Raw genomic sequence first — 143,230 nt, 5'->3', positions numbered from 1 at the left:
TTTTATCATCTTGTTCCAGGTAATCATCTTGTTCCATATAATTATTTAGCTTTTGCTTCTTGGATGAAGCAATCTTTGAAAATCTGCTCGTATTTAATTAGGCACATTCCCTACTGACTGCCACAGGCATCTCCTGTGCAGGTGTAGTCTTGAAGCTGTAAATTCATTTTCAGGAGTGATTCCAGGAAGGAGCTGCTCGAGGTGGAGTCTGCAGAAAAAACCTTCTTCGGCATCAGTCTTACCATGTAAGAGAAGAAGACAACCTGTTCTGAGGCTCACTTCTGAGCAAGGAACAAACTGAGCACTGAGACCTGGTCAGGGGTAGGTTTTCTTGTTATTCTTTTGTGCTCAGTGCTTAGAAACCTTTTTCTTAGCTTCCTTCAAGTTACCTGGAGTTTAGATGTACTCAGAATCATCCAAAAGTCAGTCCTAATTAACTGATCCAAAGGCAGGACATCGAACGACTGGGATGGGCTTTGTGTTCCCACTGACTGAGGGATAAGTACTGTGATTGCACATGCACATTCCTACCCTGCCCTCAGCCTATGATGATCAGCTCCACGTGATCCCAAGATTTAATGCAAATGAAAAGGATGTGCACTAAAGCTGACAGCAGCGTATGGCCACTCCCAGCATTTCAGTCTGCTTCATGACTGGCTGGGGATTTCTCTTTAGGCAAAAAATAATGGCAGCTCTGATTGTTGTGGAAAGAAGAGGCTGGGAAATGGAAAAAAGGGGGAGGAAAAAATGGGGCTTCAGTATATTCCACAGTAAACCAGCAATCAGTGTCTGAGCACCTCTGTCACACTACGGGGCACAATCAAAAGAGGTTGACTGTGCCATAGCCTCGTGGCTTGCGACAGCAAAGAATGAAAGTTTCTATCCTTCTTGCATTTGCAAACCATAACTGTGTCAGCCTGTCTGGGACACAAAGATTGTACAAGCTTAGAACATCTCCACTAGAAAGCAAAAAAAGGTATGTGCTGAGATCTACCAGCTTTGGGGATCCAGTAGCCTCCTGCATTCAGTGAAATGAAGGACGGAGAGAAAAAAGGAATAGAGATACTCTATTGAGGCTGGACCCCTTGAAGAAGTCCTGATGGCAATGGTAGTGTACCCACTTGGAACACCATCTTGAGGAATTTCCCATTTGTTGCCCCAATACAACTGCACATATTCTGGAGCACCCATACCTACATTTAAGGAAGAGGAAAGTTCAGTGTTTAACTCCCCTGCCTGATCTTGAGACGATGTCTGGCTCAGAGAAAGCAATAACCATCTGCTGAGAAATATAAATAATTTTTAAAAAGAAAGGCTGGGACTTTCAAAAGAGCGGATGGGGTGTTTGCCTCAGACCAGAGACTTCAGAGAAACAACAGAAAAAAATTCCCTTTTTAACTGTTCAGTTTATCTGTTAAGTAGTTTAAAATAGATGTCTCTAGTCTCAGAGTTTCATGTGATGTTTGGGAAATCAGTTCCTGTCTTCTCTCTCCTGGTGCAGCTTCTATAGGAGCACGAATTTCCCTTGACATTAGCCTATCCTTTTCCCTTTACAGTGTTACACAATGTGCTTTGGGTAGTGGCAAATTCAGCTCTAATCTTTTCGTCTCCAGAAGCAGCTGATTTTCTTTGGGTGCTGTAAGAAGAGACTTTGGGGATCCTCTGGCAGGGACAGACTGGTAAGTCCAATTCTCCACTGTGTTCACAGTTAAAACAAATACCCTGAGGTAAAGGGAATCCTCCTCTGCTTCAGAAGGTTTATTCCCCTGGCCCCAGGCCATAGCAATGAAGAAGTCCTTTGAAATTATTCCCCAGTCCATGATAACCTTTGTAAATCCCACATCAGAAGGGGATTTGGCAGAATTATAGCTGCTGATGTTGCCATTATTCTTTTCTTTGTCCATCACCCAAAACATGAATATGTTGCAGAAGACAGTGAGATTTTTCTTGAGTGCCTGTGCCTGGAGAGGGAAAAGCTAAGGGTCTCTGTCTCCTCTATCCTCTTTTTTCTCCATGCTGCTGTGCTGGGCTCTGGTATGGGTAAAAGCCAGCCTTCATGTGATAGTATCATAATTATTATTAGTCTTGGATCATATCCCGATGTGACATCAAACTCACTAGAACATATAATATGTGATTATGAGGATTAAAATGAACTTAAGCTTTTTCTTGCTGTCAATATGTATTGCCTACCTAATAGCACCTGAAACTGAGGATTGTCTGTCAGTCAGAACCCATTTTTAATTTTCACTGAAGGAATTTCACAGAGGCAAATCCATCAGTTTTGGAATACATGCTCTTGGTTTCAATGAATATAAAAAAAGAATGATAATCAAGCTCCTAATATTTATATTTTAACCTTCTGCTTGGCTACCCACCATTATTCCTTATCCCTGCTGTAAAGACATGGATGCTGGTGTGATTTCTGGATATATTTAAACAGGACCCTACTGAAGAGAGTTTTTTTGGGAGGGAATCGATAGCTTTGTGCCTGCAGTCAGCACTACTGAGGGCTCATCAGTGCCCTACTCTGCTTTTTCCATATGTTGTCTTTGACGGGCACCTGAGAGTCTCCGAGCACTTCCAAAGCCTCACAGTGGCCTGGTGTGATGGGGCAGCATCCCAATTCACAGGGGATTACATATTCACTCTGCCAACCCTTAAGCTTCTAGCTCTGCACATAGGAGCCTTAGGCTCCTTATGGAGTCAGTTAAGTCCCCTGCCACCTAAATTAGGTATTCTGAATTATCACAAGAGATTAAAAACCTGACTTTCAAGTATGGCTGCTTATTTGGGAATATGCCACTCCTGGTTGTTCTGGGAGCACCTTGACCTTGATTAACACATGGCAAAAACTGCAGGTCCCACTGACTTCTCATTGAGCTGGAGGCATTAAAGGCCAGGCCTCCAACTGGACTAGCAAAACCAAAACAACAAAAATCAGAAGCCAGTTTTGAAAACAAGCCTTATAGCTCTCTGCCAGAGGACTAGAATAACTTTTAGGGGATTGCTTCCCTACATTTTGAGTCCCAATGCAATACCTTAACAACAGTACTATCTTTTACTCTTAATTATAGAAGTTACAGAAAAATCTAGAAGCTACAGGTCAAGCCAAAGGGTTTCTTTGGGGTTTTTAAAGCAGTAAAGCAAACCTCAGGAAAATAATTTATGGCAAGGTACTGGCTCTTCAAAGAGGGGAAAAATAATTTATTGGGAGGAGGGGACTACGTTTTACTCATGACCTGCCTTGTTTACTCAGAACACAGGAAAACAGGGCTCAGACAATAAAATGCCACATAAGTGCAACCATCAATAGTGCTGGACCCATAGGCAGAAATGAGCCCTAACTAAAAATGCAGATGAAGCACCATAAAAAGTGAGAAACAAAAGGCTATGTAATATGTTCAGACAAAGTTAAGAGAAGTTTTTTGTTGTTGTTCTACTCTCTCTGTGTTATTTTATTCTCAGACCATGCTACATAAAACAAAAACAAAACTAGTGGGGAAATCTGAAGTTGCAGCCAGAATTACTTGATAGTGTAGAAACAAAAGTCTTTTGAAAAGACTTCTACAAATCCTCAGTAAGTCCCTATATCTTAGGCAATCCACAGTTGACTGACTAAATGATAAAAATGCAAACATTCAAATTTGGGGTCAAAGATAGAGAAGTCGCCAAATGAGCCTCAAGTTTTCTTGTGAATTAGGTCAAATTTTCTTAATCTGTGCTTGATCAAGCAGAAAACTACAGAGGTTTCATAAAAATCTATGAACAGAAGATTTCACAAGCCCCAAACCAGCAGGGTTTTTCTCTATTTTTAAGGTTATCTGTCTTGAAAGAAATACTTTTAAATGGAGGTGTTCTTTCTCTCTCTCTCTTGCCCTCTCTGTGATGTTGAAAGTCATCCAGAGTAGACTAAACCTCTAAAAAATATTGCCTTGCTTTCCTTTCACCTCATATCATCTGGATTTACAGTTCGAGGTCTTCACTATTTTTGCATGAGCATCTGCTGGCATCCTCTAAGGATGTGTCAATAAGTCTCAGGTGCTGGTTGAAATCACCAGGAGGTGGTGAAGTGAAGGGAAAGACACTTAGTGCTGGATAGCTTTGAAACAGAGATTTCTTTCTTCCAGCACATTAATTAATTTAAAATCCAAGCATCCAAGTGCTTTTTAGGGGAATATATGGATGGAAACACAGAGCTATCATTTCCTGACTCCTTGTAAGCTACCACTGGTGAGTGAATGATGTTGTGTCATCAAAGGATGCAGGGTAAACCCAGACACCTCCTTTATTCTCGGGCTACATCCAGGCCTGGATTAGGGCAAAACTTTAGAAAGTACATTTTGGGCATACACAAATCAGAAATCTATCCTTTAAAGTTTGGTTTTTGTCTCTGTGTGGCAGGTCATTTTCAGCTGTTATTCCATGAGCAGCACAGTAACCTGTCCTGCATGCTTACCTTTAGGCATATTTGGACTTTCTGAAGAAGGCTGTGCTGCTGGTGTCTGTCATCACTTGTTGGCGCAACTTTTTAATTAAAAACTGACAAGACCAAGAAGACTGACTGTGCAGATTTCAGTGATTGATTTACAAGAAGTTTCTTGAAAGATCCCTTTATGAGTAGAGGTTCTTTGTTATTCAACCCAAAGAGGAGCACACAGACCATGGACATGTTCTTGGAATCTGAAAAGGCATTTGTCATGACTGAGTGAGAGCATTCATTTGAAGTTCTTAGGAAATTTGGCATGAGAGGTCCCATTTAAAATCAATCCATTTTCTCAGCCTTGGGGGCACAAAGTGAGACATAGAGGAGAAATCTAACATCATCCAGTTGTCTGACAAATCAGATGACTGGTAAAGTTGTTCTAACAAAACATTGGGATGGGCAAATGATTCGCCACACTATCCAGGGAATGATCTGTGTGGACTCTGGAATGTGAAGTCAGCCAGTGGCATATTTAAAAGACTGATATGTTGCTCACCTCTATCAGTAACTGCTTATATTTGTCTTAATTTCTTAGGTTGCAGTCCTTGATGGTGATAACAAGCAAGGCTGAATCATGTCACAATGTCTTTGAAATAAATTTTTAGACATAAAATGAAAACCAGTGGAATAGCAAGCAGATGTAGCATGCAAGGTTTCTAAGGTTATTGTCAGGAGCAACTTAGCAAAAGAAAGGAAATCTTAATGGTCTTGCAGAATTTTGGTTCTTAGAACCACATTCTCCATATCTCTTCTTCTTACAACTGTTGCTGCAGCTTGAGGGCTCAAATACAGGCCATGGTCACTGCCACCTCATGCCATGCAGCTCTGTGCTGTGTGTTGGCAAGCTGAGCTTAATGCTGGGACTTGCTCAGGTTCCCAGGCTAGGCTTAGATTAGGAGCCAGAAGGTTTGGGGTCAGCACGTCATATGAGGCTAGTTTTGGGGTCTATGAAGATCCCAGGCTGGAACGTTATGCATGAACTTTCTACTACTCAAAATTTTAAAGAGAAGTAGCTACCTGCGCTGTGTGCTTTTTCTGAGAGATAAAGTTTCACTGGCACTCGTACACCTTTGCAATCTCACCCAGAAAAAGCCCCAGAATGCAGACACCTTTAGAGAACACTTTCAAGACAAATAGAGAGTAACAAACACACCACACTGGCTTCCCTACCAAGGCAAAGCTGGAGAGCTCCAGGTGAATTAATTAGCAAAGGACCAGCTGGACCACCTTATTGCAGGAATTGCAAGCAGAGGCTCTGAATGTTCCCTGGTGGTTTTGTACTTGTAAAGTGCCCAAGACTGCAGCACAGGCACTGAAGACAACCAAACAAACAGCATAAACCCCTCTGCGAGCTCCTTTGATCTTGTGTATGAATTAGGATTCAGTCAGGAGATTCATGAGAGCAGCCAGTGCTGTGCAAACCAGCAGGGCTGAAAATTGCACAAGAACCCAGCACAGAGAGGAATACTGAAGAACCCACTGGGCCACTGTTGTGACAGTCCTTTCTCTTGCACAGGACTCTTACAAAGCTCTTTCTGATCCCTGAGGCTGTAATACCCTCCTCTGAAAGCAGAACTGGGGGTACAGTGGATTGACAACCTCCCAGCTGATATGCTCTATTTATATGTGACACCACAGTCCCCCCCCAATTCCCCCAGCTAATTTCCGCTTGTCTTGCCATGCTCCAGAGCATCTCATGATTGCTACATGAAGACTGACAAGCAAAAGCAATTTGGATTACACTCTGCTGCCTTGCTTAGACTTCAGAGCATGAACTGAAATGGAGCAGTGTTGAGGGAGCAGGTTTTTTTTCATTTAGCATGAGGACTGATTTTAAGAAAGTATAACTTTAAACACTTTTTCTTTTCTAAAATCTGTTTTAGGCTTTCTGATTCCACAACTTCCCTGAAGCAGTAAGTAGTGCCCAAAGACAGAATGACCAACATGTACTTCAAAAAGAAAAAGGAGCAAGAGAGGGATCTGTTACAGCAACTACTGGACCTAATCCAAGAGAAGGCCCTAAAGCAATTCCTGGAGAATCCTCAGAGGACTGAAATGGAACTCATTGCCCTGGAAAGAGCCTTGACACAGGCATTGCAGGGAGGAATACCATGGATTAACTTCCTTTGTGATTGGCTCTACACCCCAGAGCGCTGGAGAAGATACACATTCAAGGGTGATTGGAGGGCCTCCCCACAGCACGCAGTGTGCAATCCCACCAGAAGATGGATGAGAACAAAGGCATTACTTACACTGGTCATTCTTAAACTGTGGTGTGTGCTTTGCAGATCCCTAGCACTTGTGCAGTGGAGGTCCTGATTTGTATCCAATTACCTTTCAGTCTCCTTGCTTTGTTGCTTACCTGCCTTATTACGGAAAGGTCAGTTCACCAGGGTCTTGCTATTCAGGAAACAATGTGATACCTCTGGTTTTGCATTTATTTTCTGTTATTGCTTATCACAAAATAAACTTATTCTGATGCCACCCAGTTGCCAATTTCATTGGAGTACCACCTACTGAAAGCATAATATCCTTCCATGCTGTTAACTGCAAGTGTGATTAAATGCAAACATATATTCTTGGTTACACAACATTCCTTCCCCCCAGCTATTTTCTGGTCTCTAAATGGGAGCATAATGCCTCCCAGATCCTGTGTCCCTGACCACACAAGGCAGCCTGCCAGAGGATCTCTTGACCTCCTGATCCCCACAGTCCTTCAGCATCTTTCTTGTTCACTCACAAATGTGCAAAAGCCATCAGACACTTAGCATGAAAAACTGACAAAGCTAGGAACAATCACGTTTTAAACAGGCATTGCTACTGAGTTCAGCTGTTCTGGAGAATATTCACGGCACTCTGCATACCCATAGTTCAGAATTAGACCACTGTTTCCTTCTGTACAATTAACATAATGAACATGATGGTTTTAGAAAGCAGAGAAGCATCAGGCAAGGTGTTTTTTCCTACTATGGTATGGAGCTCTGAACTGACATATGTCAAAATCCACTCAAAGTAACCATTCTCACTGGTGATGTCCTTGCATGAAGGGCATGAAAGGAATTTCGGTTTGCATAAATTACCTCTGCAGCAAAGCAGGAACCTGTGACTTGGGGCATGTGATTTAATTTTGTGTGGTCATCTTATTTTTTATGCTATTGTAAGTAATCAAAGGATTAACATATCAGCTGGTGCAGATACCTGAGAAAGCCTATTTGTCAGAAGGAACCTCTTCTGAACTGTTTAAAATGCAGTGCAACTAATAAACCCCTTTGCATTGCTGTGTCCTATTAAGTGATACAGCAGCATGACAAAAATCACAAATGCCTGTGGCACAGCAACCTCCACAGCTGAATAGTCATTGCAAAACTGGATCTGGAGAGAAGCTCTGTGTGTGAACCTGATGCTGATGCAGACAGGAGTGGAACCTCTGGCAACAGAGGTTGGTGGCCCCAGGATGGCATCTGCTCCCTGCTGCACCCACCACTGCACCCAAAGTGTTGCTGCACTGATCAGAGCTGTGACAGATTAATGTTCTGCTGAAATACCCACTCAGTTTCCGCCTCATCATCAATACTCAAGAAGAAGCAGGGACATTGATTTCCAAGCGCCCTGTACTTTGTGGTGGCCATCCCAAGGTGTACTGCCAGAGAAACCACCAAGAGCAGAATGAAGGGGCACAGAAGTGGCAGAGCATCACAAGAGGGGCTGTCTTCCCAAAACACCACACCATCCCATCAGACAAGGTGATAGCTACATCAACACAGCGGTCAACAAAACCAGCTTGGCTTGATGTATTTAAATGCCATGCAGTTTGATGACGTTTTGGCAAACAAAGTAACAAAGGACAATATCTATGTGTGAACTCACAGATGTCATAGAAAATAATACAATGTTAGTTCTGCAAAGGGGATCTCTCTGCTTTATATGCTTCCAGAGGGGATTCTGAGCCAGCCCAGCAGCTCTCCTGCAAATCCTCCTCCCACTAGAAAGAGCTGTGTGAATGCACAGGCAACATGCATTAGAACACAGCCGTTTGGCTGAGGCCCAGCCTCGAGTCAGCTGAGCATCTGCATGAATGCTGGGCTCCTCACTGCAGGCTGACAGCAGCACAGCTGTGAGAAAGCACACCAAGAAGCCTTGGCAGAACCCTCCACTCAGTGCAAAATATTGGTGTAACATGCTATGTTTGGAATAACTATAGGAGCTATCATTAAAACTCTATAATATAAAGTGATTATGATCTCCCAGTGCCTGAGGCTCACAGAGCCATCAGCTTATCAGATATGAATGCAGGAGACTGGATCACACTCAAGAAATTTTTCATGTTTTCCCAGTACAGGGGTTATAAAAAAAAAAAAAAAAAAAAAAAAAAAAAAAAAAAAAAAAAAGAAAGAGAAAGAAACTGAAAAGGAAATTCCTGAATAAAGGAAAGAAATTCACACCATATACGGCTATGAATATTTGAGGAAAATGTCCTGATTATAGAAAAAAAAATATTACAGCTAAACAGAAGATTACTGCCAATTTGTTCTGACAAACACTTTTGGCATGTCTTCTCTTATGGTGTCCAGTGCTTCTCAGGCACTAAAAAGAACTGATGTAGAGACAATTAAAATAAATGGAATCTGTTTTGTGATCCCATTGGGAACTGGAATTTAAGTGCCAGAAAGCTATCAGCATTTTATGCTTATGCACTTCCTAGGGGTCTTTCTGTCTCTTAGATTTGAAGACCACACACCTTGGCTGGATCACAGAACTCCAGAAAGACAGGCAGGGAAACATTTATAAATATGTAGCAAGGGAAATTGATAGATCCAGTAAACTAAAAGCATGACAAGCGTGCTCATGGATAAAGATGATAAAATTACTGTATGGTCAGAATCAGAGCTGTTGTGGGGTATTTTTTCTGTAGTTTACCTCTAAAATACAAGGGGTGACAATCTTGCCCCACTGAAACCAGTGGGATTTGTGCCGTTGACTTCAAGACAGCTAGGATTTTACCCCATTTAATGAGCTATGGAAACCAAGACAAAAGAATCCCAAGTGTTCCTTGAACTCTGTGAACTGGAAATCCAGTTTCAAACTGCAGAGCCCATGTTCAGCTCTGTATGTAGCAGATGCAAAGCAGAGGCTGTCATCTTCAGAAATACATCTGCAGCGGAGCTAGTCCCACAGACAATTTTGTGAAAAAAGAACACCAAACCCCCAAAAAATCTGTTTTTCATGTTGGTCTAGCTACTGCAGCTGTGTGCCTCTCCAGTCCAGGATTTTTTCCCCCTTTCTCCTGAAGGAAAGCATTTGGTGCATGAAAAGCTATTGCTAAAATCTTGCCTGTTAATGTCCCACACTAAACAGGTGGATTATTACTAACAAAATGGAAAATATTATTTATGACTCTATTTAGAATATAACCAAGTTCATTATCACTTTATGGCATATGGTTGTCATTTATGGCATATGGGAGTTCCCCACAGAAAATTTTCCCATATCCAAGTCCCTGTTCAACAGAAGAAAGATTCCTCTGTTGGTGATTCGGTAACACAGAAGAACTTGGGGTTTAAAGATCACATTTACAATATGCCATGTATGGCTTTATCTGCCAGGGTAGTAGCTCATCTTACATAAAGAAAAGGCTGCATTGCCTCATTGGCAATATACAATAAATTATTGACAGAAAGAGTATGTGCCCAGTGGCTGCAAATTCCTTTCTAGAGGGAACCTGGAAGGACCTTAGTTTCTGGAGGCAAATAGCCAAGTGCAATAGTGAATAGGCTGTTTTCACTGTCCTCTCCCTGTCCTATCATGAATGTGTCCTCTCACGGCCACATTTGCTGGATATTGATCTCAGTGGACTTAGAACTCAAAGAGCTGAGAGTGGCACGATGACACTTTGCCATGGGGAAAGGAGAAAATATGCTGCAATCAGAAACTAATATTGGATTTGGGGGCTTGCCTTGCTCTATTTCCTCCCCCTGCCTCCTGTACAAGGGAGTTTTTATGTCTCCTCTGAGCAGACATTAGCAGCATGGAGAATATCTGCCTTGGAGCATCTGATGTGTAGAAAAATAAGCCAGAGCTGGCCCTGAGGGTGGTTGAGGTGACGTGAGGTGGCTGCCCACTGCACAGACTTGTCCATCTTTCAAAGTGATTAACTGCAGAACTGGCAGCACAAGGAACAGTCTGAAATTGCGGATGCATCCTGGATGCATTTTCTGACTGAGAATGTTGATAAATGCAAGCAGCCAGGGAGGAGAGGACTTGCAGAAGGCTCCTCACCTGGTTTGCTGACTGAAGTTAGGAAACCTTGTTATAGTCAGGCCTCAACAGCAACATCCTGAAAACACTGAACAATAACATCTCCATTATATTGACAATATATTCTAAGACAGCTATCCATACACTTTTGGCCATTAGGAGCATGAGATTATGAATATCTTTTCCTACAAGATCAGAGACAGCAACTTCCACCTAAATGCCAGGATTTTAGCAGCTGGATGTTTCTGTTTAACCATTGTCTGTATTTTATTAAAATCATAGTGGTAAAAGAGCTCAGTGAAATTTATATTCTGTACTATACAGCTTGACAAAGTATTTTGCAAGCAGGAAAATACAAGTGAGATTTTAATGGAAGCAAAAAGTTGTATCCTGGATACAGTATGGTCCATTTACCTGTATCAAGGAGAAATGTCACACTGCAATGTGTGTGTGTGTGTGTGTGTGTGTGTGTTTGTGTTACCATGAGATAACACATGCCTTCTGGGAATTAGGAAACATTTCGCCTTGCTTGAGCCTTCAGCAGAACGACAGGAATTATCTCATGATAATAAGAAACCCAAAATGTCTAATTCTTGCAAGAAAATGGCAAGGAGAAAACAAACAATTACTTCATTGTTTTGAAAGATCATGTTCTTTTCCACTGACAAAGTCAGTGATTGAAGATGCCTTGGGAATGTATCTGAACTATCTATATGCCTCTACCTAATGAATCTATGGGTCTGCAGTTTATTATGCATACAGGTATAATATACATAGGGATAGACACCATTTTCAGATGTACATAGATATTTAAAAAAGACCTTTATGCCTACACTTAATAAATTGTGCACATATGTTTAACTTTATACCTGTTGAACATGATGATACTCTTTAATTCGAATTTGGACTTGCTTTGAACATGTGGCACTATTACACCTTTCTAAATGTTCTAAATGCTAATGTTACAGGATGAAAATGGAGCTTTTAATACAAGGATTTATGTACAGGTTCATAAGTCAGTTTTAGAAACATCTAACTATATTCAATTTTGAAAATAACTAAGTGTGCATACGTAAAAGTATTATTTTTATAGCAATTAGTTTTCAATAAGCTTTTAGAAAGAAGCAGCTGCAATCCAGAGAATACCTTTTGTCCCCAAAATTTATTGTTTTATAAGTATTGAAGATTCACTGAATTAGAGTTAACTGCAAGATTATGACACATTATAAAGCACTTCTCTGCATACTTAACTTTTGAGATTACTGCAGACTTACATGCCTGAAATCTGCCACCGACAGGCAGGCACATGGCTGTTTCTTTATTTTCATCATCTCTGGGCAAAATTCTACCATGGTCAGCCTTGGGTTCTTTAGGAATTTGCCAGAAGCCAAAAAAAAGAGAAAAGAAAAAAAAAAAGAAAAAGAAGAAAAGAAAAAGGTAAGGGAGGATGTTAATATTTGACTTTAGGATTAGAAGGGGTTTATGTTAATTATTGATATATCTCCTTTAATGTATATGACATGTCCCTTGAGATAGCTACAGAATATTAGCGACCTTTCCCTAGACTAACGTTAAGCAAAATATTAACAACAAAAATTGCATTCCTTTAGCCTTATTATTGGGAAGAGATCAAAGAACAAAATTTGTAGCTCCATAAACACAGGCCTCAAGACACACTCCTCATACCAAGGTGAGGGAGTCAGCCCGGTTCATGCATTTGCAGAATCTACTCTTCAGTGCTCATTATTATTTGATACATGAACAACACCAACATATTGCAGCCAATGGCTTGTTCATGAACTATGCATTAGGACAACTGCTTAGACCAGCTGCCTAAAGCTTGGCCAGGTTTGCTAGATGGCACTGTTTCTGACCCCTGTCTGTGTAGCTCTCCAGCCCATAGGAGGATTTCAGCACAGTTAATTCATGCAGTTTATGAACTAGGTGAACACTTCCACAAATATTTGCAAAACCTTCTTGCTACCTAGATATGATTTCAAGGGAAATTCTATTTATCAGCATTGTCAGAAGAAGCAAAACTGCATTTTTATTGAATTTGGAGAAACCAAAAATGTGAGAAAATGGAGAGAAGCATGAGTTAACTCATAAAAAATATGGCTATAAAGAAATTAGCCAGGGTAACAGACTACATGTGAGATTAATTTTGGGGGATCTCTCCCTACTGCAGACTTTCTGGATAGACTTATTTAGTCTTTCCATGCTTCTGCTGCCACTAGTATGAAGAGCATAAGACTACCCAAGAATCCCAAGATAGACAGGTAAAAGTGAATTTTGTAGTTACACCGAACAAGTCTGAAGGGAGGAAGACTGGTAAGATCCATGAAATATAAATGAAGATAGGAAGAGTAATAATTTACTTTTTTTTCCCTTTCCCAAAAGCAGCTCTCTCCTTTCCTCTGAGAAGCAGAAGTCCCAGCCTTCTCTCCCGTGTCTCACAGGCTGCTGGGAATAGAGGGGAAGAAGATTGACATAGTGATACAGTCATGCTGCAGGAAAACCAACAGCAAGGGTGCAAAGAAGGATGGGATGGGATGGGATGGGATGGGATGGGATGGGATGGGATGGGATGGGATGGGATAGGGAAGGCTTTGAGAGCTACTGCTAGGTGGTGGCGCCAGCAGCTGTGCCACTAGGAGGTAGGGCTCAGGTACTCAGGCTAGGGCAGCCTATGCTGGCTGTGCCATCCCCAAAGACTGCCACCCTCCCAAGGATGCCAGCTGCTGAGCGCCTGCTCCAAAGCTTCCCAATTGCAGGGGATATGAGGACTATAATGAGAAAGATGCTTAGGTGCATGATAAAACAAGTTTTATAAGTAACAGAGATAGAAATATCACAGAATCATAGAATGGTTTAGATTGGAAGGGACCTCAAAGTTCATGTCACCAGCCCCCCTACAGTGGGCAGGGACACTTTCCACTAGACCAGGTTGCTCAGAGCCCCATCCAACCTGACCTTGCCAGTACCCCATGACCCTCACAGTCAAGGATTTCTTCCTAATATCTCATCTAAACTTACTCTCTGTCAGTTTGAAGCCATTTCCCCTTGTCCTATCACTACACACCCTTATGAAAAGTCTCTCTTCAACTTTCTTGCAGGCCCCCTTTAGGTACTGGAACATGCTCTAACGTGTCCTTCTCTTCTCCAGGCTGAACAGCCTCAATTCCCAGCCTGTCTTTTTGTCTTGTCAAGGAATTCCCGTTTCTATTGGTGGCATTGATTTAGATCTGTCTTGAGTGTCCCACTCTGTACATTTTTGTAGCCATTCATTAGTGGTTTTCTTATTGTTGTCACAATAAATTACTCTACAGTGAGTATGTGATTGTTAAATATTAGTTAATTTTGTAGGATCATCTTTCCTAAACAGAAAAATATTTTATTGGCTCTGTCCCTTGATATTCCGTTCTCACCCTGCTATTTACTATGCTCATTTATTGCTTAATTTGAATTTTAGTCTGCTCTGTCATTTGTCCTCCACATCTCAGCATGCTATGTACTGGTAATAATAATAACCAAGATCCATATTCTGAGCTTATTAACAGAAGAATAAATTTGAAACTTCTGTGTAGGCTTCACCAGAGGTCTAGAGAGCTTACAAGCACCATGATCTTTACACTGAAATTGCACATGTATGCATTGTTTTTGGTGCAGATCATGTTGTAACATCAAGGCTTTTGTATGAAGCCTTAAATTCATTAACCTCATGATTTCTCTCAGAGTACTAAAACAAATGAGTCTTACAAAGAGTGAGTAGCACTTATAATTAGTAAATTATATTACATATATTAAATTACAACGAGAGTAGAATCTATCACCATGCACTATTTTAATATAATTACTAAGCATTAGCATTTGCTTCGGCCCACATGATGAGTCACTCTCTGCATGAATGATGAGGGGGACCAGCTTGTCTGCTGGTATATACTGGGATAGCCCTAGCAGGGTCACCAGAGAGGAGCTTCTTACAGCCCCGGGGATTATGGCCCTGGCAGCTCCACCATGAGCCTCACTGGAAGTCAGATCCAGTCTCTAGTTTAATTTCTCTAGGAGGTAACTAAAATTAATAACTAACTAGGAATGAAAATGAGGGAAAGAAAAAATACTTGCGCAAATATGTGGTTCCTTTTCAGTGATTCAAGTTTACTGCACATGATGCATCAAAACAAATCTTCATAATTACATTTTTCTTGGGGGAAGGGAGGTGTTGGTTTTTGTTTTTGTTTTTGTTTTTGGGTTGGTTTTTTTTGTTTGTTTGTTTGTTTGGTGTTTTTTTTTTTTTCCTGAACTCCTACACTCTGGTTAAAAGCTTAAAGCAGGCTGAGTTGTGCAAGGCTGTGTTGAGACTGATTAGACAGGAAAGCGCGCTGTGACACTCCCATCCGTGTGAAATAAGAACAAAGCAGCCCCTGAAGTCCATCCTTGCCGGAGCTTGATCTTCCTCCCACTTGTTCATGTCAGCAGTCTTGGTGCAGGAGCAGGAGATGCATTCAGTTCTTACTCAGCAACAACTGCAATGGAAATCAGAGGGAAGGGTGTGGTCCCAGCTGTCTTTTATCCATCAGGATTTGAACTACTGCAAGTCCTTTTCTAGTAAAAGTTCAATAAAAAGCTGACCAGAAGACCTTAAGATTTGTTCCAGTGGATTTTTATATATTTCTTCAGGGTAAATAGTGGGAATACAGGAGCAGTGCCAAAAGTAAGGCTTGAGACATAAATCTAAACTAAAGATTTTTTTTAAAATTTCTTTTTAGGGTTTTTTTTGGGGTTTTTTTTTTTTTTTTGAGTTTTGCAATGGAAATAAACTTTGTTGTTGTCAAAGACGGACTTGCAAACCATACTGGAAAGTGTTCTTTGATCCCAGTGAGATCTTCTGTCTAATACATCATTGCAAACACATCAGACCTGTGTAAAAAATGAAACTGTTCTAAGCAAACCATTAGCTTACTAAGCTTGTTGTCAGATATTTTACTTAGATTTTTAGTACTCCTAAAAGACGCTGGACTTCAGTGTTTCAGCTAAATTTCCTTAATTCATTTTACATCACTGTCAACAATACTAAGTTATAAATATCCCAGAATACAGTCTGGCATTTTCTTCCATCCCTGTAAGCACTGACACCATCACAGAGCATTTTTGCTAACTTTAAACTAAGCTGATGAGTTACAGAGGGGAACAACTTTCCCTGTAGCAGCAGAGGGCCAGATAGGAATGACTAGCCATGATTAACCCGACAGATTTGAACAGTGACCTAGATACCAGAAGCAGTACAGCACCTAACAATATGAAATAGAAACAAAATCCATAACCTTTATTAAATATAGTGTTGCATTTCATCCCACTGCAGAGATGTCATTATCATGCTGTGGGCAAAGATGAAAATAACACGCCTGATACTATGCATTTATATAATGCATAATAATGCTTAGCAGACATAGAGCACTGCTCATTCTCAAAACACAATCATTCAAACCTCATTAAAACTGAGGTAGAGCAGTGTGTTGCTTCTTTTTATTTTTTTAATCATTATTTTTCCCCTAAAACTTATTAAGTGCATCATATCAAGGAACATCATATCTATGGCTAAATTCTGATCAAATTACTTTGGTGAAACTACTAATTATCTTTGAAACCAATGAAAAACTTCCAGCAATATGACCAAAATCATAATCTGGATCCTATTTGTACATGCCATAAAGCTGAATTGTTATTGGATAGCTTGGTACGTCTAAAAATAACCGCTTCTCATTTTGGAAATCAGGTTCACATTGTTTCTTACTTCTCTGGTTAAACTAAAAAGTAGAATCTGACAATGTGCTTATTTTCTTTTTTACTGCGTTCTCCTGTTTCCAGACATCCTCCTTTCCCAGCTGGGAAAGCAAGATGGTGTGGTTTTGCAAGGGGATGGTTCTGGTGGCAGACTAAGGCCCCATATAGGCCGTTATCCCACCTCAGGAGTGGCCAGGTAATTCAGAGTAAAGTTCCCTTCCCTCTCCCCACACCTGACTTTGGGGTGCTACTTTTGTGCAGAGATAGAGTCAATTCAAAGTGAACCCTGCTGCCGATCATTCTAACCTGGTTGTTTTACACCCTCTTGGGATCTTTAAAGAAGACTTCTAGAATCCATCCTCTTTTAAATCCATGGCTGAAGCTATTGCAGTCAAGGTTACTGCCAGCTCTGTCTCAGCAGCTGTTACAGGAGGCCCAGATGGCCTTCCTTTGCTCCTGATAACCTTGGAGAAGGTGGGATAGATCTCAGCTTAGCCTTCAGTCCACTGTAAGATGTGGTCAGGATGACAGTCAGCAGCTGTTGGCCATTTTGTTCCATATGCAAATGCTGGGAGGGATAAAATTTACTTTCTCTTGTGGAAGTAATGAATTCATTTGAACAGGCCATTGTGGTTGAACCGGTAAAAAGTTCAGGAATGCCTCTGTCAGTTCTTTCCTTCCAACGTTTTATTCTATCCTGTTATTTTGTCAGTCAAGGCTATTCTGCCAGTTCAGTGCAGTCAGCAGAAAACAAAACAAGGCAACTGCTTTTTTTTTTGGGGGGGTGGAGGAAGGGCTAGGGGAAAGATGGAAAAAAAGTACCACAGAACCCAAGTCATTTTAAGCCTCTAAAGTGGTAGAGTGACTCAATAAAAAATGAAACCTAGTACACTCAATAAGGTATTTTAACCAAATAAGGTATTACAAAAATAAGTCCTAAATAAGTAAAAAAATACTCACACAGAGAGACATACACAGATATGCTAAACACTGCAGTCAGCAGTTTAGCTCAAATATTTCTCTCCTTGGTCACCTTAAAATGGCCAGAGGAAAGACTTCTGACTGACCCTGTGCTCCCTGAGGATTACATAGAGTCTTTGCCACAGTCAGAGACCTTCCTTTTACAGAATCATTTATTGGATCAACTCATAACAAATCCTGCAGTTGTCCCTGGATCAAAAGCTGCTCTTCCTTGGATCAGAATATGCAATACTGCTGCAGGATAGCTCTGCACCTTTCTGCATCAAGGAGTTCTTGCTGTGCTACTGTAAAATACATATTTGGAAAAATTAGATCCTGCCAGGGATAGCAGCTCCATTGAGCACGGAGTTTCTGTTTCCACAGAAACCACACCACTGAAGTCTGCAGAGGGCAGATGTGGAGTGAGAACATCTGTGACCACTTAGGTTAATTGCCTTTCCCAACTCTTCCCCCACTTCTGGTCTCTGGTGGCCCTCTGAAGATCAATGGCAGACCACCAGCCATCTTATTGTAGGCTTTCTGCCATCCTGCCCCATCTCCTGGGATTATCTAAAGCTGGGTTTAAAACTGTATCCAGAGGGTCCCCAAGGACTACTTCTAGCGAGTCTGCTATCTCCTTTGTCCCTGGCTTTCTCTCTGCTCCTGGACAGACCATTTAGACCCTCTGCACCTCAGATCTACAGCTTACCAACAGCTCAGAAAGATTCCCAGCTCAAATGTAGAGATGCATTATGTTTTATTTGATAGCTCAGATACAACTGTGATAGGAATCACAAAGATTTAAATGTTTATTTTACTCTTTAACATGTTTTCATAACAAATAAATATTTTCAGGTTAAAGGAATGCCAAGATATTGCATATTCATTACAGATACTTCCAACATACTACATGGTTTTCATTATTACTCTCTGATAGTCTTTTCTAAGAATGTTAATGTTTCCCAAAAAATGAATAGCAAAAAAATGTTGTCAGTGCTGATGTATGAAAATTATTCAAGCCTTACCTCCTCTGCCAAGATACTAATCTAAATTCAAGCTACCAAAAAAAAAAAAAAAAAAAAAAAAAAAAAAAAAAAAAAAAAAAAAAATTTTTTTAAAAAAAAAAATAAAAACACAAAAAAAAAAAAAAAAAAAAAAAAAAAAAAAAAAAAAGAAAAAAAAAGAAACTTTTTTAAAAAGTAAGTTTGAAACCACTACTAAAAGCCACAACAGTCAAGAAGTGCTGCAGCAAAAGAAAACAAGGGGTGAAATGCACAGAGTTGCCATTGCCCCAGGTTTCATTGTGGTTCTACCTCAGTGCTATGGTGGCTTGCTAGTTTCCTTTTGAAACTCTTCAGATGTGGGAAGAAGTTTGCTGTATGGCTGAAGAGACTGGGGGCATCAAAAGAAAGATGAGATATCAAAGCTGAAGGAAACAATCAGAACTAGCTACTTTTAACTATGATTATTAAGAGACAGTACATTCCAGATCTTTAACATAGTAGGACCACTTTACAAGACCCTTCTGGCTTTTTAGGCCATCGGAGACGTGCCCAGGGACAGAGCAACTGCCCTTAAAAGGTTCTTCAGACCACCAGCAACCCACATATTTAAGAGGTAATTCTCTCTTCTCTGGAGCAGATTTTCTGATACCATTTTAGAGGCCTTGGGGATGTGCAAGAAATTTCTGCAACAACAAAGCTGTACTGTGATTTTATTATCCTTCTCCCAGACATCCAAGCTAATCAATGACAAATGCTGCTTTTATTTGCTGTTTTCATATAAAGTTCTTACATGGATATTCTTAGGGCAGTTCTTCGTAATGGCATTGAAACAATAAAAAACTACAGTTGTCCAGAAAAAGTGAAGACACAAACTTAACTACTAAATTTCAGTACAACTGACCTTGAGACAAATTCTGGGCTGTTAAATGTATTTAAACATTTTGGGGAGATTTTTTGCACACACTTGATAAGAGTACTCCCAAAAGGTATGGCTTGCTATTAAAAAACAAAATCCCTCATTTGTTTGCAGGTTTAAAGTATTAGGACAAATTATAATTTACTTAACTTTCCACTAAGATTGTACGTCCTAATGATTCTTTCAGCAAAATCAGAATCTTGATTGTAACTATTAACATATTTACAACGTTTATATATATTCAGAACACATGTAGTTTTTTTTCCAATGTCCCTCATGAAAGTAAAGTATCCATGGAGCCCTGTATCTGTAGTTTGTAATGACCTCAGGATTCCTTAATGCTATTGAATCCTTACTGCATGCAGCTGGAGGTACTTTACTCTTCCATATTTGCCAGGTCTTTCGTTTAGTTTTCCACACTATAGTAGACATCCTGGTGTAAGGAAGGTAATAAAGAGCATGATTTTGCTCTGTTTTATTTACATCTCAGTGGTCTCCTCTTCCTGTGTTATTTCTGAACCTCTCAGCCTTTTGCTGTTGAGAACTGAATTTGAAAATTGTGGGAAAAGGTTTCATTCAAGCCAGTGTCTGAAATCACTACTACAGTAGTGGATGGGATTTGGGTCCTGCTAAGGTGGTGGAATATCCACGTTTTTAGTGCTGAAGTTTGAAGCCACTCACTAAATATACATCAATCCTGCTGGGCACTAAGCAGGACTTAATGCTACTTGAAGCAGCAATAATTTTTGGCATGTTTTAGTTGCAGGTCTCAGACAGTATGAAGCTTTCTCCTTCCAGGCTATTTTTGTGCTCAGCCCAGTGCCTTTCTTCTGCTTTGTCTCTTTAGAGAGTGACTGAGTTATGACAGGACCATCTCTGAGGTCACCTCCTCTTCCATGCAGCTCTTCAGTCATTGTCCCTGCATTTTCCCATCTGGGGGAAACATGAAGCCTGTAGTAACAACACAACAAAATTAAACAGTGTTGTTAAATGAATGACTGACCTTGGTAACATGAAAGAAGATGACAACAGTAACAACCATGGCCAAAACAACTGCAAAGCAGATCTTCAGATAACAAGAATTACTACATTATTACACTTTCAATTTCCAATGAAATTTTCCTATGAAATACTGACCAAAGCTTATTCAAATTGTAAAGCAGGAAGTCTCTCTAACCTTTGCATTAGTTAGTCGCGCCATTAAACACATTTAGAAGACATTGAAGCTTACACTTCTTTCTTCCCTGACCACAGGTGTATATACAAATCCATACCAGGATGGGTTTGCATCAGTGAGAGTTCTGACCAAGTAAGGATTGCAGAGTCTGGCCCCACACAGAGCCCTAGACATAGTCTTGTTCTTACTTGGGATAAAAGTGAGTGCATTTTGATGAGCTAAGCAACTAAACTGGGTTAATATCCAGTTTGTCAACAAACTTGTTTTGGCATGCCACCTAGACCATGGCTGCTTACCTCAAATAAACCCAATCTTGGATTATTTCGTTCCCACTAAACTAAAGGACCCTAAAATTTCCTTCACAGTTGGTAGCTCCAGCTATGTGAGGAGGCAGCTAGGAATTCACAGAAGCCCTTGCCAGGGTTTGGGAGGCTTTGGTCCGAGGATGAGCTGGGAACCTCTATTGTTTCCAGACTGACAAATCAGACATGCTCAGAGCAACATGATGCTGAATGTGCAAAGAGCAAGTCCAGTTGCACTGCTCTTACAACATGGGCACATTCTCTGCCTGTGCCTGCATCAGCTGTTTTCCCAAATATGTGGAAAACTCCACTGTGGACTGACCAGTGCTGAGGAGCTGGGGGTACCACTTGAATGACACCATAATTAATATAGCCAGAATTACACACACTACTAATGTATTGACCTATACATACAGATGCATATATAAGTGTTATTTATAAGTAATGTATAACAGTCAGTGCTCTTTCATGAGCACATAAGAGCTTCCTGAAGATAGATACACAACTCATGAAGTGCCTTCCCAAGTGTTTTCCTAAGGAAGATTTTTCAGAACAAGGATTGTGTTTACAGAATTTATGAAGATGTTTACAGCCTCAGCTACACAAATCTGTCAAAATATCGCAATGGAACTTCAGACCCACTATTTTGCTTCTGGTGCAGGGGAAGCTGGGGGGTTTCTTGCATTTTTTTTTCAATTGTTTTTAGAATTTGGTGAAGGGTTTGGCTGGTTTTCCAGCAAAAGCTGCTGTTGTGCAAACATTAGTAACTTCTCAAAGAGAAAAATCGTGTATGGTTCTAGTTTTAAGCACATGAGGTCATTGGTTAAGCGTTCAAGGACTGTGAGCTGGTTGGACATGAGCAGAGGGATGCGCTGCACGGTCTTGTTGATCCCATTTCAACTTCAAGTGGGTAAAGGAGGCTGGCAGGTTGGCTGAGGTGCACAAATAAATGGTTTGATTTACACAGACGCTCTGACGCTGACACAGGGTTTTACAAACCTCCAGAGAATGCATGAATTGCAGACTTGAAGGTGTGCAAGAGGCAGAAGGGCTGCCCCACTGCCCTTCTTCAGGCTCCTGGTTACCAGAGACAATGGAGAGCTAAGGAGGGACAGCTGCTGGAAACCCACCAGCCAACATCAGCGGCCCCAGCACCCCAAGGTCTCTGTCCCACAGTCCACACGCAGGGTGTTTGGGGCTCCCCAGGCCACCGACTCGCCGAGCCGCGCTGGCTCTCTCGGAGGCCTCTCCATCCCGCCAGGCTGAGGGACACGCCCGGTCCCCCGGCGGGCCCTGGCTCCGGAGCACTGGCGACACGCCCTCCCCTCGGCGGAGCATCACACCAGTCCCACAGAAGCACAGGCCTTAACGCGCTGGAAGGGACCCACAAGGACGATCGAGTCCCACTCCTGGCTCTGCACACACAGTCCTAAGAATCACACCATGTGCCTGAATGCGCTGTCGTAAAGCTTTTTAAGTCTCTCAGGCTTGTGCTGTGACTACTTCCCTGGGGAGCCCATTCCACTGCCCAACCACCTCTAAGCGATGAACCCTTTCCTGATATCCAACATAAACCTCCCCTGACTGAGCTCCAGGACATTCTCTAGGGTCTCTTCACTGGTCACCACAGAGGAGAGATCAGACCTGCCTCTTGTTGACTATGAGGTCCCACTTCACTTCAGCCCGGGCCCAGACCGCGCTCCCGCCCGGCCCCCACCCAGGCTGGGCCCATGACGGAGCCACAACCACCTCGACGCTGGCGCCACCGCACCGCCCGCCTCCGCTTGCCGCGCCCGCCCGTACCACCCAGCGCTTCCTGCGGCGCGGCCGGCGGGGCGGGGGCTGGCAGGGGGAGGAGGAGGAGAGCGAGGCGGAGTTAGTACCGTCGCCGGATGCTGTGAGGAGGCGCTGCGGCCCCCCTGCGCTGCCGGTCGCTCACCTGAGCGGGCAGGAGGGCGGGGGAGGAGGAGGAGTCTGTGGCCGAGCTGCGCGGAGCCCGGCGGCGGCGAGGCGGCCGGAGGGGCAGCCAGGCGGTTGGGCGAGGCGATGGCGCCGGGAGCGTAGCGGACAGGAGGCCCCGCGTCCCGCCGTGTGCGCCCGGCTGCCGGCGGGGGCGGCCGGCGGGCTCCGCCGAGGCCTAGCAGAGGCCTCTCCCCTCGGAGTGCCGGGCACGGCGCCGCCGCGGCCCGCACGATGTCCACCCGCACGCCGCTGCCCACCGTCAATGAGCGGGACACGGAGAACGTGAGTGTAGCGCCGGGACCCCCCTCCCTGCCTCGCTCCGCCTCTCCCCGGTACCCGGTGGCGGACCGGCCCTTCGTGCCGCCCAGGCCGAGTGCCTCAGGGGCGGGCGGGCCGCGGCCGTGCCGAGCGCCGGGCCGGCACCGCCGCCTGCCTGCGCCCAGGTTCCTCCACGCGGCGCTGCCGGGGCGGGTCCGGCCCTCCGCGCTCCACGTCGCCCCAGCCCGCCCGCGGCCCCGGGCCTCTGGCGGGGAGCCTTCCAGCAGCCCCTTCCAGCGCTGTTGGGCCGGGCCGGGCTGTCCTGCCCTGCCCTTCTGTGTCCTCGGCTGTCGGCGCATACGGGCTGCTGGCTGTGGGCCCCCGCCGGCGAGAGGCCTGTAACCCCTGCGGGCGCGTTAGGGCGGCCCCCGCCCACGGCACCTCCGCGCCTGCCTTGGGATATCCACTTGTGGGCTGTCTGACAGCCTGGCACTTGGCCTTGCCTCACCTTTTGGGGTTCAGCCGTACTTGCTCTTTGTTCGGTTTGCACTTCCAAGACCTGGTGTTGTTGTATCCCTTCCTCTGCTTAGCTTTGTGTTGCCTCTGAGGGAGGCTGTGGTCGTGTCTTTGCTTCTTCCCGAGTTCATTGTACCTTCCTTTGTGCTCAGTTTAAATATTTTTGTGGTCCTCTCTGCTCTGCCCGGACTCGATTAGTGGTGTTCTCTGCTTTAGTGGTCTTTCATAGAAAATAATCAGTCTTGGCTATGATGGACGGTGTACCTGAGGAATGCTGGACCACATCTGGACCTGTCCATCAGTGGTGATTATTTACATAGGTGGTGGTGCGGGAGTTGTGAAATTTTCCTCTTGGGTGAGGGGACCAGTGTTAAAAGCACTATTGTTTGCAATATGTGTACTTAATTGCCTTTGGGGGGTTGGCAGAAGGAGGGGGAAAAGGAGCCATAGGAAACGTAACACATGCAGTCATACCCACTTTCTGTTTGTGTGGAAAATGATTGGTAAGAAACGAAGGAAGATGGCCTAGTGGGCTGAAATGGGTTGAAGAAGATGTTTGTTTGTAGTGCATCAATCTATTCTATAGACATTCTGGTTAGTAGCAGGGGCTCCTGAGGTTTGTAACTATACAAGCCCAAGCAGTAGTGCCTCCTGAATAGGTTACTGACTGATATGAAATGAAAGGTTTAAGTAAGAAGCTGATTTGGAAGACAAAGGTAACAGAGATAATATAGCTGGAGAAGTGAAACCCCAGTGTGGTGAATTACTATAATGAGCTTTTAGTATCAGTCACTCAGTGGACGTTTAATTGATACAGCAATATCAGACTTATTACTAGTTAAAGCAAATAGATGTGTTTGGTCTGTCCTTACTTTTTATGGACTGATGAGTTCTGTGTTACTGTAAGAACAAAAGCAAGTCCTTGGGATGAAAATTTCAATTTAATTAAAGTCCAGGTTTGCGTGATGCATGTTACTCATGAGTCTCTATTTCAAACGTATATAGGAAGGTAGATGAGAGATAGATGGCGGGAAAGGATAAGAAGTATTTATGTATATATCTGGTTATACAGTCCATAAGACTTGCAAAATTTACACAAGGAAAATGGACATATTCTCAAATATCATCATCTTTTATGGAATGAGAACTTCATAGTGTCAGTTGTTAATTTAGAAAATATTATGGTACTCATGAGTGCTCAGTTTTGACACCTAAGGAATACTAAGTGTTAAGTTTTTATTATTGTAATTTCAGAGAGTGCATTGGGCATTTGAAACACCTAGGTTTGTACAGGGTATCAGAATACTTAAAATTGCACATTTGCTTCTGGAAACCTTGGTGTAGGTCTGAAACCTTATACTAATGAGTATAATCTTCTAGCCAGATAATCGCCAAAGATCTGTGCAGTTGTAAGTTCTCCAATCTGCGCAGTTACTCCAGTGCTGTCAATTAGTAGGCATCCGCAGGATTTTGGAGCAGAGACCTCGAGCTCTGCCTGTTGGGCAGCCTTGGGAGCTGTCCTGGCCACCTGTGGTGTCTCTTACATCAGACCTTTGGCTAAAGTGGCAAATGGATGGAGGAGGAGTAGGTGGTCCATTGCTGACTTCCTGATCAGCAGCATTCCTTGATTTAAAATGGATTCTGCGAGGGTGAGGTGAGACTCTTAAATTACTTCTAATGCGCTTCCTTCTGCTAATAAACTCTAATGGACTGGGGAACTGTTTAAGCTGGTGGCTCATGATGGACAAAGTCAAGCTAGTAAGCTCTGGGTAACCGAGGTGGTGAGAAGTTGTAACTAAAGGGAGAAGTAATTGGGAAGAGTGAGGAATTATGGAGCTGGTAAAAAAGTCCATCTTTGTAGTGCATATTTCCAGTTCTCTGGTGTGTATATTAGCAAAGCTCTCCTGAGCAGCTCATGGTGATCTTCAGGAGAGGCTCTTTTCTTCTGCTTGATGCGCATGGCTATTTCGCAGTGTTGCTCCCAAGGGACAGACTGGAGCTCTGTGTCTGGGGAGAGCTGATTGATACTTCTGAGTACAACCCTACGTGTGTGTCCAGCTGTGCTCTGCACATGGGGTGAGGTTGTTGCATGAAATCATGGGGAGCTATGCTGCCACCACCACCCTGTCTCTTGGCAGCTTCTTTCAGTACTTTGAAATAGAAAACAAATAAAATTTTAATGTGTGCTTTTCTCAGTGAATGTGCAAGCATTTATGTTATCATTTGAAAAAAGAAATTATAATATTTCGTATAACACCTTTCAGAAGAATATACATTCCTTGAAGAATTACAGGAGTTCCTGATGGGATGGGTGAAAAACTTGCTTGTTTCCATAATGCCTTTTGTCCCACAGTGCCCTTCGAAAATATTTTAGAAGGCATAAGATCAGGCAGCATATTACTTGATAAAGTCTTATCACAAAGTTGGAGTGAAAAGAACAGGAACCGGCAGCAAGGGACAGACAACAGGTGGAAGGAGCCAGGGCCGGGGAGGCATCAGTGTGTGTGTAACTGATAGGTCTGCACTGTAGAGCTTTACACTCTTTTCTTTGCCTTTCTGGTATTCCTGACATTTCCCAGTGCTATGCTTAGTTTCCCTAGCATATGTCCATAAATACTTTTCACTGGAAATGTTATTTCTCGTTCATGAAAGCTGTGTTTAAGGAAGCAAAGTAGATTGTGATTATCAAACGCTTATTCGTACTAACAGTTTATTTGAAATCTTGGGGAAATTAATGGGTGGAGGCAGTACTGTATTTCATGTGTATTACTGGATTTATTTTTTCAAGTAAGGTGTAAAAGGAGTATTCAAAATAATAATTTTTCCTGCGTTTTGATTTTGTACATGTAACTATTTACAGCCTCCTCTTGATACATTTTTTGTAGACTGGCAGGTAGTGTATCACTGCATTCAAACAATTGCAGTTGGAGTTCGTTTGGGTGAACTGAGTTTCCCATCTCTGCTGTTGATGGAAAAAGAGAAGGACAGGAATCAAAAGTTTTGAGCTAGAGTATCTCTTCTGTTTTCATTGAGTTGGTATTAATTGAGGAAAGAGGGGCTTTTATGTTTTTCCCTTCATAACATGTTGCCTTGTGTTGTGTCATCTAATTGAGGAACAGTTATCCTGAATCAAAGCAAAAGAGAAGAAATACATAGGTAATACATTGTCTTTGATGTTTTTGGGAGCTCTGTGTAAGAAAAGACTCAGAGATTCAACAGTTGGCTCTATACTACTTGCTGTATAGTCCTTTAAGTTAGTAAGAATGAGAATGCTGGAAGTAGTTTGCTTTCTCTGACATAAGGACCTCTTAATCTGGCATAAGAATACATTTTTTTTCTTCTATAGTAAGTGTAATTTAATATTTTGAAGGTATTACTATTACGTGTGAAGGTATTGCTGTTCACTTGTGCTGTGGTTTCACCTATCTAGCTAAGTTTTAAGGTATTATTTTGTTTTGTACTTTTCAAATACCTCAAAGTTGTTTAATTCTGCTGGAGCAGTCTGGCATGTTTACAGTGGAAGAAGAAATGAGCAAGGCAGGAGTGCAGGATGATAACTCTGGCCAGAGTCGAGGAGGAATGTGGGAATTGTGGTTGGTCTTACCTAGCCAGTGCTACGTGAGAATGATTGAGATGTCATGGCAGGGGAAGTTTTAAGAAGGATAAACCAGTGACATATGACCATGTGATTTGCTTCATTATCATAGAAGTGATTATAACTTTGACACATTCACACCCGTTTGTGGTTTAGCTATGGGATGGTGACATCTCAGATGTGTAGGTGTGGTGAAGGATGCCCTTCTGACAGGGGAGCCTACGAGACAGCTGCATTTTAAAGAGGAAAGAAATTGAACAGGGCAAGAGATGAGAGGATAGAATTAAATGGTCAAGTTGGGATTATAATGATTATACCATGTTTAATTTCCTTATGGTTTGGGGTTTTTTCCCCCTTCTGGATTTGCTTTTGCACAAAAAGAACACATGCTTTTGATTTGGACACAGGGGGCATGGGAGAAAGTATCTGACAAGAATTCTGACAATAATTCTTTCCTTCAGTGCCTTAAGCAGAAGAATGGCTTAATTTTCAAGCCTTACGGATTCAAGAATACAGCTGTATCTTTCTTATCCACAGGAGATGGACTTGAGCAAAGTGAAGAATGCCTGAGTTTTTTTCCTTGCAAGTTTATTTTCCTTGATCATAAATACACCATTAGGTTCTATGTTTGTTGAAATGGTAAGAAGCGGGTATGTGCTCCTTATCTTGTTTTGGAGGTTCGTGTTTTCTCTACGCAGATTTTCTCTTGTTGTTGTTATTTTGCTTCACATCTGAACTGAGCTCCTATGTTGTGGGGGGAAAACATGTGCTGAGCTCAAGTAGGATGCATGGAGAGAGCAAGGTTCATTTTGAAGTTAACCTGTGTGGATTAGAGAGAATAATGGGACAGGTGATACACATGCTTTGCTTTCATTTTCTATATGTAAAGAGGAATATTTTGGTACAAAGCACTGAAAATGTTCATGATTCAGTGTTCTTTCTAGGCATCACGAATGAGTGTACAGTGTTAAGGTTCAGTAAGAGTTAATGCAGTTTGCTTGTAGTACTTGTTTTATTTCAGACTTCATGGGGTTTTGAGGTAAACATAAAGTTGGATTGTTTGTGGTTGATGTTCTGAAAACTGTACTTACATGGTCACTGGATTTAAACACTGAACTAGAACAAGGATAATATGTTCTGGGAAAACTGACCAGTGGGGTCTTTTCCATTGTGTATTTCTGATCCTATGGACTTCCTGTTTAAGAGAGATTTAAATGGGTTTTTCATCTCTGCATTTTAAATGTTTCAATCATCATAAAGGCAGTATTTTTTCCCCCATGACGCCTGATTACATTTGCAAACTAATGTTTCTACTATAAATGTGTTAAGTTTCCACCATCACAATTGCTGTTGCTCAACAGAGGAATCACCTGCCAGCTTTCAGTTGTTATCAGTAGTTTAAACACAGAAAAAATAGTCACTACATTTTAAGTGCAGATACTGTAATTTCTCTAAAATTATATTCTCAGTCAGTGATTTGTAGTTGTACTTTTGGAGTTTTTCTTCTTGTTCTCAGAATTTAGATAGACCTGACTGTACTCTCTTACTGATGCTTGAGAGAACTTTAAACAGTGTTCCAGTAGAGCAGATTCATTAAGAAACTATCCTGTAAGAAGGAGATGATTTTACAATTAATGTGGAGCTAGAAAACAACAGTACAACTGAAGCCCTAAGACAGGTTTCTTACAGGCTGGCCTACTCACAACTTGAGAGTTTGAGCAACTTTTCATATGTTGCAATATCAGCGAGAAAGTATTTTATCACTTCTTTTCAGATTTTATCTTTTAGTGACTTCAGCCTGTCCTTTATTTTAAAATACATGTTTACAGTCTGTGCTGCCCTTCAGGTTAAACATACTACTTATAAACTGCTGCACACAGTGACAAGTTTCAAATTCAGCTTATTTATGTTGTAGTCATGACATCATCTATTTTTTTGTTCTTGTTGTTGGAAACACAATGCTTGCTTTTTGTGATGGGTTTGTTGTTGTGTTTTTTTTAACCCTTCTGGAATTTCAGAATAGGCAAAAAATTTTTGTTAGGATGTCACAATTTTTTTCTGGGTCTTGGTTCTTGAATGTTTACTCTGCTGTAGACAGTGGTAAATGAAGAAGAAATGTTTTCCACAGTTGGCTGTTAGTGAAAACAGCCATGAAAACAGGAAGGTTTCATCAAAACAGTCACATTGTTCAGTGTAATGAATATAATGCAACTCAATCTGAGTTTTAATAAGAAGCTCTTTCTCCACATCAGCTACCAAGCCTGATTAATTGTTAGCATTTCTCTACTTCTTTCACATTGTCAATTAGCTTTTCTTTGGTGTGTTCTCCATGCTCAGTACTAAACCAAGCTTTAAACTGGGCCAGTTGTATTTCACATAAGAGTGAATCATCTTTGTTTTTCTGTGAATAACTTAGTAAAATAGCAAAATCAAAGGCTTGTTGAGATCTCAAGGTCAGTTTGAAACTTCATAGCTGTATGTGATGATTCAGCTTAGATTGTTTTGGTGAACATCCTAGTGAATCTGAGGTTAAAAATTCCAAGATGATAAGATGGCCCTTGTTTTTAAAGTACATTGCCCTGTGACTGTTTCAACTTTTATTTCCTAAGTAGTGACCAATCATGCTGTTGCTATTGTAGGAAAACAGTTGAAGGCAAGAGCATTTGAAGCCACACTCTGTGCTTGTCATAATCCTGCTTCTTTTTGATCTGAGATGGCAGTTGAAAAAAAAGTTTGATTGGTTGGCTTTGGTGATGGGGTTTGGTTTGTTGGGGGTTTTTTGTTTTGTTTTGTTTTTTTTTGACATAAGCCTTTTTTTCAGGGATTTCTTTTTGTATGCTTTCAAAGAAAACAGTAACTTCTGCTGAGAGACGTATATTCACAGCTGTAGGAGGGTGCTTGCATAGTTAAATTCAGCTGGGCTGCAGTTAACCTTAAAAGTGATGAACCAGACATGCTCATGGAATACTTCCACAGCTTAGTGTCTAATGATTGATCAATAGCTGTATTTATGTGAAACCCAAAAGCACGGGTTTATTTGGCATCTCTGTAAAGTGAAAGATCTTTATGTTATTCTGCAATTCTCCATCTTATCAGGACAGCTGATGAACAGTCACTTCACATTGCTTAAATCCTTGTGGAAAGCAGGCTGTCTTGCTGGAGTGAATGTGTTTGTGGGTTTTCAAGCTCTCCTGTTTTGCTGTTGCATATGGTTTCAGGAAAAAGTAATTTTCCTTTTTTTATCTTGCTGTTCCTATGCTTGTGGGACACTTAGGTGTAGGCTGTGAAGTCAAAATGAGAAGTGGTCTGCACTCCACTTGTTTGGTTGGCATGAATGTACCTTACAATTAAGATGACTTTTGTAGAGAACCCTTCATGGCTGTTCAAGATTTAAGTGCTCAGTACCAATGGCTTCTGTCCATTTGTGTGTAAACTATTTCAGTTAGCAATGTTTTATAAAAGTGTATGATTGTTACAGAGACCTAAATATAAAATACAGGAACACAATGTGTCATGAAGAAAAGGATTCTTTTTCTTCACATTTGCCTTCTTCAGAAAGCGGACTCTTACAGTAAGCTTTAGCCGAAGTAATTGTTTATATGTCCAAGATGTATACCCAACCTAAAAGAGCATTGAATGGCCACACACTGATATGTGTATCACAGCCATAATGATTTCTGAAGTAAGGGTTGTTGCACGTAATGGAGTTTTAGTGAGGTCACAATGAATCAGGTTTGTGACTTCGGGGCAGCCTCTGCCTTGTTCACTGTGACCCTACTGATGTGCTGGGAAGAGGCAGAACAATTATCCTGGTTTTTGTTTAAACACTTCTGGAATTCACAAAAGTAGCAGAATTTTAATCAAAGAAGAAAATTATGTCCAAACTTAATATGTATTTCAAGTGATCTGACATAAGGAGTTTTGTCCAGCTGAGTTGCAGAACCATATTTTAAACATATATGGTTGTGATATGTTGAATAATACGACAGAACTTTACTTCACCTCTGACGAAAGCACTTGTGTAGAACATCAGTGTTCATATAGGTGAACATACAGAGTTACAGGATAGCCCATGGCAGTCTTTTGCAAAAGCAGATAATAATATTACTGGTGACAAAGTCTAATTGCTTTTGTATTATAAAGTAAAGTAGTGCATGATAACTTTTAAAATCTTAAGCAGACACAGAATTAGGCAAGGTTGTTAGAGAGAAGTTGTCTTTCATTAGACAGATGTGGTTGAAGAAAATAGATAAGATTTGGATAGTAGCAGGACTTGCTGGAAAGGCCCTTGCCTAAGGTGAAACTTGTGGTAAAACCTGTAGTGCCTCTGCTGTGCTTCTGTAGGAGGCCCACGCCTCACTCACGGTGCAGTAAAACACACACCTCCTTGTAAGCAGAGGTTCAGCCTTAGTCACTGGGGTAGAGTACTATTTTAAGCTCTCCTGGAAGGTTTCCTCCTGGAATCCTCCCTTCCCATTGTTGGTTCTTATCTTTCTCATCTTAACTCAGTTCTCAAGAAGAAAGTAATAGAAAAATAAAACATCTTTTACTTGTCTTCAAGCAGCCTTTTTTTTCAGAAGGGAAAAGGCCATTTATTTTTAATCTTAAGGTTGTCACATAGATAATTTCTTTTATTTAGTCCCTCAAAAATGTGACCAATTTAATTTTAAATCTGGTGCTAGTGTATAACTTGCCATCACATCAGCTTTATCCTTATATATCCAAAATCTAACTTTCCAAGATTGCAATTGACTGTTGATTAATTTGCTGGCCATTAGATCCCTGCAATTTGTTATAAGCTCACATTCTGGCTCCCCCCCACCTCTTGGTTTCTCCTCCATTTTGCTTACTAATGTGCTTTTGTGCTGGAGCTTGGCATACTCATTGCCAGCTTCCTTCACTCTTTCTGGGACCTTTTCCAGTTTTGCTCATTTAATGACATAAGCAAACCCAATACAAAGCTTTATAAAAGCCATGTAGTTGTAGCACCTGTTTATCCTTCAAGTAATACCCTTCTGTATGAATCCCAGGGAGCATTTTAATGTGGGAATAATCTGAGTTGTAAAGCTAAAGGGAGTGGAAAAATTCTTTGCTGTTGGTGGACTGGGAAAACCTGTTTCTGTGTTGGGGGCTCTTTCAAATATTAGCAGAAATTATTATTACTAATTGAAATATTTATCAGTTAGACCATATTTTCCTCTTTTTTTCCCTTTCCTTCCCTCTACCCTGGTAAAGTTACTGGGCTGGGCTTTCTTCTCTCAGATAACAGCAGAGAGTAACCAAAGCTTCATAGTGATTACTTAGACAGGACATACAATTTTATCACGTTTTCCTGGAGATTCTCTCCCTACGCTCAGATACGTGAGGAATTTTTAATGGGTGAGAGCTGCAGAGCTGGAGAACGGGAGGGTAGGATGTACTGCAGGCTGTGTAGCAGCAGTGTAAATTACCTGTGCTTAAACAATAAATATCTGAAATTCCTTTTGAGAGTGCATGCTTGGCTTCAGTCATATGTAAGTATCTTTCTACTTCTTAGATGTTTGTCTTCACTTAAAATAAGTAGAGGCACAGCTCAGAAATTCAGAGAATCTTATGTGTTAACAGGAGTCTTGTTTTTGCCATGGAAATTACCTTAGTCTGTGAAATGCTGCATTGAGCTCTTAGAGGGGATATGGTTGTTTTCCACAAATGGATTACATGTATAATGTATTTACTCATATCTTGTTCCAGATAATATTGATTCTAGGTAGTATAATTCTTTAAAGCATTTGGGGTTTTATTTAGTAATTTTTTTTCCAATAGTAATCTGATTTTCATCCCCCTGCCATTATAGTAAGGACAGTCTACTGGTGGTTAAAAAAAAAAAAATCAAAGAATGTCTTTACTTGTTGGAGGACTAAAAGAGTATTTTTTCCTCAAGATCAGACTCCCAAAGGAATAGCACTTTTAATCATTCAGTGCAATGAAATGGATACAGAAAATATTAATAATACTGTTCTGAGTAGTCTTTATCAGACATACCTATGTGTAATAGCTTTTCAAACTTGTTTTTCTTAATTTGATATTAAATGAAAAAGTCTGGCTGCTTTTTAGACTTCTTTCTTCCAGTGATAGTCATAAGATGCACATGAACAAAGAAAATTTAGGAAAGCTTTCCGCAGTATAACTCTTGCTCCGTCTACTGAAGAGTCCAGTGAAATCTTATCCTCAAGCCTGGTATGAGCAATGAGGGTTGAGCTAATATAGATGCTGGAATTAGTCAGTGGAAGACATTATTATTATCAGAGAATGTATGCCTCCAGCAGTGTTTGTAGTCAGGCTAAGGGAAATCTAATTCCACAGCCTGTGCAAAGTAGACTGATTAAATTGCATTTAAAGGTCCTTTTTAAGAAAGATTCTTGCTCATCCAGTGCTTGCTGAAGTATAGCATTCATATAAAAGTCAAGTTTGATGTTTCCTAAATAGTACAAGATAACATTATTATTGCTGCTGCTATTATTACTGTTGTTATTATTAGTTTTTTGTGTGACCTTTTGTAAAACTTTGTATTTTGGTATTGTGTACAAGCCTCTTCTGTTACTCATTAAATTAATTTCCTAGTGGTGTGTAACATTACGTTTCAATAAAATTATTTTCAAGTGAGAGGCATCAAGCCTTCTGGAGTGATGTAGAATAGACAAAGTGGACTCCTCTATCCATCTGTTTGTTTTCATTACATTCAGAAAATAATTTCTCACTGAAGAAGCTGAATTAAATACAGCACTTGAGTATTAGATTGGAGTTATGATCAAGTGAAGTGTTAATGGTGTATCAGTCATTTTCCTAACATGGTCTTGATTTAACTGAAGATTAAACTCAACAAGTGACACAGGAAAAGAAAAAAGCAGACTGGGTACTGTGAACTGTCAAGTTTATTGCCTGGGGTTATACACACACACATACGTGTGTATATATATGTGTGTGTGTGTATATATATATATATTGAAGTTATGTATACCTCCAGATGTCTTCTACCCTTTCTCCAAAACTGCCTGATTTCAGGTCACCCGTTGGGTCATAGGACGGCAGTAGAAAATGAGTAGATTCTTTAACTGTTGGTTGAAAGAGAAAAATATTTAACACAATAGTTGTCATCCTCAGAGGTTGGGAGCATTCTAGTTAGTTTGGTAAATTTAAAGAAAAAATAGAGTTCCCAGCGAGCCTGTGATAATTCGGAGGTTGCAATGCTGCATAAAGGGTATGTGGTCATCTCTTCTACCATCATGTGGCTTTTCTCATCTTTTAGAGGCAAGGAGCATTTTAGCACTGTGGGTGGAAAAAGGACCTTTGGCACATTGGTGGTGGAAGACAGAACAAAACATTGCTGGAGCTCATCCTAAGACCTGAAAAAATTCAGTTGTGTCCATTTGAAAACTGCTTAGAGGTGATTTTCCTTTAAGGTTTGGGGACAAATTCCCGGTTTCCAGTAGGGAGGTTGGTATGATCCCCATCACCTGTGACATTGCCTTCAGGTCCCCATGACTTCCTCTACTTTTATGACTTTCCCTTCCTTGGGACTGAATCAAATTAGTTCCTGTTTTAATATGAGACAGCATCTGATTCAGTAAGGCACTTCAGCTGGGGATTTCTAGGCATGCTGCTCTAGTATTATCCAAACTGTTTTGACGTCCAGCTCTGGACAGAATTGAGAGTTGCCCCTGCTAATGGTGGGCTGAAGGCTGCTGTTGCTGCTACTGGTTATTTGATGTCTCACCATGTAGATGAAGAAGTCTGAAATGCCCAGTTTTTACAGCCTGCAGTCTGGGCTCCTGTGTAAAGCCCATAGCTGGGGATCTGGGGTTCCTCACCCACAGATTGTCAAGGACTGTAGAGAAGGTCATACATCTTATCTCTTACTGTTGGATTGGCTGCTTATTTTAATACTGTATTCATTTTGAATACATACTAGATTTGTTCAAACCTCTAATCACAGATTACCTGGCTTGTTTTATTAAGAATTACCTATATATGTGTGTACATTATTTCTTCCACATTTTCCTAAATGGTTGTTTCAATGGTCTAGGTAAATGCAGTATCAGCTGGTTTTAATATTTCCTTTGCATCCTGTGATTTTTTTTTTCTTCCTTAGCCAAATTATGTTACATGGTCTATTAAATTTGTTTTGTTCATTCTTTTCCTTGTACTTGGTTTTTACATCTCAGTTACACTCATGTGTGATTTCTGTCCATGGTTTGAATTCAGCACATTGACATCTGTGTGCTGTATGTGTGTGGTTATCAGCATTCATTATCTACTGTATCACTGTGTCTTCCAGTGTAAAACAGCTAAAGAAATGTGTTCTTTTTTTCTAGCTCTTTTACATACTTTGCAAAATCTTTGAGGAATATTGCTGCTGTTTGCTTTTTTCCATATATAAATTTAGCTTCCTAGTTGCATGTAGTTCTGGAATGCTACATTGCAGTAGTTTGTAATCATGAATAATTGAAGCCCAAAGGTTAAAACAGGGTGGTTGCACAAGGGGCTCTGTGGATATTGTAGTCTGAGCTCTGTGAGACATGCCCTCTTTGATCATAAGATAGGTCCAAGTGCTGGATGCTGTTTGGACAGCTTAAAGTTAAGCATAAATCTGTGCAAGGCTGGGAATATATTTGCTAAGTTGGAATGTGGTATAGCATTATCCAGAGAAAGGCAAATAATTACTATTGCTCAACTGAGGACATTTTATTTGATCTGTTAATTAACACTTAAGTGAAAAACAAGGTAGAGAGCACTCAGCAGAAGACACTGTTCATTTTGGTGGTTTGAGTTCACCATGTCGCAACCAGTTGACTTGGATACATTCATAATCTTGCTGTGCTGTAAAACATAGGTGGTCTTCTGAAAGCATAAACTAAGTTTAGTGGTGTCCTTATAACTTTATCTGCATCTCCCACCATCAGGTCATGCTCTGTTAGCCTGTTCTCAGGAGACAAAACTCTCGTAACCAAATGCTGCTTGGGTGCAGGGTTGCTGTCCATGCCAGCTAAGGTGCTTCCTCCTCTTAGGAAGGTATTCTGATTTTCTTTTGTGAAAGTATGTGTTGCTCCTCAGAGTCAGCCTTGTGTTTATGAAGAAAAAAAGTCTGCAGAATGGTGGGTCTGATAAGATTCTGGCTTAAATATGAAAACTGTTTGTCCTTGACAGATGAGGTCCATTATACCCTCTGCAGCTCAGTCTTCTGAGGCAAGACATGTTACTGACAAGTCCTTGGCTGCAGAGTGATGGACCAGCACATATTATCAAGCCTTGGAGATGGAGAAACTAAACTGCTAGGCTCCAGTGTAAGAGGCCATGAAAGTGCTCTTCAAGTCAGGAAGGATTCCCTGCCCCTTCTTTGAAGGCTCTGTGAAAGGGCTTGAGATAGGCTTTGTTAATCTGCTGTAGATCCATGCTTTCTTTTATTCCCCTCTTCTGTCTAGGCAACAAGTTAATTTTGAGAATTACTTCTAGTTATATTTATTTTGTATGTACTATATTGTATGAAGGGAATTGTTAAGATGAGTCTCTATATTCTTTAGATTACACTTCCAAGATCCCTAAAAGGACAACATCAAGAGAATATGGGAAAATCACGCTGAACATTGCGTAATGGCATTTGAAACAGAGCTTAATGTGATCCTTGAACATTCCAGAGTCCTGTATTGCCTGAGATGGTTTCTTTCTAGGACATGTGTGCATCAATTAGTATCTACTGCTATCAGGTTAGATATTTTAATTAGTCATCGCTTCACTTTTGAGAAGCTGTCTTTACTTCAGGAAGTTAATAAGACCTTGAGGTAAGATAGTCTTCAAAATGAGATGATGATCTGTCTTGATGAATTCGTCATTGGATCTACTGAATGAATGCGGTAATGGGTATATGAAGACTTTAGAAATACTGTCCAGCTTGCTGAAGGAGGAACTTTCTCTTTTGTGTAGCAAAATGTTGGGGTGCTCCTTTGCCACTCATGTCAGCCCTAAAGGGGAGCTTCTTGAGCTCGCATTGTGTGCTCTTCTGAGGGTAAACAACATGAGTAAGCAAGCCTTGTTTATGGGATTGTTTTTGTTGATTGGGGACTTCTTGTGTTTTGGGGGGTTGTTGTTGTTGTGTTGGTTTTGGTTCTTTTCTGAGTCCTTGCATGTTTTTGCCTTGTTGTGGAATGGGAATAAGTATCTCCTAGTTAAAGTTTCACTACTGGTGTTAGTTTGCCTTTGTATTATCAAGAAAAGTAGTGTGATCAATTTTCTTTTCCATGTTCCTGTCCTGATAGCACAGTTCCATGAGAGTTTAACATAGAGCTGATGTGATCCTGTCTTCCCAGTGCTGGGTGTTGCCCTTTTGTCCTTGTACCTGTGCTGCTGCTGGGGAGGTGTCAGGGGGTGCCTGTGCTCAGGGAGCTGAAGGTGACCCTGACAGTAGAGTTACGAGGGTTTCTCTGGCTCAGCTGCCTGTGCTGTCCATATGTCCTGCTGCTCCAGCAGTAGTGAGGTTGTAGGTGCATGTGTGGGCATGGGAGCAGTTTTGGGGCAGCTTCAGTAGCTGTTGTGCCATGTGCAGACTCATCCAGAGTAGGTATGCAATGGATAAGGAAAAAATGCTCATTTCATAAACTTTGAGAGGAAGAATGAGTTGCAGTTCACAGCCTGGTCCCAATTAGCTGCTGTATCCTTTCCTTCTGTAGGAAAACGTCAGCTGACCCAGAAGAGCGCTTGTTTGATCGTGAGTGTCAGACATGCTTCACACTCTAATCTGGTCGCTCTTTTGTGAGTAAACCTTGCCTCCTGCTGCTGTTTTCCTCGTCTGGAGGCAAGCCTCAGGTTTCAAGATTGCAGTCTCTAGACTGTAGAAACAGCCGTTTCCTCTCAGTTTTGAAGTTGGATATTAAAGCATTTTCTACTTCTTGAGCCTTGCAAATGCTTGAGGAGCTCCATGTGCTTGACATGATCCTGAACTGTAGGTTATTTCATGTCTCCCTTTTTTTGCCTTTCATCAGGCCATTTGAAAAATGACCTGGCTGCATCATTTTTAAGTGCAATAAAAACTCCTGCCAGTTTCCTTAGCCGGAAGTTTCGCTTTCTGGGTGTGTTTCTGTTCTTGTTTGGTTGGTTCAATTAACAACCAACATTTGCATTTAGTTTTCTTTTTGTTTCACAGGGGATTTTTGAGCAAACTGTGGGTGCTGTGGCATTCAGAATCAGTAGTGCCCTGCAGCTGCCTGTGCCTCAAAGTGCTGGCAGGATGTCCTGGAAGGGATGGGAATGCTTACTGGGAGCTCTATGCTGGCAGGTTTGAAGATCTCATTAATAAGGCAAAAAAGATTGGCGTGGTTAAACTGTTCACTTCCTGAGGAAAGAGCAATGGCTGACAAGAAATGTTGAAAGAGCTCTTGTGTGTGAAGGGCTGTGTTTAGATGTGTCCAGGAGGCTGCAGGAATAGTTTTGTTCCTTCCTTCCCATGAGTGCTTTCCTTCAAGAAAACAGTTTTGTGTTAGGTTTCATGGGTGAGGGACATTTGACATTTTATTTTGACAAGATAGAAAATGTTTTACTCTTTTGCTTGATAGGGCAGATGGTAGTTTTTAGTACTGTACCAAATAAGAAAAATGATTAAACAAGAGGATTTTACAAAAACTTTATCCGTTTTTTTCCCTCTCATGTTGGTTCCACCTGCGGTTTACTGCAGCAGCTTTTAGCTGGCTTGTCTCAGTTTTCATGGAGCTACAAGGGAGGGTTCGGTTTTGTCCTAGCAATTAATGGAAATGATATGGGGTGACTGTCCTGAATTAGCCCTGGAAAATCTTGTTTGTGTGTTTGGGATGAGTCAGGAAGGAAAGTGCCAGGTTGAAATAACTGTGCCAATTCTGAGTGAAATGGAACAAAGGCAGGAAGGTCCTGTTCTGCTGCACCTGTACGCCTGGCCAGGCTGAGGGCTTCAGGCCCAGGGAGAGGAGGAAACATGTTAGGTGAGTTCAGGTTACAAGACCTGATTTCATGCTATGGAGGTATTTGTTTTTCTGAAATGCTTTGGCTGTCATCTTGGGGTTGGCCCTGCACATTTCTAAGGGTTTTTTATCTATCAAATAAAAAGGATCTGTAATTCCATGTGATAATGAACTCCACCCTTCCATATGATGTTACTGCAGTGTTTATTAAAAAAGGGAATGAGCATACTGTATCATGCACAGGATTAATACAGGTTGGTGTAACCACATGAAAATGAGAATTATTCTAAAGATCCTTTAATATGAACTTCTGAAACTCCTATTAGCTGTGTCTTGTTCTGCACTGTTTTCTTTCCTAGATTGCTTCAAGTACAGAGCTGTAAACATTGCATCCTGTGTAGCTTGAGATGAGAAAAACAATTCTGTCTCAAAATTGGCAAACTTATTTCTGTATGTCTCACATATGTTGAGCACTTAAAAGACAAACAAAAAACAAAACAAAAACAAAAACAAACAAAAAAAAAAATAAAAAAAAACAAAACAAAAAAAAAAACAAGGCAAAACTTCCATGGGGCTTAGATACCATAGTAGCAAGCACAGATTAAGGTTTACTCAATGCTCAGCATAAATTTACCTGTCACCCGTGTACATGCCTGCTTTTGGGAAGGGAACACTATTTGTCTATTAGCATTGGGAGATTTTATTTCGGCTTGTAGTAGAAATGTTTTCCTGTTACCATTGAAGATGTTTTTGTGAGATACACAATATTACAACTGGGACGAAAAAGAAAGAGATGCAAAAATAAAATGAGGAAGTTATTTTGTTTATTTTGTCTCTTGTTGCTGTATAGTTTGACATTATTAAAGAAGTTTTTTATAAAATGTTTTTCAGAGTTGCAGCATCAATTAATGAAATGTTTGTGTATGCTTGACTCGGGCCAGCTTTCTTCACATTATTTTATCTTAGATAGACTCAAGCTATTCTAGATGATCATGTCTGGCATTTTTACATATTATGCAAGTGATCTAAAGAGAAGGATGCACATGTTTGATTGTTTCCTTTTTGCACTTTTTGAAAGTGTGCATGAGGAGGCACAGGGGATGGGTACATTCTACGTTCTGTCACAGATTTGTCTGATTCTCTTCTTTGTCTGCATTGCACTGATCTTGGTATCTGATATAAAAACTGTAACTACTTCTTTCCTCACTCTGCCATTGTTGCTTTGGTTTTTCTTACCTTAGTCCTGCATACTATCCCCTCTTTGAGTGGGGAAGTTTGGTTGCTTTGCATTTTGGTGGGTTTTTTAAATAGGAAAGTTTTTATCATGCATTTACAATCTAGTATGCATTTAATTGCTGTTAAGAAATTATGAAAAAAATCATGTGTACATACATTCAGTCTTTTAAATTGGCCCTTCCAAAGCACTTCTTCACTTGTCTAAGAAAAATTAGATAGTGCTCTATTAGAGCAGAGGTGGTTTAGGAACTGTAGTATGATGTGATAGATACTTGTGGCAGGAGTAAGATGTGGTTTTGTGCAGATGTGAGGCTTACCTGGAAGAGGAGGAAATCCCCTTCTTCTTCTGCCCCTAAGTGGGGATCAGGTCCTATAATCGTGTGCAGTTTGCATCATACCTGTACCACCAGCATGCTCTTGACACGTAATGCAGAACGAGCTCATCTGAACATCTCTGATGGTTTCTACTTTGAGCTTCACCAAGAGCTTTCAAAAAATTGGACTCTTTCTGTTCAGTTTGATGCTTCAGCAAAAATCTTTGTTGAGGTGGCTTGCTAGAAGCTCCTAGGTCCTTAGGACTAGTGACAGAGAGCAACAAGACAGCAGCTGGACATCCAGGACAGTATTTCACACCTCTGTCCCCTTTCTTTTCCCAGCATTGTATTTTAAGAAACATTTAATTTTATGTGTTTATTTCTGGAGACTTTATTTTATATTGACATAAACTGAATTACAGGAATCATGTTTGTGTTGTACAAACATGATTCCTAGGGGGAATGTTTCCCCCTATAGTATACATATATTAAGAGCAAAACTGTTGCAGATCAGAGCTATTTAGAAGACTGTCTTCTCAACCCTTCAGATACCCTCTGTCTGGGCTAGCTATTTTGAAAAATGCTCATGTGTATGGCACATGCTTGGAAATGGTAGGAGTTACGAATATAAAAATTGTCTGCAAGATACTTATGTCCAAGACAGTATAGAAAATACTGAGTGAGAAAAGTGTGATAATTTGCCTTTTGTAGAACTGCATGTGCAGACTTTGCTTGCATGGGCTGGCTCTACCAAGGAATTTGCCTTGTGATAAATCAAGATGGGGAAATTCAGGACTAAGAGGCTTGTTTAATCAAGTGAAATGTGTTTGTAGGCAGATTGATGTGTGGAAATTACCCTCTTACTATGAAAGACTATTGAGGCCTTCAGTGTTGTTTGAATGAGAAAGGCTTTGTGGATTGGTGACTGGAATGGTTTGGGGGAATCTTTAAGACCAAGCTGTAGCAGCGCTTAATATAGATGATGTTGTGAGTTTGATTACAGTGTATAATCCCTGAAAGTACTACTCCAGTGGCTAGTAAGTGGCTAAAGGATGCTGGATTTGTAAAGCAGTGAAACTCACACATTGTACCTGCTTGGTGGGGTTAGTTCTTCTGCACTTTCTTAAAGATGGTGTGGCCATCAGGTCATCTTGCTTTGGCAAAGTTACCTTGGGTAAATAAAGAAAATTATAGCTTCGAGAAGCAATGGATCAGATTAACTTGCTTGTGGTCTTACTGCCCTTGGCTTTCTATAACAACTCTGGTGGAATATGTCAGAAGCAGACCTAGTATGGAGCAATAAGTGTTAATCGAGCTCTCTTCTGTTGCAATTTAAAATTGAATGTTAGAAATACTTTTTTGAGATTCCTGAAAAGGTGGATTTTGTTTTGCATGAGTTTTCTTCTTTTGGACTACTGTGCAAAATACCTAAATACCCTAGTAAACTGTTTCAGCTCTAAGCTTGTTACTGCTTCACCCTGAGAAACATCTAATTTTGTGTTTATTTCTAGAGACTTGATTTTACACTGACATAAATTGAATATATTGAATCATGTTTATGATGTACTAGTAAGGTAGTGTTTCCCACTACATTTATATATATATATATATATATATATATATATATATATATATGTAAATAAAATCAGACTAATTAAAATCCTGTGTGGGAAATCCAGCTTGTTGACTGGAATTGTTTTTGGATGACAGTAAACTTCAAGGAGAGTGTTGTTTTTCACAGCCCCTTTGTTTCCAGCACCCTCAAAAAATTTCTCAGAATGTGGATTGCTCTACTGAAATGGCATTTTAAATGGCCACATAGTAGCTGATGCATAATGAATGAATGTATTGTAATGGACCAGAAGGATCTGAAAACTATGTAGCCTGGCCTTCTAGACAGTGTGGCTGTTGCGTACTTCTGTGAAATTCAGCTTTAGTATTCTTTGGAAATAATCTCTGAGATACTGTTATTTGACCTTGGTTTTAATTTTTTTTTCAACTTAATCTTTTGTTTCAATTTCACTGAATGTTGATTTCTGGAAGTTGATAAGTTTATACCTTAAATTCCTTAAATTCCTTACATTCTAGCAATAGCAAGCTGTTTATATGCAGAAAAAAGGCCTGTTGCAAGAAAAATTTTAATTTCATTCAGTGCTGTTCAAATTCAGAAATTGTATATATTTAGTTATGTATGGCTCACAAACCAAGAAATTTGACCTTCTTTATGCATGATTTCTGTCATCCTTGGGCATAGCTGCAGAGAATAGTTGGTTGACTCTGACGAGAATCTGTTTGAGAAGGAATAATTAGGAGCCATCCAGAGTGGCTTAGTTTTTCTGTCACAAAAAGACCAAAATCCAGAATGATCATGACCATGAACCTTGTTACTCTTTTTTCTCTTCAGGTTTGGTACTGTTATACTGTCATTTTTTTTAAATAATGCTTTCCCTGCTCAGTCTGCATTGAAATGAGCTATTCTGTGAAGGCATCTTCCTCTTTGCTCATGGCATTGGTTGAGTCTATCCAACTGTTTGTCAAAGAGATCCCTTCAGGTATCTGCTGGGAGTAGTCTAATGCTGTGAAGCATATGAATGGCAACTGATATTAGGATTGCTAATGCTTCTGGTAGGCATTGTATTTCCTGTAGTGAAGATCTAATTCAGTGAGTAAAGAGGCTCAAAGACTTCTAAAACTAGCTTGTGTAGCACAGTGCTGTAGCCCTGGGTGGGGTTCCAAGTACAGCTGAAGTATTCATTGTTAAGGCCACACAGATACTGATTTTGCAGGGTGTATTTTTAGGGGAGACTTTTGTTTGGGCTGTGGTTTATCATGTGGGGCTAGTGTCCAGTGCTGAAGGAATGTTTCAAAGCCTTTTTTGTCTGGAGCTCCCCTTCTGATCTTCTTTTTCAAAGTCCACAGAAAATATTTTAATGTTGTGCTTCTAAAGAATAAATATTATTACTAGCGTGTTATTTCACAGCTGAATAAATTTGTCTGCTATACAGAATCTAAAGATGCCTGGCTTGCTTGGTTCTCCAGTAATTTGGAAAACAGTTTAGCAGTGGGAGTACAGTAGTATTTTGCAGAAGGACTCATGCAAAGAAAAGACAAACAAAATTATATTTAGGGCTGTTCTCTTGGCTGTAGTGAATAATTAATAATGCTGGAGGTGATGTAAGCAGGATTGTGCTACATTTGGGAAGAACATTCTGGTTGTGGTATACTCCTTCTTTTTTCCAGTTGTGTTGCAGCTGTTTGCTACTTTCCCCAATTCCACTACTGCTTATGTCCTGAAATAATCTTGCCTGGTTCATTGGGACTGCCTGTAAGCCTGTGTTTACAGGGGATTGACTTCAGTCTCCAACAAATGCAGACTGAAGCTGGAAGTACTGCTTTAAATTCTGGTTGTGTATGAAAAGAATTCCATACAGAATGATGGATGAGATCAGCACAGCCCAGCATTAGGTTGGGTATTGGGAGAAGCAGCAAAATTCCAGCTACCCTCAGACTGCTTTCAGCTTAAGGTCAAGGATCTAGGAACAGGCTTGTTAGTGCTCTGTGCAAAGATACCCACTTTTTAATTGAGGCAGTCAGTAATGGGAAACTATTCAGGTGTCTGTTGGTGCTTTATGCTTAGCTGAGAGTAAGTATGCCTTTCTGCTACAAATCTAAAAACTGCTCTGGGAAGATATTCTTTCTACCTCCAGTATTTGCCAGCTTTCAAAGTCTGTAACTTAAAAGATTGGAAGCTAAATTTTGTCTGTTAAACATTTGTACCCATCTGCCACTCTTAGAAAGTATTTGAAATACTGAAACACTTAGCACTCCTTTGACATTTTTCCTTGCTTTGGTTTCTCCTTGGAACAATTCCAAGCCCCATCTGTAATTTGCCCCTTATATACTTGGAAGTTAGAGTACAGAAGCAGATTTCAGTGACTAGCATTTAATGTGGGATGGTGTGTTGGCATGCATTAAAAATAACTTCCTTATAGTTCTTCAGACTTCAGAGATTTAAAATATTTCATGCGATCTCACGGAGTTTTAAAGAATAGTTATTTTTAAATAAAGATGTAGATAGTTAGGTACTTGTTCAAGAACTTAAAAAGATTCAGACATGTTTGGGGAACAAAGTTTACTCAAAAAAAAATAATGTCATTTGACTGAAGAAAGTTAACAAAAAAAGAGTGAACCCGTGTTTCCAAATATGCCAAGGTACAAATATATTTTGCACAGTGTATTTTTAAAAGACTAAATTTTATTATAATTAGACAAAATTATCTGCAGCATAGAGCTATACTGTGTGGTTTGACATGTTTAAAAGAATCTGTAATGGATTGTAAATTATTTCCTAGGTATCTAGTTTTGCTTTTGGAGCTGGTAAAATCTTTCTGCAGGCTTTTTCATGAGACATATAGTGAACTCTGCCCAAAGGCAGCATTTTCTCCTTAGGCTGCCATCCAGAGTTATCAGTAACATTGTAAAAGTTAAATAAATTACTCCCCTTTACATCTTTTTATAGTTGTGGTCTATTTTGTTTCAGTTATCTAAAATCCAAGTAGCTAAAGTCCCAACTATTTTGTCTGCCTTGCAGCACACCTCTGTGGATGGATACACTGAACCACACATCCAACCTATCAAGTCAAGTAGCAGACAAAACATCCCCCGATGCAGGAACTCCATCACATCCACAAATGAAGAGCATCCTCACATCGGAAATTATCGCTTACTGAAAACAATAGGAAAAGGAAATTTTGCCAAAGTGAAGCTGGCAAGGCATGTGCTTACTGGAAGAGAGGTAAACCTTGAAAAGAAAAGACTGACAGTCTGATTTGTTTTCTTTGGCTATCTTTCTAATAAGTATTTCTTCTAGAGGATGTTTCAGGATATAGAAGAAGTTACCTGACATGCCTGAGTTTCCACCTATCCACCCACACGCTTTTTAAAATGTAGCTTCTTGGTGAAAGGATCAAAATGTTTGTTCTACATCAAATGGTATTTTGGGGCTGGGAAGGTGTCTTTTCATCCCCAAGCATTTCTAAAACTGAAGAGAAATGTATTGACAGGCAAATTTCATTGATATTAGTGATCTGTTAATAGATAAATCTGATGTTTGGAGGGCCTGAACAAGATAATGTTGTTCAGTCCAAATGCAGACAGATGTATAAAAGTGATTCCTTGGTGGCAAAGTTCCAAGCTCCTGCTGGTAAATCTTAATAGGTTTGAGAATTTTACTTGATGAAATGTGTAGAAGTAGACACACATGCATGTTTTAGAGGTGCATCTGTGTTCTTGCTCACAGAGGTGCAGTATGGTTTTGTTCAAAACTTCTTCTGAGTTTTGTAATTCATAGCTTTTTGTTTTTGTCCCAAGGTTGCTGTGAAAATAATAGATAAAACCCAGCTAAATCCTACTAGCCTGCAAAAGGTAAGAATAGACAATAACATCTGAAATTCTGTAAACAGTTGAACCATGATCCTTTATTTACTTGACAGAAATATTTGATTCCCTTATCTTGCTAAACAACATTTTTGTGTGTGACCTTGGGAGAGTGTAGTCTCCCTGCTATGATGTGCACATTCATTTGTCTGAGGGCAGTGACTCTGTGTGGTTCCTGTGCTTTGTTGTTTTGCTCTTCCTTCCTCCTCTAGCTTTCCTCTTTGTCAACAGCAACATTTCTTTTCAGTTAGGTTTGTCAGTTTGTCTACATGCTAAAGCAAGATTTAATGCTGTAAAGGATGGTATTCATCTTGGATTTTTTCTTTAATGTACTAATTGGTTTTTTTGTGGACTTACAGTACCAACTTCTGTTGCTTTACTGTGCTTTTCTACATTTGTCTTCATAGTCTTTTGACTTCAGTAAAATATTTGCTGAACTCGGGGGACCTGTGGCAATTAACTTTTTGTGCACAGAATTGACAAAATGAGTGAATATAGTCAAAACAGTGTTCTTTACGCCTGTAGATGGAAATTCAGAAGTCTTTCATAGTCACTGTGATCAAGGTTTTATCAAAACCCTGGGGATTTTTGTTTGGTTTGGATTTTTACTATTTAACTCTGTGTATGTTTTGTTGTGGCTAAAGCACAGAAATATTGTGTTGTCCTACTGGACGATGTAAATTATAAAAATTTGGGGTATTTTTTGTTTACAAATACTAGACTGCTGTTGTCTGTAGCTGTAGAAATGAGAGAAAGAGGCCAGGGGCTTATTGCTATGCTTTTATCTCTGGCTGCTGCTACAATTTATTTTGTTGTGTAACTTTGGTTATGGGGAGTTATAAACAGCTTTGCTTTAATTTCTTTTTTTTTTCTTTTTTCTGTTTTATATTTTATTTGCTTTAATGTCTCCTTTGTAGTACTTGAGTGTGAGTTCTTCTGGATTTTTTTTAATTCAACCTGCTGTGCAGTCCATGCAGAAGCTTTGCTGTTAAGTCCTATATCCTGTATTAAGCAAATCTCTTTGCTAGTATTTGAGCTAAAGAAGTGAGACCCACAGGGTCAGTGTGTGACAGAGCATATTGTGGAAATCCTGTGCTGCTCATGTAGCTTATTTCCTAGCTAGCTTGGTGTTCACATTTGAAGGGCTGGGTTTGTCTCATTGTTGAGCAATAAGAAGCTAAAATATGTTAAAACTTTCCTCAAAACTAAGCGAGAAAAGCTCAGCTTTGGGACAATAGTTTTAATGTTAAATTGTATTTAATAGAAAAATACTTGATAATAGTTGAATGAACCATTCCAAGTATAAATAAGTCTTCCATAGCATACAAAAGATGCTGTTACAATGCACAAATAGTACATAAAATACTCATGCAATAGGACATTGGCTGTTATTTGGTTTTTTTGAGTGGGAAGCTGGCAACAAGTCAAACAGTGTTAGGTACTGTTAGAAGCAGCTTGTAGCAGAACTAAGGATAGACATTTAAATTTAGTAATTTAACTGGAATTTCATTCTTCAGTAACTTCTAGGTATATTGATTCCATGCATCTTCTGCTCACATTGAAAAATTGGGTAATTTGTTGGTATTGTGTTTTCATTTGTAAAATACTGATTATGGTTTTCATAAAAAATAATCTTTGTTTTGAAGCTTTATATGTCTTTAGCTGTGACTGAGTGAATGAATACTGATTGCCTGAAAGCTCCTAAGTAAACTTAAGCACAATTTTTCAGTCACTGAAGCAATTGTAAATAAAAGGCAAATAAGAGTGAGAGGGTGGTTCATTAGCATGCTTAAGATAATTTCTGTTAGTATTTTAGTGGATCATTTGTGGATTGTTAGTAAAATAATAAAAATTCTTGTTCTGTTTTATTAAATCAGTCACTCTTTTTTTCTTTCTGCACTGAACTATTACATTTTGTTTGTGAGTCTCTTTGTACTATTTAGTAGCACTGCAATGTGAAGTTTTATGATTTTGTCATCAGCCTTATACTGTACAAAGGGCTGTTTAACTGGTTGGGTTGTTTTCTTCAAGAGGCAGTGTTGGGAATGGGAAGCAGTGATAGTAGTATTGTGTTGAAGGAACAGACACTTATCTAATGAAGATTTATAGAGGGCAGTGGAGTATGTTACTGGCTCAAAAACGCCACTCCTGAGTTTGAACCCATTTAAATTCTCCTGGTTGAGGGGATGGTCTCTAGAACTTCAAAGCTGATAAGTTTTGCAGTTCAGCAAAACTTTTAGATCATCAGTCATTACTGATTATTATTAATCAAACAAGACAAATTTCTGGTTGTCTTGGGTGTAGGGTCTTTTATAAAACCGTCCCCTTTCCATTCACCAAAGTATGAAGGATACTGAGTGCAAGTCAGTTTTGCTACAGTAATTGCTACTGACCTAATTAAGTGAAATGAGTCATCGTGTCTTCGCATGCACCATTCTGTTTTGTAAACAGAAATATTTGAGCACATACTTCACTTGCTGGAAGTGCTACACAAGCTGGGTCTGTAGTTAGTCATGGGTATAAAAGCAAAGTGTGTTTCGTTTCTTCCTAGCTGCTCACCAGTGGTTTTCATGCCCTGTTGTATTGCACAGGGTACTTCAGACAGAGTTATTAGTTTGTGTCATGGCCTAACATTTGATGGCTTAAGTTAGCTGACCTTGTGAATTTTTAATTTTGCTTTCTTGTCCATGCAATGTGATAGCTTATGTTAATGTCTTAACTTACTTTGTATTTCTGACTCCAGGACCTCTACCTCTTTAAATAGAAAACCTATGTTGAATTAAGGGTCCTGCCTTTCTATTTTGTTTTCAGTTTGTTCGGTATAAGGTTACCACTGTACTCAGTGAGCATCTGTTTAGAGCAGAGCTGGCTTTATTGTTGACTTGCAGTCTTGATAGTAACTTGTACTGATTTAGCTTTTTCCACTGTCACTACTGTAATTTGTTTCTAAATGTAAGTATTTTGGTTTTGTCATAACACAAATTTGTATCAAAATAGCTAGTCTATTTTTCATGTTTGCTACATGAAAATTTTGTCTTCCACTGGCTTTACCAGGGATGTTTCTGAAACAGCATTCTGTTACTCTTCTGCAAACTGCCAGTGGAACAGAAGGTGCTTTTTTTTTTCATTAATAGGTTTAATTAGGAAATGGTTATTTCACATATGCCCCTTCTAGGGGTCAGCAAACTTTTTATTCTTTAAACATGTTTGGACCCTCTAACTTAAGTTCCTTCTGTTGTTGAGAAAAGCAGAACAGAAGTAGTGTGGAAGATTTGGAACAATTTCAATGCGTTACCTATTGAGAGCTGTGCTCCTTTTGCCACATCCCTTCTCAGTAGCAGTTTAGAAAGTAGAACAGCTTTCAAGCACATTTTTCAAAGAAGACAAAGCCTTGCTTAACTGAATATTTTCAGTTTGTTATAACTTTAAAAAGTAAATCTTAAACATAGGTATCAATCTGGCAGCAAGTAGAAATGTTGTTAATGGTGTGGCAGATCTTTGCTTTCTACAGTTTGTGCCTTGGAAAATTAAGCTGGAAGCACGGGAAACAATTTTTCAAGTCTTGTCGTTTTTTCCTAACTATAAATTTTAGAAACAGAGTACAGTGCTGTCTGTCTCTTTCTATAAGTGATGCTTTTGAGGCTGCAGCACTTTTCCAGCAAGGAGATGCTTGTTCAAGAGCTTTTTTTGAATGGTAGCCTTTTTTAAGAATGAAGAGTGATCCTGTAAATATGTGGTAGGGTGGTGAGAGATAAGTCAGGAATATAAGTCACTTATACCTTCTGAGAGAGAAGGACACTGCTGCTCAGGAAAATACAGGTGTGTCTGAATTCTGAAAATGCTGTTTTTTGTCAGTAAAATAGATCATAATCCTGCAGCAGGTTGCCTTGTCCTCAGAGAACAAACATCACTGTTCTGTCCAGATTTTTGTAAGTTTAACTAACTTGGCTTTGTAGGAAATAACTGTGGTCTTTTTGCTTAAATACCTCTATATGCAAAGAGGTGTATCCTGAGTGTTATTGAGGGGTGTAGTGGCTATTGTTTAAAGGTGTTTATATTTGTAAATACATGACTTTTGGCATTGCGGGTGTTAATAGCCAGCATGCTTCTGCATGGGGAAAGCATGGGGGAGGAGATTTATCTCAAAGTATTGCTTCATGGCATGCAGAGTTGCAATATAAAATCATGTCCTCGAATATTGTTAAGGCTTTTATTCAGAAATACTTGTGGAACAGAATTTCTTATCACTGTAAAATCAATTTGAGTCATGAACCAATTAGAGTCTTGAATCAATTAGTAAACTTCTAAATCTTGTGAGAGTATTGAATAGAATAATGCACGTCTTTTTTTTTTTTCCCCAATTCCCATGTAGTTTACATTAAATATAAAAATGTGAGGGTTGAAGTTATTTTCTATAGAAGTCTCATTTTAATCCAGTTTATGAAGGTATGAAGGCTCACTGCTGTACCTCTTACAACAGCATTCAATTATGACATATACCTCACAGACCAGTCTTAAGTTATGAAATATCTTTCCAGTCTTTAGGAGAGGAACTGATTTTCCACATACCTGCTTAGAAGCTCTTCTGATGCTGTACCATCCATTGTTAGATTTATTAGCTTCTGATTAGTTTATGTTGATTTAGCTGAGAAATTTATTCTTGTGCAACAAATTCCAATACTTAGAAAAACAACAAATTCACAATGAACATCCTGGTGTGGTGATTTTCCTTAAGAATGGCTGATTTTACGAGGAAAAGAAATTTGCTGAAGTTAATTCTGGTGCATAATATTACATACCCTTGCTTTGTGTTTTGGACATAAGTAAACTGCATCTGTTCATATTTGCTCAGAGAAATGCTTTTGTAGGCTTTCCTTCCCTCTGAAATTGTTTTAGTGGCAGTTATAAGGCAAATGCATAGTAACCAGTGTGACATACTTAAACAATACAAGTATACATCTGTAATATTATTACTTGAGCTGTAGCAATTGTACTTTATCAAAAGCTGAGTGTCAATAAGATGTTGCTCTGTAGTCTTAACTTGTAGAATTAATGCAGAATTTTAGAAACATAAAATACCCTAAAGTGCTACTCTTTGAGGGGCTGTTCAGTTTCTGTCTTGCATCACTGTACCCTTTTGCAATGGTTGCATCTGATCAAATGGGACTAATTTTGAAAGTCGATGGAGAGATGTCTCTGCAACATGAGAGGAACAAAACAGCGACAACACACTTAATGTGTTGAGCCCAGTTTCTCTCTAAGGAGGACTGTAAGATGTTTCTAAAGATGTTTCCAAAATGTCTAAGCATTACACTGAAGAGTGAGCATTTCTTCATTTATTTCAGCATCCTGCGTTAGTGCAGTAAGGGACCAAAGAGTATGCAGGATATTAAATAGGGACTATGCTGTTCAGTTAAACAGTGCAAGCCTATCAGTATTGCCAACCTCAGGTACGCAGCACCAAACTGCATAGGCATTTTTGATTTCTTTCATTTGCCTTCTTTCATTTGCGCTCCTAGGTTAATCTTGATGCACATCTAATTAATAAAGCTGTGGATGGTAGAAATTTAAGACCAATAACCTCTTGTTTATGTTAAAAAAGTCTGTGTGAAGTATATATACTGAGAGCTTTAAGTTTGTCCAGTTGTTTATAATTATGTGATTCAGTGTCATACAGCAAACTTTCAGTAACAATAAATCTTCAGGACTAGGGGGAGAGAGGGGGCATCACTGCTGCTTGTGACCAGTGTAAAATTTGGTAGTTTTGGGAAAAGCAAACTTGCCTGCTTCCAGAGACAGCTAATGGTCCTGAATTGGCCTGCTTCACCTCTGTGGAGCAGCAGGACTTGGAGGATGTCAGAATTCCTGGTAGCTTATTCCATTTGAATATATGTGTGTGACTTTTATCTAGAGCTGCATCTTGTATTTGCAGCTACAGTTTTGATGTGTTCAGGGTAGTTGGCTGAGCTTGTCAGTCACCAAAGAAATGAAAGAGAGAGTGAATACTTGTGTGAATAATCTGTAGGGTTGGTCAATGTGGAACTCCAGAAAGAGCTGTGCAACTTAGTGTGTCTGTTTGGATAATGCTTAAAAATTAGTCTGGTTTTGGTATGTAGTTATTTGTAGTCGTTATATTTATTTTAATGCATATGATGTAGTTTGTTTTCTGGAGTTCACTGCACTATATTTGTCTATATTTTATGTTAATGCTACTTTCTATGGCCTTTTCTGTCTTTTTCTTGCAATTTAAAATTGCATATCTTGTGTAATTTTTCCCTAACAAACACATTCTGAGGAAATTGTCCTGCTTCCTTGACAGTTGTTTCGAGAAGTACGAATAATGAAGATTCTGAATCATCCCAATATTGGTAGGAGCCCTGCATTTCTGCAGACTTTTTTTTCTATTATACTGTTTACATTTTACTCTATTTGGCTGTATTTGAATGTACTGCTGTTAAGCTTTTTTATTTTTAACTAATAGGGACAGTAAGCATCCAGTAAATGCTTCATTGTCTCCCCTCTTTTATTGACTCTGCTTGCATCAAGAGTTTTGCTCAGAGGAGGTCAACTGCTCAGTCCAGGAAAGCCTTAAAAACAGTAGATGTGAACTCTCCAGTCTATCCAGTACCCCAAGTCCCCTCTTCTGTTGAAATTATTCTTGAGACCCAAAAGCATGAGTTTCTTAGGTGAGAGTAGCAGAACTCCATTAGTTCAGTCTAGGAAATACTCCTGCTGACTAATATTTCCAGAAAATTAGAATTACCAAGTATGTAATTTTCCCTTTCTGCTTTAGTTCTTTCACCTACCCCACAGCTTCAGGGCCCTACTTTGTGATGACAATTATTCTGGCTGAGGAGGGCTGGACAGTCTTGTTCCAGAGACAGTTAATGGTCCTGAATTGGCCAGAGGGCTTGTTGCATACAAGGTATGGATGAGGTGTACAAGTTATTACATGCTAGGCACTCCCTTCTCATCCCTTGAATTGTTTGTTGCTTTTTCAGCATTCATAGCTTCTGCCGTTTTTTGTTTTCTTGGGGGTGGTGGTGGGGTGTGTTTGTTTTAAATGAGTGGTTATATTGCAATATGAGGAAAGTCAGACTTAACATTTCTGGTATCCACTTGGTTTTTAGTCGGTTAGAATCTTGGATTTCTGACTGTGAGCAGTTTGCTAGCAAAACAGGGGAGGTTTATATAATCTTAAGTCTGTGTCAAACTAAACACTAATTTCAGCATGAACTTATTTGTACAGTGTGCATAAACTTCTGAGAAAATTGTGAATTAATATGCTTTATTATCAACTGTTATTTAGAAATTAATTTTTGGTCTTTTTCCCTCTCAAGAGAATGCTAACCTAAAGGATATAAAGTTTCTGTATGATTTAGTGTTGTCACTGGCCATAAATTATACTCATTCCATGAGTATAATTGTTTGTTTGTGCTGTGCTTTTACTCCTCGCTGCAATCTCTTTCTCATTCATTTTTCTTGCAGTAAAATTATTTGAAGTTATTGAGACTGAAAAGACGTTGTATTTGGTAATGGAATATGCCAGTGGGGGTAAGTGGATTCTGAAATGTGCGTTAAGGGTAAACTGAAATGTCAGTTACATGCCTAAAAACACTTTGTGGATTTAATGGGTTTATTTCAATCTGGCCTTCAGAGCAGTTCAAGCAGACCTCTGAGGGCAGGATTTCTTGATTCTGTTAAGCAGCCTCTTAAGTTTGTGCTCAAGGGTAGTTCCTATTCTGAGGTTCCTGCTGCAGTATCAGGAGAACCTCAAACCTGGCACTGATTCTGGCAAAAACTCTTGACTCCTATTTATCCACTATATTTAGGCAAGCACTGGTGCCTCATTTTATCTTACAAATGTGTGCCAAAGCACTTGAAGAGGCAGATCCGGGGATGGGAATCAGTAACACAGGAAGGGGAACCAGCAGGCTCATAGTGAGAGGGATAGTGAGTGCCTGCTTGAGAAGCTGCTTAGCATCTGAATGGGAAATGTTTGAATGTGGGAAGAGAATCCAGCACAGCGCCAGTGACCAGCTAGGAAAGGCTGCTGTGAGACAGTGCAAAGATGAGGATCTGAAAGGCATTTGAGCAGCTTTATTAAGAAAATAATAAGTGGGAATAAACACAAATCATGTAAATAGCGTTCAGTGAAGCCACTAGAGATTTGCAAAACAAATCTGGTGCATAAGTTGCCTGATGCACAATGTGTCTTACGCACATTATGACTGGTTTTCATGATTGATTCTGTTTGTTTCACCGTGGTTAAGTCATTTTAAAAATTGAAGAAGTCTTAGTATGAAGGGTTCCATTTTTACTTCTTAGTTATTACTTGTCTGAATGAAATCCAATGCTAAAAGTCAAAAGGAATTTTTCTTGGTTGCTTCTATTTCCTTTCCCTTCAAAAAGGGGAGCACTGTGGGGTCTGTGTTATTTTCAAGCATGTTTTGATTGTGTATGATAGTAAAAAAAAAAAATACTGATGTTATGTCCTTGTCATGCTCAGGAGAAGTGTTTGACTACCTAGTTGCACATGGAAGAATGAAAGAGAAAGAGGCTCGTTCAAAATTCAGGCAGGTATGAAATTAATGTGTCCATTCTTTTTTTGTTGTTGTTGTTTCTATTTATGTTGCTTTCAGACAGACATGAGCATGAGCAAACTTCTTTTACTTAATCAGAAATTGTTTTGATAATGCTTATTAAAGCTGCAGTGGGAAAAAATCCCAGAAGAGAAAAATATTTGCTTCCTCTATACTGTCTAAAAATAGTAAAATTGTTCTACATTTTCTTTTAGTCAGTGTTCCTAAGAGTCACTTTTTTTTATTGTGACTCACTTGAGGTTTAAATCCTTTTCTGAATATTTTAGAATTTTAGAGCTGTTGTATCTAGAGATGTTGATATGATAGCATGTCATGTCACACTGTTTTGTATGAAGGCTATTCTATAATAGGCTTTTATAGTCTTATTACAGACTTTCTCATCTTAATCCTTTTCTTACTCTGGTTTTAGTGGTTGTTTTGGAAAAGCTTTAATCAGATAAATATATCAAGTTTGGTATTTTTCAGAATTAAGTTACATAATTAATGTAAAGAACCTGCTCTTAACTTGCTGATTCAGACTTGTTCTTTGTTGTATATGTGAAAGATGTGAAAATGTTGAATGAATTGTTCTGCTAGGAATGAATTGCAAAGATATGCAGTTGATATTTTAGAAGATAAAATCTGAGCTGATGTATCTGGCTACTGTCTTGAAAGCTGGATTAATTTTCTTTCAGTAGTTATTGCTGTTGAGTGATTTGCATTTTAAAAATATGGTTCTCCAGTTATCTTGAGTGGTATGCATAAAACTTCTTTTTAGTAGGAAAATGAGCTGCTTATAGGGATTTTCTAGTTTTACTATTTAAGCTTTAATGAAAGAAACTTAGATGAATATTTTTTAAGTTAAACACTTTATTTATTAATTTCTTACATTCTAATGGATCATATCAGGAAACAAAATGACTAAATTATATGCAAAAATTTATAGTGAAGTTGAAATAAAATATTGCTCTGATCATCTTGGTGTTTCAGATTGTATCTGCTGTACAGTATTGTCATCAAAAATGCATAGTTCATCGTGATCTTAAGGTAGGTTGTTACTTCTTTTCTTTTTGCTGCCTATCATACAGACTTAATTTCATTCTATATAATACTCCTTGCCACTGCCTGTGAATGCCTCAAACATGTGAATGAAGGAAGTAACACTTGTATTTCATTCTCAATTTCCTGAATTGCAAAAATAATGTAGCTTGCCTCTTGGAACAGGGAAGAGACAAGAATAGAACGTGTGTTACTTTCATTCCAGTTTTGGCTTTAAGAAAAAGACATGCTCTCCAAAGAATTACACCTGCTGTCATGCTGGTTTCTACACAGTGAAGCTGCAGAAGATCAGTTGATATCAGCCATCACTACTTATTTAAAATATTTCCAGTTAATTGCAAGGATATATAAAACAGTCTTTCCATGGTGATTTATAAGAAATACATTAAGTTTTTAATCTCTTTGAGCTCCTGGTTTATATTCTAGTGTTTAATTTGGGCAGGAAAATCAATTAAAGGTAAACAGAAATTGATTTTTTTTAATCCTTTTTAGTAATGTATCTGTGTAAACCACCAGACCATATTAAGAGTTCAGCAAATGCAGGTAAAACCTAAGCCTTGCCTGAAGTTGTCTTCATGCCGAGTTTAGGTATCATGGGACTTGGACATCATCCTCACCCACTTAAAAGCTGTCTTCTGCTGTTGCTTTGATGTCTTTGAACATTTACAAAGAAAACACTGGTGTTGGCTCTTTCTTACTAATGTATCTGGATGCTTGTGAAAAGCTGAGGTTGAATAATTCCTAAGGGTTTTTCTTCACCAGTATCTTTTGTCTTATCTTATAATGCACTGGAGCACCCTTTCAACTACAAATCCGTTCCCTGATACCTGTCAATCTTCTGACTCCTGCACATGAGGATGGATAATAAATAAATACATCCTTTTCTGCTGAGTTGTCACTGCCCCAGGAGCGTTTTAATCTGATGGTGGAGGTGCCTGCCCAGCACTCTGAAGTCAGAATGCAAGGAAAGAAAAAAGGGTTGGATCTCACCAAAATCTTGATTTAAAAAAATTCCTCTATATGTTGCCTGATGGTTTGGAGCCTGTGAATGTTTTTTCAAGCTCCCTGGAGATTACTGCAGCCACTTCTGTTGAGCTTTGCAGAAGGCTGCACCCAGGGACCTCTTGGTGAGCCAGGACAAGCCCTTCACTCATTCTCTGGGTTGCCTGGGAGTAGGAAGCCAGGCACCTCTTCATGCTTATCTAGCTCTGGCTCCTTCAGCCCAGCTATGTGACTGAATCTTGCCTCATTAACCCCTGCAGTTACTCGGCATCCTGCATCTTACTCCTTTTCCCAGAGCCCCTTAGAGCCTCCACCTCTCTTCCATTTCTTAGTTTCACAGCACACACAGCTCACAGGCTGTGCTCTCAAGCCTATGCAAAACAGCTTTGCAGCATTCACACAGGAACTACCTGCCATGAGGAGTCTGCTGCTGATCTCCTTCCTGTTTGCAAGGCAGCCAGGCAGGCTCCAGAATAACTTTTGATTTTTTCTTCTCTTGGCTAGAGTTATGCTAGACTCATTTGAAAAGTTCAGAGTAAAATGTGATTGAGAGCCAGTCAGCCTAGCCGATGAAAAATACATTTTCCAAAGGCAAAAAGTCTAAATGTGTGGCTTTCAGGAGGTGTTCTTGCTTCGTCTCTTCATTCCAAGTGATATGACATCTCTGTCTCATTTAAAACTCTTCTCATGGAGCTGCAGAGAAGGAAAACCAACTTTAAAGTGGTGTCTGCCTTCTCATCTGCTTCTGTTGACTCTCTGCAGTATCAGCACATTGAGCAGTTGATATTGCAGCACAACAAGACAGAGGTCTAGCACCACTTTGGATATTTTTGATAAGACTTTTTGGTTTTAATAACAGGGTAAACTATTATTTACAAGTTTTTTTCAGACTAAACTGGAGAGATGTGTAAGAAAATATGCAAGTTTGTCCAGGCTATTCTGGTTGAAAAATTGTCTCCTTTTTACTTTGTAATTATAAACAACTTATTTAGAAAGGGCTGTAATCAATTCCAGTTTTACTCATCCTGTGATGCACAGAACTTATCTTTTCAGGTCATAGTTTTTGCTCTGAACAGGTAATCAACAAGAGCATCATCTGTCTATGTTTTATGTTAAAAGGTCTTTTGGTATTTTTGTTTGAAGTAAGGAACATGAAAGCATGGGGCACTTGGGTAGCAGAGTACTGTTGAACTAGGAGGACTATTGTAATCACAGAGCTGCTGCACTGACAGTACTGTTTTCACCACAAGGAAAATGAACTTTGTGAAGTTGTGTAGAAAGCTGTCAAATCTGGAAAACAGCTCTGTGAGTCTGTCTGCAGGCCCATCAGCTGGAACCAGCTGGGATTTACGTGTCATGACTTGGAAAAATAAAATATTCTCCAGGACAGAGTTTGTAAAAATGGGCTGTATTTTACTCCTGATAAAGGCTAAATTCTGTTGTGCAGCTATTGGCTTGATATACTGGTAGTTATTGTCTGCTATTCTGTTCACAGAGTGTAAGCAAAATTATTAAAAACAAGCTCAAACAAACTCAGACAAAGTCATGTTTACCCTTTTAATCAAATCTGCTGACAGTTAGGTTGCTGCTTCTCTGATTGTGAGCTGAAACATTTCTGTATTTTCTGGGCTCAGTTCTGAGCACAGCAGCTGATGAGGGATGTCTCTTTGCTGTAAAGCTGTTGTTTGGCAATAAGTTAAACCTTCTAGTCTGGTTGACATCTGGCCTCCTGTTGAAAAAGTATGATCTGTGCTCTGCTTGGTGCCGTCTTGTGTTGCTGGCATGCAGATCAGGAGCTGAGACCCAGTTAGATAAATAAACATTGCACAGTTCTGCTGCACTCCTTGCGCAGCATCTTTGCATTTTGAGAAATCACTTTATTCTCCCAATAATATATTGGTATTTCTGTAATTTAACCCTTTTAATCTTTTTACTACCTGTGATGCTAAATATAATATATGTTTACTGACTCTTCAGGTATCTGTACACTTTGCATCTATGTATATGTGATGCATGGCATTTACATGATTGCTGCACAGCCATTAATCTTAGATGTATAGAATACATTCTGTGTGAGAAGAATTAAAGACTTGAGTGCTGACACCTTGGTGTTGCTGTTGCTGAAGCAAACACTAATAATAAAAGGGAGAGGATTTTTTGGTACAGAATGCTAAAGTACAGCATGTTGCTTGAAGTGTTTCATCTTACAAGCAGAAGGTATCTTCTTAAGTCTTGAATTCCTTCTAACATTTATATTGGCATAACAGTAGGTGATGTCTAGGATTAGCTTTACTCTCCTTGGCATCAGAAATTGACATGAACCTGTCAAAGCTTCAACTGCTATTCTGAGATGTCTAGACTTCACTCTAAAGCTGAACTAAGTTATTTTTTCCAGAATGTAAAATGTTCATAGTTGATTCACTAGCTGACTTTTAAGTTTGTTTAGCTGCTTTTAATAGTTATATTTTCTTGAGTAAACATTCCTGATTTTCAGTCCTTGTAACATGTATGGGGGATTAATTTCTTTTATTCTGCAAGAAAGGGGCAGATGGTGAGCCGTTTTAGAAACATAGTTTTTCTATTTATTGATAAGTATAAATACATATACAGTGCAATATATAATTTAATCTGGTATAAAAATTGTCCTCTTCCTCTTTTATTTTCCTCTTAGGCAGAAAACCTTCTACTTGATTCAGATATGAACATTAAAATTGCAGACTTTGGGTTTAGTAACGAGTTCACAGTTGGTAATAAACTGGACACGTTTTGTGGCAGCCCGCCTTATGCTGCTCCTGAACTTTTCCAAGGAAAGAAATACGATGGCCCTGAAGTGGATGTGTGGAGCCTTGGGGTGATTTTGTACACATTAGTGAGCGGATCACTGCCATTTGATGGTCAGAATCTAAAGGTACAGTTACAGTATGAAAGCTTGGCTTCTGCTGGCTTTAAATCTTCTGTGTCATCAGGAGTTCATCTTTTAAAACTCTGATTTTACAGGAACTGAGGGAGCGAGTACTGAGGGGGAAGTACCGCATTCCATTCTATATGTCCACAGACTGTGAAAATCTACTGAAGAAGCTACTAGTACTGAATCCAATAAAACGAGGCAGCTTGGAAGTAAGTAATTTTGTCTTGGAAAAAAGGGGGCTCAAATTAAGAAAGAATAAAATACATACCACAGTTGCTTGAGAATCCTTAATTTTTCAGGATAGATACTTGTTTTAAGGGCCCAAAAGTCTTGTTAAAAAAAAAAGGAGGAAATGTCCCAGAAACAGTTGCAGCTTGAAAATAGAAAGGGTTAATCAACAAAAATACAACCTTAATTGCAGCTGACTAACAACTAAAATAAGAGCATTTCAAAGTGTGAACTGTTCCCACTTGTTTCAGTCAGATAATGGAGCTAGTTCAAAATCTTTGGAAAGCAGGACAAGATTGTAAATATCTTCCAGGAGTTTTTCAGAAAAACAAGACTAGCAGCAGGCAGTACCATAAGCTTTTTCATGACTTCTTAGAAAGGATAGATGGAAGAAGAATAACTATTCTAATATAAGAATAATATAACTATTCTAATAATATAAACTATTCTAATATAAGAATAGCTGATGGAAAAGAGTGTGAAGTTTGTTTTAGTGCTGTAATACATATAAACACTAAGAACTCTGTGAATGGTAAGGTCATGATGGCTAGTTCGAGCTTTTCTTCTCCCTCTTCTGGTGGTTTTGTTTCTGAGTAGCTGGCAAATTTATATATATAATAATTCCTGCTGTGTCCCTTGGGTAAAATCTGTTTTGGGGATTTCTAATGAGTTATGATTGTTGTTGTTAGTAAATTAGGTTTTTCATGTGATGCAGAAAATATCTGTGCATAACTTGTAAGATGTCTAAAAGCTTCTGTATTTTTTAAGGGGCTGTTTTGTTCAAGATTGATGTATTGGATAATACTTGCTGCATAGCTGATATTTAACAAATAATTGGTGTAGAGTTCACTCTAAAAGCTGCCTGGTTCTATTGTATGAATTCTTTAACAGGAAGGGATTTTTTTAAATAACGTCTTGCCATAGAGATGAAAGTAGAGCAGAAGATAAATAGAAGACTTTTAAAATAGTATTAGCATGAGTTAATAATTAGTGACTTTTGTTTCATCTTTCTACACTTGTGGAGCAGTGGATGTGTTCCAGAGAATAAATCCTATTTAAGCAGCTTTTTGTTTGTAGTGGCATGACTTATGCTTCCTGGCATAGAGGCTACCTGTGCAAGGAAGCATGCACTCACTGAGCTCTGTCTGCATGCAACTCATTCTGAGCTGATGCTGATTTATGGCTTTTTATAAATAGTTTTTTAAGTTGAATAAAATCTGTGCTGGAGAGAATAGTGAATGATGGCTTCTGCTTTACTGATATGTGCTCATTATGTTCTGTGATTATTGAAGGATTATGAAGGACATAATGGTAAGAGTGTAGTCACTTCAAAGATCACAGTTTACCTGTGTCATGTTTAGGTTTTAGGGAAATAGTTTTTTTTCTTTTATTGGATTTTCTTCTGGATTTTCAGCAGTTTCTCTTCAAATCTAATTTCACTTTCATTCTAGGTATTTTTTTGTAGTGTTACCCAGTTTTTGTAAAATTCCTTCCTGACCCTGGGGAGAGGTGTTGGATAGCAGCCTCTCTGCAAGGACAAGGCAGTCAGATTGTGTGGAATAGAGAGAGTAAATGTTATGTGTGACCAAGCGTCTTCAGCCAGTTCCAAAATACTGACCTTGATCAGTATGCTAACCTGAGGGGGAGAGAGGCATCACAACCTTTCTTTTTCAAAGGAATATTCCTGAAATCACATTTGCTGAATTAAAAAGTGTGGTATGTGGTTTGTAAAGAAATTTCTGTCTGAACACTTCTAAAAATACATGTTTAGAATGAAAATATAAATTTGTTGGAAGTTTCTAAAAGTGGAAAAACAGTGTCATCTTAGGTGTGGGGGGGATTTTTTTGTGCTTTGCTCTGTGATTATTTGCTCAGTCCCAGCTGTACAGCTTCTCAATTCCCATGCATGTTTTTGGCAGACCATCCAAAAGGATGTTTGTCAGTGACATCAGCATCAAAACTGAGATGCACACAGGACCAGCACCATATGGGTTAGGTTTAGCACTAGTCCTCTGGTAAGGACCAGGCAAATCTTTATTAAAATGCTTCCTCTGGACTTTTTCATGGTTGCAGCCAAGAAGAAACATTTTCAAAACAAGAGAATGTTGTTATAAACCAGTAAATTTTCCCAGGAAATTATGGGAAAAATGTACTGTCAGAAAATATTTCTTAACTGTCAGTTTTTCAACAAATTCCTCTTTCCCTCTGCCCCAGTCTTTAATTCTTTTGCATAGTGTTGCTCTGAAATTTCTCCAGTGCAGATATATGCTTACAGAGTGTGATAAAGCAAAATAATTTTGACGCAGACAGGACTTGAGCCAGACCAGATTTTTATTAGATAGCTTTCCTGAAAATTGAGGGAAAACTCATAGTAATATCTAGTTGCTTGAAATTTAGTTTGGATTGATGTTTAAGAAGTACAGTTTGAGTCAGATTTCTAAATATTCTCACCAAGTCTGCTGCTGTTTAATCAGCTGACTGAAAGCCTGGCAGAACTTACACAAATGTAGTATTGATCCTGGAATTGGATTGTGTCACTTCAAAATGCTTAATTGTAAGAGTCTGTTTAATAGTTGTACATTAACTCAGTGTGCCTCTGAGATCATGTATTTAAAAGACAGAAGCAAGGAGAAATGTAGAAACAGAGAGCAGATTACATTGAACTCTAGATCCACCTACTGAAGATACATGAAAAACTGTTAGTGGGAATTTTCAGGCTTGCTGGTTAATTCAAGAAGGATAAAGAAGGGGGGGTAGAATTTGAGCAGTGATTTCTGTCATCCACTTCATCATGCTTAAACTTCAGATTTATTTAACAGTATCTTTACAAAATTATGATTGCAGAGAGTGCATTGTACTCTTTGGGGGGTCTCTCTTGTTCCTGCAAGGCTACAAATACATAACCCAAGTCTGTTGTCAAGTAGACTCATGCTCTGTATGTCAAAAATACAGTATAGCAGTATGTGTTCACCATCCCTCCCTCTTTATCCCCTCCAAAGCCAAAAAAACAATTCCATGATAGAACAAATCTTTAAGTGTTATTGTCAGCAAAATGTTAATTGGCACAAAGTTCTGTATTGTTCTTGCAAGGGTTACAGCTACTGGGGTCTGTAATTCGGCAGCAGCACTACATACAAAGAATTTGGTTATATCATTGGAAAATTGAGTATTTGGCTCTTTGTGAGAAATAACTTAATTCAGTGTTTGCAAGGCAGATTTCGAGCCTGTGGGAGACTTGATTTGCTGGCACTTGTTTTGTTCTTGTGTCCATGTAGTGAGCAGTATTAGTTAGCATCTGTCCCTGAAGAGACACGTGTGCCTGTTGCTGTAGGAGGGAAAATTATTTTAGCTATTTAAAGTTGAATATACTCTTAAGGAAAAATTGTGATGGTTAGGGATTCCAGACAATCAATCTTGAAGGCCTACAAAAAGATCCAGGCCACAACAGAAGAAAATTTTGCAAAGAAGGCTGGAGAAATTTTTGAAGTAAATAACTGCATGTTATAGAGAGAGTTAAGAAGCATTTGTCCCTCCAGCCAAACTTGGAAACCTATTTAGGTCAAGTGCAGTGAGAAGATCCATAGGAAAAAATGACCAGTTGGCATCATGATCTTGAAACTAATGACTGTAGGAAGCATCAGCACATTCCTGAATTATACCTTTCTAAACACTTCCTTTGCTATTATTCAAAGGAGCTCTTTATCGTGATAGAGCTGGTATTGCATTAGCAACTTAGGATGTTAACCAAGAGGAGCACAAGGAAGTGAAGGAACAAAATAAAATATTTTTTTCAGTGTTTTTTTCTGGTATTTTAGGCAGGGTGATTGTATAGGGAATAGTAAATAGGAGGAATGAACTTATGGGAACATAAGGATGTGAAAGATAAAAGAAAAATAAGATGTGAGGAGAAAAGGTATGAGGGAAAGAGCAGCATTCAGACTATTATGAACTTTAAATTGATTTTTATTAGACAAGCTAGCACAAGTGTAATGGGGTATGGTAAAGGGCATGTTGGCCTAAAGCTCTTTTATTTTCTTAGCAAATCATGAAGGATCGGTGGATGAATGTTGGCCATGAAGAAGAAGAACTAAAGCCATATACTGAGCCTGAACCAGATTTCAATGACACCAAAAGAATAGGTAAGACTTTCAGAAGGATGTTGCATCTGGTGCACACAGGCAGTTTTATCTTGGAAGGCAAACTAAACTCTTACAAATTTGACCTACAATCTCATTATACAAGTAAAATGCATTCTTTTTATTTAATTGAGAAATTCCATTACAATGGCCTCCTTATAACTACTGTTGTGACTTCACTGAGCTGACATCAATCTACAAGCACAGCAAAAGACAAATAAGAGTACAGAATTTAACAGACTGAAGGAGACAGATTTTCTTATGAGGGCAACACTACTTGCCCGCTGTGGTTAGAGAAAGTTACTGTTTTGGCTCAGTAGCTATTCATAGTTTCTAGTGTTTTATTTGTTGTTGAATAACATTGAATGTTGTATAAATTAGTTAAGAGTTGTATAATATAGTTGGGAGTTTTCAAGATGAAAACAACAAGAAAGAGAGGAGCTAGTAGCATTTTCTATTTTTGCGCAGCAAAAAAACCTCAGTGGGTTGATTTGAACCTTAGTTACTTGTAAATTATAAGGCTGGTTTTCTATTTTCACTGTTCTTAAGTCGTCAGTATACCCAAACACATTCTGCTGATATATCTGGCTCTTTTTACTTTAAGACATTATGGTCACAATGGGCTTTTCAAGAGAAGAAATCCATGAATCTTTAGTAAACCAAAAGTACGATGAAGTCATGGCCACTTACCTGCTTCTAGGTAGAAAACCACCTGAAGTAAGTGCTGTTTACATTTTCTGGTTTGGCCTTTATATGTTGCTGGATTGAGTGATGTTTTTATTAATTATTTTGTAACTTTTTTTTTTTGTGATTGATAACTTATGAATATCTTTCCCCTTTCATATGCTCTTGGATAACTTGCTAGTTCCCATATGAAGAAATAAATTAAATCCTCCAGTATGTTTATGTTTGCTTGTAAATGTGTTAAATTGCTTTTTTTTTTAAAGCTGGCTGTTAATCTGAAGTGCCATGACTTCTAAGTGCTGAGTTTTCTTCTTGTCATGTGTGTTTTCAGTTAAAATCTGAAATAGTTAATAGCAATTATTTTTCTGGCTACTCAGGCGTGACATCCTTTATTTCTCAGAAATTTGCTCATCCTTTCTCACTCATATACTGTTTTATAGTATATTGAATTATTTCAATAAGTTATTGCATTGTAGTAATTAATAAATTTGTGGCAGAAAATCTTGTGATTGTTTTGGAACTAGAAGGATCTGTACATCTTTTGGGACCACATGGATTTTTTTCAGATATCAAGGCTTTCTTTTTGAAGGAATTTTTTTCCCTGCTGCTTCGTTGGCCTTCCTTCAATTCCAAGAAAGTATAGATCTGATCTGTGCATCCTTGAGTGCATTTTCTCACATTTCTGAGCCAGAATTCCCTTCTGATGGCAGAGCTTGGAGGGAATCTGTCTAAAAACATTTTAGCTCAAATTGCTTAGAAGAGGATATTTGTCTTTTCCTCTGCTTTTACATATAACTTACGCTTTTTAAAGACTAACAAATCAGTGGCTGAGATACACACCTTATAAAGATGTTTTGAAAGCCATAAAGGATCCTTTAGTCAGTACTTACTTTTTTAGTCCTTCTGACTCAGTCCAGTGCATTTTAAAATTGTTCTGGAGCTAGGAAGGTTCTTAGGATTAAAAATAAAATTTAAAAAGGCGGGGAAAACCATTCTATGGTTTTGGTTTTAAAATGGCACCATTTTTGTTTCTGTCAGGATTCTTCTAACTTTGTTTTGAGCATTCATTAACTATGTAGCTTTAGCTATGTGTTTTTAAAGCATATTAAACACAGATTAAGTGATAAAATTAATCTTGAAGACTATTCAAGTCTGGATACAATGTTAAATTTTAAATAAACACCTCTGATTGCAACTTTTTGCTTTATAATGCTATAGAAGTACCAGTAGTGTTGAATTTCGTTTATGCTTTGAAAACCTGTTTTCCTTGTAGTTTGAAGCAGGTGATTCCCTGTCCAGCAGCAACTTGGGTCAAAGGTCTCGCCCCAGCAGCGACCTCAACAACAGCTCGGTGCAGTCCCCCGCCCACCTGAAGGTCCAGCGGAGCATCTCCACCAACCAGAAACAGCGGCGGTTCAGCGACCACGGTAGGGATGACATTCCAGCAAGTGAAGTTACAGACACAGCTTAGTGGGAATAGGCAGGGTTTTGTGAGCCTGGCAGGGCCCCCACTCTGTGCATTTGTTGTGTAGCTCATCGTGATGTGTGTCTGAAGGTTTCTGTGGTAAATCTGGATCCGTGCACCTCAGATTTAATTATTTGGACTTGTTACTTGGTTGACTCACTAAATGAGCCACTGAGGGTGTTTTATGTTTAGGAACTAATGGCAGCTATTGCTCTGGATAACCCCAAGGGCAGCAGACCAATTATTTTATCGTTATCACATTTATCACGTTTATCACATCGTTATCACATTTGGCTGTGAGGCCAAATTGTTTCCTTCCAAGAGACAACAAATTTATCTAGTATTCAGGAAACATTTTCAGGTGAAAATGCTTCTATCAAAAAAGAATACATATTTAAAACATTAAATGAAAGATGATTTTTTTCCTCAGCTGGCAGATTGCTATAAATATTTCTAAAATGTTTTGCCCTTTTCTCTGCCTAATTTACATTACTGTTTTCTGCGTTTTTTTAGCTGATAAGATTTTATTCAAAGGAATGTAGTAGTCTGCTGATGGATGAGTTTTCCCAAAACATTTTAAAGAATGATGAGGGGAAAAGAATTGTGATATTTTTCAACTATAAACATGCTTGTAAACGAAGTAGGCCTAGGGTTTTCAGGGGAAAATAATATTTCATAGTATTTAGAGGAAAAGGTATACAGTAAAAAGTACTAAAAATTTTTTGAAAAAGATAATTTAATTCCTTTTTCATAATACTGTACAAATTGCATGGATTTAAAATGAGAATTAAAATGCTCTTCTAGGTTTTACATATTGATGTGAAATGGGAAGTAATTCTGAGCTGCAAATTGGAAGTGAAGAGAGAGTGGGTAAAAAGAACACAGGCTGTCACAGCTCGGTTTAGTAGGTTGGTCTGTGTGCTGAGTTTGCCGTCAGAGTTGTTCAAATGCTTTTTTTGGACTTGTGGAATTATATTTAAACTACTTTGGCCAAGAAAAATGCAGTGATTATTTTTAGGTATTTATTAATTATATTTTTATTTGGCAGTTGGCCCCTCGATTCCTCCTGCTGTGTCATACACAAAAAGGTCTCAGGCAAACAGTGTGGAAAGTGAGCAGAAAGAGGACTGGGATAAGGATGTCTCACGCAAACTCAGCAGCACTACAGTGGGATCCAAAGGAGAGATGGCTGCAAGTCCACTTGTGGGTCCAGAAAGAAAGAAGTCAAGTGCAGTTACCAGTGTGAGTTGGGTGTGCTTTTGGCTTGTTATATTTATTTTTCTCTATTTAAACGAAATGTGTAGCACAAGATTACTATAGACATAATGGGTACTGTATAAGCCACTAAGTCTATTTCTGGTAACTTTTACTGGCAGACAGAAATAGGCTACAGTAGATGCCTTTTAAAATAAACCTTTCCATTCCCTCCCAACTTTACTTTTTCTAACTCTAACATAACATTCTCATAAGCATGAGAATGTCTGCACTTGGGCAAACTTCAGTTTCTGTCAAGAAAAATACTGGATATTTAAGAAAGTACATGAGAATGGAGCCAATATGGAGTGCTCTTTTTCTGGTTTCTAATGCTTGTCTATCTACAAGGAAATCAAGGGACTTCTGATTCAGAGGTTTCATTATTGATTGATTGATTAATCCTACGTAATATCTCTCATGAACTTTCTCTGTAAATTTGGCTGTTTGGTTCTCTGAAACCACTTAATTTTGGACTTCAGAAATGGAGTGAGATGAGAGGGAACAACCCACTTGTTCCCTGGTGCATGTGTCTGCTAATATGATTTACAACCTGGCTGTTGTATTAAGGACCTGAACTAGCAAATTATTAATTTCTTAATGCTTCTGTTACAATATTCACAGTTCTGTAAACTGCTATCATATTACTGCCTCAGACACCTTTGTTCCAAATTCGAGAGTCTGTCTCTTCTACTGTGAAAGCATCTACTTTGCCTTTTGATAATTCATGTGCAGTAGGAGTGATGTTTAGGATTCAAAGTGAAAAAATACTGCATGGTGTTTAAACAGCTACTTAGGAGCAAGAGTTCTTGTGAGGAGAAAAAAATATGCATGAATCATGATTTCAGATTCAAGTATACTTTGTGCTATTTAGGAGACATGGTCTGTTAAATAAAAAACGCCTTTTTTTAGTACACTAGACTGGCAGCAGGAATTCGCATTGTCCTTTGGGATGCAATGTGCTCCCATCTTGGATATTCTGGAAAGACGATGTGCATTTCTATTAGGATTTTCTGAAAGCAAAATAAATGCTGAAGTCCATTTAACTCCTAATGTTCTGCAGGCTGTGTCTGCAATACATCTGCACATGCTTTAATTTTTTTTTTAAATAGGGTTGTTGTCTCCCCACCCCAGCAAAAGTCTTTGAAATTATGGTTGTGTGGATTGCATGCAGGAACTTTGAGTCTTCTAAGATTAGATTTCATATCTGAGCTTTTCCAAAATGTCTTGCCCCAAAACTGATTAGAGTCATGTGTGGTACAAGCTGATATGTCACAAGCATTTCTCTGCTTTGTGAGAACTAATTAAATGGAGTATTTTTGCTGTGAAGAATGAGAAATTTATTTACTTGCTAATGGCAACTTCAATATTTGTGCATTTTTAGCTCTGTTACTATATTGAGGACTTTGAAAGACTTTGTGATGGGCATGATTAGGGATATATTAGTGTCTGATATTACAACAGTAGTTCAAGGTTGAGCAGCTTACACAGATAGTGACTGTTTTCGTTTAAAACTCTAACATTTAAATTTTAAAAAAATCTAATTTAATGTGGATAATTTAAAAATATTTTTGTAACTTTGGGGGTAACGATGTTACCTTCAGAAAGGCAGAATTTCTTGAAAACATATTTATGACCTTTCAGTCATATTTGTGTAATTCAGGAGAGTTTAATTTCAGAAACAGTTATTGCAGTTGTTTATCTTCCTTACAATTTGGCCTTAAAACAGTTTATTAGGGGGTCTCTGTGGGGTCATATTAATGCTGAAAAGCTGTAGGTGAGAGAGACCTAAACCTAGTAAATCTTGCAGAGTTCGTTATGTCCTACAGTACCTGAGTCTAGGGTATTTGAAAACTTTTGCCGGCAGGCATCAGAATGTAATGTTAGCACAGTGCAACCTTTCCCCAAATTCAGTATGTAGTCCATTGAAAAGTGAGAATTGTATGTCATGTACTAAAGCTAAGTCTTCAGTAGCTAACCTGTGCTTGGTAGGGATAGAGAATATGTTTATGCTTATTTTAGGAAGTCTGTCCAAACTGAAATTAGTAACAGAAAGAAATGCAATCAGTATTTTTGCAACAAGAAGTGTTTTCCATGTTATCTACATCATAATTTCTGGGTTGACTGACATAGATTGATAATATTTCCATTTTCCTCTTGAAAGCTCTTCTGACAGGGGCAAGAAAAGGGAGCCCTTGTTGGAAAATTACGCTGTGCAGGAAAACCTTTCAGCTAGCCATAGGTGTGTTCTCTGGGATCCTGGTTTGTTTGATCCCAGGGACAAATAATACAAGAACACAGTATGTGGGAATTGCATAATAATACTTAGTAAAGTGTGTGTCAGCAAAATTAAACTTCCTTTTGTTCTCTCAGTGTGTTCTCAGTGGTGCAGTAATGAGATAATGAATGAGGTATTGGAAAAAGCAGCTGATGATATAAGTGATTTGTGTTGACAGATTGACTTAGTACATTTGAAAGCATTAGCGATATACATAAGTGGCTGAAACACTGTTTTGATTTGCTTCTTCCAATGCTTAGATTTTTCTCTAACATATATACAGTAGAAAGTATTTAATTTAACTTTAATCTTAATTCTCTTCTAGAATAATGTGTTTTCTGGTAGTGGAATGACAAGGAGGAACACTTACGTTTGTGAACGTTCTTCAGATCGCTATTCTGCTGTACAGAATGGGAAGGACAACAGGTATTGTTCAACTTTCCTTGTTTATTAGTTTGGGTACAGGAAGTGAGGCACAGAAGAAGCAGGTTGTGCAAAATACCATTATGAATCACAGTGTGAAATACATAAAGTCCAGGTGTGTGTTTTTATCTTCCACTGCTGCTTCTTTGTTTGGGATGAATTTTTAAGCTAAATGTGTCAATTGGCCTTTGCTTCTTTTTATGGACACTGATTACTGAGGGTTGTCTCCCAACACAGGAAGAAGTAACTGTGCTAACATCTAATTGCTAAGTAGGCAATTGTGCTGTGGAGAGCTTCAGATGGATTACTCTGACAGTGTAGCCTGATCCTTTTTCATTTCCCCCCTAATGATTAAAAAGCTGAAATGGTTAAAATTTGTCAATTGCTTTCAATATAAGTTTTTTGCCTAAATAGTATTTTCATAGTGATGGTAACCAATTTGTGTCTATTTGTGGGATGACAATGAAGCTCAGTTTAGTATGTTTTGTTAAGTACTATTGTGTTTAACACTGCCAGTTAGTCTTTTTAAAAATCTTTTGTTCATCCTTGGTGTTCTTTAACCCCTGTATTTGACTGAAAAATAAAATACTGGCTTTAATGGAGAGTAATAAAAACTGGATTTTTAAAATTTATGTTCAAATAACACCTCTTACTCTGATGCTTTTCAAGCTATTCAAATACAACAGTTACTGTAAAATGAATTTAAAAACTCATAGGACAAAATAGAGTAATTTGGTAAACTAGTTTTCTTTTGTTTTCTGTCTTAATGTTTGAATTTTTTAATGATGCATAAAATTTTGGAAATAAATACAGGGTTGTTCATTTACAGTAAAATTATGAGCTGTGGAACACGTGAAAAACAACTGTTTAATTAAACACTTAAAATTAGTTTTCTGCTTTTTAATGTACTTCCTTAAAGCATTTTAATTTCAAATTATTGGATGGGTGCTTTCAAAAGTGTTTTCCCAGAGTTTTGTGTATGGTTTCAAGTATTTGAACAAAGGTAGTAACAATCCTTTTCTGAAAAAATAAAATAAATCAGATAACAGATTTTTTTTGATAGACCATTGTAATATGTATTACAATACTTTTTCTAATCTGACAAAGATATTTTTCTTTCAAGAGATTTAATACATAAAATACTGTAAAGAGAAGGGACTTTTTCCAAAGTTTTTCATTTTACAGTTGATTTTTTTCCTATGGTATTGAAAGATTCTTAATCCCTATTTCTTTCATGAGCGCAGTGAATACTGTGCTCAGTTCTTTGAGCATATTCTGAAAAATTAGGAAGAATTTTCTTTTGAGTTATATTATTTGCCCTTCCTACAAGATGTTGTGTTGCAGTTGAATTTGGATTTGGTGCAGCTGAATGTCTTGTGTCATCAAATTATTCATCTGAAGTCTTTACCTCTTTGCTACAGATATTTAGCTGTGGGACTCCAGTTACTAATACATTATTAATGCAATTTCACTTATGCTTCTAGAGGCAAAGCTGTATTTTGCCTTAATTCATTTGACTTTTGTTTTAAAAATTAATGGCACAATAGTTTTGCCACTACTTCATCTTTATTGCCACTTAAGGAAGGAGAAATAAAAGTACTGATAGAAGGAACTGTACTTGAAAAGGGGTGACTCAGCCCAGCAGTGTCTGGAGGATGCTGTCCAGAGGACGACAAATTGGTCCTTTAAAAACCAGTCACTTCCATGTGATAATGTGACAGCAGTTCCAATTGTTTCATGTTTTAGATGTTTGTTTTAATTGCACATAAGGGTATTCACAAAAGGAGAGTCTGTTTAATCAGTCTATTTAAGTCTTCGTGAATTTCTTTTCCGGTATTTTTTTATTATGTCCTGTATTCACTGTAGTCTTTCTTCATTACTTTGAATAATGTGCTTTAATTGTGGGAGGAAAGAAAAGGTCTAACTTAACGTACATGGAGAATTCATTTATGGATTAACATAATTTTCTTAGAATTTTGTATTCTTTAGCTGACTAAGGCGGCCTGGTCACCCAGTCTTCTGTTTAATTAAGCAGTACTGCTGAGTTCTAAAATAATAAATTAGTTCATTTCTCTCTTTTTTGTAAGGGGTTTTACGCTAACCTTTCTTTTCCTATTTGTCCATCCCTGCTGCCTTGCTACCATGGAAAAGCCTGACAGAAATGTCTGCAAGCAGCACATCCTCTGCAGGCTCTGCAGTGGCCTCTGTCTCCACACGCCCTCGGCATCAAAAGTCTATGTCTGCTTCTGGTCACCCTATCAAAGTCACACTGCCAACCATCAAAGATGGTACTGAAGCTTACCGACCAAGGTAACAGATTGGTGGGCATTTCTTTATTGCTGTGCACTTCAGAAGTGCTCTTGTTCAGTTTGTGACAGACATCAAAGTGTTTGTAATCCAGTCAAAACTGCCACATTGCATTCTGGTTTTAAATAGGAGCTTACTCGAGTATTGTGGCTATTAAATGATGATTTAAACCTGATTTTGTTCATGGCACATGTTTGCATACAGTTAAAGAAATTCCTTGATGCCTCCCTCTGGAGACTTCTCAAAAACTTAAGTAGTTAAAAATTTGACTGCTTTAGATGGGATTGTACAACACAGGCCAGCATCAATTGAAATGAAATACTGGAATGTAAACTTCTTGGATTTGTAGGTTGCTAAGCTCGTTGTTGTCTAAAAGCACCATGGTATAGTTGTTCTTTCTGTTAACTGCCTGAATACTTTATACACTTATTTCTGTCAGGTTATGACTTAAGAAATATCAATTAAGTTTTTTGGGAGTGCATTAAGGGTATTAATGAACACATTTTTCCAGAAGAGAGCTGGGGACACTTTCAGATCTCACTACAGACTTTAACCTTTTTCCTTTTGTCCTATTATCTGTGTATACTTTTTTTCACAGCTCTAATACTTGAGATAGAAATAATCAAGAGATATTTTCATTGTAAAATCAAGCCAAGTATGAATTCTAAAAGCAAATCAGTAGCACATTCAGTTGTTTAAAGGAATCAAGAGCGGGGTTTCTTTCCTGTCTTTGAGAAACAGTTGTCATGTAGGAGGGCTTTTAGCCTGGTCTTTCTTGTTATTTATGCTTCTGTTTTCCTAGCAGTGCAACTCAAAGAGTGCCTGCTGCCTCCCCATCTGCTCATAGCATTAGCACCACCACTCCAGACCGGACCCGCTTTCCCCGGGGCAGCTCCAGCCGCAGCACTTTCCACGGGGAGCAGCTGCGGGAGCGGCGCAACGCCACCTACAATGGCCCTCCTGCCTCGCCATCCCACGAGACTGGGGCGTTTGCGCACGCCAGGAGAGGGACGTCCACAGGCATCATCAGCAAGATCACTTCCAAGTTTGTTCGCAGGTTGGTACCTCGAGTTTCAAGAGAAAAAAGAATTTAAAAAGCCCAGCCTGTAAGCAGGAGTTTTATTGCAAAGTCTTTGACAATTTCCAGTTTAACTCTGAAGTAAATATAAATTTAGTTAGAATGCTACTTCGTTTGTGTGTTCCTTCCAGAATCTGCCTTGTTTCACTTCTGTGTATATATTGTAACCATTGTTTGAACAGCTATTCTTCTTCTTTATCTTAAAGGAACAAGAGAATGCTGGTCAAAAGGGGCTTTTACCCCTGTTTCACAGCTGTGATACAATTAAACTAAAATCAAATTCATTTGAATACTGAAAGAGTGACTTCAAAATAAGTCATTATTTAATGTTAACAATATTTTACTTTTTTAATTTGATGCAGTTTGTTGCAAGGGCAATATTTACAATCACTTTATTGCTGTGCTTAAAAGGAGTAGGTGTTCACAATTTAGTTCAGGTAATTCTAAAATCTGTGAATAAATGAGAAGTTAGAAGCAGGCAGAAATCTGGAAGTGCGAAAATAATAGTATTTCAGTATCATACAGCCTGTTTTATGTCAGCAGCTTCTTCAAGTGTAAGTTCAGGTTTCTGAAAGAAGAAAACCCACACATCCTGGATCTGCATTCATTCCTGTGATTATGCTATCAGTAATAATCCTGTAAGGAGAGGTGCTGAGAAAGGTTTTCAAATACACTGTTCAAGATCAAGTGACTGTTGATTTAGCAGTCACAAGAGCTTTCCCAAAAGGGGACTTAATTTTCATTTTGCCTCTTTCTACCAGTGATTTATCTATTAATTTCCCCTGGTGAGGATAGTGCATCAGTGTATGTCTAAGAAATACCTCCTATGAAGACCTAAAAAGAAAAAACTGTATGAATTACTTTCTTTTTCCAGAAGCTTGAACATACAAGACTGTGATCCTCCATTATTGGTATCTCCAGCACTCATATAGTTGTATGGGGAGAATTGTGCTCTGATTTTAAAGAGCAAAAAAGTATTACAGCAAAGCTAGTCAACTGTTGTCAGTGTAGATTTCTAAATAGGAAGAAAGGTATCTTCTGTTGAGTAATGAATCAACTTCAAGAGTACAGGCTGCTTTTTTGTGTTATAGCTTCTTGTTTTTTGCAAGGAATGGTATCTTGACTTTGTTCTTAAAAGTTAGATCAAAAAAATGTTTTCATTATCTTAAAATATTAAAATAATATTTTAAACTATGTGTTTAGAATTAAGATAGCCTAAATTTGTGTATCTTAAATTTATCATTATTATAGAAGATTTTATACAATTTCCTAGTATGTTTTATAATGTTAAAAGTGCCTTTTGTCATGGCCTTGCAGGGTGTCTGTTTGTTTTGTTACTGGTGATGATGTGGTGTTTTGTTGGTTTTGGTTTTTTTTTAATTTGGGTTGTTTAAGACTTAGTGGTTGGGATTACCTGGGTGGAGGTCCAGGGGGTTATTTTTTTGCTGTTCTTTGAGTTGGATCACGTAACTTTTAACTTCTGTACTGTTCAGGAAATAATGGTTTAAAGCATACTTTTACTAGAAGGTGTCATGAAAGACTTTTTTTACTAACTTTTGACAAGGGTAAATGCCTTTTCTGGTAAGTGTATAAAATAAATGCCTAATGAGAATGCTTAGTGAATAGGGTATTGAAGTATTTTGAATCAATGGTTTATGTCAAATGATTCTTCCCTGGTGTTAGTTATTAAAGTACTAGTGTTTTGAAGGTATTACATTAATCAGGTAATTGAAATTTGGTGCTAAATATTGGTACAGCAGCACTAGGAACATATCTACATAGCTTACACAATCTGGGAATTAATTTCAAGTTGCTTCATACTAAAAATATGTAATATAAAACAGTTCCTTGCAAAACACAGCTCTAATGCAACAAGTTAAAGATACACTGACTTCAATGAGATTAGCAGAGAATTTGAGATTAAATGTAACGGCTGATTTCCTTAAAGTTAAGCAGATGTTGAAATAACCTTCCTGAACTGGGCTTCCAACATTTGGTCTCACAAACTCTTAGGCACATCTTATTGTTAATTGCTTGAGTGTGCTTAAGCATGGGCTTGTCTCAAAGTGCTTTAAGGGATACAAAACACCTGACTCACAAGAGTGCAGAGTGGAGCCCCCCTGGACCACCTTGACTAACTGCTCCTCTGTGCTTGCTGGAGTTACAAGTGGCCATTGCTGTGTCTGCAGTAGGTTCAGAACAACGTGTTAATTTTGCCATCAGTTGGGGAAAAAAACATAGACAATTACATGTCAGAGCCAGAAACAAACTAAGGTGTCATAAAGGGAAACAAATTACAGCTATGAAAAAATTATTTTAAACAGTATTAGGCTTAACATTATTATACTGATTATTTTTTTTTTTTTTTTCGTCAGTAGCTATTTAACATTGTTCTAGGTGTAGGTTTTCTTAACTTTTATTTTTCACCTTTATCATTGAATCTCAACCTTAACTTTGTTTTGAGGGATCCAAGTGAAGGCGAAGCCAGTGCCAGAACTGACACCTCAAGGTGAGGAGTCACTATTAATACTTCACTCCTAGGTCTTTCAAATCAAGTGATTTCTTAAAGCCTTTTAAATCAGGATGTTAAAGAGAATAGTGCTTAAATATTTTGTATTTCAAAAATGTTTTCTGTTTGGGGGGAGGGGGTCTTGTCAAGGTCCTTTTTATCCCTCATTTCTGCTTTCTTGTGAAGTATTTAATACAAAACTTTATGTAAGCGTATTCCTTTGAATAATAAAACCCCCTGTAGGAGTTAACCAGTCCTTTAGATTAAAAGGATTAAAAAAATCATTATTTGACTTACAAATATTTAATGGTGTTTACTTTTGGTTTCAGTGGACAGTGTCAATACTTTGTGTGTCTGTGTGTATATATGTATCTATTAAATTTTTATTATAGTTACATACTGTGCTCATTACTAAAGCTGCTGCTTGCCATAAGTAAACACCTTATAGTCCCTGAGAAATGAATGTTACTTGCTCTGAGAAATAAAGCAAGTGACATTCAGACAGAAGGGTTGGTGACTGCCAAATATTGAATTTCTGTGGCAACCACTGTACACAAATCTGTAGATGCTTTGTTAGCAATAAAACATTCTTCATTTTCCAGTATATTTGCTCTTTTGCCATGTTTCAGCTTTTGGTGTGCTTAAGCACAGTGCATACCTCTTTATTTTTCTGCTTTCTAATGAACAGGCATTGTAGTTTGCATTCATTCTAAACTGGTCATTACAGAAAGTATTGATTTAGTTTTCAAAATAGAAAGCCTGTATTAAAAAAAAAAAAACAAAACAGCAGATTCTTACCCAGATACACTGTATATAATACACAATGCTTTTATCGAAGTTAGCCCTTTTCAATTCAGAGTCTCTTAGCTGTCAAATTCTTGGTTGTGGAAAGGGAAAAGAGACTGAGTGTTCAAATTAAGTGTAAAGTTGCTTTCATTTTCCAGCTTTCTCTGCTTTTTGTCATCCTACAGTGTCTGTTTTGGGCTAAAAAAGGCGTTTGAGATCTTGTCCCTGCTCTGTCCCTTAATATCAATGTGGTTCTCTGGGGGTCACACAAAGTTGAATTAAAAGTGCTTATTTTGACTCTCTCTGAATAATGATGACAGTTTATAGACTTGAAATGAGAGCAGCGTCTTTCCCTAGTGATGGATGGGGAGGCCTCAGCATCAGGAGTACCTGGGGCAAGAGCAGATAACAGCTGACTGTGGAATTACTTTAAAATAATTAGTGCTGCTTTTCAAAATGTTTTCTGCAACAGAACAATTAATCTATTTGATAAGAAAGCATCATACTAAGAGCATTAATTGGAAATTGCTCCCTTGCAATTTTGTCCTTTATCAAATAAAATAGTTTGTCTGTATTTGTAAAATACACATCACTGTTTCTGACTTGTAAAAGCTGCTGGCCATGTACTCAAATGGTGACCAACAGGCTGTTCACAACCAAACTGCAGTCCAAAATCTGCCTCATCAGTTAAAATAAAACATGTTATTATAAGGTCTTTTGCCACAGAGAGAGGTCAAAAATCTAAACAAATACAAGGCAGGGGGGAGGCAGAAAAGAAGGGAGGGAATTAACTGAAGACTTGTGAATTGCAGGGTGGGATTTCTTCCTCTGCTGCTTTTACCGTATGATTTCTGCTTCAGGATTGTGTCCCTCAATTTCGGTTTTGTTGGTGTATGGCATGCTCCAGATCATGAAATCAGCAGAACTTCAGTCATGCTTTTACATAGATTTCACTTTCTTTGGAGCAGTATGGAGTAATGTGTGTCTGCTGCAGTTCCCATTGCGTCTGTTGTCATCAGAACTTTGTAGAGCAGGGGTTTCCAAACTTGCTTTGCTGCGTGCCACTACAGTGGCACGGTGCTGTGCTGAGCACACACACGCAGCATGTGGGGCAGGGCTGTTCCAGCAGGCTGTTCCATCCCACTCCCTGAATTAGCTTGCCCATGACTCGTGGCATCTCAGTGGCAGTTTAGAAACCCCTGTTCAAGAACTGTATTTCTTTTCTCTCTCTTGGCTACACTGCTCTGGTTTTGACTTTACTGTGTGTCACTTGTTCCAGGAGTGTTTCTGGGGAGCCTAAAGACAGAGAAAAGGAGGATAGCAAAGATTCGAAGCCACGCTCCTTGCGCTTCACGTGGAGTATGAAGACCACGAGTTCTATGGACCCAAATGATATGATGAGAGAGATTCGGAAAGTATTAGATGCCAATAACTGTGATTACGAACAAAAAGAGAGGTTTTTGCTTTTCTGTGTCCACGGTGATGCACGACAAGACAGCCTTGTTCAGTGGGAGATGGAAGTCTGCAAACTGCCACGATTGTCGCTCAATGGAGTTCGCTTCAAGAGAATATCTGGGACTTCTATCGCATTTAAGAACATTGCATCCAAGATAGCAAACGAGCTTAAGCTGTAAAGAGAACCTAAATTCTTTGGGATCAGGGAAGATTCATACATGATCTACACTTTGAATGTACTGGTTTCACCTAATGTGATTGGCCTGTGAAACTCCCCATGTAGAAATTGCCCTTATTGCAATAAGGTTATACATAGTTATTCAGAATTGTAAAGTTAAATCCAGTATGATCTATATTAAATAACTGTAGCTAAAGAAGTTATGTTCACATGTACAGGTAAGTATATAGAGCATTCTGTTCATTTTATGTTCATAGAGTTGTATAATAAAAAGATGACTGCTTAAATTCAGATCTTGTATAGTTGTCTAGATTTCTGCACAGAAATGTATGTTTGATGCTTTGAGTTGGAAAAGTTCTTCCCTATCATTTACATTTTTGGTGGATTTTATAAGTCTTACCTCTACCATGCGTTTTTTAAAAAACTTATGTCCTGAGTCAAATGCACAAACTAGTTTTCACAGCTGTAGCATGACCATTTTTCATTATTTAAAAATTGTTCATGAGTTGAACCAAAAGTCAATGAGTAACTGGCTTTTGTTCTGCAGGAGACTGTTCCTGCTTATCTGTGGCTCTTTGTTATTGGACCGTGTTTAGTTGAAAAAAAGAGACAAATATATTTACAGTGTTGGCACTTACAGTTTAGAAACTTTGTTCTGCCTTTGGCCAGCTCAGAGCTGTGGGGGAACAGAAACCAGGCATAAGATTTTGTCTGCAAATTCCAGTGCTTATTCCCATGGCCCATTAACAAATGTAGCACCAAAATGGAGAACCGGAATAATTTCCTTTTAATATCTTGGTGTAAAATATCACTTATTTTCTGCCTTCAGAATACTACAAATTCCATTTTATGGAAATCTATTAACATTGGGACTGTTTAATAGCACAAGATAATCTGAAGTGTTGACCAATTGTGTAAGTTAATGATACCACCTCAGGAATTAGCTTGGCTTTTGGAACATGTGCCCCCAAAGAATACATACAATTCCACATAATATTTTACAGCTAAACATACATTGTTTATAATGATAAATTGTTGATTTATGCTTTTGTGGTTGTACAGTTTGTTCCCATGTAACCTGTTTGTGTTTAATATTTTACCAGATTTCTTGTATTTATTCCACATCATTATGCCTGTAATGTGCAGCTTTGTAATTAGGCACTTGCCTACAGAAAAGAAAAAAAAAAACACCCCCACATTTTTTTTCCTTCATAATTAATGATTATAAACTATGTAAAACCACTAGTACTGATACATTTTAATACTTGTTCTTTTGTACTGAATTAACCATAGAGGTTGGTTGTGCAATGTTATTTAATGTTGTAATTACTGTAATATCAACATATGGGCCCCATCTGCACACTCTTGTGAAGAATAGAAAGTTCATTAAGAAATCGTCACTTTAAAAAATAAAAATTAAAAAAAAAAAGCTGTGGTAAACTCTGTAACCCTAAGTTAGAAAACTGTAAGTGTAGTAAATGTGCCATTCTCTAATGGCTTCTTGACCAAGATGGACTTTACATACTGTACTGTGATGTAGCTTTCCTATGTAACAGTTATGTTCGGAAATGGACGTGTATTGTTGCCTTAGAAAAAGGGTGGTGTTTGGAAAGAAAGAACTGTAGCCCCTTTTTTTTTTTTTTTTTATCTGATGTTCATTGAACCAAATCTGATGCAAGTCATCTTGATTCACTGGTGCACTCTATTAAAACTTACTTGAACAGTTCTCATACTAAAATACTTGTTGTTTGCTCTTTATAAAAGCACAGTCATTACTGCAGGTAACAAAACAGTTTAAAGGTGCACAGGCTCCATCTTCAGCATGGTGTGAAATCAGAATTAGCATTGCATGGATTCAGTGGTCCTGCACTGTTCAGAAACTATTGGTGATTTAGCATTGCTGAGAAATGGATGTCCATAAACTTTTACAGGATTTCACCAAAAATCGGTGTGGGGAGGAAGCGGTTGTGTGTCTGCTCGATTTACCCATAAATGTCTATAAATGCTCAGTTGTTCTTAAAAATACAACTGGAATGTAATCATAATGCTAATCTAAGGTCATGTGTGAACTTGGTCATGAAACAAAACCCTTTACCTTTTCAGAAGGTTCAGTGGAAAAAATATAGGTCATGCTGTGAGACAGTAGATTAAATACTTAGGAGAGCTTCCCGCTTTATGGGCACTGTTTTTCCATGGCTAACTTTGTCCTAGATTGCTGCTGGTTTTCACTGCTCCGTGTAACTAGAGATGTAGCAATGTTCCATAAAACACACATAGCTTTTCCAGAGGACAGAGCTGACAAATTTTAGTTCAGCCTTCCCATGAAACATGGCACTGCCAATTTAATGTTTATATTATCAGGGCAGCTTGCAAATGGTGTTCTGTCCAGTGGCTGCCAGCAGTGCGAAATTGCCCTGATTCCTAGACCCTGTGCCCTCTTTTTGCCTTGCTGGAAGATGAGTTGTGACCCACCTCATGCTCTCCATAGCAAATACATCTGGAGCTTCCTCAAGCACACAGTCTGAATGTAAAAGTTGTAGGTGCACACAAGTGCAGCATTTGGCTTTCCAAATCTATTGTCCCAGCAGGAGTAAGACAGGAAGATTGAAGAAAGCAGTTCTGAAAAAGGTCTCTGGTTTTATTGGCAAGCAGTGTCGTTGTAGTCTGGGATCAGTGAGACGGTGCCTACCCAGCCTCAGTGCCTGGTTCTGGGTGCCTTGCTGCTGCCTTGCGTTGGACCTGTTCTGTATCAGTCCTTTGGTAAGAGCTGCATTTCTGATCCAAATGGTCCCAACTTCCATTTGGGAGGGGACTGGTGTGGCATTTTATCAGCACAGCTTTAACTTTAGAAATATGAAAGAGTTTTTAAATGCCACATCAAACTTTCCAGCTTAAGGCAAAGATAGGGATGCCTCATATCTTCAGAGACCTCATGAATTCAATTGTAATCTGTTGCCAGCATCTCTGTGGGATGTTTGGGTTGGGTGGAGGGTGAGCAGTAGGGTTACTGCATGGTTCAGCTAGTCAGGGTTGGGGGGTTTTTTACATTTCTTGCTTTGAGGTATACCAACATTTCCAAAACTAGTGCATCCCTTTTCACACAGTCCAGTTTAAAAACATTGAAATGTATATAAATCAGTGAAAATACAATAAACAGTCATTCCTGGTCCTCTGAATGAATGACACTGCTGGGGAACCAAGTGGGGTCATTATGCAATATGTTAATGGATGGTGCTAAAATTCCATGAACTGTTTAGACGTGAGGTTTTGGTATCTGGTGTCCATACACCTGAGGGTACCTTGGACCTATTCATCTCAGAACATGTTATGATTCCCCTGCCACCATGCAAATGGAGACACTAAATCTCAGCTAAGAGATGTATTCTGTGAGGTTTTTGATAGTTAAATTCTGGAAAGGGAAGCAAACTTGCAAGGGACAAACCAAGTCCGTGGGGAAAGGCCTGCCTCTCTTGGGAAGATAGGGAAATATTATCTACCTCAGAGCTTCTCATTTATTGGGATAGAGCACTTCTGTAGTGGCAGTCCTGAGACGTAGCTCACACCTTCCACCCTTCAGGGACATGGCCCCACTTTACACAGCTGTTCTTTACAAAGCTTTCTGGAGCTATGAAGGTGGTGAATCACCATCCTTGAGGCAGATAAGACCGTGAAGTGCAGGATTTACTTTCTGAATGTTACATGCACATCTTGGGGAGATGCAGGTTCAAGGCTTTGTTCCTTAGTAAGAAAAATCCAGGGGAAAGGTTTAGTCTGTCCTCGTGTTGCATGTGCTTGTCCAAAGCTTTCATATGCATATCAAATGTTGATAAATACACCAAATGGTTTAATAGTGTCTATCCTCGCTGTACAATTTTGTATTTCTTGATGCGCCCTCGCTGAGGAACACCACTTAGGAGAGGCAGTTGTTACACTACAGCACCCCAGCCGCGGAGGTGGGGCTATCACAGCCTCCCCCAGCATTTGGGCAAAACCACTGAGAAATTTCGCCGCTTTCCCCTTGGCTAGGGGTAGCCCAACGCAGCCCAGGACGCAGAAGAGGCTGTTCACCCGTGGCTCTAGTAGGAACACCGATAACTGAGGGATTGGAGGAGCTTGGCCTTTTTCTCTAAGGGGGAAAGACCGTGACCTCCTGGAGTGGCGCTGCTGTGGGCCGGGGCAGTGCTTGTGGTGCCACGGAAGGATCTTCCAAGGGTCTCGCCGGCCCTCCCGGCGCCGAGGCCGAAGCAGCCCGGGCGCGATACGGGGCTGTGCCGCCCCGTCAGCGTTCACCTGTCCCCGCTAAGTCGACGGGCTCCAATCCCGGGCTCCCGCAGCAGCTCCCGGCTTCCCGCACCAGAGTGGCGGCAGGGCCAGGGTCCGCAGCCGGGGGCACCGCTAGCCCTCACCCGCCTGCTCCTGGCCGGGGCGCCTCTTCCCGCGGCCGTCCCGCCCCGGGGAGGGGGCAGCGACCGCCTCCGGCCACACCTGTGGCGCAGCGGCAGAGGAAGCGCCCGAGGTCGGCGCAGCGCCGAAGGGACCATGACGGTGGGTGCGCGGCTGGGCGCCAAGGTGCGGGGCAGGTTCTCCCGCCGTGGGGCCGGCGACGACCAAGTCTCCATCCTGCCCGGCGAGGAGGAGGAGGCGGGGGCCGGGCGCAGCGCGGGGGCCCCGCGGCCGGCGGCGCTGCAGGAGGAGGAGGAGGAGGGAGCTGGGTGCAGGAAGGTGCGCTTCGCCGTCCTGCCCGGCTCCTACGAGCCACTACGCCCGCCGCGGGCTCCCGGCAAGCGGCCCTACGGGAAGCGCCTGAAGAAGTACGGAAAGGTGAGGACACAGCGCGCCCGGGACGGCCGGAGCGGGGACCCTTGAGACGGGGACCCTCAGTATGGGGACCCCCGGCACGGGATCTGCGGTGCGGAGAGGGCAGCGGGGCCTCGGCTCCGACAGCTCCGCGGGGCTCTCGGAATGGACCTTATCCAGCAGGCATTTCAGAGGCAGCGCCCGGCTCCGAGGTGGGGTCAGGGCTTGCTCTGGACCTGCCCGGGAAGGAGTCGGTGCTGCTGTGGGAGCCGGACACCGACCGTCGCCTGGATCAAAGAGCACAAAATCTGTCTGTTCGAAGTGAAAATGACACTAAGCTGATCCATGTGACGGGTGCTTTGCCTCGCTTGGTTCTGCGTTCCTCGGCGTCATAATTTTAAAACTATTCCTTAAAACTTCCAGTTAATTGGCCTGCATTTTTTTCCCTTTCTCTGAAGTGCCCGAAAGAAACGGTAAACAGCCCTGCGAGACATTCCTTGGCCAAGGTGACCCTTAGAAATCACTGCTGTGAGTTACAGGGGGAGAAAAAAAAGTAGCTTGTTCTTCATCTGTAACAACAATTTTGGATCAAAATTGCTCTTTTGTTTTCCTGTGTGGGAAGTCACAAGTCCTACAGTCTGGTGGTTTGGTTTTCCTCCCACCGGAAGATGGGTGCCTTTGGTTACAAAACTACCATGTGGAAGAATTCCATTGTTTTTCTTTTGTTAATGTCACTTAAGTACATCTCAGGTATGTCTTGGATGTTCGTAGCAAAAAACAGTTTCTGTGTCAGGAGGAGAAACCTTTCTGTTGTCAGGAATCCTTTCCTGCTGCTGAGATTACAGATGTCAGCATGAGACACGACTTTCTACTGCATTCTACTAAAAAAACCCATGATTTTGGTAACTATATGCTTTGCTATGTCTAGCGTGCAGAAAATGCCATTAGCCTGGCAAAGTTACTTTTGAAATTCAGTTTTGAGATGTCAACATTGTCAGGAACTGCCTCTCAAATCCTACTGTTTCATAAAGAAATTAACAGAATATTTCATTATTTCGTGATGAATTTGATTATTTGAGTTTCCAGCACTGTGTTTTCCAGGTCCCGTGCTGTAGGAAGCTGTCTCAAGCCTGTAGACGCGATCTGTAGGGTGCAGATTTGTGAGAATGGTTGCAGCAGGTCATCACTTTGCTGGTGGTGCTGTTGCTGTTGGCTTTTAATAGTGTTTAGAGCACAGGCCAGTTCTTGGGCACTGTGTATTCCCTTTTGTGTTGGTCAGAGGACATTCCCGCAGGGAAGGGTTGCCAGTTGGGCTCTGGCATAAAGAACAACTCATGAAAGAACAGGTGAGGTCTGGGTAAGTGAAGGGCAGGAAGGGGGAATGAAGACTCCAGCGTGATATCGTGAGGCAGGGGCAGATGTGGAAAGGGAAGGCCCTTCATCTCCTCCTTCAGCCTCAGGATCTGCCTCCAAGCTCGAGCCACCTTATTATTTTGGCATCTTAACTCCTTCTGAGTAAGTTTCCATGGGAGTAAAACCAGCAAAGGTCAACTGTGTAGCAGCATCATGACAGCTGGAGGTTTTTATGTGCCAGAACCTCTGTAATCCAGCTTTAAGAAATCATAAGAATATAATAGATATTGACTGGATTTCACTGATTTAAAAATACTTACTTGGATTAGGTTTTTTCCATGTTATAAGAGGTCATTTTAATCTCGTCCTACATAAACATAAGGAGTTACTAACAATTAATTCTGATATTCCTGCAAATCTGACTACGTTGTATTAATTCTCCAGTTGAGAGCAGCCACATGAGCAAAAACTATCAAAAATGAAATTAAAATTAGATTAAGGTTTTCAGTTAAAGAATCCATGACAAGTTTATCTCTAGTGCAGTACATAGATGAATTCCTGAATGTGTACTGATGTGGACCAAAACTTTCTTATTTTGACCAAAAAAATCATATTTTGACAAAAAACAGTGACATTTCCATAAAAGTATTCTCAGTGATTACTGCCTTCTTGTTCAGCTCCAGTTTTAGCACATTATGAACTTCTAGGAATTGCTAACATAGTTAGAACATGTAATGTGGGAATTATGTACTTCTACAAACTAGGGTAAATTAAGACTAATTTTATTCTTGAATAGAATCACATGTAAAAGCCTGGCTTCCTGTGGAGGCTGCATCCGTTCAGTTTAACTATACCCTGTGGGTGTGTATGCCTATATAAAAATAGATGGTAAATGTTTTTCCACTCTCCAGCCCTCATTTGCTGTGGGAGAATTTCATTTTCTGGGGCCGTGATATTGGCTGTCGGAATGATTTTATGTGAAGGTATTTTCTTTCACCTTGTCCTTTTTTTATCCCTTTTTCTCATCTCTCTCCCCAGAATGTCGGGAAGGTTCTGCAGAAGGGTTGTCACTACTTGGTGGTCGGCCTGCAAGGATTAGCAGCAGCCTATTCTGCTCCCTTTGGAGTGTCAGCACATGTGGCATCCTTCGTCCGCTAGCGCAGCTCCCTGTGCCCCACAGGAGAGGACGTGAGGCCATTGCTGCTTTCTCAGGATTAAATTTGAGACCTGGATCTGAAAAACCTCTTGGACCAACAGCCCTGAGCCCCTGCACCAGGCCCTTTCCAAGACTGAGAGCTCTTCTCTGAAAAAAATTCTGGTGCTTTGTAAAATCAGATAGGGTCAAAGAAATGTAAGGATGAGAAAATAATCTTTGAATAATTGAACTGAAGTTTGTTTTCAGGCATGAGTTGGTTTTCCAGAGCTTCCTGTTGTGTGGAAGGGAGCCAAGGATGGATGGAAAAGCAAGTAAATGAGGGAGAGAGAAATGAAGGAAAACAGAGGATGGCAGAGCAGCTGGAGAGGTGGAGATGAGTTTGGGTAGTGAGAGGAATTGTCAAAGCAGTGGAGGAAACCGATAATAGAGGATTAGGAAAAGATAGTCTTTGGTTTTCTGAGATTCTGAGTTTGTTGTGTTTTTTTATCTGAGAGGGTTAAGATTATGAGTGTACTTAAAAATATACTTGGACATAAATGGAATGTGGCATGAGACACAGAGAGCTTTGCTGCTTCATGGTTGTTCATTTCAAACCCTGGACATAACGAGCCTTTAAATAATCATGGGAAAGATATAAAAATACAGAAAGAAAATGAGATGTGTGTTTGTGATTTTGGGGCATTAAAGGCTCACTGTGAGATTAACATTTTAAACTTTTCCTCTGCTACTATGAAATCTGCATATATTTTTTCACTGGGAATGGAATTTATATGTGATATACTTGATTCTGGAAGCTGGGGCATTTTACGCCTAATTCTGTGGTGTTCACCAGGGGAAAAACAATTGATCGCCAGCTGCATCTGAGAAAAAAAATATACATAGAGCCTTTGGTATAAGAATGTGCAGATGTGATGTATGAGAATGGGGCCAAATAACCTGCCAGCTCTATCATAATTTCTGAACCTGGAAGCTGTAAGCAGACGATGTCAGTATCAGATGGCTCAGCTCAATGCTGCAGATGCAGCAGCTTCCATGTCACACCTCCAGGGACATAAATCATATATTGATGACACAGGAGCAAGGTGGTTTATGGGCCTTAAAATTTTTGTGGGGTTTATTTGTTTCTGTCAGTCTTTTTGTGGTAGTCATAAATGACTTCCCTGCTAGTACTTTCTCTGTATTATATATCTTTCTAGTTTTGATGGTGTTTTTGTAATCAAGGAGTTGACTTAACTGGAAAAAAATGCTGTTCACTTGCTTTCTTTGCCTTTTCAGAACAAAGGAGTTTGTATGTCTTGGCAAACCACACTGTATTTCTTTTAAATGTAGCAAATGAATCAGATGGGGGTGTGGGGCGGGGTATTATACTCTTTTCTAACTGGACTGTAAATAAAAGCCACGAGATCCATGTCTGTTTTTACCTACACACGTAAGTAAGCGCACAGAGGAGGAGTTTCTCAGCAGCAACGCAGCCAACGAGGGGAAGCTGCAGTGTAAACTTCCCCACGTTGTTTTGCCTGTGCCCTCAGGGCCCTGGTAGGACATGATTGTAGCCCAGACTTCGTGGAAATGCTCAGGAACAACAAGGTGTGGAGATGAGGCTGCAGAAGATCTAAGGCTTGCAAAAGCTGGGGTAGGAATAGCCACAAAGGGATTTTGCTCATTGATTTCATACCTTCCGTTGTTTCTCTTGCACTTTTTTGTGGGGACAGACTGTAGTAATTACATATCCTCTGAACAGAGAGAGCTGTCCCAGGATTTTCCTTGGAAACTGTGAGAAGCTGTGGGAAACTTAGAAAAAAGAATTAAAACAATTATTATCTCTCTTTCTGTAACCACTGTTTATAGATATGGTTCTCCAGAGTGTGCTATTCATAGTTCACCAATAGTGTGAGAAGCTTTTACTTAGAGACCAATCAAGTCTCACCTTAGCGAGTCACATTATAAAAGGACCTGCTACTTTCATTAAACTGGTCTTCGACCTTCTGATTCACCTTCTGAAGAATGGAGTCTTTCATTCCGTCCCTGACTCAACAGTGTCAGACAGACCTGTCCTTCTTATCTGCCTCACCAGCATGCCATAGGGCTGTTGATAATGCAGTAAGAACAGTGCTGTCCTAACACCCACATGCCACACCAGCCTGCAGAGTTTGGGATTAACTTCACATTTTGTTACACCACTCCATGTTTTACAGTGCTCTTACAGCATAAATCATTAGACCTTTTTTTCAAATTACTTAAGCAATGCATGAAGAGATTTGTGTCTTCATTTTTCTGTGTGTTGTGGGTGTCCCATCTGTCTGTATGTCCCCTGACTAGTAAGACTGCTCCCTCATTGCAACACACAGAGTCCAGCCCATTCAGATTTTCCACAAAGGTAAACATGAACCTTAGCTTCTGAACTGTTCAGCACAGTGGACTTTTGCCTGCTGACATCCAGCCTCTGCTCACCTGGTGCAACTTTAAGGGAATAACCTGGTTGCTATCCATACAGAACCTGAATGATATGTCCATGGTGCTTCTGTGTGAACCTGAGAAAAGAAAAGCATCAGGCATATTGGTGAGTTAGCTTTGCCTGGCCAATGTTTCTAAAATAGACCAAAAACAAAGAAAGAGGAGAAAGAAAGAAAAAGTAAGCGACTAATTTGTGCTGCTGCAATAAACCAGCTAATTATTAATTTTCCTCCCTCAAAATGAACTAATGGTTCTCATTGAGATTACCGATTAGTGCTGTTTATCAGTTCTCCTTGAGCAGTAATTCATTCCTCAGCTCCTGAAGGGAATTTGTGAGGCCAAGCCTTGGCCTCAGGGTTTGCTACTCTCTTGATTAGCCCAGCTTACAAAACAGTGTCTAGAAAATCTGAATCCAGAGAGTGAGGTTCACTTTTCAGCTGGGTGGATGGCAGAGGATTGTACTTCCTGTCAGTCATGGCAGCAGCTCTTTTGGGCCAGGTCTGGCTTGGCTGTTTGTTGCAAACAGGTGGAAGGTCAGGTCAGCAACAGGGTAGATCCTGCAGCTCTGTTGCTAAATGTTGTCTTGGTGACATGAGAGATGACGAAATGTTCCTTGGCCCCCTCAGCATCGGCTGGCAGGTCACCAGCTCCACCAACAAAATGGGCAGCCTCCATCTGAAGCAGAACTACCATGCTGGAAGTCTGCATGTGAGATGAAGGAGAGCAAGATGCTGGTGATGGGGAGGAGGCAGGAACTGGTGAGGAACCTGGGTTCCCAGCCCTGGGAGGTGCCAAGCCATGAGGGCAGTCTGGGACTGAATCTTGGCTTCTACACAGGTGTTACATATTCTTGGCAAGGTGGTCCTTGGAGAAGCCACCCAGCAGGGACAGCTTTCAACCCACAGGTGCACACAGGCTCTCTTATTAAAATAGGCTTGTCTGCACCTGAACTCCCGGTGCCTCTGAGGAAAAAAATAGATGTCTGAGTGGCTCATAAACAATGTGGGATGTGGTGGATACCATGGTGAGTACATGGGGAAGATTTGATTTGATGTTTGAGCTGGACAAAATGTGTTCCTCCCTTCAGCCCCTTGCATGAAACCTCTACCCATGGCTTCATTTGCCAAGTTTGCCTTCAGTGGTGTGCTGCTGTCCTATGTGGCTCCCTTCAGATTCCTATACACCTTTCACTGTTCTTTATGAAAAATGGCAGGATAAATAGGTTCGGGAAGGTGAATACATGCAAGAGTAGCAAGAAATACGTAGTGAACTTGTCTGTGCTTTTCTCAGCAACAAACACCACTAACCAGAGCCTGGCAAGTCACTTTTACTTTAAATTCCTGGCTATTCCTGGTGACTGCCCAATGAGTCACAGAGCGGAATAAAGCATATTTCTGCTGGTTTTGCCAGACTATTTAATTACTCCTCTGGCGTAGGCTCTGAGGAAATGGCAGAGGACTCGGAGCTATTGTCCTTTGTCCTGTAACATTAGCAGCAAGGAAGCACTCTTGCACAACTTGCTTTGGAAGCACAGTGACTGAGGAGGGCTATACCACACCACAGCACTTCAGCACCTCCAGATCTTTGCCCCTCCCAGGTTGTCCTAGGATGACGTCATGATGCTTGTATCCCCAGTCCTGTGTTCTGTTTATGCTGGATATTATGTTCTGTGCCTTCAAGACTGGCTTTGAAGAGCGAATATTTTGTTTTGGTTTTTGTTATCAGCCTGCTCCCCCACGGCTGGTGGGACACAGAGATGGAGCAGTACATAGTGCAGCTTTTGCTTTTTGCTTTGCTTTTTGCTTTGCTCTTGCTTCTGCTGTGCTCCTGCTTTGCTTTTGCTTTTTGCTTCTGCTTGTTAGTTAGTTTAGCTAAGCAGTCCCAATCTTTCCCTGGACTGTTTTTCCTTTCCTTTTTTTTTGGAACCACCCAAACCTGCTCCAGACTGGGACTTGAGAAACACTGAGAGTTTACATCTTGTGGCTGCAGCAGCTATCCCCAGCGCCGGAGGGAGCAACAACAGAGCAACCACTCCCAGGAAAGACTTTCTGAATTTGTCATCCTTTTCAGATTGGTGAAAGTGTTGTCATCTGGTATTGTTCATTTTGTGTGCCGGGGGTGTTTTGCTTGTTAAATAAACAGGTTCTTTCCACTTCTCTCCGAGGAATCCTTCCCGAACCGGTGGGGGGAAGGGGCCGTGTGGGTTTGCTTTCTGGGGGGTCCCCTTTTGGAGGTTTTCTCCCAAAATTTGCCCTAATCCAGGACACGTCATGGATCATTTCAGGGATGAATGTCCTTTCTGATCTCTGCCTGTCTGTAAGACTGAGAAAGGGGCAGGTTTTGTTTTGGGGTGCAGTAAAACCAGTTGTCTCTTTTTCTTTATCCTGAGTCCCTTATTAGCTGAACACTGGCCTCTTCTGAGACAAAACTGATCCTAAAATATGCACAAAGTTGCTGTAGTTACCTGTACAGAGTGTGCTTTGGAAATCCTTTTTTCTTCAAGGAAGAGTAGAGAGCCTGAAGAACCTGTAGATTAATGGAGATAATTAAATTAAGAGAAGGTAAAGGAATAAAATCCTTCCCTTTCTTCTCCTTTTAGGAAGTAGTATTAGGCTGCCAGGCCTGTTTTGGGGTGAAGTCTAGACTGGGCTCAGAGAGGGTGGTGCACTTTTCTGAATCCTGCCATGTTTATGAGGAGAGATGCAGGGCTCTGGACTTGTTCAGCTGGAGGAGGGAAGACCTAGGAGAAACCTGACAACAGCTTTTCAATACATAGAAAGGGCTTCCAACAAGATAGAGCCAGGCTCCTTACTGAAGTCTGCAGTAAGGACAATGACAAGAGGTCATGGTCATAAATCCAAACTGCGGAGTTTTCAGCCAGAAACAAGTCAGGGAAAGCAGTGATATGACGATAAAGCATGAAAAGAGGTTACTTCAGGAGGCTGAAGTCTGTCTGTGGAGTGTCTCAAGGCACGACTGTACAAAGTGGGAAGCAACCCAGTGCAAATGGAGTGTTCACCCTGCTGTGAGTGGGACACTGGGGAGAGACCTCCTGGGCTTCTTCCAGTGTGGATGAAGTTGTAAGTGGGATCCTGCCATGGGAAGCAGAAAGCTTTTAATTTACCTACTGTATGGAAACATAGAAGACTGAGCTCCTCACCCTTGCTAGAAGCACTGACGTGAAGAATAAAGCTTTGCTCCTGAGCGACTGGCGAGGCTGGCAGCACTGCCTGAGGAGCAGCTCAGCTTCCCCCACTGCTTCCACTTCCCTGCGTTCCACAGGCTGAAAGCCTGTTGTCCTTTACTGCCGTCTCCTGGGAAAAAATACACATATTTCCAGCCTCCTCAGCCTGCCCCGTTGTTCTGCCCCAGGGATTTCCTGCCTTTCCCTAGGCTGGTCTCCCTGTTTGTCCAGAGCCATCCTCAGGATGTGGGGTCTCAGCAGTGTAATGTGCACCTCTGTACACCGATGTTTCCTACTCAGTGGAATCCTGAGCCTCCCCTGTCCAAGTGCTTCAAATGTAAAGCCATAGGAACATTGTTCTTGTGTCAGGTATTTTTTCCTTCAACATTTAAAAAATGCATTGTACTTTGCCCCAAAGTTCTTGCTGCTTGTCAAAAACATTCCTTAAGGAAGATTCACTGAAGGTGAGGGAATGAGCCACGGTCACTTTTTGTTTCTAAATCTTATCTTTTTCTGGAGAGATGACAGCTGCCTACAAGAGGATGTGTAATTTTGAACTGGAGGTTGGCAGACTGGAATGAGACCCCCCCAGGAGTGCCTCGGACCTCAGCTCCAGCAAACCACATGTAGTTGCCTCCTCACACTTTCTGCATTCCCCCATTTCTGCTTCCCGTAAAGGACTCCTTGCTCCTTCCTTTCCTGGGACACTGAACTAGCATCAGATTGTTTTTTTCAGCTGCGCCTGAATTAGGGTGGGGACTTTCCTGTCCTTGGTGAATCCCGTCCTGCCCCTGATGGCTGATAAAGCAGAGCTACAGAAGTGTTAATGTTTGTGCTGCAGAACAAATGCCCTGCTCCCCTCAAAGCCTCTCCTTTGGTCCTTACCTGCTCTCCCAGGTGACACACAGCTCTACTCTGACTCTTCAGACACCTGTAGCTGCCGATGGATGTTATATTCAGATGGAAAATAGCATTTACAGAACACTGGGAGATCAACAGCATCTGATAGTTAATACTGGGCCAAACATTTGCCTGGAAAAACAATTTCTGTGCTGTCCTGGTGCATTTAGAGAGACTAAAGTTTAGCTTTTGACTGGAAGAAAAAGAGGATTGTCAGTTCATCTTCCTATATGTCTGCAATGACAGCTGATAACTACCAAAGTAGCTGATCAACCCACCTGGGTTTTGGGTATAAATAATTCTCTGTAGAGGAAAAACCTCATCAAAACGGGAGATCCTTTTATTTCTTTGCTCTGGCTCCATCAAAAGGCATCTATCATTAATGACTATATTTATGACTCTATCATCACCAATCACTCGCCTGAGATTTTTCCACACATTAATTTCAACGAGCTCATTTCTAGTACATGACTCACTGAACTCTGATATCCTTCAAGATTTTAAGAGGAAACAGCAATGCTTTTATCCTCCCCTCCTCTCTGTGAAGGTATTTTTTGAAATTATTGTCTGTTCCAACTTTGGAAAGAGGATATAATTTGTGTGTGTGTGAGTATAATGTGATTTTTATCATATCTTGTTGAAATCAGCATGCTTGGCCATGTTATCCCCTCATCCCTGCCTTTTGCTGAATTATCAGAGAGTCACTGAAAAAATAATTGCCATATCCCTGGTGTGTGTGTGTGTCTAATTCCTTTACTGAGACAAGCCCAGGCTACATTTAGCTCCATACTAACACAATGACACCTAATTGAGGCCAGCATTTTGCTGTCTTTGTCACTGGTTTCTTTTCATAATGTCCATCCAAACCTCTCCCCTCATTGTGGTTATATATACCTTTCCAAAGTACAGCACTGTGTACATATTGAGGACCTAAAAGATCCACAGCTGCTGGTCTTTTTTTTAGTGGAAACGAGTAAAATTGTTCAACTCTTTCCTCATTATTTACCTTAGGTTTCTGATCAAGCTGCTGCTACAAGAGTGTCTAGGTTTGTGTCTAGAATTATCTTGAATTGCTCACTACATCTGAAGGTAGATATGCCTTTTACATTCTTCATAAAATGTTTTCTACCTGAAAATTTGTCCTGTGCAACTGAGTTAACACCATGCTTTTTAAAGATACGTCAGCATCATCCACTTTCATGAATGAGGGAGCCCAGCCCCAGTTTGCTGCAAGACTGACACTGTGAATTTTTCATATGAACAGACAGATTTTAAGGAAACCTGAAACAAGACCCTGGTGCAAAAAATTTCAACACAACTGTCCTGAACTTTGATGATGTTATCAGCAGTTGAAAACATGGTCATTTGCTTTTAAGGGCAGGAATACTCTGCCTGCTCTGGCTACAACAAACACAGCTCTGTCACACAAGAGGCTGTGTTTGGATTGCAACAAAACCAGTACCTATTTTTTCTGAGTGGCTCTATTCACCTTGCTTAACAGTACAAGGAGCTGATGGCTCCTAGGTAAGCACCAGTGTGCCTGGGATGGAGGCTGAAACAAACCTGCTGGTCAGACTGTTTACTGGAGGCCGTTTAGGAGATACCTAGTGCATGGATGAAGAGGGCTTTCCTGAAACATTTAACCACAATTGTGCTGTCCACAACTATTTCTGATTTTATGTTCTGTGTTTCATAGCAGTAGAAGAGAGATTATACAGATGCTGCTGCCTTCTATTATTTCTTTAAGCTCCTTCTCACCATACTCTTCAAGAAGAGTTAGGGTTGAATGTAACAGAAAGGCTGGTCTAAATAAAATCTCCTTAGGCTCCTTAGGTCAGTAGATCTAGGGAATGAAAGCTTAAGGTCCTTCTTGGATTCTGAATTTTTTTTTTCTCTAAATTAACACCCAAATGTTAGCCAATGTGAGTTATTTCTGAATTCAGTCAACAAGTCCTTTGAACTAAAAGAATCTGTTTCTTTATATCGCTGTGCTGCCCATAATGTGCAGCTAGGAAGGAGCTGTAGCTTCTCACAACCATCAAGGTCTCTACTTCTCCAAATTCTCATGCTGGCAGAGTATATAGGTGCTCCAGACCTACTTTCCCTGACACCCAAAAGAAGCAAGCAAGCAGTAAATCACCCAATATTTTTTTTCAGAAAAAATTCTCTCAAAATTCTGTTAAATGTTGTTATTTTGTTGCCAAACAGAAGTTCGGAGGGCAAAATCATTCTGCACTTTGCAGTTTGCACAGTGGAGAATACTGTGCTCAAGAAACCACAGGAGTTAGTTAATCATTTTTGCCTTAAGCTCATGAAAATAAGCATTAATGTCTGTCAAGAGTGGACAGCATCAATAGTAGTTTGTTTGTTTTTTTTCATTTATTTCATGTGATGCATTGCTTTCCTAGTTAAATTCTAAAACCAGTTTTTGTTTTTCTCTCTTTAGTACTTTTGCTAGTATGTTTTGGTTCCCATTATAGCATTTTTCTGCTTGTGTGGGTGCAGGTGAAGATTAAAGACCTCTGTGTGAATTCAATTAAATTCAACAAAATATAGACTCCATGTTAAATCAGAAGATTAATGGTTACCAAAGAGTGAAAGGGCTCTCAGTCCGCTCAGCGGGGTTGGCTTCCCTCTTGTGTCTGTGGAGGAGTCATAAAGGCAATCACAAGTAATTATTTTTGACTCAGTGGGTCAATGATTTGAAGGTGATGGGGCAGGTCTGGTTCTACCAGACCAAGCAGTTGAACACCTATGATTTACCTGGAGCAATGTGGGGATCCCAGGGATATGGAGGACAGGGTGTCCCAGTAAATTAGCATAAGAAGGGGTTTCAAGTGACATGGAAAGTGAGCAGGCAGCAGGCTGTCTCTGCACATCCCCCACACAATCCAACAGCAGCACAAGGCTCTGCTGATTAATACTTAATCTCCAGAACTGAGCTTGTTCAGGGGGAAAATTCAAAATAAACACAAGTTCTGTTTATCTTTCATGTTGTGGTGTACTTGTAGAAAGACAAAGGTCCCAAAACCCATGACTGGAATCAGCGCATGGTTTAAACAGCAAAGTGCTGAACAAGAGGGCAAAGGCTCTCTTGTCTTTTTGTCTTTGTTCCTCCTTCTTGTATTTTCACAAAGCTAGTGTTACCAGGGACCTTTACCCCAACATCAATTAGTAAAATGTGAATAACAAGGAGCAACTACCCAAAATGGCTGAGACCACAAAAGTAATTCAGAGCATCCTGATGAGGAATGCACACATTACTCCCTTCTGTACCACACCTACTCAGGTGGACTGTTGGTGTCCCAGCACTGCTGCCAGCACCTCTCATCTGAAAGAAGCAGCCAAAGACATCTGCAACAAAACCAGGTTTAAGTCCCTTCCCTGTGCTCAGGCAGCTGTCTGTCTCTTTGGCTCTATTTGTGTCATGATTTCCTGCTCACAGTCATATCCCAGCCCTTTTAATTAAGGACTCCTCTGTGGACTCCCTTCTTGCCCATGAGAAAGATCAGGTTTTGGGGTCATGCCAATAAGGAGAGATCTGCTGTCACTGCCTTTGCTTCTATCATCCATCACATTGTCTTCATCCACCAGCAGGTTTTCACAAATCCCAACATACTTTTTACAATCTGTGGTGATTCCCACTCACAGGAACATTTTCCGATCCTGGTCTGTGATCAAGTGATTCTTGAGGTCAGTGTGAGGGTGTGAGGAACTCTCCTGGCTTGATTGCTCACACGTACCCATTATCAAAAAGGTTCACAATAGCCTCATCTTCAATGTCCCTCTCCACCAGGATGCTGCTGATGGAGTACTTCCATTGTTGCTGGGCTGTCTGAATCTTCCCCAGAAATGCCCAACACTGAGCTTCTCCATCCTCTGCATTCTGGGACTTTGCTCTCAGCACACTTATAAAAATTTCAGTTTGTGAGTTTGGCCATCAGATCCCAAAGCTCTCACTTTGCCTGTGAGAAGAGACCTGTGGCAACAGTGACATTTGCCACTCCAGCCTGTCATATTTGCCTTGCAGCTGGGTATCCCACAAAGCAACTTCCCTGAGACGCTGCCAGCAAACAGAAAGCTCTCAGAAGGGGTCTCAGGAGTTTGGTACCAGGCAGCTGGGGTGTGTAGATGTCCCAAGGTGGCCAAACAGCACTGGACACCCCATTTGCTGCCCTCCACACCTCCATCCACCTGTTCCCCTCTTCCCCGTGTGAAAAACGCCAATCACTTGGTTTTTTTTAAATTTTAAAAGTTTAATAGCAATAAAATGGTTATAAAAATAGTAATATAATTAGAGTAATAAAATTTGAACAATTGAGATTGGGACAATATGAGACAATAAAAACAAAGAGATACGGACGTCTGGGTACCTTTTTCTGGGCATCACGAGCCCGAAAAAGGACCCTCGTTAACAGCGGATTAAGCCCTAAAAACAATCGCCTGTTGCATCTTCATACATCTCATACATGATGCATAAATTCCATTCAAACACAGGATTCTGTCTGGTCACTGTCAACTTCTTCCTCTTAATCCTCATGTCGTCTTCCTGTCTGAGCGTGGTGCGAAGAAGTTAGGTTTCTGCTGATAAGGGAGCAATAAATTCCCTTTCTCTGAAAGATTTAGGTGTCCTGTGGCGTCTATCTGGTGCAAGTCCTTTCTTAAACAAATATCTTACATAGCATAGTTTCTATTTTAACATTATGTTATAACCTAAAACTATATTTAACACACTACTTAAGAAAATAAATACAGCATAACTTTCTAACATAACACATACAATATTAATTTTAATACTTGCGAAAAGCCAATCATAAAATACACATTTTTCACACCCGAGCCAAACCCAACGCATGAATTTGACGCACTTGTGTATTCCCATAAAGACCACACTTCCTGTAGCGCTGCTTTCACTAAAAGCCCGGGTATCGGACGGAACACATCGTTCACCGGTACTTTGCCAAGCCCGGCGCTCAGCCGTCTATTTTCCGCGCTGCGCCGCCCCCTTTCTCGCACTGAAGGTCGCGGCTCCGCGCTGCGCCCGACCCGCAGCAGCGCCGGGGCAGGTGGCAGGCCCCGAGGGCCGGTCGCGGCGGGAGCAGGGGCCGGAGCCGTGGCCGTGTGAGGGGGCCGGGCTGCGCCGCCCACGCCCACGGCCGCTTCGGGCGCGCAGCGGGGCCCAGTCTCCATGAGCGGCCTGTGGGGTGCGGCAGGCCCGGCGCGGCAGGGCTGGCTATGGGGGGTGGCGGCGCTGCTGGCGCTGGGCGCCCTGCTCGGGGCCTGGCGCTGGGCCGTTCCGCGCCGCCACCGCCGCCTGCAGCGGGTCGGGACGGTGCTCAGGCTCTTCGTGTACCCGGTGAAGTCGTGCCGGGGGGTGTCGGTGCGGCGGGCGCAGGTGACGCCGATGGGGCTTCGCAGCGGGGAGCTGCGGGACAGGTAGGCCGACCGGGGCCCGGGGCCTCCGCGTGGCGCCGCGGCTGTCGGGTGTTTGTTTTCCTGAGGGCCTGGGAAGGAGCACCTGCCCTGCGGGTGCTGCCGAGTCCCGCATTAACGCTGTTGGGCGCCTTTGTGCCCCGTCCCGCCGCAGGTTCTGGCTCGTGATCAGGGAGGACGGGCACATGGTGACAGCTCGCCAGGAGCCGCGGCTCGTCCTTATTTCTGCCAACTGTGAAAACGGGAACTTGATCTTGGAGGCCGAGGACATGGAGAAGATAAGCGTGCCCATAAAGCTCTCCAAGAAAAATCCCGTCCACAACTGCAGGTACTGAAGAAGAAGTTTTCTTTCCCCCTTCTCTCTCTCTCTCAATGCTGTCTTTCTCATGTGCTTTTCTTTTCAGGATTGTGTATGTAATATGAAATGCTTTGCATTTTCTTATGCAGAAATTGGAGTGTAAAAGTTTAGTACCTCTATGTCTTTTCTGTGTGGGTATTTCTCACTGTCTGCTTAAGAGAGATAGACTTCAACCCAGAGCCTGTACTGACAAGACAAGGAACCGTGGTGTTAGTAGGTTTAGATTAGCTGTTAGGAAGAAATTCTTCACTGTGTGGATGGTGAGGCACTGGCACAGGTTGCCCAGAGGAGGTGTGGATGCCCCATCCCTAGAAGTGTTCAAAGTCAGTTTGGATGGGGCTCTTGGTCTAGTAGAAGGTGCCTCAGCTTATGCTAGGGGAGTTGTCCTAGGTGGTCATTAAGGTTGCTTCTAATCCAGACTGTTCTGTAATTCTGTGAAATTCTCTGCCATGGGTTACACAGGAGGCCAGGAATGGTTGTCATAACAAAAGCTCTTCTTTTAATCTGCTAAACACTGATAAAAACAAATCTCAGGAAAAGATGACACAGTATCAAAGACCATGGATTACACATCTGCCAAATGAACTGTGATCTTCTGTCTGCATGGAACATTGTGTTTGCTTATTTGTTTTTACTGCTAGTGTTTTTGCTCTTGCTTGGGTGAGCAGCTGCATCTCAGAGCCTCAATCATGCACTTTGGTATTTCTTGATCACAACTACTATGTGCATCAGCATTTCTGCCTGCACACTGACCATTCAGAGCTGGTGAGATGTTGGAGTTTAGACTCCAGGGCCCCGTCTTTCACCATTTAACTGAGGTGACTCAGTTGAAAACTTGGTAGTCCAAGGCTCACCCTGAGGTCACAAGGGAAAGGCTGCCATCCCAAGGACTTAGGGCATTCCCTGTTAGGTGCTACCCCAAAGGAGTTTCAGGTGGATGAGTTACAAACAGTGATTTAGCTTTGTGCTTAGAGTTTTGTTGTGTGACTGCAGGCCTAGTTATTTTATCTATGTATAGAAATCCATGCTGGAAAACTGCCAGCAGGAAGAGGAAAACCTTTTCTCTGCTAAAATGTCAATTAATATATAAGTGTTTAGGAACTGTAAGTGGTGTAGGGCCCTACAAAGATACTGTGAGTGTTCTCTGGATAGCAGAGATGGTTAATGTACCAACTGCTGTAATAATAACTAAAAGAGTGCTGGTAAGGAACTGCATTTTCTTGCTTTTATCATAAGTCCATTGCTTTGGAAAGCCTTGATCAGCATAGCTCAGTATCTCTGTTTATACAAGGCAGATGCAAGTTCCAAATGGTAGCATTTCTCCTGGAGAAATGGAACAGGCTTTTACAAACCTGTGCATAATGCCTGTGTGTTATGCAATGGCACATGCACTACAAAACAATGCAGTTTGCGAGATGTCATTTTTCTAAAATTTGTTGTGTCAATAAAAGAATATTTAAATAGCCTAATACATTGCATTAATGAAAAGTTAGCTTGGATTTCTTGGATTTTTCAGTTTTAGAGCTCAGTGATATGTTCTTCTTGTGTTGCTTTTTTTTTTCCTTTCTTTGCCTTAATAAATTTGCCTTCAGATGGGTGCTCATGGGAGCTCATGCCTGTTAAGCTGGAGCTAAAGCAGTGCCTTAGAGCCTCTGCCTGCATACAGCTGTGCATGTGCTGATCTTGAAAACTGCTAAGTCTACTTGTAAATTTTATATAGATATTTAAAAATCCTGTGCTTGGGAGAGTCAAATATAGGACCAAAGCCATTGTATAGGTATGTTTTCTGCTTGTGCAGATGCTAGAGTGCTTCCCTCTGGCTAAGAAACCTCATGCTCTTCATCTGTGCCCTTTGTCAGTGTGTGTTGTAACGTTTAAATTGTATGATCTCTTCCCATTGATCTCTACAGCACTGAGTGCTTAGGATAGATCCACTTCCTGAGTGGAAAGCAGTAGTGTTGGAAGCTGTAAGAGCCTTGCCTCTGTTGTCCTGCCAATCAGAAAGCATGCAGGAACTATGGGATGGAGGGAGGAGACAGGCAGTTGAATGCTGTCTGGAGCAATGACCTTTAAGTCATTGCTATGTCACAGGGTAGACACAGGAATCCCAGCAAATGGAGCAGGGATATTGCTGCCAGCACCCTAATGATCACTTTACATGAGTAAAGAAGGGCTCCTAGGAGCTGGGCTCACTCTAGATGAACTGCATGGGCATCTCGATACTTCAAGCTGCCCAGGATTTGATTGCAGATAGGAAACTGCATTTGGGTCAAAATGGCTACTTTGAAAAGTGTAACAAAACTACTTATGACTGGTGTTAAAGTTTACTGAAAGGTTGAGTCAAGGTTTAGCTGTTCTTGCCAGGAAAATGGTCCTTGCATAAACTTATTTGTATCCTACTGGCAGTGGATTTTTGTGCCCCATGGACTTTGTTTCCAGTACAAATCTTTAACCTCTTTTAAGATACTGAGCTGTTTTGTATGTGAAGTCTGAGCTGAAGAGTCTCACTCATCTCTGGCTAAAGTTTGACAGAACTAAAATCTGAAGGAAAATTTCCTTAACAATTAGGGACACTTTTAATTAATAACATTTGTTTAATTAATAACATATCAGTACAAATGATCAGTGGTAACTAATCACATAATTTCAAACTATCGTTCATTTTCTGAAATAAGTTACCTCAGTAGAAATCATTTGGTGCAGCAGTCATGTGCAAATGCAAGAGCAGGCCCCTTTTACCTCAAAGTAGCGCGAGCAGGTTGGTTTGTTACTGTCACTGATGGGGCAGTCAGGTCTGGGCACATTAACACTGTTTCAGGGCTCATTCTTTCACCAGCTGATACTGTCCGGTCATGTCCATGTTCCTTAGCTTTCAAAACACAGTGGCCACAAGGAGATTGCCCTTTGGGAATGATTCATTTTCTGTATATTGTTACCACTATTAAAACATGTTTTTTACCTTCGAATAAGAAGCTTCATTGAACCTTCATGTTTCCAGCTAACTTGCTGATGTGTTATGACTCTCCAGGGTGTTTGGACAGGATATCCAAGGCAGAGACTGTGGTGATGAAGTGGCTCAGTGGATCACCACCTTCCTGAACTCAGAGCCCTGTCGACTGGTGCACTTTGAGCCCTCCATGGTGCCAAGAAAGTCAAAGGACACAATAGCCCTTTTTCGAAACACAGATGAGGTAAATGAACACTTTTTCTCAGAAGTATGTTCTTTTAACCCTTTCCACGTACCCACCAGAAACTGCCCCTTCCATCTTTGGTGATTTAGCCTAGTTTAGCAAGGTGTGTAGTTGTGTACTAAAACCATGTGAATATTCTTTTCTGTAAAGAGGTGACTTGCTTAATTTTTACTTCAAATTGGTTTTAAACTATTGACCATTCACAGCTAAAGAGTCGGAAACTGATACTTGAAGAGGAACTATTACATTGCAGGATACAATACCTTTTTGTGTCTCAGTGAATAGAAAAAAAATTACATCTTTAATGATGTTTTGATGGTGTAATCTGTGTTGCATAGAAAGATTCCACTCCCTGTCCCTTGTTAGGTCTGGGAGTATACTGATACAAATTGTGTTACTTTGTATTTTGTTCAAAGGAATGATGTTTGAACAGTCTGGTTACAGTTGTGGGTCTAGGAATTAAAATTCAAAGGAAGTTTCAGAGGTTTTATCTCTTTCTCTGGAAGAGGCTTGAAGGTATGATATTAGAGAAATGTCATGGAAAGGTATGGAAAGGAGATGCTGTGCTCCGACATCCTTATATCATTTTAGCCACTACTGCCCTTCTTTTTTCTGAACAATTCTCTCAGGTGAAGATACTTTGGATTGTATCAAATGTAAGGTTTTTAAACTATTTTGCTATAGTGATGTTATTTGTAGGGCATCAGTGTTTTGCTTGTTGTTGCACAAAGAGAAGAAGGTATATTCAATTATAGACTTCTATAGATATGCATTTATTATATAAAGGCATGGAGATAAATACAGACACAATGTTTCAGCAAAAGGGATGTCAGATTAGGAGGGGTGATGTTCTGGAATCATAGCAAGAAAGAAAAGGCAGAATTTTTGCATGGTAACTTCAGTGCTCATTGTCTTGTGGTTGAAAGGCATGTACAGGAATGGAGTAAGAATAATATAAGAGAAAGGCAGGAGGGTTATGTACTAAAATTCTTACCAAAATGTATTTTTTTTTCCTGCCCCCACCTCTGTGGAAGTCCACTTCTTGGAGGTTTACAGGTTTTTAAATACTGTTAATTTGCCTTATTTGCTAATATGGCCCTCCCATTGCCCAGGTATCCCAGACTGATCTATGGACAGCTGTAATTGAGTATGGACTGTTCTGGATGTAAAACTCTCTTTGGTGTTGTGATAAGGCAGTTTGAGCATGCAAAAATTGCCATGGTGACTGAAATAGGGAAGAGCATGTTGTTTTCCTTGTTAACCTACTTTCAGGAAAATCAAAACTTGAACAGAGCAGCCTAAAAGGCCACTGGTTCCAACATCTGTCTTTTGCCATGCAGTGACTTTCCTCCCATGCTCTTACAGCAACCTTAGGATTTGGTGGTGTTTGTTTCTGTAGGTTGCCTATCCTGACTGCAGCCCAGTCTTGATCATCTCCGAAGCTTCAATGGACGATCTAAATACCAGGCTGGAGAGGAAAGCTAAGATACAGAACTTCAGGCCAAATATTTTTGTGACAGACTGCAGTGCTTTTGAGGAGGTAAAATAACTGTCTTAAATGTCTTTTTGAAGGCTTGCTTTTGTTTCTTTGTAACTCAGTTGCTTTGTGTGATGGTGCCAACAAGGGTGAGGAAAGCTGCTATTCTGTGATTTTTACAGCTGAGTTCCAGAGAGATAAAGCTTCAGTTCACATCAATGCATGTGGAACATTGATGGAGGTCACAGGTCTGTGAATGATTATTTTGCAAACTGAAAAAGCTCCTATAGCTAGAATAGATTTTTATCTCCCAGGAGGATTTGTAATAGAAAGCTTGTGTAGATGAGAAGCAAAAACTTACTTCCCCTAAAAATTTCCTTTCTGCAAAACTGTAGATTTACCAGAGGCCACAGATCAGATTATCACCCATACAGCAAGAACAGATTGCTTTAGGTTCAGTGCTTCAGACAAGTGTATGCTGCAGAACAGGATTCATTAGTTGTGTGTCTCTTTTTGGATAGAATTATTAGTGTCCTGAATTGGATAAATGCAGTGACAGTAGGGTTTTCATTATATTACTGTAGTAACTATGCATATTTTGAAGGTGCTAGTAAAGGTGATCATCTGGAATGGTGCACCTTTTTGTGAATGACTGTGCTACTTCTGGAAAAGTAATTGCATATGCTTGTGTCTAATATGTGCCTAATGTTTACTTCCCTCAGGACACCTGGGAGGATATTCTTATTGGTGATGTGGAGATGAAAGGGACCGTGTGTTGTGGCAGGTAAACATTGGAGACCTTTATTTTACATAGGAACAAAGAGGTTTATGATAAGCCCTGCGTGATTTGGCACTATCTGTCATTGCAGGTGTATTTTAACAACTGTTAATCCAGACACTGGGGTCATCGACAGGAAGGAGCCCTTGGAAACATTGAAAAGGTTATAAAAATACCAGCGTTTCTTAAACTGTCGGAGAGGATTTAGGCTAGACCCTGACAGATGTTAGACTAGTGTTTTAAAAGTGGTTTGAAGTGTGTGTGGGACATAATAATGCAGTGTGAAGGTCTGTGTATATTGGCTTCCAGTCTACTTCTTGCAGTTCTGTGTGGTAAGGAAATTCAGGACATTCTCTTCTTTCTTGCAAATTTCACATTCCCTGTCTCTGTCTTACCTGCTACAGTGAAAGCTTGGGGTACCAGGTATTCAAGGAATCTGAAGGTCTAACTTTGCTTCTTTGACTTTTCTGTATAAAAAGATTTTTGTACATAATAAACATGAATGTGTGAATACAGTCAGGCTTTTTTCCCTCCATTTGAGCTACTTGGGTCTTTTAACTAAAATATTTATTTAGTTTTTAGCCTAGTGTGATGATCAAGGCAAGGCATCATTATTTGCATGTTCTCTCTTTCATCACTGATATTTTGATGTGTAGTTTTTGCTACCACTTATTCTAAAGAAGGACTTTCTCTTTGCAGTTATCGCTTATGTGACCCATCTGAGAAACACATTTACAAAACCAGCCCTCTCTTTGGGAAACACTTTGCTGTTGACAAAACTGGAATGATTCAAGTTGGAGACCCTGTGTACAAAGTGGTCTGGGAATGAAGGAGACTTTGATCAGAAGATGCTTTTTCACTTTGATATGCAGATTGTTTTTCCATGTACACAGTCACCAGCATAACTTTTTCTTCTTCCTTGCTATATTTCTTGTGCTTTTTAAGGTGCAGGATGTTCTTTGATGCTGTGGAGTGCCAGTCATTTCAGATCATGTAATCTTGTGGCATACCTGTAGTAACTACATCTTTAGTTTTCCTGGAGACTGTGGTAGAAGAAACTGATCCATGACAGACTTCACAGCACTACTGTGAGCATCACACCTCCTAAAATTTTGTGTCAACTGCAATATTGGAATCCAAATTTGTGTACAAGAGTTTGGATCAAGTGTTAGATACGTTTAGTGCCTATAAAGAACCACAAAAGCCAAGCACAAAGTGTATTTGTAACAGAGCTGCCTTTACAAGTGATCATGGAGTGCAGATGGCAGGGCTCTGCTTCCCTCTTTGGTCCTCATCATCTTGCCCTGTCTGTGTCCAGAGGTAGTTTTTAGCAGTGTTTCTTTCCTTGCAGTTGTTTCTTGAAGATTGCTACTGTCTCTTGAGATTGGAGCAATATCAGAAGGAGAATTGTGAGCTGACTAAATAGTCAGGTCTAGAGGTGGGGGTGCCAGGTAATGATGTATAAGGCTGTGGGCTTGTTTAGTTTGTGACCTCTGCTTGACAGTTTGAACTGTCAATTTTTTATCCTGTGAACAATACCGTAACAGTGAGGCTGTAGAGCAGTGATGCATTTGCTAACATAACAGTAGAATTTCCAGTTTGACTAAAAGTTCACTTGACTAAAAGTGTCAGAGACTTCATGGGCATTGGAGGGAAAGAAAAGCTGTAGGGAGTGATCTGATGTTGAGCCTGCCCTGTTCAAGCTGCTGTCCAGGCCAGTATTGTAGGGTTCATGCACAGCTCCTCTCTGGCTCAGTGAATCCCTTTATGTGGACAGTTAGGCTGCTAAGCAGATGTTTGGGAAGCTGCAGTTTGAGCATATTAACACCCTTACTGGTTCTGGATTTAAATCTTTGGTTGTCCCCAGTCCAGCTTCAATCTAACCAAAATGTCAGCTGTTTGTAGGAAGCTGATAATTACATTTTCTACAAATAAGACAAATAAGGGAGAAAACTAGTTGAATTACAGCAATGTTATCTTTTCTTTAAATGTTACATGATTTTTTTTTTTAAGTAGCCTCCAGGACAAAAGCCAGCCATCTTTCGAATGCTTGTCTGCTTGTTTCTTTTTTATGGATTGCCAAATTTGAAAAGCGTGTTGCCCTAGCCTAAAAGAGGAATCAAATTAAGTGTGAAGAAGGACAAATATGATCCTATCTGATGTTTAGTTTCTTCATTTTCTGTTGTAAGTATGAAAAGGGAATTTCAGTGCATGTTCACAACTCAGACCTGTAAAACGAAGAGCCATTGAGCTTTGAGAAAGTGCAGGTGGATGGATGGATGTGGCAAGCCTGAAGCAGTCATGTCAGGGAGGTAGTTTTCTATTATTTGTGAACTCAGAGTTGTTCTGAATGCCATTTTGTCAGCAGGGGTGCTCTGTAAGTATTAAGTTTTCCTGGGACAGACAGGTGTCCAATTTAAAGTGCATGTTGCATATTTGTGTATTATTATACCTGATGCAGCAGCTAGCAGGGAAGAAGTGAGAGAAAAAGCATCTTTTAAAAAGAAAAAGAATTCAGAGGTTCACTCTTAAAAAGCACATGTTGGAAGTGCTTAGTGTTAGAAGCTGAAAGCTTGTGGAATTCCTAGTAGTATCATTAAGCACAGGCAGCCTGCTGGCCTACCAGAGCAATTAGTTAAGAGTGTGTCTCTTCAATGAGTCACAGAAGTGGAAGGAAAAGAGCTGATTTTTTTGCTTCTGGCCAAACGTACTTTTTCCACTGTTGTTCTAGTAGCACATGATCATTTACATAACACAAATTGTGTGGTATAGATCCCATTGCCCCTCATTAGGCTGCTGTCGATTGGGCTGATTTGGAAATGAGGCTGTCTTTGCAAGAGGAAACTGCCATCTGCATCCCTGTTTGGGAGAGGCCATAGATCGAAACTCCTCTGCTAAGAGGTTTAACTCCTGTTAAACCTCTTAGCAGAATATGGCTAGAATCCTTAAACTGGTCTGCATCGTAGTGCAACATGCTTCACAGATGACACTTAAATAAATTATGTTGCCATTTTGTGAAGCTGAGAGCGTAAGTTATAACATTGCACTCTAGATATCTTCGTATGACTGTTGATTTGCTGTAACTGTAGGAATTGTTTGATTTTGTTTAAGCAATTTAGAAAATTGACTGAAAATGTGTCAATCATAAGCCACTGTTTTTTAAATTGTGTACTTGAACAATTGTGAATTTCTTTAACTCTAGAAGAAGAAAACAAATACAAACTTCTAATGAATCCAACTTTCTTAAGGTGTAATATTTGTTTGTGAATTTTTTTTGTTTTCTGTTTCAGCATTTAATTTTGACTACTATTAGCAGGATCTCATAGTTAATACTGATGATTGTCTTTTTTAATCCTACCTCTGAATTCAGAAATATATGCAGTTAGCCAGAGGATATGTGTAAGAGAGCAGAACCATCAGATATAAGTGGCCATCAGACTCAGTTTTGCAACTCTTATGATCTAGATAAATGTGCTGGTTTTGCATTAATTGATATTTGGTAAGAAGGGAAGAAAAAAAAGAAGTAGTTTACAGACTTAACTTTTTTTTTTTTTTTTTTCCGGGGATGTATGAAAATAGGGGAAAATGTTTAAAAGTATGAGAGTTTACTCAAGTCAATCCACGTCATATCTCAGAGTATAATACCAAAACTTTTTTTTACAGCATTTATTGTACCAATAGTTCTTGCAGAACACTATGTACAAGAATGACAGTTGTTAAAAGCAGAAATTTCTGAGTTGCTTAAGATCTGTGGTGGATAAATTTTCATCCAAAAAATCTGAGAAAGATCTGCTTCTGCATCCTGAGGAGAAAAACAGCTTTGCAAAGGCATCACTCTGCTGCTCTGCAAGAAGACAAGAGATATACGAATCTTGCCTCTACAAATGGCAAAAGTTTCAAAAAGGGCTGCCACAGGGTGTTCATTTCTGGTCTGTCCTAGCACCTTAAATTGCCTTTTTGTCTTTGAAGATCCATAAGAATTCCCTGTGCTAGGTAGCTGCAGGGCTGAGAGCTACACATGCAAAGTCTGTTTTGGGGCAGAAGTTTCTAAAAAGTGATGCAGGCATAAAGCCTACATGTGTATCAGCCTTCAGCTGGAAGACAATATATTTTATTATGTAAAATATTATATTTTACATATTCTTCATTGTGTTAATGTTAACAATCTCAACTTAGAATGTCACTGTTAGTAGTAACTCTTTGCATTTTATCTGAAGAAATTGGTAAATTCAATAAAGGTTTCACACACTGGGCCTTCTCTGTAATAAATCTGCTTACTCATCATGAGCAGAGAACAGGAATGGTTGGATAGGGAAAGGAAGTGAGCAAGGCTTAGGTGTATAGAAGGGTGTGTGTTAGGGCTGGAGCTGCATGAAACAGGACTGTCAACGAAGGCAAGGTGCTGGGTGCTTCCGTATTCTCCAGGTGTTTCTGTGCAGATGGACTGAGAATGAGCCCTGGTTGTGGAATGGCATCAATTCCCACTATTCAATAATAACCTGGCCTGAGAAATGCCACTGTCCCCAGTGGGCCATAGCTCATCACATCGACTTCTGGAAATCACAGTGAGTCAGGCTGGAAGGAGCCATAGTGGGTCATCTGGTCCAACCTCCCTGCTCAAGCAGGGTCACTCCAGAGCACAGGGCACAGGATTGTGTCCAGATGGTTCGTGAATATCCTCAGTGAAGGCGACTCCACAGCCTCACTGGGCAGTCTGTTCCAGTGCATGGTCACTTGCACACTAAAGAAATTCTTCTTATTCAGGGGGAACTTCTGTGCATCAGTTGCTGCCTATTGCCTCTTGTCCTGTTGCTTGGCACCACCAAGAAGAGCCTGGATCCTTCTTCTTGATACCCACTTTTGGGTACTTATGGACACTGATAAAATCAAACCACAGGTAGTTGTAGCCTGAGCTAAACATCAGGTAGAGACTATCTTCCACCTGTGAAGAACAAGGACATGGAGCAGACTGTGGTATATCACAGTGAAGAGTTTGGGTGGGAACCTCTCATTTTTGCCCTTTGTCCTTGGATTGTTATGCATGAGACACCTAGGCTGGTTGAAATTCCCCTGTCCTCCAGGAGCAGTATTGTAGAGAACTGTATCTTCTCTAGTGCACAAAATGGCTCTGGCAGCTTATCACTGCTTGTTTAACAGCTGAGTGTTCTCACTTTCTTTAGGCACTAGATAATAAGCACAGTGAAACAATTATTGTGCTTCACTGATGTGCTGACCCTCATAGCCTCTTTACTGTTGTTGAGTCCCAAAAAACAGTTTCATTCGCTGTTCATTGAGGTTTGTCTTCAAGAGATTATGTAGGATGACAATTCCTCAGTCATAGCAGCCACAATTACTTTTAGTAAGTCATGGACAGTAATTTTTAGCAGACCTACCTAAATCCCTTTGGTATAAGTAAAAAGTGGCAGTTAAATCTCTCAATTTTTTCAAGATTTCACACTTAGACATGCAGGACTAAAAAAAATTAAAACAGATGGGTAAGAATGCAGTCTTCTCTGTCTGCAGAAAGCAAAGCAATAGACATTAAGTTTAGACTTGGAAAATACTTGCTTCATCTCTTCACATAGCATGGGTCAACTTCTTGCTTCCTTTGAAAACTTCAGATTTTTGGTAAAAGATCAAAAGCCATGGTGATAGTTGGACTGCAAGAATATCATGGTAGAGATCAAGAGTACCAGCAATGTCCTAGATTCTTTCAAATGTAAAGACTTCACTCACTGAAAAACTATGTTGCACTGTGTTTACAGTTGTGCAGTTTGGTGGTCCATATTCACTCTCCATTTCTTGGATTTATTTAAGGTAAAGCAGAATATTGTCTTTGCAGTTACCTCAAGGAACAGGTAATGTGAAGTTTAATTTCCCTCAGTTGTGCTTTATTTCTGTTTAATACAGCTGTCCAGTGATAGTTTTCCACATCCTGGGCTGTGTGACTTTTAGCAGAACTGAATCTCTTCCAATTCGTGTTCATGTGCTCAGAAATGTGAGTCACAAATATCCTAATTAAGGGTGCAGATTACTGTGTAATTAATCCTTGAAGGGAACCAGCAAGAAAATTAGATCCTTCACTCTAAACTTAGTTGTAAAAAGTCTGGGAAAATAAATCAATGTTTTTCATGGAATTCTGAAAGTACCTTCTCAGCCCTGGAAGTGGTATTAAGAAAAGGTTGATTTTACTTGACATGGAAAGGCCCACACTGGAGTCCTTCAAAAGCTGATTCAAATAAGAGCAGCTCTTGGGCACTGGGTCTGAAGGAGCAGAAGGTCTGAGCTGCACCTTCCTTGCAGACAGCCCAGTGTATTACTGCTCTCTAGCTGAAGAAACTACTGAGCTGTGCTACCCAAACACCTGTCCAAGTGGTCAGCTGGGATCTCCATCAGAGCAAGACTCTTCTTTTTTAAGCAGAGTGGGCAGTGTTGGCTGTGCGCTCTCAGAAGACCTATTCTGGGAGCAACTGTGCTCCAGGAAGCTGCTGGGCCTTATCAGCACCTGGGAGGGTACAGAGAGCAGATAAAATTTAAACAGCTTGCTGGGAGTTCTGTGGCACTGCTGATAACCTGGCTCAGTATATCAGCTGGGCACAGGTTGGTCTTGTGGAACCTCTTGAAAGGCAGTGACACCAATGCTGGCATCAGTGGTGTGCAGCCATGAAGGGGTAAGTGACATAAATAGTTATTTTAAGATTGCCAAGAGCAAAATCTATCTAATTTCTTTACTGTGAACATGCAGCTGGAACTGAGGGAAGTCAGGCAGTGCAGCAGACAATGCAAAACTGCTAAAATAAAAAATAAAATAATAGTATGCTGTTCCCCTTTTCAATTCTGTATGAAACACAGAATGATTTGGGTTGGAAGGAACTTAAAAGATGATCTAGTTCCAACCCCCTTCCATGGGGAGGGACACCTTCCACTAGACCAGGTTACTCAAAGCCACATCCAGCCTGGCCTTGAACACTTCCAGAGATGGGACATCCACAGCTCTGAGCATCCTGTGCCAGTGCCTCACCACCTTCACAGTAAGTATTGCACTTAACAGCTGTAGAGAAACTGGAGCTATGGATGGCATGGCTAGATAGTCTCCTTGCATAGAGAGTGGAAGAGATTAGCTCCTGCGCCTGTGTTTAGAGTGTGTCCTAACCCTTAGTTTGACCACGAAAGTCAGTGCATTTAAAGCTTTTTTTTTTGTCTTCTTTTCAAAAGAAAAATTATCACCTTATTTGCACATATACATTAAAATATTATTTCATTTAACTTAAACCCAAAAGTTCTCCCTCCCCCCATAAAGAGCCTCCAAATCCTAAAAGTAAAAATTCCATCTTTTTTCTGCTGCTTATTATGAAAAAGATTCCTGATAACACAGCTCCAAGCAGTAGAGAAGTCACATTGCTAATCAAAAAGGGAGTCCTTCATTTAATGCATTTAATCATTATGAAGTCCTCTGCCAGCATCTCTTTAGTAAAAATGCATTTTCCTACAAAGCCTTGTCATGTTCAGCATCCTTACAAGAGCCTTGGAACACCAATGCTTGTCTTGTGTTCTGCTGGCCTTCCTTCTACCCTAAAATAGCTGTTCCTACCCCACTGAACTTTCTATGTACAGAAAAACATTTGATACCAGCTACATTTGAAGAAAATAAACTATATTTAAAGCTATTAGTCAGTATCACAGATAGTTCCTGCCCTCCCCCATCTCCCTGGGATTGTTTGCCCTTTTTAAATGGAGTAGGTTTGGATAGAGTATGTGTGTCTTGCATGCTTGTTCTGAAGGGGCCTCCCACAGATGCTATTTAACATATCCTCTGTTAACTAAAGGAAAGGTCAGTGTATTTTATCTGTTCATCTAGGTGGAATTGTCAAAGTTGATTTGGAGCTGGATTTAAAGACCATTTAAAATTTGGTGGATGCATGCCTGCAGGTGAGTCTGAAAGCAACCACGCTTACACCAACTTCATTTATCCTTTTAAAAAAATAAAATTTTATTGTCCATTATTTAAAATAGACTTCATATAATGCTTTTGGTTTTATTTAGGGTTTATGTTTATTTCTGGAGAGTCAATGTTTAGTCTGCATGTTCTCCCAAAAATTGCAAAATCTTGAATTTCACCACAAAAAAAATCATACAACACAAATGTGGTTTTGAAAAGCAATCCAATTCCTTCTATCCTCTCTCACCTTTTTTATTGGGTGATTCAATATGGATGTTTTTCTTTCCATCTTAAGCCCATAAAGTAGTCGACTGTTTGTGGTGTATGTGTCTATGTGTATATATGCATGCATATATATTTATAGTTGACAGTCAGCCTTGGTTTCAAAATGGTGTGCTTTGCATTTGTACTCAAATACTTTGTTTTGTCACATTCCCCAAGGTTGCCCCAAACGAAGTCATTGTCTGAAGTCATCTCAGAGTTAGCAACATAATCAGTTCCAACCAGTTTGTTTCCATTCCTGATTGCTTACTTTTTCCCATGAGAAAATCTTTTTGGGATAGCATGTTTAGCTTGTGGAAGGGAATGGAAGCTCCATTCCTGCAAAATATGAAGGTTCCCTGACTTGCTATTCTTATTTCATGCTCACCACAACCTATTATAGATGCATGCATGGATTTTTCTGTTTTCTTTCCTGGCAGGTTTCCACTAAAAAAATGGAGGCATTACTTTTGATATATCCTCTGGACTAAAAGTCTCTTGGAATCAATGAAATAAAGCAGGAAGGTGTGTCCCAGCCCTAGATGAAGTTGTGATAATTAGCTTTTGAAGCTTTAAAAGTTGATTGATTTGTTGTTGGGTTTTTTTTTGTTTGGTTTTTTTATTTGGTTTTTTTTTTTTTTTTTTTTTTTTTTGTTTTGTTTTGTTTTGGTTTTTTTGGATTTTTTTTTTTGTCTTTTTTCTTTCCTTTATTTTTCTTGGCTTAGTTTTCTTTCTCCTTTCTTCATCTGTGTTTAGTGACTGGTAAATGACCTGGTGTAAGGCACCACTTAAAGAAAGTTTCTTCTAAATGTCCAGCCTCAGTGCTTCCTGCTGCACTTCAAGTCCCTCACTGTCATACATCTCTTAGTGCCTTTGTGCATCTCGGTGAATCTCTTAGTGCCTTTGAGTGCTCAGTCCCCTTTTCTGAAGGTTGAAAATCTTTCCTAGACCTACAGTGGCTCTTAGTCTATTTGCCCATGTAGCCATTCAGGGTATAGTGCAGGCAGATGGGAAGGGAGTGTTAGGGTTGCATTGGGACTCTCTGCTCACCTTAATGTGTGGTGAGGTCAAGGAAAGGAAAGGGAGAAGAACAACTGTCATAATTCATTAAAATAGAAAACAGTTTGGGTTTTTTGTTTGCTAAAGCTCAGTGAAAAATGGGTTTCTATTAGATAAGGGTAGGTTCTGTTGGGACCATAGAAACCTCACTCTTCCTTCTGGGGTTCTGTTTTACCCCCATATGTCAGGCAGGTTTCTGGAGAATATATGGTCATAAATGGAGTCCCCTCTTGAAAATGCCAACCCCTGGTGCCTGGTGAGCTGTACTGTGTCAAAGAGCTATGCGCCTTTGAGGTGTCCCAGTGGCATTTGGGAGGATACTGTGCCCAAGCTGACTCAGCAGCCTCCCCCTGCTCCAATGTGTACACATCTCTACAGCCTGGTAAAAGAGGCCTCCACATGCTAGATGGTGCCAGGTGGCATCCCCAGAGGTACCCAGTAGAACTGGAGAGCAGCCTTGTGTGTGCCAGTGACCAGCTGCAACCTGCTTTAGCTTTTGCTGTGACCCTTCTGTTGAGGGCTGGCTGCTGGTCTTCTCTGGAAAATAATGTTACTTATTTTGGTTTTGAAACTCCAGTAAATGTGTTGCTGTCTTTTGCACGGTGCTGGGACATGTGGGCTTTTCCAGATGGTTGTGCCTGTACTGTCACAGTAGCTTTTGATTAATGCATCACCTGCATGCCAAATATCTACCTCTTGAAGGTGATATAAGAAAGAAACAAAGATGCAAAATCAATTTGGGATATAGGACATGCCAGGCTGATTTGGTTAGAGTGGATTTATTTATGTCTAATCCCATTGGTGTCAGAATTTCTGCTTTCAGTCTTCACCCCATAAGGAAATTAAAAGTCTTGGCACTCATCAGTGCCAAGAAATAAATAACTGACCAAATGTCTCTCTTCAGACCTGTACCAAGTGAAATTTTGTGCATAATTTTTTTTGTTTGTTTGTTTCATTTGCATATGTGACTGGAACCAGTCCCTGCCAGTGGTACAGCTGAATAGCAGAGAGCCTGTCTTGGTTTGGAAAGACAGTGTCTGTTAAGGAGTGTAGGAGCCTTTCTTGAACTGGAAACTGAAAAAAGATATGGGAGCAGGAATAACAGTTCTTTTATTAGGGAAGAAAATGAAAAAAAAAAAAAAAAGGCAAAAAACAAGCAGTAAATTAAAACAACCCTGACAGAGTCAGTATACAACTTGACACTTTGTGGGTCAGGGTGTTGGTAGTAGTTTAATTGGAATTGTGGCTGCAGTTTTCCTGGAGTAGCAGGTGTGGTTTTGTTGGAGTAGTGATTTTGTAGAAAAGAGTGTAGTCTTTCTTTGAAGATTTAGTGTAAGAAGTAGTTGTTTTTCTGGGAGTCTAGTGGAAATGTTGTTTTGGTGTTTTAAGATCTCAGATTATATCTAGTTGGGAATGTTTGGCTCTTCTATCTGGGCGGAACATCTCACAATGGGATGCTGTAATTCTTATCACTCATGCAGTGACATTCAATGGCTTATTAACAGCAGATGTCTCCTCAGAGGGAGGATTGGTTGTGGAAGAGATAAGGAAAACTGCCCACTTAACAGAAGACAACTGCTATACCTCTAACAGATGGTAAATAGAATACATATTGCTTGGCAATCTAAGACAGAGTCTTACACAAATTGCATGGAATAAGCTCATGCCAGGCAGGGACACAAGGGTGACATGAAGGTTTGACATAGATCAGCCTCTTGAAAATGCTGTGTATGCTGTCAGTCACTGAGAAGGAATAACTGTGCTAAACAGAATCTTTCAAGCTGCTCTTCTCTGCTTTAAGATGCTCTGGCAAATTCTGCAACAGGGACTAAACAAGTTGGAAAAAAATCAACTGGAAAAGAAATCTCTGTGAAACTTTTGAGGTGGTATCGTGGTTTAGAAATGGTACTCCTCAATTTGGTGCCCTCATCCCCAAATCACACACTGCTGTCTCTCACTCCCCCATTTTCCCTTTCGTTTTGGCCAAAATTGGGTATTTTTAACAACATTCTTTTAATGTCCTTTTGATGGATCAGAACAAATGGAAGAAAGCACTCTTCATGTATTACAAAAAAACCAGGTGCATTTCCACTACATTTTGGAAGAGCACTGGGGAAATCTCTCCTCTGGGCATTGGACTGCTATGATTCAGCCCAAGGAACCTGCTTCACATTGCTGCTCAACAGTGCTGCACCCACTCTGTGCAAAGGAGGTGGCACCCATGGGTGGTGGAGGGTACCGAGAATCTCCAAACCCTCTTTCACAAGCTTGTGAAAACATGATTGAATATTGTTCTGCAGCCAACAGGAGGAGCAGGAAACCACTTCTGAATTAGAGCCACTTGTAAAATAGGAGTCATTGAAATAGGAGTCACTGAATTAGGAGTTACTTGTAAAACACTTCTTTGGTCACCTAGTGAAGGGCTTGCAGCACCTCAGGTGTGTTAATTCACCTGGTTCCTTACAAACCCCAAGGGGAATGGATAATCATCCTCTCTTTCTTGGAGAACAGCAGAGTGAAACATGAGAGGTAAAATGCTTTAATGATGACAGTCAGACCCTGCCAGCATTTTGCAGTCAGAAAGTGGTGGCTCCTGGAGGGCTGCCAGGAGTTTCTCAGAGACAGGCAGGAGACTGTGTGTGCTCTGCAGGGCATGTGCAGTGAGCTGACAGCATCCAGGAGCCTTTAGTGTGCCAGCAGGCAGACTGCACATTAGCTGGGTCTGGAAGCCTGTGGTGGTGCAGGCCAAGGAACTTTGAGCCAGCTTACAGGGCTTTGCCAGGTTGAATCCATAATGGAGGTAACACATGAATTCTGCTTGAGGGCTATCTCTGCTTGCTGCTCCACCGTGCTGTGAGGAGCTTGGGTTGGTGCTTACAGGTGTGATTATTTGTCTTGTCCTTGGCTTTTTGGGTACAGAGCCTTTAGCTTCTCTTCCCTTGCAGTACAGACTGCAGTTGTCTCCCTTCCTGAAGGGAGACATGTGATAACCATGTGTTACCACCACAGACAGTCAGTGTTGACCCACAGCTGCAGTGGTGGCAAAACTGCATTTCATTCCTATGAGGGGAAGGGCAAAAGGCTCATTCAGGATTTAATGTTGTCTTCGGGAACAGAAATCAGAATGGCTTCTCTGCAGGGCATCCTGTCTCCCTAACTTTACTGCAGCCCAAACAATCTGCCCTCATAAACAGATAGGATTTAAGAGACATGAATGTATGATAGCCCTCATTTTGTGTATAGCTGAGCAGCAGACTTGTCCAGGTCTTAGGCATTAGGAAAGCCTTTCTAAGTGATAAAGGGGGAATGATAAAATCATTTATGTTAGAGAAAAAATCTCTGAGATTGAGTCCAACCTGTGACCAAACACGACCTTCTTAAGTAGACAATGGTATCGAGTGCCACATCCAGTTGTTTCTTGAACGTGTCCAGGATCAGTAACTCCTCCACTTCCCTGGATAATTCATTCCAGTGTTTAACAACCCTTTCTGTGAAGAAATCCTTCCTAATGTCCAACCTGAACCTCTTCTGGCACAGCTTGAGGTCATTTCCTCGTGTCTTGTCACTTGTTACCTGGGAGAAGAGACCAGCCCCCACTTGGCTACAACCTCCTTTCAGGGAGTTGTAGAGAGTAATGAGGTCACCCCTGGGCCTCCTTGAGAAGGTGGACAAGGCTGTGCAGACATCAGGAGAGGCTTTGCTGGTGGAGATTTTTAAGGACAAGTTGGGCAAACCTTGTGTAGCAGAGTAGTGGATCCTGCCTTAGAGCAGGGATTAAAATTGAATGGTTAATCACAGTCTTTTCCACCCCCTTGTTGTGTTGTTTTGGTGGTTTTGTTGTTGTTGTTGTTGTTTTTTTTTTTTTTTTTTTTTTTTTTTTTTTTTTTTTTTTTTTTTTTTTTTTTTTTTTTTATTCCTACTTTACTCTGTAAATTCTTTCTAGAAGTGCAGAAAAGTGTTCAGAACATTTTAGCCCGTGGGTTCAGGCACTTGCATAATAAGATCTGGCATTTTAAATCATTAACAACAAATGCTAATTCCTGCCTGTTGTGCAATAGATAACTTTGGATATAAAAAATAGCAGGCTAAAGAAATTTAGATTGTTCTTGAACTCTCCCTGCACCTTCTGAGAAAAACAAAACGAACAAAGTAAACAAAATCTAGATTGTATGCAATCTGTGGGCACATTGACAAGCTGAATTGGCCTCACATATCCAGTGAGCACAACAAACCTGTGTGGCTTCTCTTCAATTAATATTTGTACTTGTCAGAGCTCACAGTGCAATATGGTGTATTTTAACCTTCAGTTTTCACTGAAAATTGCTTTTAGGGTGACTTATTTGGTCCTTCTTTTGATTACTGACATGTTCCACATTTCAGTAGCTCTTGTTTGAATACACATAGCCTTAATCACTGGCCTTTTTTTACTTATCTCCTTTAAACTGTGAAAGTTAAGGGTTTGTAAGCCCTAAAAATGCATATATCCAACATCTCCAAGACCTAGAGCTGAAACTGAAAAATCATTTCACCTGAGTGAGTAGGATTTGACTTGAGATCCCAGTGTGCTACAGATGATCTTTGTCTTTCCCTTTCTTCAAGATGTTTTTGTGGAACTGTAGGGGTTTGTCTTGCATCCTTCAGAGCTCTGATTTTTTTTTTTTTTTTTTTTTTTTTTGTCTGAGCTGACGAGCCTGATAAATTCACCACACAAGAGCATCCCTGTTTGTGTTACCATGTTATTTATATACAGAAATGCAGCACTGGAAACAGCACTTCTGCTGTGAGACGTGTTCCCGCTGAAGTCTGCATCCAAGAAGTCCTGATGTGGTCTGCTGCCATGTACATACTCACTAAGATGTCTGTAAGACTAAATGAGAACTCTGTCTATAAAGGGGCTCAATGCAACTAAACCAAACCCTCTATTTTTGATCATCTTACAAAACTCATATGTTTCTTCCAGATAAAAGAATTCAGCATGACCTCTAGTCTGTCTTAGGACTGCACATGAACTTTAAGCTCCAATAGTTGCAACAAACTGTTGGTTTCCAGGAAAGGGAATCATTAATTTGAAAGACTGACATCCGTTGAATCCCGAAGGACAGATCCAGCTGGGGATCCTTCACTCATGCCTGAAGGAGCTTTGCATTTGGCAACATGGTGTCCTAAATCTGTGCTAGCTCTACAGTTGTCAGCAAACTGTTCTCCTACTCCTATCCTTTTCCAGATGTTCAAGAAGTAAAGCTGTATTTTACTCTTACTGTCAGCTGTTTGATAATGCTGCTGCTTTTTAAATAAATACAAAAGTTAGGATCTTAAATCATAGATAAATATAAACATTCTTTAAACCCACATTCGAATAGAGTTTCTGTTGCTCACCTGTCAGGGCTCTGTTGCTGTTACTGGAGCTCAGATCACCCCTGGCTGAATGTTTCAGGGAACTTTCCTCCCCTTGCTGTTTAGGTGGTTTGGTAATACTGAAAAATACAACTCTTTTGGTTGGGATCTTAAGAAAGATTCTTTCTCTCTGTCTCATTCCCATATCCCTTCTGAGTTGTGGTTTGCATCATGTTGACCTCTGGAAAAATATTACTCATATACAGATCCTGTGACTGGCCAACTTTATTTATTCTTTCTTCTCATGCCGCCAAGTGATATACTGATGTTTGATCTTCAGGTTTTCTTTACAACATATGCTTACTCCATCTAATAGAACAACAGTCCTGAAATTATTATGAATTATATTTTAGACCATATGTTTTATCTGGTTGGCGGAGTAAGGAAACAGAAGGAATGTGACAGGGAATGCAGTTCTTGTTTACTGTACTTTCTCTAATAGACCAATGTAACTAGAACGCACTTAGATTAGATGAGAGGGAGGGGATGATTTTGCTTTCTTCTCTGCGCAATTATAGCTTGGACATTGACCTGAAAAACTTTTATCAAGCAGAAGGAATGCTGTAAAACAGCTGTTGAAAGTGACTTAGACATGAGCACCATTATCTGTATTGGGATAGTCTTTATTCATTTGCTTTCCTCACCACCTGTCTGCTCTCCCTTTGCTAACCTGTCCTTGTGAGTTTACTTTGCCTTTACTCAGCAGTGTTCATGAGGTGGTTCCTTGCCCTGGCTCTCTTTCCTAATAACACTCATTATTTGCTTTCTTAACCTATTAGAATTGTATAGAAATAATATTATCCTGTCATTTTTACCATTGAAAATTAATTAATATATGGGATCAGTTTTCCAAATAACTTCATAAAATGGTATGCTATTTGAAAATAGGACTGTAACACAGATATTCAAATTCTCATTTTTCATAGTCTCACTTTTTATACTTTTTAGACTTTCTAAAGCTGTAATGACAGCTTCATTCTTTGATCTGAATAAGCAGCTCAGACCTTGTGCAAATGAATAGTGTTTCCACGAAGTGTTTGTATTTACAATGTATTTAATGTATAGGAGCTCAAACCGGCCGAAATGCTGAGAAGTTTGTTTAAATGAGATTTATTTTTTTTAATGGTGTGTGTGCAGCCACAAAAAACCCCCAGACAAAGCAAAACAATTCTGAGACAAGAGTAACACACTTAAAAGAAAAGATGATTAAAGGTATGTCTATTGAAGGCAACAATTACCAGATTCCGTCTATGCAGGTTTTTGTATTTGATAGTTAAGTATCTTGAAAAGTCTGTTATAATAGAGATAATTGTATTGGAAGAGTGGTAGTGCACATTTTATCTATCTCTTTCCTTGCTGTAGGTGCATGATGGAAATTAGGATTTCCCTAAATTCTCCTGAATTTCCTCTTTGCAGTGTCTATAGAAAAGCCAATTCTCTCATTTGCTCTTTGTTTTGGTAATGGTTATTTCTTCATTTATCTGTTAGTGAAAGTAGACAGGAAGTATTTTATGTGCAGGTACCTATAGATCACAGGACTGGCATAGTCATTTAGAGGAGAGTGGTGGGGGGAAATGGATAAGACTTTTGTTTAGACAGGGATTCTCTTCCTAGCTCTGCCTAACATGACCCTGTGCAACCCTTCTGAGCCTCCTGTATTTTATCTCTGACATGGGTGGACTGATACTTGCTTTCCTCATAAAGTAGGAAGATGGAACTGTGCTTAGTAATTATCTATCTGAAGTATCAGCATCATTAGGCATGATCAGGGCAGAAGTAAAAACAGCACTCTTGGGTCTCCTCCAAGCTTTCTCTGGTTGGTGAGGCACTCCAGTAATCCCAGCTGTTCTTCCTGTAAGTGCCAGTTTTACTCAGTTGTTTCTATAAACGATGGAGGAGGGACAGTGGGTTCAAGAAAAATGCATGGGATGGGTAGGTAAAATCTCTAGAAATGCTAAAAAAACATATGAAAAGAGAGACCCTTCTTTCTTCTGCAAGTGGATCTTACAGCAGTGCCACACCACCTCTTAAATCCTGATGTACTCTCTTCTTACCAAAATCTGAATTATTTCTACAAACCCCAGAAATATTACAGATTTTTAAAGAATCATATGATCATTTAGCTTGGAAAATTTATTTAAGATCATCAAGTCCAGCCATAAGTTACACTGTTGCAACTCTAATTTTTACTGCCCTTGATTCTAAAAGTAGATGCAGGCCAATGTTAAAGGGTGATATGTCTCCTAAAATATGCATACATGTTTTGCGTTTACTCTGGGAAAGAACACTGAATTAAACTGAGGCTGACTGATCAATGTAAATACCAAGAGGTCAAAGGAGGAATTTTTTTATTTACTGGCAATTTTGAAAAAACCAAAATCTCCAATTCCATAGTTCCTTTTTTTTGGTATCACAGATAGCAAGCATCTTGAGACTTCAGCCTGAACACAATGGGAATATCAGCATGAAATATATTACTATTTCAAGTGTTTATATTTTTGGCTTAATCTAAAATATTCACAGAGTTAAGATGTAATTTGGTGGAGTCCCATGTATAAACATTTTTCTGCTGTCTGCAGAAATGCAGTCTGCATTTATCCTAAGCTTTAGTGTTTCTCATTGGTTTTAGTGTGTAGGGGAAACTGTAAAAAAAAAAAAAAAACAAATTGACAAACCCAAGCAACTTTTTAGTTCCCCTCAGGCTAGCTCTGTTTATGAGCTTGCTTTGAATTTCATTGCACTGTGTTTATGTCCAAATTTTCTCAGTTCCTTTTGAGTGGCAGTTTTCCCTGGCTTGGATAGGTCTTTCATACCAAAAAAGGCAAAAAGAACATAGATTAAAGTTGAAGGTGTGATATTTAAACCTCTTTAAATCATAACCATTTGTTGTCAAAATTTTTTCAGTCTAACAGCTTTGTTAGGGTCTAGGGTAAACAATCACTAGAAATGAGAAAAATGTAATTCAATCAGAGCAGATTAATTGCATGCATTATTACCACAAAGATATGTATATGTATCCTCAATATGCCATGCACAGGAAAGCTTACGTGGGATTTCATGTACTGCATTTGCAGCAAGAGCTCAATTTTGGTTGCTTGAAGGTCCTCTTCCCTGCCCTGGTCTTCTATCTTATCATCCACCCAGCCCTGGGTCTCTGATATTTTGACGCCTGCGGGGTCTCAGGTTGAACCCAGTTAATTAACCCATATGTTGTTGTTTATTTCAATAAAAATACCAGATTACTTACAAAGAAATTAAGCAATTTTCAACCTCTGAGCACAGCCTCGTGGGACAGGCAAGGACAGCTGTAAAGTTCTTATTTTTTAAGAAGTTCTGGTTAATGTCAGCTGAGAAAGCACTCAGTAAACAAATGAATAATTGATTGCTCAGCTTTCAAATAGCTACTGCGTTTCTGAGCTCACATGACTCATTTGTGAACCATTCCTGTCATCCTAATGCCATAACATTGGAGAAATGATGATTGTTTCTTGGAGGATTCTTCTGTGGACATAGTTGCCAAGACCAAAGCTGTAATGGTTTGTTATTATGACCTTTGTTATTCCATTAGGCTCAATGGCTTTAAAAAAATGATGTGTGCATACTTTAGGAAAGTTTTTACCCTTTACATTGACCTGACATCATAGTTTACACTACAAAATGTATTAATGACAAAGTAGTGTTTTCATGTCAGGAGGACAAATTCTAACTATAATCTGCCCTTAGTCATCATAAATACAAATGTATTGGTAAAACAGACCTTGTTAATGCAGCCAAGACAAATGCTAGGCCATATTTCAAATGAATTTGAAGCACCAGTCTCTACACTCCATATTTTTTTTGTGTAGCTTCAAATACATTATTGTCAAAGCACTGTTAACATGGTTTTCCACGGGGTATTGTAGAGCAGTAATGGCCCATCAGATGCAAACAATCTAGGCTGTTTTTTCTTGATTACTTGAAGATGTGTAAATGTCTTTGAGGATATGGAAGGGCATAGGGAGCATTCAATTAATATTGTTTTGATGATTTTTCAATACTTGAAAAATCAGCTGTAAAAAAAACTTGTGATCTGACAGTACTTGCAAATTGCCTTGTCCAGTAAAGAGTTTAATTTATAATAAATTCTGTACATTATAGTTAACTGAAGTACACCCTATCCAGTATCCATTGCAGTGATGATATAAAGCAGGTTTGCTGTTGCTCTAGAACTTTGAGACTAATACAGTGACCACAAGTGCTCCATTCTGGTTTTGCTTCCATAAGTTAATTAACTGTATGTGAAAAGGTTGTCTTTGTTCCTTGGCTGATACCCTTTCTTGGACACGTGGGTCTCTCAGGGCAGAATGGAACTCTAGAAGAAGCTGCAAAGCAGAATGGCTCCCTGTTTTTTTCCAGCTCCCTTTCATATTTCCTAGCTGGTGTTTGAATAGCTGCATAGACCTGTCCTGAGAGGTCCGAAGGAAATGTATAAGAAACTCTTGGCCTTTTTTTTTCCCAATGCCTTTGTGGAGGAGAACTGCCTGTCACTGTACTCTGACACCAGCGTGCTACCAACATCATGGGATCTTCCCTCGTGGAGCCTTTGCTGTCAGGCTTTCGTGCAGAGAAAGGAAATACTGAACTTTCAAAACTCTTCCATAGATTTACAAGGAAGCAGAATTGAGTCAAATTTGGTTATGTGTGGGTTCAGATAAAGGGAACTTTCTCCACACTGCTTGAGTTTACAGGAGAAATGCACCAGAAGATCTCCCCTCTTGTTGACTCCTGTTAACAGTGGTACTGGAGAAATGTTTCTTTCACTCAGAATGACACTGCACTAAGGCAAGTTTGCAAATATCTGTCCTATTCACATTGTAAGCTGAGGAACAGGTATTTACTGCTACAAAAAGTGATGAAGAATTTTTGATGTCAGGGAGCAAGAAGAGACTTAGCATAGCATCTCTCTGCAAGATGGAAACATCCATTGCATATTATCCCATGCATATGGATAAGTACATATTTAAAGATTAATCTCTCGGTTTTAGACCTAAATCCTTATGGAAAACAGTATGTAGCTTAGGAATCCTGGATGCAAAATTATCATTCTTCTTCTGCTCAGTGCTGTTTAACTGCTGAATTAATCAAGTACAATTGCTTAAGGCCCTAGAGGGAAGGATGTAATAAATCTTGGGAATATTTGTTCTGGTTTTTGGCTGGGAGAAACTGTGTAACATTAAATCAGATGTTATAAACATTTGCAATGGCACATTTTCCTTGCTTGGGGCATTGTGGCATGAGTCTTGAGAAACTAAAGAGGGTATGTCCTGAGGACTGGATGCGTTTATTCTAATTTTTTATAGCTGACAGCGTTGCTTTGCACGGGTTGGGAAGGGACTGGCTGCTGAGGAGCTACACGCTGTGCATCCCACACTTTCGGGTAGAGGGCGGTCGGGTACCACACACGGGGCTAGGAGCCCAGCTCCAGGCTGAGCATGCTGCTCCGGCCTGGCAATGGAGAACATCCCCCATCCCCAGATAAACTTTCCTGAGGTGAAGAAAAAGAGAGATGGATTCATGTACCCAGACTCTGATATTGCTCTGGAGCGACAATTTGCTGACAGGACATGGAGCTTCTTTGCACTGGGAGCAGGAGCTGCAGACATGCAGCAACCAGTTGAAAAAACTATCCTGGCTGAAATAGGAATCTTCTTAAGTTTAAAATGGAGCTGCCTTGAGTTGTTTTCCTCCTTGCAGTGGGGGACAGTCCCAGCGCACTGAGCAGAGTGTGCTATTCTCATGCACAGCATGTCCTGCCCATGGGACATCAAAGCAAAGCAAGAAGGCAGAGCCTCTTTCCCTGGAAAAGATAAGTGCCTGCCATTCCAGCAAAAGGAGCTTTGTCTCACTTTAGGGGACAATGTCCTGAGGCATTTTTTCCATCTAAATTACAAATACCTGAACAGGGTGGTTGTACCATGCTTGTTCACTGAATGCTTTGCTCTGAACCCTTCAGAGCTGTTTAGAACCTTTGGAAGATATAAATGGTGTCAGCCTGGATAAGGAGCCACAGCTGGACTCCACTCATGCCAGGGAGTGAAGGGTGAGCTGAAGTTTCTGGGTTTGAGCCCTGAAGAAGAGCCAGCCCTGCTCCTTGTTCTAGCCAGGGATGGGTGAGAAAATGCTGCTTCTGCCTCTTGTGCCCCAGCCGTCCTCTGCAAGAGCTGTTTGGTGATTTGCTGGGTGAAGCAGTCGGAGGGGCTGTGATTACTGCATCATCCCAGTAGTTTGTGGCCCTATACTGGGCACAAGAGCTGGGCTGTTCCACAGGGAATAATAAGCCCCTGTGGTATCAGGTCTTCTTCTTGCTCAGGCATTTGAGAGCCTCTGGGTGATGGGAGTATGCAGCTGCTTGAGTTACTGGAAAGGATCTCTTTGGAAATGAGCTGAAGCTGCATGGTAGAATTGGAGCTCAAAGGAAGGCAGAAGACAAAAGGCAACCCAGGAGCAAATGTCTGCTGCCGAGGCTGAGAACCTAATGTTCATTCATTCCCTTGGACTGTAAAAGTGGTCCCCCAGCAGGGGACCAGTGGGGACCACCTTGCTTGCACCAGTATTAAATCTGGTCCCATGTCACTCAGCTTCTGTGGGCTTCCCAGACCTTCCCAGTAGAACCTGCACAGCTGCTGGGCAGTACATCACAGACAAATCAGGACCTGCTTTAAGAATGCAGCTGAAAGCATAAAGGATGCAGGATAAAAGTGTGTCAGCAAAGGGGGCTGAGGGTTTTCTGCTTCACATCTTGCAGTGGCTGCACTGTAAAGCAGATCCCCAGAGCTGCACAGGGCAGGAGCCGTCTTCCGCAGCAGCCTTGCAGACACCCCAACCAGCTGGCTGCTTCCCAGCTGGTGTTGGAAGTCTCCTTAGGAAAGTGTTCCCTGCTGAGAGGCTTTTACTCATCCAAGGGATATTTTTGTCATTTTCCATTGGGTTGATGAAAGCACAACTTGTGAGAATCAGAACATGCTTGGGCAGTGGGGGACCTTTCCCTCTCTGGGAGCAGTGTCTGGGTGGGAGCTGCAATAGTGAAATGCTGCAGGGTTTGCGTATCATGGCCTTAAATCCAAACAAATTCCCAGCTGTCATGCTGGCAGTGCTGGGGATGTTGCTGGTGCTGGTGCCCATGAGCACAGTGCCTCCATTTCTCTGCTCCCTGGCTCCTGCCTTTCCCATGCCACTGCACCACACCTGTGCCTCTGTCCCAGCAGCCCAATGTCATACCGGCTTTGTTTGCAACAGCTGTACAGAGCAGCAAGGCCACACCATAAAATATGACCAGTTTTTATCAGAACAATTTCCTGGGAAGTTTTTTTCTTTCTTTTCTGTTCTATTTGTTTTTCTCCTTCTGTAATGTAATTTTAGGTTTTAAGAGGGGAAGGAAAATAATAAATAGTCTAGAGAAAATAGATTAGTGGGGCAGTGTCTTAGGACACTGGAACAAAGGGGCATTCAATGAAATTAGAAAGTGGTAAATTCAGATCAGAGGAAGTTTTTTTAATATGAGGTGGTTCCAGGCTGAGGATCTCATTACCTCCGGAGATAGAAAAGGCCAGCAGTGTGGTGTGTTTTCAGAGGGTTGAAATTTGGATGGGCAGCAGGAATGCTGAGAGTTACCAAAGTCAAGAGACGGTGCATGGTGTTAATTGGGTAGAAATACTAAGCTTTCAGGCAAAAGATGACCTCTGTTTATCACAAGCTAGGATGTGCAGTGGAACAGCTTATTTCAGTGCTTGGTGGGACTTCAGAAACAGATCTGAACATCCCCAGAACAAAACAGTGATGCAGAGAAGCTCATTCAGGGAGCCTGCAGCAGCACCAGAATATGACTTCAGAATAAGCCACAGGGCCACCCTTCCTCTCACAGACTCAGGCTTTTAGAGCTTCTTATGTGAGCAGGGCTTGGACACAGACACTCTGGACTTGTTTCTAGTGAGAAATTGTGACTGTCAAGAAACTTGGGTTTTATTCCTCTGCTTCAATGCTGTTGTAAAAATAAATGTCTTTAGAGATATTCATAAAAGTTAATGGAAGTCTTGAATAGAGCTTTTTTTCCCTCCTACTGATCTAACAAAATGTATTGCTTTTTCTCCCAAGTATTTTTATATTAGCAGGCAGCAGCTGCTGCTGGATGAGAGCTGTTCTAGTGCTATAAAATTACTCCAGATGGAGACCCTCTTACTGGTCACTGACTTCAGGCTCAAGCAAAGCTGAAATGTAATGCTTGTCCTGATGGTCACCATCCTCAGCCAGGAAATATGGGAATATGTTTGGCTCAGGGAACAGTGGTGATCTCCCCTTACAATGTCTGATTTATTGGATGTCTGCTAAAATAATAGTTTTGGAATAATTTTTAGATTTTCTTTAAGAAAAGGAAGAAAATGAATTAAATGGGACTGATGCTCTAGTCTTGACAGGCATAGCACAGGAATCACTCCCCACAGGTCTGGCGTTAACAGTCATACTGAATGTCTGGATCCAGTGCTCATGGCAGATCATTTTTCCATCTGCTTGGGAAAGTCAAGGCCGCTCTCTCCCAACAGCTCACATGGAGATGCAGCCAAAGTTTCTTACTGGCAGGCTAAGCCAGCAAGAGCTGTGGATGCCCACCACCATCAGGACCAAATGCTATAAAAAACCCCTAAAAATAGAATACTTGTGTGGTGCTCACTGTGCAGGGAAGGGAAAAAACATTTTTTTCCAGTGTGCAGAGGTACATCACTGCTGTGGTGGCAGTGAGGTGACCAGCTGAGCAAATCCAGGGTGAGCTCGGTCCTACTCCGGACATCTCTGCAGATCACCTGGTGTCCAGACATGCTGCTGCAGAAGCAGGAGGGCATGCAGTCTGGAAAGATTATACCACTGCTAGAATATGCAGCAGCAGTAGTGGAATAAAGATTTTCTGTGCCTTAGTGCTGAAATGCTTCAGGATTTACCTATCAAGCTCTGAAATCCAAGCAAAGTAAATCCTGGCTCTGGTGAAGCACTGAACAAATGCTCCCTCTTGTTCCTTCTGGTATGGAAGAGGCAAAGGAAGTTATCTATTAGCTTGTCTAAGCTAAGCTGTATAATAAAAGAGTCTTTGCATCAAGCTCCCCTTTTGTTCTTGCAGAGAACCCACCCTTTCTGACCTATGAGACAATTTGTGCACATTTCAAATTTTCTTTAGAAATGGCTTGCACTGAGAAAAACTTTTATTCCCTTTCTCTGTAGTCTGCCAGGTTTTCTGCTCTTTTCTAAGTGACCCACACTCTTAACAGCTTGTCCTGGCTGCTGTGCTATTCTTCCGCACACATGTGCTATCAGCACTATTGTTGCTGAGCTGTTTGTCTTTTGATTGCAAGTGGCTGGAAGATTAAGCCTCAGGGAGCCCCATTACTTTCTCATGGGTTTTCCTCTCCTCCAGCAGCTCAGCCTGGCAGGTGACTTTGCCATTGTTGTTCTTCTGGGGCTACGTAGGCATGTGGGAAGTTCACAGGGGAGATTTTCTGCATTTTCCTTCCCTGCCGATGGATCTGAAAACACTCTGTCAAAGCCAAGGGCTTGACTTTCCTGTAGTCCTCATGGCAGCACGTGAGTCAGCTGTACACCATGGTTTTCCCCAAGAAAACTTGGAGATTTCAAGGAGGGGAATTGTAATCCATTGTTGGATGCGGGTTCAGTCGGGTTTCCTTCTCCACTGAAAACAGCCAACAGGAAAGCAATTACAGGAGCAGATGTGACTTGTGACGTAAATGTTACTTCTGGCCCTTTTGTGCCTTTTTTTTTTTTTTTTTTTTTTTTTTTTTTTTTTTTTTTTTTTTTTTTTTGCTTAATCCAATAGGACGATTCCAAAGCAAGTCAGCTGGTATGTGAGGCACATGGACCTATGGTGGTGATTTCAAGCTTTTCCTTGGCTCAGTCAGATCCAGGGACAATTTACAATACCTTATCAACTACTTTTTAAAATAAAATCAGCAAGTAAGAGGAATTTTTGGAGCAACTTCAATATGTGCAACCTTGTAATTGCCTTCATGAATCCCACTGCTCTGTCCACTGACTGATGTCTCTGTTGTGAGCAAGGTATTGAAGTGTTGCTTTTAATCCCTTTGTAGTAATAAATCTGTGTTTTCCAGCTCATATTTCTTCTCGAGACAAGTTAAATCCATAGCCTGAAGTCTGGAAATAAGGCTGGTGTTAACTATTTAGGTCTTTTAAATCACCTCATTTTTAAGGACATCACATAATTTCTGCTGTATCAGATTGTCATGGTTTGAGGTTGGCACAATGCCAGTGCCTTCATGAAAATACACTTTCTCTAGTGGCTTCTGTGAGATGTGATCAAGAATAGAGCAAAGCAGGCTCTAACTTAGGAATAAGGAAAACAAACTTTATTTACTACAACATCTAAAAAGGAACAGACACAAAACTAAGAAGGAAAACCCTGAAAATACATTCCTCCTCCTCCCCCTATTTCCTCCACAGCATGAAATGAAATCGTAGATTTATACCCTGTCACCATCTCTCAGATAATAAATTTTCAGTTCATCATTACTCCTCAAATAATCAACCTTCAAGTTCATCAGGGAGAGAGGAGTCCCCTCTTGCACCATAGGCTTTTTCCAGAAACACAATTGAAACCTCTTGTGTTTCTATGTCACTCGTGGCACTGCCCGGAGATCATCTGTCTTCATGACTTCTCTCTCTGTCCAGTGCTCTCACCACTGCACATGGACCAGGACTGCTTTTAGGGTTCTTCGTTTAAGGATGCTCTACTCAGTTCTAAATGCAGCAGTCTCTCAACTTTGGGACACCAGTCCCTCCCAAATTTATTCTCTGGGGCCAAGGGGCCTCGTGAACAGAGATCTTCTTCTTCACTGAAGACAGAGGGCATCCCACACTTTCCTCAGCCGTCTCTGTTCACTCCACTGTTTACTGCACTCTCTTTGCCTTCAAGGCATTGTCTCCTCTTAAATGCAGTCTCTGTGTCACAGGAAAAATATGGGTCTGTCTATAGCTATACAAGAAAGAATCTAACTCAAGGCCACTCCATCGTCTCTTCCCACTTCTTCAGACATCTTTCACATGCACCAACTTTCATCACACCTGCTCATTTTCTCATGCTTCATCTCTCTCTCTTCATTCTGATTCAGGAGAATCAGTATTTGTAAAGTTTCTATCATTCTAGAAAGAGATTAGAATCTTTGCTTCTGTCTGCCCAAAATTCTCACAGCGGCCAAGCACTTTCTCGTATCACATTTCTCACTTCTTCTTCTGGCCAGCCGTGCTGCCAGTCCATGATATCGAATTTCAAGGCAGCACAGGCACTCTCTTTCTCTCTGTCTCCTGGGAAGTATAAAGAAGACCCTAATACTTCTCAGAGCTCTTCTAGCCTTCTATCTTGCAAGGCCTTCACCCCCCTCCTCTGCCCAAGGCTCCGGCCTACATCACCCAGCCGCATGGCTTCCCCTCCCCCACCTAGCCCTAGCTGAGCAGGAGAGCTCTGACCTCCTTCACTGACCAAGATCAAGACAGAGTTCTCCTGGAAGTTCTTGCTTTTAATCCCCTGTGTTCTCAAAAGCAGTCCATACCTTCAGTAGCAATATTGAAATCAAAGCACTGATTAGTTTGACCACAACTTCCCAAAAAACTCACTTCCTTCTTAACCTACGACACAGATGGAGCTGTTACAGAGTGTTTCTAATATTTCTAGATGCTCACTTTTCTGGGTGTTTTGTGAGGATAAGCCCAGTGGGCCATCAAGTTTGATCTCCCTCTGGGTCCATGGTGAGGCCAGCAATCTGGCCATTGGCACACTGGTCCCTTGGCACAAGCCCCTTCCCTGAGCAGTCTGGTGTTCAAATCATCCTAGGGCTGTGAATTGTCCCCCCAGACAGCTGCAGCCCAAGAGCTTGTGTCTCCCTGCACCAAAAGCTGGATGTGTCCTTGAGATTCCTTGATGCCAGCGCAGCAGTGCCTTGGTGTTGTCCTTGAGCTACATGCCGGCCTTGGAGTCCCAAAGGGAGTGGTATCTACTGGAGCCCTGGCAGTCAGGCCCTGAGATTGCTCATCTCTTTATGCACAGGACCTTAATTCTTCCCAAACTCACCTGGCATTGTCTGTCCAAAGCTCATGTGTCAGCTGGAAACTGGACACACAGGCTGTTACTGACTGGTGGCAGAGCCAGGTACACATCTGGTATACATCTGGTTCAGTGGGTACACATCTGGGGGCAGAGGACATGTCTGCTGCTCACCTTGCTGCTACCCAGCACTGCAGGGGCCCCTCTCCCTGCCCACAGTGCTGAGTGCTGGACATTATGTCCAAGTTGTGGTGGACATTATGCCTGCTCATTAACTAGGGTGCTGTAAAGCTGATTTCACTCTATACCCTTCACTGGCAAAGGTTTTGCTTTCGTATTCTGTAGGGGTGGCCGAGGAAGGGAAGTTGGCAGCTGGCAGGAGTGGCCACCAGCAGGCTGCAGCTCCGAGTGGCGCCTGTTAATGTGAGGGCTGACTCTGTCTCACATTAAGTTTTTCACACGCTCATATTTCTGGCTAGAGAAAACTCTTCCAAAATGTGCCCTGCCCCATTAGAAGTCCCCACCCAGGGACCTCCTTTCAACTTCTCCAATCTTCCCAGCACCTCGCCACAGGGACCAGTCAGGGACACAATAGCTCCAGCCTGTTTATTTCATTTCACTTTTCCTCTTCTCTTGGCCGGCAGCCAGCAGAGATGTTCTTTGCAAAGATAATAGTTTCAACTTAATCATTCACCTCTTATGTGTCTAAAAGGAGTTCAGGAGACTGGAAGTTTTCAAGAAAAATAAATGAACTGAACTCTTTTGAGGGGGCCTCTTTAAGGCTGTTATATTGATTAAAAAAAAAAAGCAAAAAAAAAAAAAAGCAAGTTGTTCCTGCACATCACCTTTGCCCTATTTATTTTTTAAATGCATGTTTAAATTTGAAGGGACAGTCATGAATAGGATTATGAAGTGTTTCTCTTAGTGAAGATATTTGTGTTTAGAGAGATGCTTTCAGCATGATATTCTAGTTGTGTTCATTCTGGGAGTTCTAAAGCTGGATCTGGATCTCGGAGGACTCCTTCCTCAGCCTGCATGTGGATGACAGGCAAAAACTTAACCATTTATTTGGTTTTGGTTGGTTGGTTTTTTTAAGGGGATTGTGATTCTCTGTGGTTTGTTTTGGGATAGTTATTTTTGTCATGCCCTGAAGCTCTGATGTTTCAGAAAGTTGGAGGACCCAGTCCCTTGATGATGGATCCTTTTGGGTTGCCTCTAGCTAAGCAGCCACTATCACCAGCTCCTTTTGGAAAGACCTTTGTTTAAGCAACAGAGAACACATCTTCCTTCCACCTGGCATGGCTGAGGGACAGTGATTAAAAGCTGTATCTTTCTCACTGGTATATCCTGTCCATGAAGCTGTTGAGAAAATACATATCCTTGGGAACTATTGATAAAAATAAAAGATTTTCCTTTCGACAACACTTAAAAGCGGCTTTTTTTTTTCTTTTTTTTCTTTTTTTTTTTTTTTTTTTTTTTTACTGAAAACCTGAAAAATTGAATGGTTTTGATAAAGAAGCTCACTTGTGGGGGGTGGGGGGGGGTGGATTAAGACACCAGCAGTAAGTCTGAACCTAAGGAATGAGCTCCTAAATCATACAATTTTGGGGGCATCCATATTTTTGTGTAACCCTCAAACCAAAAGCTATGCTATGGTGGACCCTAAACCACAGGAAGAACCAAATGCCATCTGGAAAGTCTGGAAGGTCCAACAGGCTGCCCAGAGCTCAGGCTGCTTTCCCTTGGCTCTCTGGGATTGGGCTGTGAGTTGTGATTCTGTGATTCTATGATTCTTTCTGTGGTTTTCCTACCTTCACAGAAGCCTCTTTCCAGAAAAGAGTGAAGGATCTGAATCCATCCTTCCTCTCCCATGGTTCTAGCTCCATCCTCTGAGCTAAGTGACTGTGTGGTGCTCTAGCTCTCTGTTGTGGTGCTGCCTCTTGCTCATGCTTGATATGTGTGTGCGTATGTACTCAGCACCCTCTCCCTGCAGCTGTGGAGGGTCTCTGCCTGATCCCACCTTTGGAAAACAGGTTTCCTTCTGGGTACAGGTTGTAGGACTCATGTAATTGTCCATAAAATAGTGGGAAAGGGAAGAAAGTTTTAACTGTCATTCACTATTCATAAAAATTCCTGCAGTGCAGACACCCATTTTCCAGACTTTGACGACTAGGGGGAAAATTGTCCTGCCAGGCAGAGTGGGATTTCCAGTTCTTCTTTTCAGCAAATGAAGGGCTGAATTTAGCAAGCTTGGAGTGAGATGGAAATGAAACATCCATTCTTCTCCTCCCCCTTTTCCCCTTTTCCCCTGGGCATGCAGCACCCTCTTCCTTAAAGAACACAGACATGTTAATTTTCATGAGGCTGTGATGAGACACTGGGCTGGCCATGTGTTTCCCTTCCCCCTCACTGAGCATGCCAGTAACCACACATTACCCAAGGCCAGCACTTTCTGCATGACTCAGATATTTTTTTTTTAAGAACTAGAATCCAAAGGACATTTTCTTTGCTGATACCACTGGGACTAGAGGTCTTTTTTTTCCCACCAACCTTAAAAACATGCTGCAATACTGCAGATTTTTTTTTCCTTTGCAATATCTTGTTGTTATTAAAACAGCACCAAGTCCCACAGCACCAAAGGATGAGATGTCTCTTGCTCTTTTCTCCCTTCCTCAACAGCAAATTTAAAAAAAAAAAAAAAAAAGGTTAATTAGACATAAAAGAAAACACTGGGGGATGCTTGGACCATCCTTGATGGTTGGACTGAGCTGGGAGCACTGGCAGTGCTGGATGGAGACATGGCACAGGTTGCAGCACCCTGGGGGTGCAAACGAGAGAAGGGGAAACAGCTGCCATCCTGACAATGGATCAAGCTGCAAAAAAACCTGCACTTTTCTTAGACCTGAGGCATCCAGCTGAGCCTGGGCATGAATCAATCAATGCCAGGTGAAAAGCAGAAGATGCCTTTGTGAAGGCACTTTGTGAAGGACCCGCAGTCCCTCTGTCACCCAGGGTCTAGGTCCCAAGAGCTCCCACTCAAAGCTCTCTGAAGGCAAGGAAAGAGGTTTTGGAAGGGCTGGCACCAGCTTTGGTTGCAACATAATGTGGTACAGATAATCTGCATGCTTTTCCGTGCTGGAATTATAGATTTGTGGTGGGTGTCTGGGTGGATCCATGCTCCTGCCAGCTCAGTGCAGGAAAGGCCCAGCGAGCTTGCCTGGGAAGCACAAGCAACATGTGGAGCCAATGTAGGATTCCTCATGTGAATCCCAAGGAGTTCAAATGGACATGTTTGGGGCCACGGTTCCCATCTGACATTGCCTGCCTGATGTGATTATTCAAGCCTGAATTTCTTCAATTGACAGCCGTGCTATTTCCAGACTCTTGGTCAGCATATACCACTCTGCTTCCCAGTCTGATGAGACCTGGATTTTCCCACACTCCTCCTTAAATGGAAACACATTGTTCATCTTCATTTTATTTATTTATTTGGTACAAAAAAAACAAGATACTGCTATAACTTTGAAGTGCTGGCTTCTACAATGGTTGGTTCCTTTTTGGAGCAATGGGTTTTCCTAAAAGCTGCTGTCAGCAAGATCCTTATCAAACTTTCCTTAGCAGGAGACAATGAACATTTCACAGCATAAAGAGAAAAAAAAATTAAAAGGTTGGTGAGAAGACAAATGCACTTAGTGAAGAGATAGCTAAGGTGAAGATGAGATCCCCCAGCCTTGTAAACACAGATTATTTTCTGTCTGACCACAGTTTCTGGACATTTCACTCCTTGAGTCAGTTCCAGAGTTAATTGAGGGGTGAAAATGGGGACCTGGGCAATGTCTGGACACTTCCATTTGGAACCCATGAACTTCACACTCATGTGCCCAAATACCAAGAACCTCACTGCCAGTAGTTGCCAGGGATGGCAATTATGAAGGGATCTGGCAGGGAGAGGTGTCTCTGCAAGCCACCAGGAGTGGCTGACCTGTGTGGTGGCCCTTGGAGCTGTAGGGAGATAAACCTCCTGCAGGAGCCCAGCTGCCAAGCTTTGTGGGGAAGGGGCAACACCTCCCAGAGCCTGCTCAAAACCTCTCCTGTGTCAGATTGATGCGAAAAGATGTTCTGGGCAGGGACAACCTGGGGTCAGCTTCAGACCTCTCCTAAAAATGCCAGTGCCACTGGACAGCTGGTGTGGAAGATGAGCAAGCACAGAAATGGATGATCCTAGCCCAGCATCTGCCAAATCTGAACAGCACCTGCCAGCTCAGTTCCACAAGAGTCTCCATGGGGGCAGGCGCTGCGAGTGGCCAATGCCCCGGGTCAAGGCAGGGGCCTGCGAGTTGGTTCTGCAGGGGACAATCACTGCAGTGCTCTGACTGAGTCTGAGCAGCTCCATGCAGGCGGGTGGCAGCTCTGTGTGGAAGATATGTGTCGGCTGGCATCTGCTGTGTTTTTTTTTTTCCCCTTTTAGCCTAATTGTATTTTTAATTATTTGTCAGATGGTTTCAAGCCAAGACTATGCAATCAGTCAATGTTTGTTGGTTAAACAGAAGTAAACACTATGTTATATAAACAAAGGAGTGCTCTGGTTTATTGCCCAGGGAAAACGCCAACATCGTTGTGTGAATCCTCATCTGAAGGCTTTGAAGATTGCTTGCTCTATTTATTTTTTTAAAGATGGATAACTTCTATTTGCACAGCTTCATAAGGGCTTGAATAGACAAGGGGTAAAGTGCTGCAAAGGTAGGTCTGTCTCTGAAGGGGCCTGGTGGGAAAATGTGGTTTGGATTTTGATCTCGTCCCAAAAATGTCTTGCATTTCAATACCTTTAGACAGCTTACACATTGGAAATGCCAAGGAACCAGAAACCTTCACTCTAAAGTCAACTCTGCTTTCATTAATTTTAAGACAGCACTGAGAGAAGAAAACTATGTGTACTACAAAAACTTAGTATTATGTGGAGCAGGAAGAAGCCCATGAGGAATTCGGGGCTGAGCGAGAGTTCAGCCTCTATCCCCACTCTCACGTTGGATGTTAAGGATCAGCATCCTGAGATGCAGGAGAGGTGTTCACATGAGGTGGTGGTGAGGAGTATGACACAGGAGAGAAAAAAGAGCCGCCCTCTAAGCAATAGCAGCAACAGCAGAGCCCAGCCACTGCTGGGGAGAGGCAGGCAGTGGGATGGGCAGAGCTGTGCCCCTGGGGCTGGGGAGAGGCTGAGCCTGGCTCAGATGACCTCCAGCACCCACAAAGGCAACATTCAGGGACCACATGTTCTCCTAATGTCTTCCTGTGGGAGATGTTGACCCCATTTTAGAGATGGGAAGACTGGGCAGCAGAATACAAGGACTCACCTTTTCTTGCCTAGTGTGGGACTTGACTTCTTCCTTTGGAGCTGACCTGGTATCATCCCTCACCTTGTTTTTTTGTCATAAAGTTGCTGTCTGTGCCTGTGATCCACTTCTACAAGTGCTGGAGATCATTACAAATAATATTACATTTATCACTTCTCTGTGTAATGTGCCAATCCTGGCAGCACATTGTGAAAACACAACAGCAACAAGAAGCATATGTTCTGCAAGTCAAGTTAGTGGGATTTTTTTTCACTGCCAAGAACAATAATTTTTTTCCTTTTTTTTTTTTTCTTTTTCAAAATAAACATCATGCTGGAATGTGCTGCAGCAAATGGCTTGGGCTCTATTATATTTCATGCAGCTTTCTAAACAATTTTCAACCCTGCTGGCCCAGTGTCAAACAGAAGGCAACCAACAATAGCAAAATCCCATTAAAGCTGAGAAGGTTCCTTCCTGAGGTGAACACGACCAGAAATAGTAATCTTGGCTCTCTTTTCAATTTGGCATTGGGGACTAATAATGCCTGTTCTCCTAATGGAAATTATCTAATTTCATCCAAGTGCAGCTCCAGAGAGAGCTGGGCTGACGCACAAACAGTCAATATAACAACATTCTTCTTAAAGAGCTGAACAATGGGGCTTTGGTGGGACCGTGATTAACAACGTCAAACTAAGAACAAACAGAAGGTGTAAAAATAGGCATCTGAGGAGTTGACACAACGGACTATTTTTCATCTGTAAGGCCAGAGGAGAATAGCTTATTAAATTGTATGCTTGGAGCACTTCATCAGATGTTGTGTGGAATGATGAAAAAAAAAAATCCATTTCCCATCTGGGTCTGAATGTACTAAGGAACTGCACATACCTTATTAATATAAATCACGCTAGGAGTATAATTTCCATTAGCATTAAAGAACCATTTTTTAATTAAGTACTCTTGCACCAGGAACACCTAATGGGAAATAATTATGTTTGCTTCTTTTGGAAGCCGTGGAGATGGAGAAGGTAGAGAAGCATTTCATCCCTCCAGTGTGATGGAGTTTTGTGTCTGCTGTAAGGTATCCCCTTCCCAGCCTAGCAGAACTGTATCCAACCTCTGTGAAGAAGCCCCCAGAGGTGGTAGGGAATGGTGATGAGGGGAAGCGCTTCTCCAGAAAAATGGAACATGACCCAAGGTCAAAGCACTGCTGTCCTGTTTCCCACAGGCCCCCACCCAGGCTGGGCAAGAGAAGAGGTCCAACCTCCCTCCCTCCACCCCTGCTTCCTCCCCAGGGCAGCCTCATATTTGGAGAGAGCTGAGATGGCTTCAGGCCACCTCCACCCCCTTCGACCTCACCCTGTGGAACTCCTTGTTGTCAGCCTAAAAATAGCCCTCCCCAAAACCAAATCACCACTCTGGACATTATTTCTCATGTATTGAGAAAAAGCAGCAGTTCCTACATTTCTCTTTAACACTGAAGCCACAGCTGGTCTCACAGTGTGCCTGGTACATTAGAAAAGCAGAAGCATTAGAACTGGGTGAAACCACCACACAAGTCATTAGCTCTGGTGCCTCGCCTGCTTTCCTCAGGGCTCTGGCTCTGGTATTCACTCTGAAATGACTGCGTGTGCCTGGGGTGAATGCCAACCCCTGTGCTTGTGCAGGCACACAGTGGCTCCCAAACCTCAGCATCACCTTGCTTTGACACTGAGGGATTTACTCTCTTTCCCTGCCTTAAGCACTGCAGCTTCCTTCTAGCTCCTAATGAAAGGAAAGTGTAGCCTTGAAATGTTGGATAAAATTCCCACCTCTGGTTAAGTAGGTATGGTTTCTTTTAATTTTTACAAAATCTCAAGTAGCCATTTACTCAGTGTTATTTTTAGAGCATGAGAGGGGAGGTCTGTGTTTTCATAAAACCCCCAGTTTCATAAAACCTCCAGCTGGGGCAGTGGGATTTTGTGCGGGACACGACACAGTTAACTTGGCTCTGTGTTGTGGCCGATGGCATCCAGGAATGACCCCGCTCCCCCTCGCTCACCCCACAGGTCACCCCCTGCTCAGGGTCTGCCAAAATTGTGTCATTTTCTTGTTCTCCTTCCTCCTAACAACAATAAAACTGATGAAACATATGGAAATTGCTAGTAATGAAAGCAAATTGCACCAGAAGTAATACAACACCATGTTGCCCTCAGCCTCAGCTTTCACACCTGGTTAGTCCCCAGAGCTTCCAGAATCCACTGCCTTTCTCCATGTGAAAGTCCCAGTTCACCCCCTCCACACCCAGCCCTGCTTCCTGCAGCCCAGCTCTCAGCTCAGCCCCCTCCCTGCATCAGCTGACCCCTTTTCACCTTCCCTTTGGCCTCTGGTCCTTTCAAATCAGGTAGGACACCTCTTACATATCATCAAAACTCCCAAGATGGGAGACAGATTCCTCACAAGGAATATTTCTCTACTTCCAGACTTTGGTGGGTAGCAGTATCCCACAGAAATGAAAGCAGCTTAACACGATAGCCATCCCTGCCTCCTGGCTGCAGGCAATGCTGCTGCCTGGGTATGCCAGAGCCTTGGAGAACATTCAACATCCAACGGGTGCTCAAAACATCCATGGGGGTCCTAGGGAGGAAATCTGAGAAAGTTTCAGAGAGAAGAGTAAAGCCTTGTGGCTGAGCTCACTCCCAGCAGTTCCAGTGGCCATGCACCCAGACCGAATGTGACCCCGGAGGGCTGTTGTGATTAAAGAGTTTTATTGTTAACTTGCACTAGAGGGTGCTGCTTCATTAGACTTTGAGAAAGATTGCAGTAATGGGACCACCTCCAATGTCTTTATTCCTTGCAAAGTTAGGCTGAGACCTGAAACGTGTTGGGGTTCATATTACCATTCAATGTGGCCCCAAAATGAAATAGATTGCTTAGCTGGGAAAATGAGAATGTCTTGGCTTAGAAAGGAGTTTATACATCTGGGGGGCAAGAGTAAACATTTGGGTTAGACACTGTGACAAATTAAATGAAAAACTGGTCAGCTTTGCCTTTTTTCTCTCCATTTCACAATTCCAAGATGAATGGATGCCTCAAGGAGCTGAGAAATCAGGAAAATAAATTAAGGACAGGACAGTGAAGGCAGACATGGGAGATAATGAGACTTTGGAATTCATTGCTACAGGACAGATAATCAAAATCTCATGATAAAATTTTTTAGAAGATATAAAAGCAAAATACCTTTTATGACTGCTACAGTCTTTTGGCTAAGATAAAGGTAACCAGATCCCAGGCACCGAGATATAAAATGATGTGTTAGAGGTGTCAGTAGGAAATTACTTCCCCTGTGTGCTGCATTGCGGTGTTGACTGTGCCTCTTCTGGTTTTGTTTCCATTTGCTGAAGGCGTGGAGGAGCGGCTATTGCTGTAGGCAGCATCCCAGACCCACAGCTGGGAAGGGGGTACCTTGCACCATCCTGCTCAGCTGCCAGAGCATCTGCCCACTCTCCTGGGTGTCTCACATGGAGGTGACCTGGATCTTCCAAGACCTGGTGGAGCCTGGCACAGGGAATCTTTGAGCTGTCCAAGCAATGGCTGGACTTTATTTAGAGCAGATTCAGTTCCAGTGAGGGAAGCAGCTCTGGAGGGTGCTATATACATGCTGAAGTCTGGCACGCTTGTTTATGGGCCCATAAAACTCCTCTGGCTGGCACTCCCATTTGGCATCCATGAGGAAACATCTTCCTTGGGCTAAAAAAGGTTAAAATGGGACTTTTTGTAAGAGCCTTGATGACATTATTTTCCTGGTGTTTTATATATACTAACAGCAAGGAAAGAGCTGGTTTTAAAGTTGGGCTGATATGTACCTACTGCATTTAAATCCACTTTGAACATGAAAGGAGGGGCAGAAGAAAAACAATAACTATTCTCAAATCCAGATGAGTTTTACAGAGTAATTTTCTTCTAGAAACTTGCCTTTCTTATGGGGTTGATTTTGCCTTTTATGTGTCTGCATTCTGATATCTTTATTTCTAGCTTCCCCATATTTTTGACCGCTGTTGGCAAGAAGGAGGAAACTGTTTCCTACTAAGACTTTTATTAGGCAGTTATTAGTATTTCCTTCTTCAATACTGAATGGCTTTTTTGTGCAGTAACTTTAATGTACTGCTGCTGGAGAAGCAAAGGGCCAAAGGCATCAGCCAGGTTTTGTGGAAATAGACTGGGATTGTTCTGACAAAATCATAGAGATGATGATCCACTATGGGAATTTAAAAAAAAAAAAATTAGTTTTCATCTATACTTGCATCTAAATATCCACTGAGATACCCTGAGCCTGTCCTCAACCGCAGTAATTTGTCTCAGTTAAGGAGCTGCCTATTCGGGTCTCAGCTGAAAACAGCTGTAGTTACACTCTCCTGTCAGATGTAGGAAATACCTGTGGATGGTCTTTTCTCATTGAGAGTCAAATCACCTTCATTTTATGCAGTGGTGCTTGTTTTCAGTCGCTGTGCACTGTGCCAACTCGATCCAGTGTGTGCAAGTAAATGCTTCCCTGATGGGCGGTTGCACATGAGAGCAGGGGTCAGCACTTCTGCATGTCCTGTCACCTTTAATCAGCCAGCACACAGTTAATTGCACACCAGCTCTCTGCAAACCTCTCTGTTAGTGAGGCCTGGGAAATAGCAACTAGCTTGTGATAAGTCCCCCTGCAAGCAGAATATGGTCTGACTGCAGCATGAAAATGGAGTAAGCTATGAAATCAGGATGATTGGGTGGTGTGTATGATATGATGCTGATGGAGAGGAAAACAAACTCAGGGGCTCTCCATGCATGAAGGACCCATTTTAGATTGCAGAAAGCAGTTACAAGAAACAGCGCTTAAATTAACGGGTGACCTGATGAGAGGTTAAGCAGACTAGAAGAAGGTCACAGCAGTCCTGCCAGCTTGTCCCCCAAATGTGTGTTTCCCCCAGCACCCTCACCTTGGCTGGCCACATGATAAAGCAGCTAGTTTGGGGTATTATGGCAGTATTAAACTTTTCTTAGTGGCAGAGTTAATTTGATATCCCCAGGGGTAGGAACAGGCAGGCTGGAATGCAGGGAGAATGTCAGACTGGCATTTGTAACTTCAAGCAGCTTAAACCATCACGGCATTGCAGGATCACAGTGCCCATCTCCCAGCACAGCATCAGGTGTCTAAAAATTGAATTCACAAAAGTCAGCATAGTGAACAGAACCTGCCTGCTCTAACCCATAGGAAACATGGAGAAGAAAGGTTCTGATCCTGCTAGTCCTCAGAATGCTGCCTTATTTCCTGGGGCCTGTGAAAAGGCACTTCTTTCCAGCTGGTATTTCTTACCCTGACCCTTCTGTAAGATTTATGAATTTGCAGCTTTTCACATGCACACACACACACACATACACACACAAAAAAAAAAAAAAAGGAAGAAAAAAAAAGAAAAAAAAATGAAAGATTATTCCTTTATTTTGTGTGCATGGCTGTGGAAAGATGCAGTGCCCTCCCACATCCCAGATCTCTGAGCCAGGCACTCAAGAGCAGAGATAAATCAGTGTTTTCAGATCCCTCTTGGAAGGGACTTGAGGGATTACAAGCATTTGGGGGACTATGTAAAACCCCTCAGCTTCCCATGCTCTAATGTGTTTCCTCAGAAAACAGCAGCTTCAGCAATTGAAAGCCACATCATGCAAGTGTTCAAGTGTGAGAACAAGTCTCCAGCTCAGTGGCTGGTGTGCTGTCCCTGGAGCAGGGAGCTTCAGGCTTTGATCCACTCTCACATATGGACCAGTTCAATGGGACCTACTCTGCTGGAACATATGGACAGTTCTTGGGATTGCTCACATGCAGAAAACCCTGTGGAGTTTTCAGACAACTATAACATAGACATTTCAGAGGAATCTTCCTTCAGAGCAATTTTAGCATGCCTTGTGGACTCAATTCCCATCTAGGATTCCTGGGTGTGCACCCCAACCTCTCCTTGTTACAAAGCTGCAGATGAGGAGGATCAGACGCAGCCCTCCAAAAGCACACTGATTCGAATTCAAACAGCAGTTAAAATACACCCGCAGGTGGCTTGAAATCCTGCCCTTCTGCACGGAAACCCAGATCCCGCCTGCTTTCAGACGCCTTCCACGGCTGCTCAGTAGATGACATAACATTAGTCGTGACTTACTGACACAGGTATTCAACTAAATAAGGCGTGAAACAATGGAAAGGAAATGCCAAGGGTTTGACCAGCTCAGTCTCTGAGTTCGCTTGCGGTTCTGGGCAGTTCCTGCCTGCGCTGCTGTTGAGCCTTTCAGAGTTGTGCTTAGCTGGGGGAAGCCCCTCCAGCCCCTGGAAGCTGCGGCCGCTTCCAGCGGCGGATCCCGGCCGGCGGTCTCGGCCCACCGTCAGGGGGGCGGCCCTGCTGCAGCGCTTCCTGCATGCTGAGGAGGTGCGGGAGAAGCACGGGCGGCAGCCCCCGGAACCCCCCGGCTCCTGCACTGCACCTCTGCCCATCTTGCAGCTCCAGCCCGGAGCGGGTCCGGCGAGAGGTGCTCCCCAAACGCGGTCGCCAGCTGCTCGCGCGGCCCCCGGAGTGGGTTATTTGGAAATGGGAGGTTTTGGGAGGGTGGGGAAGCCCCGTCCCAGGGACTCGGCAGGTGGCGACAGAGCACGGGCTTTGGGGAGTGCCCGGCGCTGCGCAGCGCGGGCGGGGCGGGAGGGCGGCTCCACGGGACGCCCGGGGCAGGGGTGCGAACCTTCTTTCTGGAGGGCTTCCCGTGAGGATTAAATATTTGTTTTTGCAAATACTCTTCCAGAGAGATATAATGGTATTTTAACTTTTTCTTTTTTTTTTTTTTTTTTTTTTTTTTTTTTTTTTTTTTTTTTTTTTAATACATCTCGCACATATACGTTTCTAGATACAAACGTAGGAACAATCAGAGCATGTACAGAAGCCTAAAATCCAATAGGCAAGGCGCAGGCCACGGGAGGAAAAGGAGGGCTGCAGGCCGCTCCGCCAGCATCCTGGGCCGGCTCGGAGGGGCAAATCTGGCTCCGCATCCCCCGCGGCTGGGCCGCCAAGCGCTGCCTGCAGTGACGGGGAGCCCCGAGCCCTCAGTGGGGTGAACAGGCTGCGTCAGACCCGGGCACCGTTCGGGAGAGGAAGCCTGGAGCTCGGGCTGCCAGCATCCCGGCGGGATCCGTGGGATCGACCTGCCCGCAGCTCGCCGGGGAGCTGGACGGGGCAGGCATTTGGCCGAAAGGGCTGTCCGGCCTTACCCGCGGGGCGCTCGCAGGCAGCGCCCGGCCCTTTCCGGGATGCTCCCGGTTCCGTGCCCTCGAGTAGGGACTCGAATAATTTTTTTCCCACCTCCTTTGTCGGCCTCAAGGGAGAAGAAAAAAAGTCCTTCGAGACTCCATTCCTTAAAAATAAAAAAATAATAATAATAAAAAAAAAGCAGCATCCCTTCTGCCGCACAGTTCATTCGCCTCTTTCTCGAGTCCCTCGGAAAGCAAGATTAAAGGGGAAAGTCGCAGCTGTATATTTATGTTTTCATTGCTAGAAGGGAATTGATTTCCTTGCATTTATTTTTGTAGTTG

At 40.9% G+C, this 143,230-nt stretch overlaps 3 protein-coding genes and 1 long non-coding RNA gene across 13 annotated transcripts; all 4 read left to right on the top strand.

The window, feature by feature from the left end:
- The first annotated feature begins 23,002 nt into the window (after positions 1-23,002).
- MARK1 (microtubule affinity regulating kinase 1) lies at positions 23,003-80,216 on the top strand. Of its 8 annotated transcripts, none has more exons than XM_041464224.1 (18): positions 23,003-23,128; positions 45,317-45,520; positions 46,096-46,149; positions 52,481-52,529; positions 53,650-53,715; positions 54,671-54,741; positions 55,734-55,790; positions 59,476-59,712; positions 59,802-59,921; positions 63,980-64,079; positions 64,681-64,793; positions 66,034-66,187; positions 67,274-67,467; positions 70,080-70,180; positions 72,329-72,487; positions 73,290-73,541; positions 76,027-76,071; positions 78,137-80,216. In XM_041464224.1, exons 1-18 carry the CDS (start codon positions 23,078-23,080, stop codon positions 78,489-78,491), a joined length of 2,382 nt encoding a protein of 793 aa, XP_041320158.1. In that variant the 5' UTR covers positions 23,003-23,077; the 3' UTR covers positions 78,492-80,216. The 8 variants fall into 8 exon arrangements, 7 of the variants coding, with proteins under 7 accessions (XP_041320158.1, XP_041320157.1, XP_041320160.1 ...); XM_041464223.1 differs by having other exon boundaries at positions 73,287-73,541; XM_041464226.1 differs by lacking the exon at positions 76,027-76,071.
- A 2,743-nt stretch (positions 80,217-82,959) lies between these two features.
- Positions 82,960-87,204, top strand: CUNH1orf115 (chromosome unknown C1orf115 homolog). The gene is made up of 2 exons (XM_041464231.1): positions 82,960-83,311; positions 85,679-87,204. Exons 1-2 carry the CDS (start codon positions 83,030-83,032, stop codon positions 85,796-85,798), a joined length of 402 nt encoding a protein of 133 aa, XP_041320165.1. The 5' UTR covers positions 82,960-83,029; the 3' UTR covers positions 85,799-87,204.
- Positions 87,205-97,205: 10,001 nt separating this feature from the next.
- Positions 97,206-107,824, top strand: MTARC2 (mitochondrial amidoxime reducing component 2). Its single transcript, XM_041464233.1, has 7 exons — positions 97,206-97,770; positions 97,922-98,095; positions 101,154-101,316; positions 102,716-102,856; positions 103,516-103,577; positions 103,663-103,734; positions 104,271-107,824. Exons 1-7 carry the CDS (start codon positions 97,523-97,525, stop codon positions 104,398-104,400), a joined length of 990 nt encoding a protein of 329 aa, XP_041320167.1. The 5' UTR covers positions 97,206-97,522; the 3' UTR covers positions 104,401-107,824.
- Positions 107,825-110,056: 2,232 nt separating this feature from the next.
- Positions 110,057-118,181, top strand: LOC121351842. Of its 3 annotated transcripts, XR_005954848.1 has the most exons (4): positions 110,057-110,242; positions 111,430-111,500; positions 112,212-112,296; positions 117,581-118,181. It is a non-coding gene; the product is annotated as an uncharacterized LOC121351842 (long non-coding RNA). The 3 variants fall into 3 exon arrangements; XR_005954847.1 differs by lacking the exon at positions 117,581-118,181 and having other exon boundaries at positions 110,100-110,242; positions 112,212-116,728; XR_005954849.1 differs by lacking the exons at positions 110,057-110,242; positions 117,581-118,181 and adding an exon at positions 110,556-110,602 and having other exon boundaries at positions 112,212-116,728.
- The last annotated feature ends 25,049 nt before the right edge of the window (positions 118,182-143,230 follow it).

The sequence above is a fragment of the Pyrgilauda ruficollis genome, unplaced genomic scaffold (genome assembly GCF_017590135.1).
Source record: "Pyrgilauda ruficollis isolate IOZ18807 unplaced genomic scaffold, ASM1759013v1 scaffold175, whole genome shotgun sequence".
NCBI lineage: Eukaryota > Metazoa > Chordata > Aves > Passeriformes > Passeridae > Pyrgilauda > Pyrgilauda ruficollis.
Note: the sequence above shows the minus strand (reverse complement) of the source record. Positions and strands in the feature narration are given on the sequence as shown.

What these genes read in the sequence shown, in the direction of transcription:
- CUNH1orf115 (XM_041464231.1), top strand. Translation starts at nt 83,030, where the DNA reads ATGACGGTGGGTGCGCGGCTGGGCGCCAAGGTGCGGGGCAGGTTCTCC. An exon ending in GCCTGAAGAAGTACGGAAAG is followed by an intron (nt 83,312 to 85,678) that starts GTGAGGACACAG and finishes CTCTCTCCCCAG; the next exon opens with AATGTCGGGAAGGTTCTGCA.
- MARK1 (XM_041464223.1), top strand. Translation starts at nt 23,078, where the DNA reads ATGTCCACCCGCACGCCGCTGCCCACCGTCAATGAGCGGGACACGGAG. An exon ending in TCTGAATCATCCCAATATTG is followed by an intron (nt 52,530 to 53,649) that starts GTAGGAGCCCTG and finishes TTTTTCTTGCAG; the next exon opens with TAAAATTATTTGAAGTTATT. An exon ending in CAATGACACCAAAAGAATAG is followed by an intron (nt 64,080 to 64,680) that starts GTAAGACTTTCA and finishes TTTTACTTTAAG; the next exon opens with ACATTATGGTCACAATGGGC.
- MTARC2 (XM_041464233.1), top strand. Translation starts at nt 97,523, where the DNA reads ATGAGCGGCCTGTGGGGTGCGGCAGGCCCGGCGCGGCAGGGCTGGCTA. An exon ending in AGCGGGGAGCTGCGGGACAG is followed by an intron (nt 97,771 to 97,921) that starts GTAGGCCGACCG and finishes GTCCCGCCGCAG; the next exon opens with GTTCTGGCTCGTGATCAGGG. An exon ending in CCCTTGGAAACATTGAAAAG is followed by an intron (nt 103,735 to 104,270) that starts GTTATAAAAATA and finishes TTCTCTTTGCAG; the next exon opens with TTATCGCTTATGTGACCCAT.